We start from the raw sequence: 136398 nt of genomic DNA, 5'->3' as shown, positions 1-136398 counted from the left end.
GAGACATTGTCTAAAGATGCAGGTAGGCTGGCTCTCCCAGAAAGCTGGATATGTGTCACTCAAAGGCTTGTTTCTCAGATTTTATAATCCAGCTCTATAAATCAAAGAGGCTTAAAGAATCCCAAGCATCACCCAGTAGGTAAGTCTATTATAAACAAAAACCAAACAGTTTAGTTCGTCTAAAGCTGTTCAAGAATTTGAATGTTATTTGACGAATATTTTCAGGATTCTTTTCCCAGGCTAGAGTCCAAAGGCCCATAAGCAGGGTATACTGTCTTTCCCCTTTTTGCCTTGTGTTCAACAGCTCAGGGGTGGAAACTCTCACCCAAGAAATGGGAGACTGAGGTCAAATGTAGACAGTTCTGGTGAGGTGGAATGGAGGAGAATAACTGGATGCCCATTTCTTTTACCTTGAAATGTTAACCCCACAGCACATAGTAGGCTTTAGTTTCAGAAAAGAAAGACAAAGTAATAGGATCATAGAGTCGTAGAATCATAGAATAGTTTAGATTGGAATGGACCTTTAAATATAATTTCTTCCAGCCCTCCCGCAATGAGCAGGGACATCTTCAACTAGATCAGGTTGCTCAGAGCCCCATCCAGCCTGGCCTTGAGTATCTCCAGGGTTGGGGCATCTACCACCTCTCTGGGCAACCTGGGCCAGTGTTTCACCACCTTCAGTGTAAAAAATTTCTTCTTCATGTCTGGCCTGAATCTCCTCTCTTTCAGTTTAAAACCATCACCCATTGTCTTATTGCAACAGGCTCTACTAAAACATCTGTCCCCATCTTTCTTATCGTCCCCTTTTAAGTACTAAAAGGCCACAATAAGGTCTCCCCAGAGCCTCCTCTTCTCCAGGCTGAACAAGCCCAGCTCTCTCAGCCTGTCCTCCCAGCAGAGCTGTTCCAGCCTCTGATCATTTCTGTGGCTCCTCTGGCCCCTCTCCAACAGGTCCATGTCTTTCCTGCACTGAGGGCTGCAGAGCTGGACACAGGACTCCAGGTGGGGTCTCACCAGAGTGGAGCAGAGGGGCAGAATCACCTCCCTCCACTTGCTGGCCACGCTCCTTCTGATGCAGCCCAAGATATGTTTGGCCCACTGGGCTGCAAGTGCACATTGGTGCCTGTAGCTGGAGTAAGAAAGCTACATTAATAGTCTTTTCCTGACTGGCTGGTCTGTAGTAGACACCAACCACAAGGTTTCCTTTGTTGCCTCGGTCTCTAATTCAAACCCATAAGCTTTCAATCTGCTCATGGCTATTCTTCAGAGACAGCTCTTCACAACCTATCCATCTTTTGATGTAGACTGCAACACTGCCACCTCTCCTTCCTCACCTGTCCTTTCTGAACAGCCTGTAGCCATCAATAACTGTGGTCCAGTCCTGGGATTCATCCCACCAAGTTTCACTAATGGCAACTAGGTCAGAGCTTTCTAGAATCATGGTGGCTTCCAAGTCTGCCTGTTTGTTGCCCATGCTGCATGTATTAGTGTAGAGGCATTGCAGCTGGTCTGGTGGCCCTATCACCTTCTTAGAGGAACACCCCTTAATCCCTTTGTGGTGTTTCAAAGGTGTTTGCCTGCTGGCTGCTATTACTTCAGGTATCCCTGGTTCATCTCTGTAAGACTTCAGGTGTGCTGCAGTGTAGACAGCACAACTCAGAGCAACAGGCTGAGGACCCTCGCTAGCATTCTGTCCCTTTAACCTTGGCATGTCATCCCACAGATTGTTGGGGTCAAGCCTGAGATTATCCCCCTTCATGTCCAGTTTAAAGCTCTGCCAATGAGCTGCGCTAGCTTGTAAGAAAAGACCCTTTTACCCCTTTGAGAAAGGTGAATCTCATCTGATTCCAGCAGGCCTGGTGCCATGTAGACAATCCCATTATTGAAAAACCCAGAACTGTGACAGTAACACCAGCCATGGAGCCATGTATTAATAGTCTGGGTCTGTCTGTTTCTTCCAACTGGAAGGAGAGAGTTAAAAGTAACCTGTTCTCCAAATTCCTTTATGAACCATTCCAAGGCCCTGAAGTCTCTTTTGATTGCCCTTGGACTATGCATTGTGGTAAAAATAACAGCAAAATAATAATGCACTTCTGATTAAATAAAAATATTTATGTTCCAGGTCGGCCAGAACACCAGAAGGTTAGTCATTCATATAACCCTTTGCCTCACATCAATGTCTGAAGTTATTGTCTGTTGTATAGAAAAGGTTTTGGTTGGTGTTACACCATACAAAGAAAATATAAAATGAGCTTTTATGGTGTGTAAGAATCATCTGAGTATTTTCCAAGGTGCTCTAATTCTGCTTTGCTGTCCCATGGTACTTTTCACCTTCAATCACTGGCAGTGTGAACATTTTCAACTGCAGAATTCAGCAAGGCAAATGGCACATCTGTCCACTCTGTGCAGAATGAAAACAATCATCTCAAAAAGGGGCAAATAGAAATGTGACTCTTGTGTCTTCCCTTTTTTCCCTGTGAATTTTAATTCTATACTCTCCATTAGAAGAACAGCACAAACTTTTGTCATCTCAAATCTTGGGATGCCCAAGGCTCTCAAGCCTGTCTCCCATCTTCAATTCAGTCACTGTCCTAAGATGCAGGAGATACACACAGATTGGGTGAGAACTTAAATAGAATTAAAAATGAGTAATAATTAAGCAAACAATAATTAAGCATGATTAAGCTGGTCTAGTTGAAATGGACTATATAACTATCTACACTTTGGACTCAGCAGATTTTTTATGTGGATCACCTGAGCACCTCTCCATGTCATTTGGTGTAAATTTGGTGCAAAGAATTTACTTCAGCCTGGCCTGTCAGCACAACCATGTCCTCACATGACCTAAGTGAGCTGACAAAACCAGAAACCTTTTTTTCTATCACTGGCTTAGTCTCCCTCAGCCCTTTGCAGAAGGGCTGAGCAGGAGCTGCCCACAAGGTCTCTCCAGAAAGCCAGTCTTGATGTTCCTGGCTGCAGACAGCCTTGCTGCCCATGTTGGCTCCTATGGCTGCACATGGTGCCTCCAGGGCAGCTGGAAATATTCAGCACCGAAGCAAATTGAATCTAGCCCATCCGGCCCAGCAGAATGATTGCTGAAGCACGTTAGGCATGTTGCCTTTCGAATAATGACCGTGATTGAGCAATGGTGGTGTAATTATGGTGTCTCCCACAGAGGCAAGTCTGGGTAACTCAGGGCAGTGTCAGCTCAGACCCTTGCACACGCACCGTGGGTGGTTTCCTCCTGGAGCACCACACACGTAACAATGTCAGTTATAGCCTTGGCCCCAGTCCCCACCTCAGCCTGTGTGTGGAGAGGGCTTAGGAATTGCTCCAAACATATCAGAGCTGGAAACTTCACTTATTTTTTGCCTCTAATTTTCAGGAGTGCAGTGTGGGTAGGTGGAGGAGGTCACGCAGCACCATCAGCAACAGCAGAAGACCTCCCAACAACCTTAGCAGAAGCTGGTGCATGGTGACCTGTGATGGGCTGTGGGTGCCTTGGCAGGGCCCAAAGGCCACCAGCCACTTGGGGAGGTGTGCATCAGATGGGCAGGTGGCAGGTGATGGTGCCTGCTGGCAGTTTGCATCTCCTGGACACTTCTGGTGGTAATGGGTGAGCCACATTCAGGGCATGGAGAAAGGCCAGTTCTGAGAGGGAAGCGCTGGTTTGTGTTACTTGGAGCTGCACTTAGGTGGTGCTAGAGAGTAAATATTTAAAATTCTCTGCAGTTTGGGTGTCTGGGTTTGAAGTCAAGTGGCATTTGTCCCTAAATCCTGTTGTGAATAATGGTGATCGGGTGGACTCAAAACTACCTAACACGACACATCTTGCAGGACATGCCAGGGCTGCAGTGTTTAAGGAAAACAAATCTTAAATTGTCTTAGCATTTTAGTACTTCCTCAAAACTTGATTTGAAAAACAGGAGACCCTCCAGTTTTACCCAGTGACAAAATCCTTGCCTGACATTCATACCAGAAAGACATTTAGAGTGATACAGTCCAAATAAAATTTCACAGACCAAACACTGACCTGTGCATTATCCCACCTACAAGATCACTGCTGAGGGAGCATTGAGTGCAGCCTTTGTCCTACCTCACCTGCTGGTCCTATTTCTTCAGTTTTCCCCAGAAACATATTTTTCCTTTCTTGCCGTGCAGATCAGGATTGGCACCAGGGATTTGCAGTGCCTTGCAAGTCATGTAGAAACATCAACACAGCAACTGGTGAAAAAAAAAGTTTGATATTCAATCTGTATTCGTCTCTGATCCTGATTAAATGTTTGACGATAGATTCCTGCTTTTGGGAAAACCTCTTGAAATCCTGCAGAGGACCTGTCTTTTGATTGGATGAACTGAAGGAGCCCCAGGACAGAGATTGAAGCTTTGATTTCAGCCTCATTCCACTTTTATTCTCAGACTGATGCATGCAAATGTGACTTTCCTCCTGATAGGAGGTTATGTAGCCAAAGCAGCTTCAGCAAGGCTGGTCTTAGATCTACCTTGATGGGATTAAGCAGTAATCTTTCACAGACAGCATGCAAGTTAGCATGAATTCATGCTAAGGTGGCATTGATTTCCTTGAATTATATCAGCAGACAACATCTGCATGGCCTTCAGTGACTGCAGTGTGGTTAAAGGCCATCTTTTCATTTATGCTTTGCTCTTCAGGTAGTCACCAGTACACAGGTGGGCACCAGTGCTCACAGACATTAGACTTCATTTCAGAGCACTGTGTTGTTGTCAGTCACCTGAGCACCTCAGAGAGCCACAAAGATGATGAAGGGAGTGGAGCATCTCCCTTATGAGGAAAGGCTGAGGGAGCTGGGGCTCTTTAGCTTGGAGAAGAGGAGACTGAGGGGTGATCTCATTAATGTTTATAAATATGTAAAGGGTGAGTGTCACGAGGATGGAGCCAGGCTCTTCTCGGTGACAACCAATGATAGGACAAGGGGTAATGGGTACAAACTGGAACACAGGAGGTTTCACTTAAATATGAGAAGAAACTTCTTCTCAGTGAGGGTGACAGACACTAGACCAGGCTGCCCAGGGAGGAGGAGACTCTGTGGAGTTTCCTACTCTGGAGACATTCAAAACCCACCTGGACACCTTCCTGTGTAACCTCATCTGGGTGTTCCTGCTCCATAGGGGGATTGGACTAGATGATCTTTCGAGGTCCCTTCCAATCCCTAACATTCTGTGATTCTGTGATTCCATGATTCATCCAAGCTGTCGTATTTGTAGAATAAAGTGATTGATTCACAGTCAAATTGCATACATTTGGAAAAGCATGCACAAGACTCCCTGCACCCACAAGTTACGGGTGTTCAGTGCGCTGTTCTGCTTCCTTATGGATCCCCTGGAAGGAGTTCTTGGCCTGGCTACGGCTCAGGCCTTTACCCCCTCTGGAGCCTGGACCAACCTGCTGCTGGTTTGGGAGGAGAGGGTCAAGTGCATCCGCCATATGCATAAGAGAGAATACTCTCACTTTGAGCACCAGATGACTATCCTGCGCTGTGCTCATCAATCCCATTTTCTTTGTGTTTCTCTTCTTTCTTGTGGCTTTTCTGGTCTTCCACTCTTCCCTCTTGTTTCCTTGCCCATACTAACAAACACTTTCAAATTGGCAGGGCTCCTTACCCCTTTCTTCTTAATTCTATCTGATAATCACCAATTGGATAGTTAACCTTTGCAATTAGTTATCCTAGTTAGGATTGAAAACTTAGTATGATTAAGGGATGTGCAGGGGAATTAATCTCTGTTAGGCATTGCTTCAGCTTGTCCTGTTCATTTCTGTTGCACATCCATCCTCAGACTGTGCTCATCACGCTATGATCTGAGCTCTGATCAGAGGTGCACAATGTTGCACAGCTCACTAAAACTGTAAAAAATGTGGAAAAGTTGGAAGTTTTTCAGTTTTCTCTTGTCCCATAGTGTAAAATTTCTCTCCAATCCTGTCATTGTGTCAAAGTCTGTTATTCCTGAATTAAGATCACAGCTGAACTCTAGGAGAAAACAAATCTCACATGTATATCAAAGAAAACCCTGTTGTACCCTTTCTTCAATAAAATGCAAGTGTCACAGCTTGCAGTTGCATAGCAAGAATTCCAGAGTTGTAAATACACTTGAATTTTCAATTTGCCTTTCTTTAAAAAATCACACACTTTTCCCTTGTGTTTTGCACAGATAACGTGAGGTTCAGAATACAGAAGGTCTGCTGATGTATGACCCAGTTTAGATTTAGAAATTCAAATCACACCATGATCTTGACTTCTCCATAGTTGCAGAAAGGAATTTATCAGCATTAAGCTAAAAGCAGTAGTGGCTATCTGGTGGAACCTGGTTGCCCATCTCTGGCTATGAGGTCAGGTTTGGGAGAAGTAAGGAAGAGAAGACATCACTGGGGGTTGCAGCTCTGAACTCTGGGCTGGAAATCACATACCCTAGGGCTCCCCTGAATGAATTCCTCCTTAAAGCAGAGGATAAGTTTAAGAAAAGCTCCCCATTTCACCGTCACATTTTTAGAGATCAAGAATCCACCTCAGTCCTTGGCAAATTGCTCTGATATTTAGTGTAGCTTACATTTAAAAGCTGAGCCTCATTTATAGTCTGAATTTGTCTAGTTTCAAATTCCGGACATTGGATCTTGTCATGAAACCTGCTTGTGAGAGAACAGACACTATCAAAATAGCAGGAAACTGCTCTGGGTATGACTCACCCCATCTAAATTTCAACATTACAGTGCACAGCATCACTCAGGGCTTCCTTTCAGGACAACACAGGCAATAGTTTTAGATTGCAATTCACCTGATCTGTCTGTGGACATCTGTGTTAGATTGTTCAGTAGCCCATAAGAAGTGCATCTGGATTATCTGACCAGCTGAGCATACAATGTGGACTGCTCCTCATTGCCTACACAGTCACTGATAAGTGCAGTTAAATAGCATAATGCCAAGAATCAACCTCACTAGAGATTCACAGAGTGGATGATAATTTCCTACTTGTCATTACGTTTCAAGACATGACATTAGCCAGTTGTTAATCTGACTAATGTACATAGAACTGGTTATGTGTTGTTCTTGTTTCTTAATCAAATTTCTGTCTGATAACATCTCAGGCACCCCACAGGAGATGAAGTCTAAAAACGCCAAGGAGAACCAAGACAATGTAAGCCTCAGGGTATCTCAGTGGATCCTGTCAACCCAGATGACATTGTAGTGCTGCCCAGATGCTGTTGTTTGCTGCTGTAGATCTGTCTACTGCAGATATTTTATCCTGTCAGTTCAGTCCCAGGTCCTGGGATACTGTCTGTCCACTTTGTGTGAATATTAGTGCATTCCCTGGGTCTTTCTTGGAGTGAATCAACTGGTTTCTTCAAAACCAAAAATCAAGTGCTGTTCTGAAGACAGTTCACTCCTGAGGACTGAGATTGGACTAGATTGGGCTCCGCCAACTTCTGCAGTCTTCCACTTCTATTCCAGCAGACTTTGCATGCCACTGTCTGGTTGCATTTACTCTACCACTTGGCCTAGAGGCTCAGGACTGCTCCATCACACAGAATTATTTGAATAAATGACATAGACATTGCCTTTGGGTCCACTGGGTCCCCCCTCTGCCTGATGGAGTGACCTAGGCTGTGTCCAAGAGGCTCTTAATCTCCTTTGAGGTAGCTGACCAAAATCCAGTCCAGCCACTCTTCTCATCTGGAAGCCTATTTTCCCATTTTTAGAATATTTCTGCTCATTGTCATGCGTAAACCATAACAGCACCAGGAGCCTTATCACACCCATATCCAGACCTTTCCGACCTTTTTGTCCCAGGTTTTGTTAGTTTTTGTAAACAACTGCATGCAAACAGATAAGCTGGACTTCTATTGTCATGGGCAATTTTGGGTCCAGACCACTGTACAGGAAATTAAAAAAAGGCATAGTTTTATGATAACTTGAAAACGAAAACTTTCTAGGATTCAACTGCTTGTTATTACTGATGACTAAGGTGAGAACATATCTGAAAGGAGCTCCGGTCCAGCCCAGCAAATGGATGCTGCTGCTGAAGGTACCTTTAGGTAGTGCCACGAGACTGTCATTTTATTCTTCCAGAGTGACAAATCAAGCAATGGCTGAGGTGCCAAAGCACCTCTGGAAAGTGTCCAACCTCTTGCTCAGAGCCGGGTCAGTGAAAGTAGGTTGCTCGGACTTGTGTCCAGTTGGCTTTGAATATCTCCAAGGATGGAGACTGCACGACTTCTCTGGGTGACCTGTTTCAGTGCCTGATCACACTGTGAAAACTACTTTTGCTCCGGATTATCCTGTGTTTCAGTTTGTGCCCATTGTCTCTTATCCTCTAACTGGGCACCGCTGAGAAGAGTCCGGCTTTGGTTTTTTTTTCCCTCTTCCCCTTCAGGTATTGATATACATTGATATGATCCATATGAGCCTTCTCTTCTTCAGACTGAACTGTCCTGGCTCTCTCAGCCTCTCACTGTATGATAGACGCTTCAAATCCTTAATCTTCTTCACTGGACTCTGTCTCACCAGGGCTAAGTGGAGGGGAAGGGTCACCTCCCTTGACCTGCTGGCAATCCCCTGCCTGATGCAGCCCAGGAGGCTGTTGATGTTTTTCTCACAAGGACACATGGCTGGCTCAGCCCCCAACCTGCGCTGGTGCCTCGGGTTGTTTGTTCCCTGGTGCTGCTGTTCTTTGAACTTCACCTTGCTGAACTTTACAAGGTTCCTGTCAGCCCATTTCTGCAGCCTGTCCAGGTTCCCATGGATGGCAGCACAACCATCAACTCTATCAGCCACTGCTCCTGTGAACTCACCAGCTGTGCACTGTGTTCCAGGACTGAGGGTGTTAATGAAGATGCTAAACAGAAACAGCCTCAGCATCACACACAGAGGTACACCACTAGTGACTGGCATCCAGCTGGACCTCATGCTGTGGATCATAGTCCTCCAAGCCTGGTAGTTCAGCCACTTTTCAGTCCACCTCACTGACCAACCCATATTCATCCATTTGACCATGAGGATTTTGTTGGAGGTAGTGTCAAAAGCCTTGCTGAAATAAAGATAAATCACTTCCACTGGTCTGATGTTGGAATTAAACTGACCAGGAAAACTGCCCTTCAGCTATGAACAGAAGTTCTCAACCCATGCAAAATGAGTGTTCACTGTGTATAACAGAACATTCTTCCGAAGATCTCAAAGTCTTTCTTGGAGTCAATTAAAATGCACAAATGAATCAAGTGAGTTGCCTAAGGTAGATTTGCAAAGTCTGACTTGTGCAGCAATATCTCCAGGGTCAGATAAGGTAGCTGGTGGCGTGCAGCTGAGGAGGGGAGGAGGAAAATGGACACCTCTGTCAAGGTAGATCCCATATTACTTCAAGAGACCTGCCAAAAGATTTAAAACAAAACAAGCCCTCCCTCCAAAAAAACCCCAAACAACCAGCAAACCAAAACCAACAGAAAAAAACACACAAAACCAACCAACCAAAAACCAAAACCAAACCAAAAAACCACAACCCAACCAACCAACGAAAAAAATGCAAACCAAACCAAAAAAACCCAAACAAACAAAAAACCACAAACCAACCATTTGGTCATTTGGCCAAAGAACTGAAACAAAATACTGTCTGCTCTTGAGGTTGTTTAATGTTGAAGAAACACATTTCCCAGCAGACTTATGGAAAACTTTAGCTATACATCATTTGGGATGTTCGTGTCTTTGTGTCTGATAATGGAATCCTTACTCCAGTTCACACTATTATCCTTCTTTTTATTATTCCAGACAGCCCAAATTCCAGTCACAAAGATGATCCCCCACCTGAGGGGCAGAGAAAGCTGTGCTTTGCTACAGCAGCATTCCCATCCCTGTGGATGATGGGTTGCCTTGAAGTTTTCAAGATCAGCAAAGTGAGCTTGCTTCTTTTAATGTGGATTTACAAATGTGCTGTTGTGGGGGATTAATGCCTTTGAATTCCTCCTTTTTTACAGGAAAGTGAAAATCAGTGGTGAGCTAGAGCAGGAGAAGTTATTAGAAGACTGAAAAGCTCTGCTAGCTGAGGTGATGTATTCTCTAGCAGAGGTTTTAGTAAAGTCTGAGAACTGTGAGGGAAGATTGGTGTGTGGCACATGGAGCAGAGCATTCATGTGGAAACCATGAGAGGATCATCCTGGCCCCATGCAGCTCATGGATCATGTACAAGTATCTCCCTGACAGTGCTAGAAATGTCTGGCAAACCTGCGAGTGCTTCTTTGCTTTCTTGCTGGATGGCAGCTGTTATTCCAGCGAGGAGGCACGTAATGAAGTCCTAAAAATGAGCATAAGTGAGAAGGGGAAGAGTTGCAGATTTCCCTTCAGAACTGTTATGTTCCTATTTTTCTCATCTACGTAAACCAAACATCCAAAGATACCTGGTGAGGATCTGATGAGATGCTGAGAACTCATCGCAAACCAAATGCTTCCCAAATGGCAAGTTTTTGTTTGTTTGCTTGTTTGTCTTATTAGACATGACAGATATAGTGTTATTATCCCCAAAATAGCAAGAAACAAGTAGCAGCTCTCTAGGCTGAGAAAAGTTAAAGGATACTGGAACTGTACAGAGTTATTGACGTGGACACATATAAGGGGCAATGGAGGTAAATTCACAAGAGGGAAGGTAAACTGGGGCCCTCCAGTGCCCAAGCAAATTTTTTATAAAGCAAGGGCAAAGAAAAGAAAGAATTGCTGAACTGGAGGCAGTAACCTGTCAGAGGAATGATTTCATGGGAGCTGGGTCATTTTACCCCATGCTGGCAACACCTCAAGGACTGGGTGTGCTGGACTGGAACAACTAGGAATTTTGTTATTAAGTATAGGCTAGAATTGCTTTTATATTTATTTTACTTGCAGCTAATTGCTTTCAAAACTTTGTCTGACCTTGATGAATGTTTTCTTTTTAAGCTTGCTGGGGTATGTTCTGAGGAGGGAGTCATATAAGGGTGGAAAATGGTAAACATTCAGGAGAGTACAGTAATTGTGTCTTTGCCATTTTAATCTCTTCACGTGAAGCAGAGCCACAGAATTTAGTGGTATGAAATTCAGAGAAGCTTTGTAAAGACAAAGTGTCTCTGCTGAGCATGCCAGGTACCCCTTACAGCGCCAAGACTTTCCTATTTGAAGTCGCTGGGAGTTTTCTGTGGTGACGCTGGGTGGTGACATGATGGTGCTGGTGACGCTCTTCAGCAAGGTCCTACTCCAGAGCACTGTCTACCAACTCTGGCTCTGGATGCTGTGGATCTATTGCCCTCCAGGCCAAGCACATGAGCATGGAAAGGCTTTAATGTCAAACTTTGGGAGTCTGCAGAGGAACAGAAGGAGAAGTTGGACACAGTGGTGTAGAGGAAAGATACGTCCATATGTAGTCATTTGCCTTTCAGAGCAACTGGGTGGGATGGCCAGTGAGTGGGATGGAGACCTTGACATGAGGACATTGGACTTTTATCTGGGCCAAGCAGCAGGTCCATGCCCTTGTGCAAATGTTGTGTGTCAGCTTTGGTTTCATCCACACAGAGGACCATACAGGTCTCCAAACTAGGCCATCCCCAAATCTTTCAGGGGAGCGTGCATGAATCAGTGTATAGCAACTGAGATTTAACAAGAGCCCAGTTCTTCTGGCGCTATGGTAATGATAGCTTTGGTGTCTGCCTCAGCTAAGCACGACCTCACATGCTCCCACTCAAATCACTGGGCTGTGAAAGACTTCAGTGTGTGACTGCCTAGGACCGTAGTTAATGGCAATGCTTTTAATTTCCAAAACAGTTTTTTTCCCCTTTTCTAGACATGTAATAATTAATATTTCATGACAATGTCCAGAGACACAGGAAAGGATTTCTGGTCTTGGTTTAACAAAGCACATCAGCAGGACTGCAAGCACGGGAAGTTGTGTGACCAGGTGTTTGCTAAAACTAGAGCAAAACATAAAGTTGTGTGATATTTTTCTGATCAGGACCAGAATCTCCACCTTGCTGAGGATGGGTATTTCAAAGGAGACAGATATTCCCCATGGGGAGCAGAGTCATCAGAGCCATATCTAGAGCTTAGGGCTGCCGGTCCTCCTCCCAAGCCATTGCTCTTGCCTACGTACAGTTCAGTGACACGTGGCTGCTTGCTGAGCTTGCTGTGACCATGCACGGTGGCACCAGCAGAGTTTCTCTCCTTGTGCATGCACAGCAGGGTGTTCAGCATGTGCTAGAAGCAATTCACCAAGCAGCACATTGTTTTACCCTCAGCAGCTCAGTTGGCTGTCAGGGTTGCTCTGCTGTGGGCTATTTTGGATATGTCAGTAAATATCTTCCCTCCAACAGTGCCAGATGGATTTTTTTTCCATGCACAGCAGCTCATACAACCACTTTGTAAAGGTTTTGTGGTGAGGGGTTTCCCAGAGTGTGGTTCAGGCTGGCTGTTGTGGGTGGGTTGCACTGAACCCTGGTGAGCCACTGCATGGCTGCCTAGGGAAGTATAAAATGACAGCCATCCATGAGCCGTCACTGCAGGATCCTTCTGAATCCTTATTTCAGCTCCCATCTTAATGGTACATCCCACTGAGGGACGGTCTTGGTCTGGCAGACTTCAGGTTGGAGGCCAAACACACCAGTTTGCTGGGCTGCTTTTCTTATGACCCATTGAGAGTTTATGCAAACAAGGTATCAGAGGCTTTTCTGTACAGACTTGGTGGGTTGAATCTTTTGAGATCTTGCCCTCAGGATTCTGTGTTCCTACAGGCAGGTTCAGTACCAGTTTCCAGCACCTTTCTGTCATCACAGTTCTCTGAGGTCTCACACACCAGCTTGTGCATGTGTGCCACAGCATCCCACCACTCTGCCTGGGTAACACCTTCACACGAGTGATTTAACCAGGGGCTTTCAAGAAGACTCATTGACGAGTCTCTCAGGCACCTCCATTTTTCCAGCTGGTTGAGTTTCTGTAAATAGTGCCTATGTAAAACTTTATTATCCAGTAATTGAGGACTGCTCCTTTACCTTGTTCATGTGCTTCTGCCCTGCCAGGTCAGATGAGAGGGGATGTCAGACTGGCTGCAGGGCTGAGACCGTGGCTGAGGAGAGGCATATGCAAAAGGTTTGTGGTATCAAGGAAAGCCTTCTAAAGAATGGTGCAGAACTGATATTACTGCTGGGCTGCTGTGGTGGTTGCACTGCATGCAGTAATCTGTGTATTTATAGGTCTGATGTGCTCCCTAGGGAAGACTATGCTAAAACTCAAGCTCTTGTAGTGGGAACAGGTTTGCTCACCTTTTTTTTTCCTTTTTTTTTTTTTTTAATCAAGGATACCCAAACTATTAAACATTAATTTTGTGGTGAGAAAAGTATGTGACTTGAGAATTCCATAAACATTGGGGCATGATTTGCAGCCTTGCCTTTGGGTGGGGTACCAGGGACACCCTGAAGCAAAGAGTGCTGAGACCCACGGTGCCCCATGGTCACCACCACAAGATCATGCTCCATCACCATGCACCTTTAATCATTGCAGACTTTGAGCTCACACATTCTCCTTGGATGAACAGAGTGCATCTTTATTACCCTGTGAGGACTTTAAATAATTAATTACTGGTGAAAGCAATGGGAAGAGCAATGCTGTTTGTGCCAGACTGTAATTGCTGGAGGCACCTTGACATTTCAAACAAGTCCCCACATTTAATCACGATTCTTTTCCAGTGCAACCTTTGGTGAACCCATCTGTTTCTCCATCTGTTGCAGGGGAATGAGGGTGCTGGCTCCCCCCGTGATATTGCAAACATCCCACCTGTGGGGAAGGAGGTTTCGCTCAAACAAAACCGCAGCCAGGTTGGAAACAGCAACGATTGTCCCCAAGATGAGAAGCACGTTGAATGTTTTAAAGGGGAAGAGCTGACTGTAGGTCCCATTCACCAGGGAGCAGGTCAGGTAGCAGATGGTGGGATGCTGAGGGCAGGCTCGACTGCCAGCAGCCTCAGGAGGAGCCCAACCAAGAAGCCAGCAGCCGAGCCGTAGGTGTTGGTGTTGGGAGCGAAGAGGGCACAGCAGAGCTGGGGGAAGAGCAGAGCATACACTAGCTCCCCGCTGAGGAACCAGAGGTCATAGACAGAGCTGGAGTAAAAAGCCAGACCAGCAGCCCCTGCCCCAAACACCAGCATGGAGGTCCTCATGGCCCATAAGACCTCTGTAGCCTGTAAAACACGAGATTGTAACATTACAGACGCAGTGTTTACTGGCCAGGGGGGCAGCACTGCCCTGCCCTGGGCTGGTTCCCACCAAGCCCTTTATGCTTTCAGACAGTGCTTTTGCCACCAGTGGCCACCCATGGTGGCTTGTGTAATTTTAAGGGGCATGGTTTTATGTTGTTCCCATTAATATACTAGTCCACTATCAGTCATTTTTAAAGAGCAAAGCTCACAAATGTGGGTGTTTATACCCCGTCCAAGGGCATGAACAGCTCTAACCTATGTGTGAAGCTCTGGCTCCAGAACTCAGTTCAGCAGCATGAGGACAGGCACCTCTAATCGCAAACCACACAGACTGGATTTGAAATGGTCTTGAAACAAAAGCAGTTGTCCTGACACCAAAAATACTGAATGCTGTAACCAAGTACCTTTTACCTCAAGAGTTTCCTGTAGATGTTGTGAGCAAACACGGAGCTAGCGGAGAGAAGAGCTGAGTCTGCAGAAGACATTGCAGCAGCAGCGATGGCTCCCAACCCAGCAATGGAGATGTATACTGAGCAGAGATGGTGTAGAACAAGTGGCAGTATTGTTGCCGATTCCCCTCTCTCAGGTGAACTTGGAAGACCAAAGCTTGTCTGGTTCCAGTCTATAAAACAGAACAAGGAAAAGACACAACAAATCCTTCACTGACATTTCTGCTGTCTTTGAAACTGCCTTTCCACAAGGCCAAGTAACAGCAGGGCTAAGGACTGGGACCCACTCAGTATTTTAGGACTCAGATTCATTTATTGGATTCTTTTGATCTCTTGTGATTCCCCTTAGCTGCTGCAGCTCTCACTAGATCAAATATTTTCCTTTTCCCCAGTAGCATCTACAGAAATAACTGTGCTTCTTGTGTTTCCTGGAATGAGGCACTTTAAGGTCAACCTTCTAGACCTCGGTCATGAAGAGCAGGGAGTTTTGTTCTGGTGCCCCTAGTGACAGATGGATTCATGAGTTCACCTTTAGTGATCTGGCTGCTCTTTAACCCTTGCTATAAACCAACATAGGACTGATCTCCTGGGCAGGGGCTGTACTTCTTGATTACTTCAATCAGGTTTTCTCCTGGGCATTATTAACAACCTATAGTAATATTACTGGGTCTTGCATACAGAAGTCATTAACACAAGTGGGCATAAGTTTTCTTGGAAAATAGGATTATACAGCATTTTACAGGGTCTGCTGTCATCTTTTCTTACCACAAGGTCCTTAAGATGCCAATTCACCATGATGAAATAACTTTAAACAGGTCTTGGACCTGCTTAAATGTCTCTAGGTAGTCATACACTGAACCTCAGAGGGCTCCACATTCCTGGCACAAGCTTCTAGCACTGAAGGCTTCTAGGTACTCAGAACTAGGTAATTTGAAGTCTAAATCAGGACTTCTTTGACAAAAACATGTTGATTACTCAGAGACAAACTATTTAGTTTTACCTGTTGATGCTGCAACTGCGACAATGAGCACAGAGGGAATGGACATTAAAAAGCACCCAAATCCAGAGAGGTAGGAGACGAGCCTTGCCTGTCCCAGCAAGGCAGTGGAGAGCACTCTTTGGAAGTAGGTTTGCCATGGGATGCTGCCAAGCACCTGAAACATTCAGATGTTACTGGCTGCTGGTTACTGAAGGGCGTCATCCATCCATTCAGAAGAATGATAATCTTTACTGTTATAACCCCTCACTTCAAATGTATAAACTTTGCCCAGCTTTAACTGTTGAGGATGATATTTGTCATGGCTGAGGGTCTGTTTTTCTTTGTTTTCATCGTGATGGATGTGAAATTTTGATCAAAACAGGTTAATGGTTTGGCATGCTGAGAAAGCGAAGTAAAACAGGTTAAAAATAAGTTGCTTGACATAGTAAAACAGGCACAGAAGAAAGAAAAGAGAAGTGTTTCAGGAATGGAACTTTTAAAATAAATCTACACAAACTTAGATAGAGTATAATACAAAATTAAAAATAAAATCACCATTTTCACTTTCTTAGCAGACAGATTTCATCACATAAAATCTGAAGATTCAGTCCTTGCCAAACAAGCTCAAGCTTCTTGTGTGCCCCTACTACCAACCTAGTGAGAGCATAACACCTCCTGCAGTCTTAGCTATTTTGTTGGCTCGAAAGTTGAATTGCGCAGTGGAGCCAGTGGCACCATGCTTGCTGAGGACCTGCAATTGTGTCATTTTAATATTATTTTTTCAAATAGAGGGAATTTTACATAATTATGTTAAAAGCACACTATTGAAGCTGCAAGACCAGCATCTCAAAAGGTAGGAAATGCGTCATTTAGTGCCAGGGCTGGAACCAGTTGCCTAGATGATCTTACTCAAGAGGTACATACCTTCGTGTGGGTAAAGGATGGAGTGTCCCTACTGCTCCTTTCCTTCCCATAGCTGAGCCCTGCATCTCCCTGGCCCATTCAATGTGCTGTTTGGTGACTGAGATAAAGTTTTACACATCATCCTGCCCCTGCCAACTGTGCAGCATAGGGTTCCTGGATGGAAAAACCCACAAGTTTTCCAGACAAGAAGTCCCCGCACAATCCCTTCTCCCAAAAAACTGTCCGAGAAATACTCCATACCAGGTAGAAGAAATCATCCAGCCACCTTCCAAGATACTGTTTTTCTATTTTCCCAATCCAAGGGTCTTGGTAAGATATATGAGTTGCAGTAAAATAAATACTTTCCGTCGCAGAGTTCACCAGGGCAAAGGGGATACAAACCCACTAGGATAGAGACAAAAATAGTTAGCCATTTCCTGAGGATCCATGTTCTTGAAGAATCTGTTAAGATGTTGAAATTAAAGGTAGATGTAGAGTTACATGAGAATAAACATGTAAAGTTACATGAGAATAAACCCAGATTATGAGTCTTCCTTTCTCCCCTTTCCTGACTCTAAATCTACATGTTTCTGCTTCTTGGCATCATCAAGAACATGAATCTGTAATTTAAGTCAGTTGGTGCCTTCAGTAGACAGATCTCTTTCCTTTCCAGCCAAGATTGTTCTGGACAGGTTCTGTAGCCGTGTTCACCCAGCAAGGCCAATTGCATAAGGACCATAAGACCTTTCAGGAGAACCATTCTCCTGAAAAAAAACTGCAGGGGAAGGGTTATTAGAGTTATTTTTTGCCTGAGAGATACTGAAAAGACAAACAGGATTTTGTCCCTTAGTTAGGAAACTGTTAACAAAGAAATGCACAGGACTTGCCAGGCTGAGGGTTATGAAAACCATCTGGATGACATCTGTGTGTGCCACAGAGTAGAGGCCTCCCGGCAGAGTGTAGAGGATGACAGTATATGCTGAGACGATGATAGCTACAGAGCCTCCAATGTCCAAGATGACCCTTGTTGTTGCTCCTGCAGACAAAGTTGTCACACATTTTAAGATAGCTTTCATATGTGCAGAATACAGAATAAACAGGGGTATGTTATTCCCTTGATGCCAGCAAACCACACTTTATGAGAAGCACACACACAGTCTACAAAAAGCAGGCAGACTGAGGACTCAGGAGGGCCCATATTCCCTTTCTGCTCCTGCTGCCACCTTGCTGCATGGTCTTTATCAAGGCACTTTGCCTTTTTACATCTGCTTTTCCACAGGCAATGTGATGGTACTAGGTCATATTGCCAGACCTCTCTGCTATAATATTATTAATATATACTACTGTCATTTATTTTAAACCTAAAACCATGTTTTCCAGAAATGAGAAATGCTTGTGTTCCTCTGACAAAAGAAGACATTAGTCCAACACAATTCCTGAATTTGTATTATACTCTGATAGTTGTGCCACATGACCTTTAACAAATATAACGGCAAAGTGAGTATTTACCCAGGGGTGCCAGGAGAGCTGCAAACCAGAACACCTCTCCTAGCAGCGGTGGAATAAGAGTAAGCTTCCCATCACATTCCTATAGGTTTCTTGAAGAGGATCCATCACCATCACATAATTCTTGGATCTCATTTGATTTACAAAGAAGAAACCACCTATCAGAAGTGAAGACATTTTGATAGAATTTTGCATGTATTATATTCCAGTAAGTAAGAATACTATGGTATTTGGGTATCAGACCCATACAGTGAATGTGGAATTCATACATAATGGACCTTAGAGAATGATGCAGCTAACCAGACAGTGGGACCTCAATTTGCTTGCCTAAATATGGGGTATTATCCATCTGAGAGGTCCCAGGTTACAGAGGACATCTGCTTACAGCTGACAGTTATGACCCTCCACTTTTGGCAGACATACATCTTTCTGGAGTGACTGCTGGAGGCCAGGTAGGACACTCTAGGGCACCTCAGATGCCATAAGATGTGGATATAACAGGAACTTAGCTCAGATGACATCCACATACAGTCTCCTCTCCATCTCCAATGACCTACCAACATGAGACACAAAGTTTTCTGAAATACATCCTGTGGAAAACCTCAGTAGTCAGAATGAGGCATTGAAGACTCAAGTTTGGCTAAAAAAGAGGGTAACTTTTGTCCTTGAGCATGTGATGCAACACGTCGATATGTGTTCCTTTTCTGGTTACATTTTCATTTTGATGGCTTCATTGGCTGTTTCCAGAACTATATTATTTTAATCTGTACATTGAGCTGAGTCCCACCCGCCTTCATCTAAATATTAGACTTCAGACGTAGAGCCATCTCATTAAAACCAAAGAATACGTACTGTGCCTAACCCTGAAGCCAACAGGACTGCTTGTCTGGGCACTGCTGACCTGAGTAAAGATTGCAGGATCAGACCTGCACTCCCCAATTTCATTAGTAAGAATTGCTCACATAAGAAATGCTGGCAGTAAATTCCAAGCCTGAATCATGTTCGTGTCAGTTGGACTCTTTTGTCTGACTTGGGAATAAAGGTTATTATTCTTTTAGAAATCCTTGTGCAAGGTGTGCACAAGTCTCCTTGCTTTAATCATCCTGTGTCCCTAGAGAGTTATGGTATAACTCAGTGAGGACTGGAAGAAACTTTGGTCTTGGCAAGAAGATTGAACTTCAGCATGAGTCTGATCATTCTTGGAGTTAGAAATGGCAACGTAGGTAATTTAGCTTAGTTTCAACAAAATAATGACCACCTGGAAAGTGGGATAAGCTGGATGCACTACAAATTCATCCTGAGATGACAGTACTTGAGAGAATGCATTTTAGTGGAAAAAATCAAGATAGTATTATTTCATCACACAGAAATTTTGAAGGAAAAAAATTAAATTGTATCAATGCTCTCGATAGTCTATGAATAAGAGACAATGATAAAGCAACATGCATGTAGCCACATGCTTCTAAAGTTCTCAAATAAGATTTTTGTCCTATAAATTGCTCCAAGCAGGTGAAACTCTAGACTAGATCCAAGCTACCCTAATTTCTTATGTTTCAGTTTAGAGGATAGCATTACAAACTCTTATTCTGGATCTGAAGAAATACAATTACCTTTAAAATATACTCTATATGCTGTTACACATTTTAATATACTCCTGTGATTTTTTTTAAAGCTTTTCTGTCCTGATTACATGAATTATTTACCAATAACAAGGGATAAGGCAAATCCCATAGGTGCCTGGACCCACAAGAGTCCTTTTGAAGGCAGGTAGACAATTTCAGCTGTGCCGTTGATATACGCTCCTCCAACCCAGGTGGCTGTAAACATGGAAAATGGAAAGGTAAGAATTGCGATACACATTCTCAACTAATCTTGTAGAACACTTTGAGGCCCTGCAAACATTTTTTTCATACAAATATTTAATCACACTTCTATTTTCCTTACAAAGCTTTCTCCCATAATGAGACGTGCTGCCGAGTATGAAACAGTTTTAGAATCTTACGCTAAATAATTTCCCAGGTTCAAGAATCTGTGTGTGCATAGAAAAGCTCAATGTTTAAACAGTCCGAGGCAATTTGAATAGACCAATTTCATTTTTTTTTTTTCAGTGGAAGGCTTTTGCTAGAGCAAACAGAATTGCCTTTGTTATTCTGCTGTGACTGATAGCTCATCCTTCATGAGCGTCACTTACACAGTCTAAGAAAACAGAAATTAGGAAAAGAAAATGCAAGCAGACGTTGTAGTCAGAATACAAACTTACAACATGGGCTTAAGTGTCTTAGCCAGGCAAATACCACTTGGGGAAGCCTTCACAAAAAATGAGGCAGAGAAGCAAATTTCAGATGATGCCAGGCAGCAAGGAGACAAAAGGGAAGCGGAGGGCAGCAGTCGGTGGGGAAACATTTTCTCTTTAGGAGAGAAGCCAATGCTCGCCATGAGTAGCAATTTATTCCACACAGTACTGGATTGTTCAAGGAGTAAAATTCTTCTGTTTTGCTGGATAACAGAAACTGGTTCAAGATTAAGACCGCAGCCCTCCTTAATGAAACGTATTGTATTCAGTCACTCCTAAATTAAACTCTTTAACTCTTAACTAAACTCTTAAATTAATCTCTTTAATTTAAAAGAATCTACATAAACATTAGGTTCTGCTCAGTGTGAAGAGGTTTGGAAGAATCCATCCCAAAATGATTCATGAAACCATACTCCTTTAAAGCCACACTTAGGTAAAATCTGCCCTGACATTAAAGGAGTTCACCTGCTTTGAAAGAAACGTCCCCTAGATCTACGTAATGCATGTGTTTTAAGAAGAATTTTTAAAAGTCCTTTAAGAAAACTTACCTGTTGCAGTAAACAGTCTAACAAATACATCTATATTCCTGCCTCCAACTATGGCCATTTCAGTTGGGTTTCTGTTCTGCTGGTCCTTATTGCTTTTCCAAGAAGCCCAAATTCCAGTAGCTAAAGTTAATGTAAAAAACCACACTCAAAGATACTAAGCCTGGTATATTTAGCACCATTTTATGTTGCTTAGTTTAGATGACAGAGAGGAATAAAGGCTTGATGATAATATTCTTTGATCAAGTCCACAGTCAGAAAAAAATAGGAAAAAAATGACACCTTGTAAAAAAACTGCTAAGTATTAGTTTGCTGTACTTTGCAAGGAAAGATACACTACAAAACAGAGCCTTAAAAAAAAGTCTTGAGAACTGGTTGCAGAGTCTGTCTTGGGGGGTCTACTGGCAATTCTTCAGTTTTCTCCCCTGTTTCAGAAGATATCCAATCTTATTTTTCTGGGCTGCAGAGATTAAGAGGGTAGGATTTAGTATTCGTAAGAGCAATGGAGCACTGATGTGAGGGGTAATACTAGCTTGGCATAAAGAAAGGGAAATGCTATATTTTGTCTGATATGCAATGGTATGAAAATAATCTGTATTTCTCTGGTTTCTAGGCACAAGATTAACACAGAAGATAGGGCTAAGAATTTGTCTGTTTAAAGATGACCGAACTAAACCCACAATAATAATCAAAATAAATCTAGGAAACAGTAAAAGATTTTCCACTGACCAGCCAAAGGATCTGCATGCTAATATTCAAAGCAAGAGCATTATCATTTCTCTGCTGGAAACAGACAGGAGAGTGAGATGTTGTTAGACTCTGCAATAAAATGACAGGAAAGATATGGACTTTTTAAACTGCTTTGTGATGCTCCCTTTAAATAAACATAATTCTGAGAAAAACCCACGTATGTACTAAGGAATGAAGTTGGTTACATTTATTATAGACTTGCCATTCCTATATCTTTTTAGTTGCGCTGTGAATCTTTTTCATGTCCCGGTATGATTTTTCATAATTAATTCTATGTAAAAACAGCCCCAAATAGGGTACTTGTTTGTCTTTCCTGGATGCTTGCATTCATCTGTGGAGTGGGTAGCTCCTTTCCACGTGGAAATCACAGATCTCTTCTTCACAGATGCACTCTGAGCAGGAGTTTGAAAGCCCAAGTATTTAGGAAGGTTTTCTGCAGTGTGCCGTGTCTTGCAGGTGGCCAGGAGCAGCTGTGCATGGAGATGATAGTGGCACAGGTTGAGCCTGTCCCATGGGCAGGACATGGAAGGAAAACATGGACACATGGGTGATGGGAAGAAGCAGAAGTGCAGGAACCCCATGTTTTTTGTGACGCCACTTTGTACAAGGGAAAAAAAAGGGTTTTGGTAAGTTATGCAGTAATCTGGCTGGAAGACTCTATAAGAAGTGTTTAAAAAAGTGAAAATGAAAAAAAAAAGATGAAAAAGCCTGAAAACCAAATGATTATTTATCCTGCCTTAGGAGAAATATTCCTTAATATTTATAAGAAAATGCTGTTTTGACTAAGGGATTTTAACTTTGACCCAATTATTTATGTACTAAAAGAGACACAGTGCATTTTAAAGGCACATTTTCCAGGTGGTAATTAGAAACATCCCCTTCCACCTTAAATGTACCTGCTGTATCATAAATAGTCATAGAGACTGCAGCTGCCAGTGGCAGTGGAGCCATTGTTTTCTCTGAGTTGCCTTCCTTGATCAAAATGGGATGTTTCAAACACTTTTAAAAGGCTGTTTACACACAGACACATGCTAAGCTTTTTTTTTTGCTATGAACAAATATTTCACATCGTATTTCCTAGGCAGGAACAGGATGGAGTTGAATGTGCAAGTGACTGAAGGTGCCCGCAGCTGGGTCTGAGCCCACTCTGCAGCCAGACCCTCCTGGGAGGACACAGCTGGTGTTGCATCCTCCGTGTGGGGGTCAGCGGGATTCTACATGTCCAAAGCTAGAAAGATTTGAATTTTTTCTGTGGCATCTGCCAAAAACATCTGGGCTGCCTCTATTTTTTATCATCTCTTGAAAAAACAAACAAGCAAGCAAAAAACAAAAAGTGGCAGCCGTAAAAATCTGCAGGGAAACTTCATTTATAAACCCAGAGGGATGGAGGGCAGATGTGGCAGGACAAAATGTAAGTGAAATGTTACATGATGGAATGAAGGAAGCTTAGGAAAAAAGTATGCATAAGGTAGTTCAGCTGAAGCGGGAGTGTTTTTGGTGATATACAGTGCAGGGAAGAAGGAATCTAAAAACATGAGGTTATACCAAGTTCCTCACTGAATCTGCTGTTGTGCTCTTTGGCCACTAGATGACTCTCAGCTAATGCATCTATTTTACAAATGGAGAGATTTTGAGGTGGGTTTTACCTTTCCTCTCACAATGGAGGGCTGCGGCTTCAGGTGTCAGGTACCGTGTTGCTCCCTCCAAGCTACCTGTGTAACCCATGGGCAGAAATATGCAATTTTAGGGGGTGATTCACTGACCTACTTTAGGTCCTGTGAGGCAGGACAGGGTGAGGGCAGATGTCAGTCTGCTGGGCTCAGAGCTGCTTTTAAGAGTGGAGTCACTGTACCCAGTAAATGCTTCAGGGCTGATTTGGCTGCTTAAGTAGAGATGGGTGGTGCCACCCGAGATGCTCTAAAACCTCTGAGACATCCACATGGGCAAGTGGATGGTACAGAGGCCCTGTGGGAGATGCATACCCTTCTGGAGCAGCAGCCAGGATATTTTGGTGTGTCTTCAATGTTTCTGAGGGATACTCAGCTGAGCTCCTGCTCTCTCCTTATCACTTGACCTTGATGGAATAAGCCTATAAAAATACTGGAAGAAAGTGAGGAGTACTGTGTGCCACAGAAGTTTTTTATCTATGGTGGAAATGATCTGCACCATAGTAACCACTTACAGCTACTCAGCTTTGAAGGGAACCAACTGGAAGAAATAAAGAGGGAAAAAACAGTGGCTTCTGTGCCTTTGATATAACCCTTGCCCTGCCTTTCTGCGTTAAATGTGCTACCTTACTGATGATGAGCTTTAGGTGGCCCTCTGTGGCCCATGGGTTCAGGATGAAAGAGGGTGAGAGAGGTCCTGCAGGAAGGGCATTTCCAAAGGGTAGCTGTCCCCTGTCACTTGTCTGGAAAGGGACAAACCCAATGAGCTGGTGCTCTGAAGGAAACTAAATACTCTGAGAATCCAGAAAAGTAATTTTTAAAAAATTATTTGGGATGTTTTTGAAGTTTACTTGCAAAGAGTGGTTGCCTGTGAGGAGCTCTCGGGGCAGGAAGGAACGGGGCTGGGGATGGAGCTGCAGAGCAGAGGCTGTGGCACTGGGAGGTTTGTGGGGATCAGCCTCTCCATTGCTTTGCTTTGCTCTTCATGCCAAGAAAAACCAAGCTTTAGGGCCTGAGGCGTCTGAGGAATTTGCATCAAAATGTTCTGACAGTTCCTCTTGAAATGAGATGGTCTGAACTAGTCTGTGGTTTCCAACCTAGTTATTTGAATCATGTCCTTCATCCTGGCAGCTGAAATGCTGGGCCATAGGTCTCTGAACATCCACAATTTTTCAGGTGGTGTCCTTTATTCCTATCCCAAGCCAATCCCAGGAACTCTTTTCTTTCTTCCAACCAATGCAGATTTGCATGTGGCTGATCCTCTGCGTGAGTTTCAAATGCAGAAGGGAGAGGGATAATTTGATTAGAAAGTAACAAAATTTTACTCCTTGTGTGAGAGTCTGTGTAGTGAGACTTCACAGTGAAAAATAAATATAAAAATTGAACAAATATTTTGTCGTTATGCCTGTGTGAGGTTTTTACCATCAGTTTTTTAAGACTGATAGATATAGAGATAGATAGAGAGATAGAAGATGAATAGGGATAAAAGATAGATACGGAGGAATATTGCGGGTTCCGTAGTGTTACTAAATTCTTCGTGTGTACAATGCATAGAACATTTCTGAGACAAAACGTCTCTTTTCCATTGTTAGATTTCACTCAAATAAGTATTTCCATTTTGGAAAAAAAAATCCAATTTAAAATCTATAGTAATCCCAACTCTGAAACATGATAGTTCATCTCTGGTCAAGCCAACTCTATCTAAATCAAAATTATTATTAGTAGTAGTATTATGTAGCCATTTTCTTTGGAAGCTCCAAGGCACATAAAAGCCTGGGTTTGCAGGTGTCCCTCAGCACTTGGTGCAAGGAACTGCCCTGCTGCGATGTGCTGGTGGCTCCCAGACAGGGCTCTGGTGACACTTCTGCAAGCTCAGGCTTTGACAGGTGTCAAAGGTGATTTAGGAGATCCAAAAAGTCAAAAGCTGAAATTATTTCACCTCATTTTAGCCACCTTTAGCTGTCTTAGCTAAAAGAATTTTTAGCATCTTTGTGTTTCCAATAGACAGGCATTTCCTTCAGTCTCCCACATCTTTGTGTTGCTGGCTCCAGCCAAGATACTTGGGTCTCTAGAGATCTCCATCTGGGTCTCAGGTGTGACATGGACATATGGGAGACCCTTGCCACCTAGAGTGTCACCTGGAGGCTGAGCAGGATGCTTTGCTGCATTTCAAATGCCACCAGATGCTCCTGTCTAGGGTGGACAACTGGATCTTGCCTGGAGAGGCAATTCCTCCTGCTTGCTTTGGACATCTCTTTCCATGCGGGCTGGGGGAAGGCTGCCTCTCCATGGCTGCATGGCTTGATACCTACCCTGGGAAAGACTCCTTTTCAGTGATTCAAGTTAGACAAGGTGAATTTGACTCTACTTTCTGTGTTATTCCATGTCTTTTCCTATCAGAGCTAGTCTGAAGTCATGTCCTTTAGGTCACACAAATCAAGCCAGAAAATAACTTCAGAATAACAATATTTAATATTTACATATATCAGTGAGGCCAATGACTGCACAGTTGACAGGACAGAGGGTGTCCCTGTTATCACACAGATGTGACACTAAGCATCCCCAGGGCAGGACAGCTTGGAACACGCAGATGGAACAGTTCAGGATGTTTACTTTCCCGTGCTGGAGGTGTTGTCTACCGGGGGGTTCCTCTCCCTCTCCCAGTGCTGGCACAGCCCAAACTGGCTTTAACATAGTGATGAGAGTCAGGGCGACAAAACAGAAGGTTGAGGGCATGGCTGATATTTAGGGACCATGAAGAGCTCATGGAGCCCCTCTGCTGATGAAAGAGTCTCTCTGTCTAACTATGTGCTGAATATCGTTGTTTCAAGCTGCCTCTTTGATTTTTTTTAAATCAATTGGCTTTACTGAAATTATTGTTTTACATGGTAGTACTGTCCAGGCTTCACTGCTGACAATGAACATTTTTAAACCACCTGGCAGGTTTGGATGCACCTAGTCAGGATTGCAAACTTCAATGAGACTTATGGTGTCTTTTTTTGTTTTTGTTTCTTGTTGTTGTTGTTGGTGGTGGTGGTGGTGGTGGTGGTGGTATGTTGTTTGGTTTGTGTGTAAGGGTTTTTTAAGTATAATGTGTCAAATTTCCTTCTTCTAGAGGTGAAGCTATGTTCCAATTAAGTGAACATGTGCTCCTCATCTTAGTGCAATTCTCATTTTTCCCCTCATTTTGTGTGAAGAGGACATTTACACGAAGTGTTTTATATGCTGCATTAGAGGACAGCACAAACAGCCCTGTGTGTCTGCAATAACTGTGCTCTAATAACTTGCTCCCATGCTTCAGTGCAGAAATACCTTTGGCTGAGGAAACTTAAATGTGTCTCTTTGAAAGACAGACTCCAAGTGCTTTAAATATATTCAGAATTTGATACCTGCATACATGTGTTCAGGGTAGATAAAGGTTATTTTACAGTTTGGCTGACTCAGGAAAGTCAGTGGTATGTCCAAGAATGAGCTTTTGAGGAAGTCACTGAAATGATGGGGTTTCTGGAATTTGCCAGTCATAGACTTCAGCATCAAGGGCTTGATCTTGAGTGATGATGGGGAATGACGCAGTTCCTGGTCAGGATTACTGTTGCTGTAACACTAAGGCTGATGCAATTTGTTGCCTTTCAGATGATATCTCTTATTTTTTACTAAGCTGCACGTAATTACTACCTTTATCGATTTAATGTTTATCTTTACCAGTTAATTGCTTTGTCCATGTGATTTACTCTAGAACAGCCCTACAGAAATTAGTAAGACACCTATGCAGTCTCACGAAGGGCAAAATCGGTGCTGAGTTTTTCCTCCTTTTTGTTAAAATGGACACTGCTATATTCTTGCCCCAAACCCTACCATTTGTATTGACCGAAATGGCCTTCCAGGGCTAGCATGTCTCTGAGATACTTCTGAGAAAGTGATTTAGAAATGCACTGGACTTTATCAAACATGACAGCAAGCTACCAAAGAAGCACAGGGGGATCTGGCTCTGGGTTTGCCAAGGGAGGCTGAAAACCATGTACTTCAGTTGCCTCTGTGGTGTCACCAATGCCGCTTGATATATTCTCTGTGCATCCTCATTTAAATCTGGAAGTGCCCAGTTGGGAAGTTAGTAGGAAGGGACAGGTGAGCTCAAGGCAGGATTTGGAGGGGATGGGAGATTATTTACATCAAGCCAGAGCACCTGCTTCATCAGCTGATAAATGTATACATTAACAGTGGTTCAGTTTCTCATGTACACAAGAGGGAAAGCAGTGAGCTTTTATCTGGGGACCCTTATGATTTATGCACAAGTATGGCAGTCAGGACGAGACAGATTAGTGGTTTTGCCAGTACCAGAGATTTAGCAGGAATATTTAGAGAGATGAAAATCTGCAGTCTGAGATCTAAATCCTCTAGCCCTTTTCCACTCTGACTTCTTTATAAAAAAATTCATTTTGCCACATGAAACTCCTAAACATTTTGGGTTTTCTTTGTCATCCCCCCATAAATACAGCATAGTGCACTATCCTTATGGTATGTGAACTGGTAGCTCAGGGCTTGTATTGGCATCCCCTGTAGGTCATTCACATTCCGGAAATATTTGTCTGAAAGGCAATGAATGAAAGATGATTAATATTCCAAAGGGATATCAGACTTACTGCAAGCATCTCGTACAATGAAAACAAACAATAAAAAGGAAGCAGTGGTGAGAAGTGAAATCTGAAAGAGTCTTTCTTTCGTTTTGTAAAATGACTTTTTTCCTACTGTTGACCAATCAAAAATACCTCTACTTCTCTTTCACTTGCAGATGCTGATGTGTCATTACATTTTATCAAAAAGGCTTCTTGAATAGGAACACAATCATGCAACTGAGTGTGTCAAAACATCACACTGCTCCACTGTTTTGAAATATCTGAGGATGGAGTTACCCCTGACTACAAAGTGACAGAGAGAGAGACGGTGTGTAAATGCATCTGCACTGCCTCAGCTCCCCAGAGGAGCTCATTCAGAGGCTGTGCAGATCTCTCTGATCATGTATGATTACCAGAGTTTAAAACTAAAAGTGGTAAGAAAGTAAAGCACTCTGATATCTTTTACTGCATACCAACCTTTCTTTTCCTCATACATGTGCCGCATATGAAGCCAGTAAGTCCATTGATGATTTGAATAAAACAAAGAATAGCTTCAATCACACCGATGGCCAGGAGAATAGAGAAAAGGACAATATTCCAAAGGATGATGTTTTCAGGTTCTTTGCAAATGCTCCATGTTGTCTGGTTGAACAAATAATTGTCTCTGTGATAAAGAAAAATAATTGGCAAATTATTGGAAAATAAAGATTTGATAATGCTTTCTGTGTTACATTTTCTGAACTTATTTGCACCATGTGAGTCTCAGATTCTACTATAATTGTAAAAGCTGGTGATTCTCTTCAGGATTCTCCTTGCAGAGGTGCAATTAATGACTAGAATTGAGAGCCACATCTTTGCTTTGTTGCATGCACAAGAATCTCTCTTTTAATTTATGGCAGTGCTAATAACTAAAGAGAAAGGTCCTTAATGGTTTAAAAATGTGTCTCCACATTCTCCATTCCTGCTGTGGTTTTTCAGTCCAGTCCATTCATTGTCTCTAGCTGTGGCTCGAAGAGTGTGGTTGCAAGATTAACTTTGAAGATCCAGAGAAGATTTTTGCTTTGCCTTTCGGAAGCAGCTAGAGTAGACTCAATGAATGATGATTTAACAGATTAATGTGGCACAGTTATCAAACACTTCCTGTTGACTGTGGTGGGAGTCACAGCTCTGCAGCCTTTTGAATATGTGGTGCAACTTGCACAAGGGGTTGCTGACAAGCACAACAGAAGAAACTCAAGCAGTTTTTACCAAAGGTGATCCTTGGTCAAAGAGATGACCAGCTGGAACACGTTACTCAGAGGAATGTGAATTTAGGTGTGGACTGGGTGGACCATTGGTTCACTTTGGAAAAATTCAGATCTGCTATGAAAACGTGAGGGAGGAGAATGAAAGAAAATATGTAGAAGCTTATAAGTCATACTCACTCCAAAGTGTCATTCCTGAAAGGGTAGAGGTATTCCCCATCACCTGTGTCACACAGAGGACCCCCAATCAGCCCCAGCGAGGAGATGACTGCGCAGTATGCTCCTCCTGCAAATCCCAGCACAGCCAGGACCACCGACAGCAGCATCTGAAAGGCAGAAGACCTTCACCATCATGTGCACGGAGGCACTGAGTAGCGTGGAAAGATTACATCAAATGGGAAGGAAATGGTCTTTACCTGTTTCCTACTGTATGCTGGAACTCATAATAATAGTATGATATTTGTGGAATAAAAAATAGTTCACTTTTTTTCTGACTACTGCAACTATCCTAGATGTTAAAAGATTTCAAACTGTTTTTGTTTTACTCTTAAAAGTGGGTAAGCCCAGAGCTTTAATTATGCAGAGTTTTATACTTGACCCATCATTTATAAATAATCTGGTGCATCTTCTTTCAAAAAGCTAATATGAAACCAGTGCTGGCTTGATGTGGTCCACATTATGTGCCTTGGCATTCCCAACTCTTTGCCAAGTGCACTATTCTCAGCCCTTGTACCAGCAGAAACCAGCAAGCAACTATTGAACCAGGTATGAAAGCAACAGAATATGCATTAGTTGTTTTTGCTGATTGATGAGGAATACAAAAGAGCCTTTCTTATTTCTCCTTTCCTTCATTTTGCAACAACATGACATGTGGTTACCACTGCTTGTGTTGAGAAATCTAATGGTGTTGCATGTGGCGATGAACCAGCAGTGACTTCAATTTATATGTAATACACCTGTACGTTTTACATCGGCCACTCCCACAGAAATGTCACCTTTACTCTGTTTCAGGGTAGTTTTCTATTGATGGATGTGATGTACGTGGTTGCTGTTTGTATATGGAAACGAGAATCTCAGGTGGCTGCTACTGGTGGTGTATCTAGGACAAGCTTCCAAGAGTCACTGCTTGAGGTTGTTCACAACTCTGCCAAGAAGAAGACTGAATAAACTGTGGAGCAGACAGGCAGAGCCAGGGAAAGGCCTGGACCAGGGCCAAGGCAGCAAGACTACCTGGGAGTCGGGGCAGAGGCTTGGCTGAGGAAGCTCTTGGGAAATATCCCCATCCATGACTTGGGTTTGAAGCCAAATACCTCAGGCGTTGAGTTTCCCTGTTGCCAGCAAATACCAGTGAAGTCTAACAGCCCACAAGGAAGGTAGAAACCTTCTCCTGATGCCAGTTTTTCCAAAGAGCTCTGTACTACAGAGACAAATAGAAATATCCACCATCCATGTTGCAGATTTGTGATATACTCTTGAAAACTATTCACTATCTAAACATTTTCAAGCTGATGAATGCAGTTTCCAACTTGCCAGCTGATGATATTACTGCCTTCAGTACAGCCTCACAGGCTGCCAGTGTGTGAACGGAATTATTTTGTGTGTCCTTTTGCCTCTAAAGCAGTCCTTGAGTTAGAAGTTGCTGGTATTTCCCATGAGATTTATTTCATCATCACTGATCAATAACTGTTCTTGTTTTGTTTCACAAAGCTGGACACTCTTTTTTTTCTTTATCTGCATTTTGGCTGAGTTGCCTCTTAGCAGAGCTTCATAGTCAGCAAAATGTAGGTGATTTAGCACATTGTCTTGAACCAAAGAAGTGCTGCTTTGTAGCTGATGCACTATCTCTCACAATAAGATCACCAGCCAAGCCTTGGCACAAAGGTGAGTGACTGATGCTCTGTCTGAAACTCCTGCCTACGCAGAGCCACGTCTCCCAAACTATTTTCTCATTTACTTCAACTGTGCATTCTGCATCATGGTTGAAGGATCTTAATTGTGCTACTCATTAGTTTTAGCACAATATAACAGTATGGGGAATCCCAAAGACAATTATGATAGAAAAAGTCAAATGATCTTTTGTTACTTCTATGTTTTATGATAGTGGTGAGTACTAGCAGCACTCGTCACTTCTATCTTTGATGGCTATTCTTCGACACATGATTTCTTATTTGAAATCTGCTGGCTGTATGGCTAGCTTCAGCTCACATATTTCATTTACTGTGCACATGGTTATAGAGACAAAGACTACTTGTTGCTGCAAGGCGAGTCGAAGTTGCTGCAGGTGTTAGACTGGCTCTCCTGGGCATTTTCTAGACGGACAGTGGCATCTTACCTCTTGCAAAGGTTTTACTGACCATTTTTGCAGATTTTATTTTATTTTTTTCCCTGCTTTATCCTTCACACAATTGTCTGTCTCTGCTGAGCTGATGAAGACTTTCATCTTTCATCCTTTGAGCATTTGCATCAGGTGCTTTGGTGAAGTTACCAAGTTCCTCTTGTCCCAGCTTGTGCTGCTCTTTATTGCCCTGGTTCTTGTTTCATGCACATTTCTTTCTTCTCTGTTTCTTTCTCTGGAGGTGGCATTTTTTTGTTTTGCTTTGTTTTACTTTGTTGTTGTTTTTGTGGATTAATGTTCTGTTTGATTATCCAGCTATCTTTGCTTATCTAGGTTTGTTTGTCTGGAAAGCTGCTATGACTATTCTTAAGGAAGGCTTAGAGAAAAATAGGGCAGTACGTTTGCCAATGCAATGACAGAAGCTGTATTTGGGGGCCCTTTTTGCCTTATTGCACCGGTGCAGTGGATGTTTTCACACGTGTACACACTAAGCTGCAAGTCATGAAAGCTTTCTAAGTTTGTTGCTTTCCAAAATCATTACTCCACAATGCAAAGACAAGAAGCAATCTAGGTAGGTTTGCAGGCAACAATTTAAAATGGATTAATGGAAAAAACCTTACTCAATGCATTGTTTAATCACTATGAACTGGAGAACTCAAAAAGGTGAATAAAAACAATGCAAAATATAATTGTTGTTATTACTATTGTTGATACTTCAGCAGTGTAAAATACTTTGATGAAGCCTGAAACTATTAAACCAGGGATTGCACAAAATATAATAGGATAGTGTCCCTACCCTGAGGAAAATGGTTATGTTCTGACTGAATTCTGATCAATATTAACTCTTTAGCCTTTTATTTCTCCTATGAAAAGCAATGATTAATATTCAGTGTAAATTATCATTGTATACCTGAGGTCCCCCAAACAGAAAGGTGGCCAATCCTTTGGATTACAAAGATTCCTGAGTAGCTCCAGGGTGGGCTCTTTCCCTGACAGTAGGTAGAAGTCAGTGGACAAGTCACCAAGAGCTGGGGACCCCATATCAGGTTCACCCAGACCCACCTCACAAGGAGCTCTGGCACCTTGGGCAGTTGCTGCCATCATGCATGTTTGACCGGTCCAAGGGCTCTTCTGCTCTTGAGCACCTGATGATTCACACCATACCCCACCTCGGGTAGACAGCCCATAGGTCGGGGTGTCTGAGCAGCCCTGTGTGCGTGTCTGTGCATTTCCTTCTGCTATCCCCAAAGTAAAGTTTCCTGGAGGTTTCTCCTCCTGAAGAAGCATATTACTGGCCTTCAGATCTCCCTGCAATACTCACTTCTTTTTGCATGCTTGGAAAACACTCTTCCCCAGGAACTGTGCAGGGGAAATAAATTTTAATGCCATTCAAAGCCACTCTTTGCTCATGTCCCCATCTCATCTCTGCTTTGAGCCACGTTCTGTTTAAACCATAGGCTGACTTGTAGAGCTTCACCCCTTTCCACCTCAAAGATGTGGGTAAATTACACAGTCCCAGAAGACAACATTTTCAAAGATAAAAGTCCTCACTGAGCCTATTCTCTAGTTTGCTTTGAGTAGCTTCATCAACTGGCCATCAGCTAACTCTATATGGATACCATAGCACATAGTCAAACTTCTTTCTCAACAATATTGTAATCCTCTCTAACAGCAAGTAAGGAAGAGGAGGAACAGCTCATAGGTCAGTGCTGAGAAGATGCGGACAGGATTCCTGGCATCCCTGTGCTGCTGCTGGGAATGGCTCAGACAGCAAGAGGGCGGTGGAGGGGAGCAGAGGAGCATGGGGGCTCTGCGGATATGGGCTGTTGTAAAGCACTGAACACAGCCAAAGAAGAACAGAGAAGGGACATCTGAGCCATTGTGTAAACTGAGCCCAGTTCAGCTGGATTTCCTCTCATGACTGACCACGTTCAGCAGGTTGTGGGAGCACCCACAGTATCGATGTTTTTCACTGCTGCTTTCTACATCATTCAAAATCAGGAGAAGCAAATGGCTCAGGCAGTTGGTTCAGGGTGCCCAGGCTCACATCCCACCTCTGCAACTGGCCCACTTGGCCATTGCCAGTAAATCCTCCCTGCTATGCATGTGACATCTGGCAAAATCAATGTAATGATGTGGGATGTTGGGAGGTAATTGCTGACATCCTAATGAAGAATGTTATTTTGGTATTATGAATAATGAATTAAGTAAAACATCTTGAAGAGGTTCAGATCTTCTTATGGAACAAACTAAATATTAATTCAGGAGTACAAAAAAGACATGCTTTATTGTATAGAATATCTTGTTCCAGGATGCTAATGGGAAGGATGAGGGTTGAAAAAACATTCCTAGGTCAGTTTATTCTTGCTAATAATGGTAGCTACATAGAAATCTGTGCCCAGTGTTTGAGGACTAACAGAAATGTAGAGTCATTTGGGTTGGAAGGGACCTTAAAGATCGCCTAGTTACAATCTGCCTGCCATGGGCAGGAACACCTTCCACTAGACCTGATTGCTCAAAGCTCCATCCAGCCTGGCCTTGAACACTCCCAGGGATGGGGTACCCACAGCTTCTCTGGGCAGCCTGTTCCAGTGCCTCACCACCCTTGTGGTGAAGAATTTCTTCCTTGTATCTAATCTAAATATACCTTCTTTCAGTTTAAAGCTGTTACCTCTTGTCCTACCACTACATGACTTGGTAAAAAGTCTCTCTCTAGCTTTCTTGTAGGTCCCCTTTAGGTACTGGAAGGCTGCTATAAGGATATAGCATGCTGCTTTATAATATTCTTATTTATCATAGGAAAAAGACTCACTGGCCTTTCTCTGGATGACAGAGAGTCCAAATTGCATTTGCACCTCTCACGGGCATAGCCCTTGGACAAATGCATGCTATGGGTCAAAGCCTTCCATGGAGAACAGCCTCCGGGAAGCAGAGCTGGCTCCTCAGTGCCAGACACAGAAGCTCAGGCTTTCAACATAGGCCTGCAAAGAAGGGGATGTCTCTGCCCCTAGAGAAGTAAGCAGGAATGAACCTGTAGAAAAGCAAAATGCTGTGGGAGGGTATGGAGGAAACAGGACCAGGTGAAAGAAGGAGTAACAGGCAACCATTTCAATCTTTAGCATCGTTTCGAACAGGAGGAAGCTGGAGCCATTATTTACTTTATGTGGGTTGAAGTAAAGTAGTTTTGTTCCCGCTCTGTCTTCAACATGGCTTTACCACGGCTTCACCACAGGCAAGTCCTGGCTGACCAACATAGTGGCCTTCTATGATGGATTAAATACATCAGTGGGCAAAGGAAGGGCTACGGGTGTCATCTGCCTGGACTTCTATAAGGCCTTTGACAGGGTCTCCTACAACATCCTTCGCTCTAGATTGGAAAGGTATGGATTTGATGGGTGGACTGTTCGATGGATGAGGAATTGGCTGGATGGTCACACCCAGAGAGTGGTGGTCAATGACACAATGTCTGGATGGACACTGGTAATAAGTGGTGTTCCTCAGGGGTCCATGCTGGAACCAGTACTGTTTAATATCTTCATCAATGATATAGACAGTGAGATTGAGTGCAGCTTCAGCAAGTTTGCAGATGATGCCAAGCTGAGTGGGGCAGTTTACATGCCTGAAGGACAGGACGCCATCCAGAGGGACCTGGACAAGCTCAAGAAGTGGACCCATGTGAACCTCATGAGGTTGAACAAGGCCAAGTACAAGGTCTTGCACCTTGGTCAGGGTCAGGGCAACCCCTTGTATCAATACAGGCTGGGGGATGAAGGGGTTGAGAGCAGCCCTGTGGAGAAGGACTTGGGGGTACTGGTGGATGAAAGACTGGACATGAGCCGGCAATGTGCACTTGCAGCCCAGAAGGCCAATTGTATCTTGGGCTGCATCAGAAGGAGCATGGCCAGCAGGTGGAGGGAGGTGATTCTGCCCCTCTGCTCCGCTCTGGTGAGACCCCACCTGGAGTCCTGTGTCCAGCTCTGGAGCCCTCAGTGCAGGAAAGACATGGACCTGTTGGAGAGGGGCCAGAGGAGCCACAGAAATGATCAGAGGCTGGAACAGCTCTGCTGGGAAGACAGGCTGAGAGAGCTGGGCTTGTTCAGCCTGGAGAAGAGAAGGCTCTGGGGAGACCTTATTATGGCCTTTCCAGTACTTGAAAGGGGCCTATAATAAAGATGGGGACAGAATTTTTAGCAGGGCCTATTACAATAGCATAAGTGGTAATGGTTTTAAACTGAAAGAGGGGAAATTCAGGCCAGACATGAGGAAGAAATTTTTTACAATCAAGGTAGTGAAACACTGACCCAGGTTGCCCAGCAAGGTGGTAAATGCCTCATCCCTGGAGACATCCCAGGCCAGGCTGGACAGGGCTCTGAGCAACCTGATCTGGGTGAAGATGTCCCTGCTCATGGCAGGGGATTGGACTGGATGAGCTTTGAAGGTCCTTTCCAGCCCAAACTGTACTATGATTTTATGACGCAGCTAAGTGCTTCAGCACTTTCCCTGGGTGAGTACGATTTCCCTCATATCAGTGCCTGAAATATCATAACATTCTTGTTGGCTAACTGAGCTCTCAGCCCCAGCCCAGGGACGCTGTAGATCAAGCTCTTCTTCTGCATTTCCCTGACACGGCTATTGATGGTGGTGTGATGGTTTGTCACTGTATGTTTCCAGCTGCTGAGCAGCCATTTAAGAGCTATTGCACAAACCCTGTAGTGCCATTTCAACACATAAATATCCACTTACCCCACATCTGTTAGCGCAACATCCTGCTCCACCTGCTCCCAGCATCATGAATGCCGGCAAAAGAACCTGTGAGAAAAGCACAAGCTGAATTGGTGTGCAGTACTTCTGCTGGGATGGTTTTTAAAGTCTAGAAGCTGGGGCATCATGTTCCTGAAATACAAACCACCACCTGCTTCTTCTCTGTGAGTTACACCTGCTGAGATGTTGGTGTTTGCTGAAGAGTAACTCAGGAAAAGCGTGGGATTACAGCTAGAGCTGGCTGACAGGTTTCTGGTACAGTAATGCTGTCTGCTGAAGCTATACTGCTTCTTTTCAGCAGGGCTTTGTTGTCTTTTTCCAGGAACAAAAATGTTGGTTTGGAGAAAATGGAATTTCTACTCAGAAAAGATGAGTAGGAATTCTTACTGGAGTAAGAATTATGTCAGTTTTAATCTTCTAGGCATCCTGCTCTGGATTATAATTGGGAAATCAGTCTTAAACTTCCTGAAACACACTTGACTTTGGTTCCTTGTTATAAGCTTCTTGGAAACCTACAAAATCGACTTCACTCAACAGGGAATTCCCAGTTCAGTTCAGCTTTCTCAGAGTAATTACCAGGTGGAGCTGGACTGATACAATGGAGTCAGCAACCATCTGTGTCTCAGGATATAATGCCGCCTTACAGAGGCACTTGGGAGATAGGAAAAGCTGCATTTAGGTTGGTAGCTAGAGGGCAAGAAAGTTTCTGTGGGTGCAGCTATGCAGCCAGAGCTCTCCTGCTTCCTGGCCTCTGTCCATGACTGCTTGTGTAGGCATCTCACAGAGCAACGCAAGAAAAGAAGCATTTGATAAAGTTGGAAATGGTCCCTGTAAAGTTATTGAAAGAAGGAGACACACACCCACCCCAAACAAACAAAAAAAAGCCATAAAATGGTTTGACTATGTTTTGGAGAGAAGCCCCATATAGGACAGGAAGAGCAGAAGGTCCATGATGAATGAAGCCCAGTGAATTTATGTGTGTAGTGTGAATATTCCTGTTAAACTGTGAAGGACAGTGTTATGAAACCTGATTAGGTTTGCAGGCTGCTAAATATTTTGCAATGGATTAGCTCTTCATTGCCTTTAATGCACACCCCAGGGGCAGCCTCCAGCACCTGCAGTGGGTGCTGCACCACAGCTATGGAGGCCTGCAGGTGTAGAGCGTTAAGGTTAAAGAGATGTTCCTCTTCCCGGAAATAAGTCATCTCTTAAATAATCACAGGTGGTCCCTAAGGTAGCCTCGGTCCCTGTGTGTCATGGTCTGGCACTCAGAAGGAGAGCTAATAGCTCTGTGCATCAAACCAATACACCCTTTCCTCCAGGGCTGTCTTTCCTCTTTGGAGGTTTCCCATCTAAGCTGCGAGCACTTTTGTGTCCTTTTTTAGCCTAGTTCGGGATGAAGAGTTTGCTTGGCAGCTTTCTTTTTTTTTTGCATTGCCTAATTATAAACACCTGCCTTTTGATATGGAAATAAAAATTTGCTAGTTTTGACTGTTGTCAGTAGAATGAGGTCTATGAGTGAGCCACAGCTCCGTCAGGTGTTTTCCAGGGTTGCACAAAGGCTTTCCATCAGGAAAGACATTAGTATGACACATGGAGACAGCCGTCCTCTCTTTATTCCCTGAGCTTTTGAAATAAGGAAGCAGAGAGGTTTCGATGTCATATAAAATGCCATGGGAGAAGTAGGGGAGGAGGAAAAGGTGGGGCTGGCTGCTCAGCACTGGTGATGTATCTATCAGTCCCTGCATGAAGCTCGCAGGTGGAGACAGGTTCTCCAGCTCACAGAGCCAGGCAAGGCTGTTTGAAGTTGCCCTCACAGTCCTGGCTCAGGAGGCCGTGTCCTGCTTACAGGGGGATTCACCAAGATCAGACAACCTGTTGGCATAACTGTCTCCTCAGCCCTGGGTCCCGTTCAGGGCAACCTGGATGCACAGGGTTACGCTGTGCAGCCCTGTCTGTCCTCACTGTGGAGTCAGGTTGCGGCCCAGGCTCCAGCCACAGGGCACTCTTGCCTCTTGCTTAGCTCCCTAGGAGGCCCAGAAGCCAGTCTTCATTTTCCCATGCTTCCAGCACCTGGAAAATAGAGCTGATGATAATGCTGGTTTTTCCCTTCTCTGCACCTGTGGGCATTTGTCATGCTGTTTTCTGGAAAACAGGAGCACTCAATAGCATTGTTTGTGGATCAATAATTACTCCTACTGCTGCATTTTAAAGGTCAATGCAAATTTTTGCTCCCTGCTCACTTACTGTTCTCATTTTTGATGTATGTAGTGCTGGCCACAGGCAAGCCTCTGAGGAAGCCTTAAAAGAAGGCACACTTTCAATGAGCCTGTGACGCTCTCATGCCTAACATCTGCCTTTCCTTTCATGGAACGCCAATGACTCCTGGGCTTGCAATGATACAAATTTTCCACAGGTCTCTCATGCAGTTCCACTTTTTTCTTTAGGCTTCCTTCCACAAACCCATGCTTACGTCCAAGCTCAGAATGAGTAATAGGCCCAAGTGGTAGCTGGAAGAAGAAGCAGGCAAGCTGCTGGTGAAGAACAATTTACTGTATGATCTTATACTACATTTCTGCTTTGGGAAATATGAATCTGAACCACAACAATTGTAGCTTTTCCATAGACTTAAGTGGTAGCTGCATCATAGCCTGACTCTGAATGAGTTTCTTTTTTTTTCTAAGTTAATTATTCTTAAACATTCATTTTTTGATGCGCAGGTAGTCAGCTCTGTGCCAGTTTACCATCAGCAAAGGCTGCATAGCAGCCAGTACTTATCATAAGCATGTTGGCTTTTATCTGCACTTACATGGATAATTGGAAGAACGTAAAGGGAGACTGCTTTCTAATAAACTGGGAAGATCAGTATTCCCAAACAAGTTCCCTTCTAGTTATGGATATTCACATAAAATAATTTTTCCTGAATGGTGGAGTGGAGAAGTGGTCATACAACTTAGACATAGTCTCATACAGACCAGACCAAGTCCAAGAGGAGGTAGGTGGGTGTGTGGGAACACAAGGGTCATTTGGGATTTAAGCCATTGCAGCTCCACATTCACTGAGTGTTGGCTGGGTCTCTAACGACCACCTACTGAAAAATGTTTCAGTTTCTCCCTTAATGATTTTTGTGAACTATGTGAGAATAAAACCAGCCAGAGGAGTAACAAGGGAGTGCAGCCAATAGTGAAAACTCACCACCTCCAGCTGAACTGAGGACCTCAGCTTCACTTTGACTCATGGAGATGCGAACAGCCATGTCATCCTTCTCCACAGTGAAAAGCCAGTTCTGTTGCTTCCTCATCACTTGGAGTCCTGACTTTTATTTCAGGAATACCTTGTATTCCTGGGATCAGGGACTTTTTCAGTCTTGAATGTACTTCCTTAGTCCTGAACCCCAGCTTCCCAGTTAAGCTGCTCATATGTTTATGCAAAAGACATTTCTAGGACTTTTTGTTGTTGTTGTTAACAGAGGTTTTCTTAGCCCTGAGTTTAAAACAAAACAAATTAAAAAAAACCCATAAGAAATGGAGGAACATTTCTCTCTTACCAGTATCCCAGCTCCCAGAATGCCATGGAAAAACCAGACCAGATCAGTTATCTCGCTGAGCTGCAGAACTCGTCCATTAGGGAAGTACAGGAGGATGTTGGAGACTATGGCACATGCTGCCAGTGGGAAGAGGGTGATCCCAATGCACTTCGAACACTTGCCTGTGCACATGGTAGCTCTCTGCTGAGGAAAGACACAGGGAGGTTTGGGTTACTGCTGCACAGGGAGCACAGGATTTTAACAGTTTTCTTATTTAATGAAAGAATCAGTTTTGAAGCAAGAAATGTTCTAGTTAAGACTTTCATAGATAATCCTATTCTACAGAGCCTATTCCCTTCAGAGACTTTATTTAAAATTGAATTATTAAAAACTGGATTGTTTACCTGAACTTATTTAAAATTGCCAGGACTTATCATATGTTGGTATTAAATGAGAGTTTATTTTTAGTTGTTGATGGACAGTTGTATGTCCATTTGGAACATAAGTAACACAACCAGAGCTGCACAAATAGATGCCCTGGCTGCTGAACTTCATGGTGGGGCTGAGGCCTGGGATGGAACGGAAGGTGGATGCACTGTGTTGTCTGGGACCACTGTATTGGGAAGCAGATTTGAGATGTCCTGCAGGTCTAGAAGAGGAGATGACTGCCAGGAATGCCACAGAAACACTCAACTGTGCCTTGGTGCTGGGGCAGATTGGGGAACCTCACCAGGGCCCCTACCAGCTTCATTTTCTCTATTTCAGTCAAAAACATACTCTCAGAAAGAACTGGAGTATATTTTGTTACTGTTTTCTGTGGTGTACTTATTATGCAAATAAGAGTAGATAAGACTGTGGATTTTGGGGCTGTTTGGCCCCAGTATCTGAAAAACTGGAAGCATGTCCAACTCTATGGCTACTTGCTAAGGGCAGGCCACAAAATCATGTTCAGAGATCTGCCATAATGTGTAAAAGAGCAGGTTAGTATTTCACAGTGGTCAGGTTCTTCTTTTAAAATCAAAGAGTCAACAGGCATCTCTGTAGGTCTCCAGTCTAACCTCCTGTTGAAAGCAGGACTACCACCAACACCAGGTCGCTGTGTCAGCCATGGCTTTGCACAGCTGCGCCTTGAAAACCCACAAGGATAAAGCTACCACCATCTCTGTGGGTGACCTCTTGGAGGGCTGCTTCAACCTCACGGTGCAAAGATCTTTCCTCGTGTTCAACCTGAATCTCCCAAGCTGTAAACGTGGCCGTTGCGCCTCATTATATCCTCTCTCATCACTTCATCACCTCTGTTACTTCCTTACAAATTGACGTAGGCTGCTGTTAGATCTACGTTCACCAAAGTGAGCAACCCCAGCTCATAATGCCCCCATGTTGTGATCTAGAGATGAAAAGACTGATCAATATCAAAGTGGATCCACAAATATTTCTCCACATCAGGCTGTCGATTTCAGACTATTTTAACTAAGATGATTGAACTTTCACACTACCATTAACTTCATGGCATGAACTGGTCACAACTTCTTCATGATGTTTTATCATAGCTTCGCTCCAGCTCAAGCCTTTCAAATGCATAAAAATATAAAGTGTCAATCTGTGGGTTTCTGTCCTCAGAGAAAGCTGACAGTTCGTGACAAAGATGGGTTTGGTCTACCATGAGCAAGTTATAAAATGTAAGAAAAGGAAAATAATCTCCATACACACAATTTCAGTATACACACCAGTGTTACACATGCACACACGCACACATGCATGCATACAAGTGTTACATGCAAATAGTTTTTGTAATAGCCAAGGCAGTAAGCAGTGAAATGTCCATCAATTTAGTCATGTGTGTTGGCTAATCTTGAAAGTTTTGTGACAGAAGTTGGTGATGAGAAGGTATTAAGCGGGATAAGAGTGCAGAAATCAACCAAAGTTGGGTTCCCAAGCAAAAAAGCCCAAGTGAAAGACAGTACAAATATGACTTTGAGAAAGCCAGAGACAGGCTGAAATTGGCTTCATTGACAGAACAAAGACATGAAAGAGGTGAAGTAGAGCACAAAGAGAGACCAATATCCTCAGACCTCTGTAACTGAGAGGGAAAACAGAAAGACTTTATGGGGTGCTGTATATTGCTGTGAAGTAGCTGGGGCTGCCAGAGACAACTTCTGAGTTTGCATTTCCATAGCAAAAAATTTGCATTCTCTGCTGCTGCAAGTTTAATTAGAGTGCTTATACGCTTTATCTTCTGAGCACTTTACAATCATGTTGTGCCTTTTAATCCAGCCTTAAAACAAATTAACTGCCATTAAACTATTACAGAAGGAAACATTTTTAACAAAGATGTTTCTTGGTTAATGGCCATTGCCTATTGTTTATATAGTGCTCAAAACTGGGCAGGAAATTTTGCAAGCCTGTGAAAAAAGCCACAGCTCAAAGAGAGAAGAATCTAAGCAGACCAACAATGAAAGATGAAGCAGGAAGAGAGTGGAGGGAAGTGTAAAGAATATTGGATATTTCACCCATCTTTCTCTTAAATGCCTGATGCATGCTGGTTTTTTTTTTTTACATTGACTTTTGCCTATCTGCTTTCACATCTCGTTCTAACTTCTGCTTTTCCATTCATCTGTCCAAACTCACCTACTTCTCCTCCTCCCAGAAAGAAGCAAACAAGCACAGGCACAGCCTGGCCTCCTATAAAAGCTAAGTCTTGTAGGTGAGTTTTAAGTGCTCTTCTGCATCTTTTGCACATAGCTAGAGGGCCCAATTCTTGCCCAGTGCAAAGGAACATGATGCTGATTTGGCTGGAAGAACGGGGGTTTAGAGACCATTCTCTCTGACCTATCTCAATACCACTTCATACTGCAAAGAGAACTTACCTAAACATTAATCACCAGACCTTGCAAGAGCTTCTACCACCAACATCAATGATGTTTTGCTACCTGTGTACATCAGAGGATCTAACCATGTTATTACGGCTTAGGAAAACACTCTGGGTTGCCAGAAGCACTCAAAATGCTTTATTTATTGAGCAAACAAAAGCACTTTCTACAGCTTTGTTAAGCAAGGTAGCCAGAGCAAGTTTCTCATTTTTAAGTAGGGTTTTATAAAATGTCGCTTATTTATGCTGAGGGAAGCAGGTAAATATCTTTGCTTACCTTCTACACAGGGCTAAGATGGCCTCCAGGCTCCAGAGTTTCCCACAGCTGGCTTTGGGCTCTCCAGCTCCTCTCCCCTGGAGCGTGGTGGTCCAACAGAGGCACAGCAATGATTTTGGGCAATGGCCTCTGTTAATCAAATAGCTGTTTCTCTCCAGAGAATGAGGAAATACCCTGAGTTGTCTCTGGTTGGCCAGTGTGAGGTTGGCCTGCTACCCAATATTATTGATTATTTTAGGGCAGTGTTCCAGTGGTCAATGCCTTGTCCCCCCTGGGACACGCAGATCTGAGCAGCGGAGACCTTTCTACTGTTGCAACCATGTCAACCATGTGCAGTTTGTCAGAAGAGGAGAGGTAGGGATGGCAGGAGTGCAGGCACATGAAGAGGAGCAATGGATGCATAGCAGAAAAATGTGATTGAAACATGAAGCGGCGGCACAGCAAAGTACGGCCATTGGTGTGGAGTCATCTTCTGCACAAAATTTGACACTGGCTTTGCTGTGAAGTGTTCTGCTGGGACAGCTGGGTGAGGAGAGTGGAGATGGGAAGGGAAGAGAATTCTTAATAAGGCAGGGGAAAAATAAGGGAGAAGGGCAGAAAGGCTGGAGAAAGGGTAGATGTGTGACCAAGTGAAGAAACAAGGAAAGAAAAGCACAGTTCCAAGGACGAGAGAGTGGGAATATGGAAGGGAAACTGAAGACTCACTTTGGCAAAGGAGAAGAGAAAGGTAAAAAGAAATACTAAGAATGGTCCAAGAAATTAAAAACACAGCAAAGGGTATGAAGAAATGTTAAAATTCAACAGGGAAAAGACTCATACTGAAGAAAGAGGGGTGTAGCCATTTTCTTTTGCAGAAAATATAGTAATAACTCTTAAAATATGTCCAAACACTAAACCATATCATTGTATATGTTACTCAGTAGGTTAGGTTTGGCCTCAATCAAGTTAGGAATATGCTCAGTTCTCTCTTCAACTGAAAACATGTCCCCTCTGGCAGGCACCTGCCATTGCCTTGTTCTCAACATCCAGGTGAGTGACTTGATCACAAAAACATCAATGAAAGGGGCATGTGAATGAAAGCAAAGTTGCAAAGTGTTCAGCTCTCTGCCTTGCTGTCTCTCATCTTCATTCTCATTGTTGGAGAAAACTTCTTACAATGAAAAATTGGTTGTGTAGGGTGGAATTCATCTCACATGACTTCAGATGTCCATGAAGTAGATGTTACCCTAGATTACCTTTATTCCTAGTGAGAGAAACAGACGCTTTTAAGGAAAAAAACCACCATATCTATCTTAGGAATTACTGAGGGTTACAATAAATCATTAATGGTGAAAGAATATCAACACTTTTTCAGGCTAAATGTTGACATCTGTGGTCATATGAATCCCATCCATGAAGACTACCAGCGTGGCAGAGTGGATGCAAAAGCACAGAGGCAACGCCTGAGACTTCAGTCCCCAGGTTGTGTGGTTAATACCATCAGTGTTGGAGAATGCAGGGAAGGTTGTCTTCATCAGTGATTCACAGCTAACGAAAATCTTAAGAAAGTCCATGGAATGATCTCAGGCAAATAAACTTCATTACGGTGGAAGTGGCAAAAAGACTGGAAACTGAGTGGAACCCACTGAACCCAGTGCCCCAAACTTCAGCTGACATCAGTGGCAACAGCATTTCCCATGTTTTATGTGGTGGTGCTGAAACCCTAAGGAAAAGGAAGAAAATATGTCTCAGACAATCTTCAGACAGGGCAAAGGCACAAGGTCTAATAGCATTTAAAGCATTTAAATAATTAAATTTAGAACAACTTGAACAACACCAGCACTGACAATTGGGGCACCTGGAGGGACCTGCCAGCTTAAGTAGAGAGTTAAGAAGCAAATAAGGAAACTTCATGGAACTTAAGATGAACCCTCCACCTAAATCTCATATTCAGTTGCTTGTATTTTTTATAGACTCTTACTCTATAATATTTGCAGGTACCACCTTTCCCATTCTCACATAGCTAACACTCTCATTTGGGCCTCGCATCCTTGATTTTGGTTCTGGTTTTCCCTGATTTTGCCCAGCTCGTAGCCCTTTGGGTTGATGTGCAAGGCTCACCTCTATAGTTTTTTATCTGTACTGTGTCCCAGCACCACGCATTCCTTTAGTAGCTTTTTAAGTTTCCTCTCTTCACCTCCCAAAGCCTATCCCATCCTACCATACTTCATCTGTTACTTATCATTAGTGTCTAGACTTGATACTCAGACTTAATTGTGTCTCTTAATTTCAAATATAATTCAAATCTAGTTCTCCACTGAATGCTTAATAGTTTTCAAACAAGTACACAATGAGCAGAACTGATATTTTATTAGCTTTGTGCTTTTCCATTTGCCCACAGCAATCCGTTGTCTTTTGTTCTACTACATAGATTTCAAATTGTTTGGAACCAGTTCAGTGTTTTCATTTGTGTTTGTGCAACTCTTTGTACCAAGGGACTTAACCAAACATTAGGGCTTCTAACTATTACAGAAAAATAAAGATACCAGTAAGCTGTATTAAACACAGTCCTCATACTGCTTCAGGAATATCTTTGGATTTGCTCATTACTGAGGAGGATCTATATTCAGTCTTTGATGAGATCTGAACTGAACACTGCTCATTGTGGAGTACAGAAAGAATTTCAAAAAGAACAACAAAAGAAAAGTCCCTATTAACAGCAGAGAGCCTGACTCCTACCTGTTTTTCTGCAGTGCTAGACAGATCCTAAAGAAATTAAAAAAACAAGCTCTAGAACACTTAGAAAAACTGAGCTTTGTCTGTGAAGCATTTAGTGGCTAAGATGAGTGTATACAATTGTGTACATCTATTTTTCCCACTGCAATATTGACTTTGAAGGCAATGAAAGCATTTTGTGTTCCACTGATCAATGCCCCCTGATTATATTGGCTTGCTGTACATCAGCTCTGGTCCTCATTTTGTTTCTATCCTTTTAGCTATAAACTCTTTATTAATTTTCCAGCTACGTGTAGTAGCACGGGTGCAGAGAGAAAAAACGTAAATATGGGGAAAATCCTGTTCACCATGCTAGAAGTGAAAACCATTCCAGCCCTACAATTTCCCTGTGTGGTGCAATGCATGAGCTAGAAACTGAAGAATTACAGCCCCGTGCAGGTTTTTGAAGGGCATATCTGACTGACCACTTACTCTATTAATAGATCTATCCATTTAGAATGCAACTGTGGTGTGCTAATGAGAAAATGCCCTTTTTGCTGCTGATACCTTGTGTAAGAAAGAACCAGGCAGCTCTGCTGTTGTTTATTCTAGTACAAATCTTAAGTGGTTCCTCTAAAGTCAAACCTTTATTCCAGGTACACAGTGATACTCCACTCAATTTAATTTTTTTCCACTTCGGCACTATGACATAAATTATCCCTTGCTGCTGTTTTCTGTGACACTTATTAATGTTTTCTTCAAGTGAGAGAAGGGGAAGCTGGTTTTACCAAAGCAGAATCAGGAAGCAAGCTGCTCTTAAGAGGCTTTTTCTGAGCTGAGCTGGTTCTGAAAAGGTTTGTCATAACCTGCCCCAGACCCCAAGCTGGCTCTCTCTGCTCTTGCAGCAGATATCCAAGTTAACATGTCTGCCTGTATCCAGGAGCATGTGGATGCCCTGTTAAGGTAGAAACAGCAAGGTGAAATGGCAGGGACAGTGTTATTCAGGTTTTCATTTATCCAGAGTATCCCAGACCCACATAAACCCAGCTAATAAAGACTTGATTGCATGACAAGAGCACCGAGCAAGATGAGGGGCAGCTAAGTGCAAAAAGGCTCAAGTCTTTTATCAGATCAGAGGTAACCACAGTAAATAACATCAAACAACTGAGTGGTACAGCTTACGGTGCTTATATTAAGAATATATATGAGCCTGAAGAGCTGAAATGGAAGTTGTTCTGGACCAAGTTTGAAATAGGCTCTCCACAATCTTTGGAAGTATATTTACTGTACGATACCATCACGCACACGTGGTCCTAACACACAGCTTGTTCTGGATGTGTGCTTCACAGGGACAACAGCTTAAATACCACACAGATGGATCTTATCTTCTATTTTACCTGTGGTGTGGGGTTTTTTTTTGTTTGTTTGCTTGTTGTTGTTTTGGTTTGGTTTGGTTTTGTTTTGTTTTCCTTCCCCCCTGATACTTGGTTCCCTTCTTTCTTTTTCCTTTTATCCTTTATATGCACAACTCCCTCTTCTACATACTTAGGCTCTCTGAGATGGCATCTAGAGTCTGCTGAGCAATTTTCCCCCTCTGATGATGGTTCACACATCATTGACTCTGGGGACACTAGTGCCACTGGAAAGAGGTAGTCCTTTAGGAATAAACCCCATGGTTGTCAGTGACACTGTGAGCCTGGGGCACACCACATGTTTGCACAGCCAAAGCTTTGCAGAAGTACCTTCTGGGATGAGAGGGAACCACGCCAAAACAACACCCAACAAGCTCTGCCCGTCCAGCGAAGTATTACCCACTGCTTGCTTGTGTGCATGTGTGTTCATCTGACTTATCGCAAAGCTCAGTTTATTTAATTATGTGAGTGTTTTGTCCAGGGACAGCACTGTGTCAGCCCCACTGTTTTCTAAAATGGCAATGAACCATGACCTGTGGCCAGTGGTTGTTTGTGCTCCTAGTGCAGAAGAACACTGTCACTATCCAATATTAAAATAATTAGAGGTTTGTGCTTTCATTTTGCTGGTTTCATGCAAAACTTCTTTCTGGTTTTGGCTCAAAGGTATTTCTCATCCCTGTGTTTTGTCACTGGGTTGATCCAAGTGTGTGCTCAGGGTGCAGGTGAATTAGGAACTTAAAGCAGTACCCACTGGAAAATGCTCCTGTTTACCTGACCAAATGGAATAAATGTTGCTTCTTTTGGTGATCCTTCTCCTCCCTTTCTAACTTGCCCTGAACTGCCCTGTCTCTTCCAGGAAGCCTTCAGTAATGAAGACTAAATGTTGGGAAGATAGTGAAGAAATGTGGGTTTTGTCAAAAAACCGCTCATTGCATTTTTTAGAGATATTTGGCACTGTCAGGAGGGCAGGTTTCTGCAGTCCAGGGTGGTATCTCTGGTCAGATTGAAAGACTCGTGGCTTGGCTGGGTAACCTGGGAGAGATTAAAAACTCCCATGTGAGGATGAGGTACCTGGAGCACCAACTCTGACCAGAATGAAAGAGGAGGGCAACAGCCGAGAGGTTAGGAGCGATCATTAAGTATCTTGTTACTGCAACGGGGACTGTCCTGTCATTAACCACCCCCATCTGGTTTTGTGCCAAAAAAAAGAAAGAAAAAGAAAATCAATACTAGTTGCATTGGCATAGCTGTAATGTTTCAAACATGTATGTGGGGCCAGGCTTGTAGCCAGAATTACTGCTTGCTGGTAAAAGTACTTGCTACTTACTTTGCCTGTGTTGGAGAAACTGATATATGTGTGAAAAAAAATGCATAAGCCTTTGGAAATACAGCTGGTCTTGGGATCCTGAGGTCTGTCTGTTTTTCCAGCTGGTGCTGGCTCATTGAAGAAAGCACAATCCATCCTCTCGCTGATGCTGAAGTAGTTAGTTTGGGTTCACTTTGGGGCAGAACAGTAATTTAAATGTCCACATATCTTATGTCGCAGAAGGGCCTGATGCAATTAGGGTAATAGTTCCCAAAGAGTGAAGTGCCTTTGGACATTTCTTAGAACTGTCTGGGTTTCTGAAAGTGGTTGTCTGTTTGCACAGACAATTGCATTACAAAATTTTGCCAGAAAATAAGCAATCTCCATTTTCAAACTATACTTTTCTGCCCCTATGTCCACTGGAAGGCAGTTTCAGGGCTTTTTTGAGAGTGAGGGGATGCTGAGGAAGGTGGATTACCGGCATTTTTTTGTTGTCTAAAATTACGTACCAAAAGGAGACATAAGTAATAGTCCTTTCTGAAAACGTGACCTGTCTCTGCTTACCCACATATCTCTGTCCTTGGAGATATATCATCTCCATCCTTGGATATATTCAAAAGTCATCTGGGTGTGGTCCTGGGCAGACTTCTCCAGGTGGCCTTGCTGGAGCAGGGGGATTGGACCAGATGATCTCCAGAGGTCCCTTCCAGCCTCAGCTGCCCTGTAGAGGTGTGGCTCTGTCAAGGACTGTGATATATAGGGACAAAAGCACAGCACTGGGGTGACTCAGGGACAGCTGCACAGCTCTTTGCTGAGTGCCACAGTCATGCTGGCAGCAGTGCCACTGTGCTGCCACGGGCTTTGGTCGCTGGTCCCGGTAGCAGAGCTGGCTCGAGTCCACAGCTCCCCCACAGCTGGCATGAAGAAGATATCAAAAAGCTGGACTTAAAAAGATGAACAAACTGTCTGGCATATGTTGCCGTCATTCCTCGGTGGTGTAATCTCTTCTTTACATTAGGGTGTGGGCCTAAACTGAGCTAAGAGCACGACGTGCATTGACTGCGATGACGGCAGGTCTCCAGAGGATGGGGGAGAAAGACAAGAACCTGCGGAAGTGTTAAAAGGGAAGATAATGGGTGGAGACAGGATCATAAAAGAGTTAGTGAGAGATGAACCCACACACATTAAAGAAATGAAAAACCTGGAGTGCCTCCTCCATTGGGCAATCTCGCCCTGTGCAAGGCTGGGGCTTTGTGACTGGGTCTTGCCCCATCAGCGGCACAGGGACGCAATGAGCCACGATGTCTGTGGCCATCAGAGGGAGCTTGGTGAGAGCCCAAGGATGAAACACAGACCTGGAAACCTGAAGCAGTGCATGGAAGATAGTTGTTCAGCTTTTTGAACTTATTTTTGATACCCTTATGACATTTGTAGTATTGCGTATGGTTATGATGAGATAAGGATGCGCTTCCCTATGACCTGCCAGAAACATCGCTGCCTTTTCCTCACAAGAATTGCTTTTTGAAAGAGGCTGAGATTCTTTTAAGAGTAATTTAATAATTTTATATAATAACAGCTTGCATCAGGCAACCTCATCTCATCATAAGCTCACAAAAAATGCAGCTGATGTTGCCCAAGCCTGTTCACCAGCTGAGATTAAATGAATGGGATGCTTTTATTTGGGAAAAAGTAAACAAGAAAACCACCTGGATTCACAGAGCAGAGGAAGGCTCACCAAAGACATTGTGGATCCAGCTACAACCTCTTTCCACAGATGGGCTGAAACTATCTCTGAAGGAGGTGAAGGATGCAGATACCAGACTGCTGGGCCAGCCACGTACTCCCTGGCCCAGGATGTGCCTCCACGTCCCTTCACACTCTGAAGGAAAGGTGAGATGGATCAGAATGGTGCATCTCACCTCAGAGCACCCCAGCCCCGCTACACCACTGGCCTTGGTCGTGTTTTCCACCCCCTCTGCTGAGCCAGTGCCAGCCCTTTCACAGCCACCAGCAGGAGGTTTCAGCATCTGGCTGGGAGCCACTTGGTTCTTTTACGCCTCTACCTGTCTGTCTGTCTAGTCAGGCAATAGATAAAGGAACAAATTACTGCAGAGCATCACATCACCACATTTAAACTCCTCTGTGGTGTGCACCCAGCCCTTGGCTCCTGGGGCTCACTGAATGCCTGGAAGGGAAGAGGGATGAGCCACCACCAAGACCACACTCATCTTCATGCTGAGCAAATGATTGACAACAACCTGTTACCACCAAGAATTTGTCTTACATATCCAAATACCTCAACTTGTTCTTCAAGAATTTTGACCTTTTTATTTTTTTTTTTTAATGAGTGAAGTATTTTCAATCATTGTGGCTGCAGAGAAAAACTTCCAAGCTTGATCTGCGCAAAAATCAGAGGCCAAATAAGGAGAATTAGCGTTTACTATATTTTGTAAAAAACTTTTCCTTTTTTGAGAGCCTGGCTTGTGATTTTTAAATACCCCAGAATAGTGATATTGTGCTTTTTGCCTAACAGGGCACTTTTTAAAGCCAGCTGTTGCAAAAAAACTGTGTGCGGTAAGTCACTAAATGCATTGCTTTTCTTTGGGCTTGTGCTCCTTTCCTGGCTGGTAAGATTAGGAGCACTGCAGGGCAGGGAGGGTGTCTGTCTGTGTATTTGCACTGTGTCTTGCTACTTGTAAAGGAAGCAAGTAATCATCACCCTTGCTGCTTTCATGTCTACTTGCACAATAGAAATAATTAATAGCAATAGTAATGCTTTGCCTATCTGCGGCTCCTTTCATCTGAAGACCTTAAAGTGCTTGACAAGCATTAACTAAATTAGCTTCCAAATACCTGGAGAGAGAGTCAGAGTTAATGATCCCCACTTTGCAGCTGAGCACACAGGAGGAGAAGTGAAGGCTGAGTTACAGTTAGTCAGCTGAAATCGTATTTTCTCCATTCGAGGAGGTTGCTCAGCACTTGTGAGGCTCAGGCTGTTTTCTCAGGTGCCCAATGTTCACTTTTTACTTCCGAAACATACAGGCTGCGGACCTGTGTGATCTGCCCAAGTCCTGCCGAAGCTGGAAGAAGCATTTCAGACACCGTGACTCATGAAGTTTCCCATTCACACTACTGGCCTGGCCTGGGAAAGGAGCCAGCTCTGTTGACACCATGTTGGCATCATCGTGAGCACACAAAACCAGGATGACTGTATCTGAGTTAGTCCTGACTTCAGAATTGCAAGCGGACTCCAGTGTAGAATGGCTCCAGCTCTTACCCAGGGGTGGTGCAGCTGTGTTGGCATCATGCTGTATCTTGCTTCATAAGCCTTTTGGAGAGGGATCTGCATCTGAGTCTTATATGCATCATGGTGCAGGCTTACCAGGCTGCAACTCTGCCACAGTGTTCACTATCCCTCACTTGCAAAGAAAGATGCCAAGAGCCCTGACCAACTCTGGGATCTTAAATCACAGTTATTTTATCACCTCCATGTTAAAACAAGGGTGCTCTGCACCTCCCAGGGCTGTACTCAGGAGCAGAAGGGAGAGACTGGGCAAGAGGTGGTCAGAGAAGAAATACCCAGTAGGGACTATATAAGTTTCAGAACTAACTTGGAATGACAGAAAAAAGACAAAGGATGTTTTGGAAGAACACAGCAAGCTCTTAAATGTGATAACTGGGTAGGTGGAAGGGAAAGGTTTTTATCCGTAGACTGTGCAATTTCCAATTGTCCTTTTTAATATTAGAACTGAAAGTTTTCCGTTCCAGGAATGGCATTCTGGCTGTAATTTAGGCTTCTTCAAATAGAAAGCAACAGAGTCGCTGAAGAGCAGTTGGACTGCTCTTTATTGCAGAGCTTCATAGACATGGATGAAAGACAATAAAAGTGCTGGCAGTCATCTGCAGAACCCATAAATCACATTGTTTCACTGTGGACAATCATGCAGCCTTCCACAATGTCATGATGTTTTCCTCACTTTTTCCTTTTCAGGCAGAGAAACTGGACAGATGATGTGATCTGAACAGCAGGTAACTTCTGTTAGCTCCTCCACTGCACACAACACACTGCAATTCAATCAGCAGACCCCAAGCAAAGTGTCAAAAGCCTGCTGGGAATTTGCAGGTTTATAACACTCCTGGGGTTGTTTTGCCTGGCAGAGACGAGTTTGCCACAGTTTGGAAACCCCGTGTGCAGATGCAGTCACATAATTTCTTTATTTTCTTCCTGCAATGCTCAATACCTACCATTCTGCCACCTGCTTTTAATAGTCCTGGTTAGTTTTCCAGTCCTGGAGTTTTCCCATTTACTCGTAGAGAAAATGGGGCAATTATCTCATAGGAGGAAAACAAGGGACACATTTCCTCTGGAGTAAGCAAGTAGGTCAGTGCTGCAAGACATGACAGAAGAGGATCCTGTGATGCCCACGGCATGGCTGGAGGAGGCTGGGCAGGCAGCAGAGCTGCTCAGGAGAGAGCTGAGGTGGCCCTTGGTGCTGGCACTGCTGCAAGCAGGCAGCAAAGGTGGGTATGATAGGGTTTCAGCACGCGACCAGGTCACAGCATCACTCCCACAGTGAAAGTACAACACCCTGCTCTCCACCACCCTTGTGTTCAGAAGGAAGGTGATGTGACAGGAGGGATGTCGCCTTGCTTCCAGCACTGGATGGGGAGCCAGGAGATTGGGCTGACTTCCTGCATGAGCACCTGGAAGTTACCTCGTCTTTCTCTTTCATCATTTGTATAATAGGGTTAATAAAGACTCTCTCCCCCACAGTGATGATGTAAAGTTAAGCTCTTTCATGTTTGTTAGGTGCTACAATGGGCAGCAAAATAGAAACCAGGAAATAATGTACCTTGAAGTTCTGTAGAGGTATTAGCCTTGTTTTAACAGTGCAGATATTACATGAATTACCACACGCAAGGAGCTTCTTCTAATTAGGATCAAAACTTCATTTTTTTAGCTTTGCTTTAATGGCTTTTGAGGCTGAACACATTTCACTTGCCCAGCCTATTTGGCAGTTTATTATAATCTCTTCAAACTTGCAGCTGCTTTCAGTACAGCGTTAAATGCCTTCCTTCTCATTATGCATCCCTTTACAATCTTCTAATTTAAGTGTCTTTTTTTTTTTTCAATGTATAATTAGTTTTTTTCAAATTATAAATTCAGCTATGGTATCGTCCTTTGTCATTGGTGTAGCAGATATAGGATTTGTCTTATAACTGTGATGGAAAGGAAGGGATCTGTGCACAGTTTCTGGTATGACAGGAGCCCTCTTTTCCATTTCACACCTTGGTTGAAGATTTGTCCGCAACTGGTAATGTACCAAAGTAGCTGTTCTGCAAGGAGAGCATCTGCATGGAGATGTGCGGAGAAAATTATTCTGCCCTAATGATCTTCAGATAACCATTGCGGTAAATGCCCAATTGTGACTCTGAGCTGGTTACATGGATGGAACCCAAATGGTTGGAGGACAACGCTGAGGAGCCATGTGGGCTCTGACATGGGAATCTGGAGGGCTGGGTTCAGTCTCTGTCCTGCCACAAAGACCTCTGGGCAGATATGAGTCAGGTCCACACTGGGCCACCTGTAATGTGGGCTATAGCTACACTTCTAATATCCTCACCGATTGCAGATGTGTGTTATTCTTGTAGTTTCAGTGGCTTTTTTGTCTTTCTGTTTCCTACAGTTTCAGTGCTCAGACTTGGAATACTCCTGGGAAGTGCTGTACATGCCAAGGAAGCCTTTCTCATCAAAGTCCTATCCAGACTTGCAAACAGAAGTAGCGGATGCCTTGAAGGGCTGATGACTTTTGAAATTTCCAACCAACCTGTGTGAACTCAGGAGGTTCAGATAATTCAAATATACCTTGTGTCACTATCCAAGACTATAACATGAGGTTTACCTTCTGCTCACTACTGCTGCAACTTGGAAAATTATTAGAAAGTGCAATAGAATTTGTTTTTTACAGGTGTACTATGAGGGTTTTGTATTTAATGTGTGTTGGTGACTGGAGAGTGAGGGAAAACTGATGGAGGGGGAGGATGGGTCGGTTAAAAGAGTGGTGTGAAACTTGGGAGGGTGTAACTCAGTTCCCAGCTTTACCACAGGCACTCTTTGTCACCTTGGGATGGTCACTGAAGGCACAGTTCCAGGTGTGGTGGCAATAGCAGCTGAGGGTAGTCTTATGCTGGAAACAAGCAGACTAATTCCTCAATCTAGATTGCAGTGCAGACACAAACCAACATAGCAGAGGGACCAGGAAGGAGTGTCTATGACTGCAAACTCTAATGCTGCCAAGAAGAAGTAGAGGGAGCAGGGTAATCAATCTGCTTGAACACCAGCTCATCATATGCCCAATGGAGAACGCAAACTGGGTTTCAGTACATAGTCTGAATAAAGTGCTCATCTCTGAACTCATTTGCTTAAATTCAAGAAACTGCAGATGCTACATCCAACTTTTCATTGACTTTACGGCCATCGCCAGGTTAACTTACGTATTCTAGTTAACACACTAACATGCATTGGCATAAGTCTATGCTTTTGTGGATTAACCTAAGCTAATTATAGCAGTCATTCCTGATGTACTTAAAAAGAAAGCTCCATTGGTGATGTTTCAGGGCTCATTCACAAACGGGTACTCAAGATGTTTGCCCTTCAGACCTATGCTCCTCATTACGAAACTCTGGAACCCAGCTGTGCACTAATTTTAGCCTTCAGAGGGACCGAATATCTCAAAGGAACCACTATCCAACTTTTTTTTGCTGAAAGGATCCTGAACAAAGGGACAAACGTAATCCCATTACCTCACTGCCGGAGGGGAGCTTCCCAGAAATTTTCCTGATGCGAGGGCATCTTTCATCTTTTTCTGACTCATGCCCACAGTACCTCTCTGGAATGTAAATGTGCCTGGGTTTAATGATGTGACAAGGTAATTAAGCGTTAATGTGTGGATGCACAGGGTATAGAACTTGCCAGATCTAGTAAATGCTGAAGCCAAGCTGAGGCGTTTACTACACTTACAACAGAGTGCTGATATAGGGTGCTAATGCCCTCACATTATTCCTGTTACACACATTATTTTTATGGTAACAGACAAAGAAATTAACTTTGTATTTGAATTTTGAATAGTTATTCCAGCAAGGAAGCAACCAGGACCCAATCCTGGGCACATGAGAAGCAACACAAAAACTAGGACATAGCACTATTATTATTTAAATGACTATAGTGCAGTCAGGTGCCAGCTCAGAACTGGACACTCCCCCTTCCTATTGCCCATTAGCTCAATGTGCTTGAGTTGTATGAGTCCACATATATATATTTATATGAATCTCATAAGAGCATTCTTTAGTTACAGAAAAGCAGACAAAAGGTCATAGCAAAACTGTTTGGATGAAATTGTCCCTGTACCTGGTCTTTAGATGTATCTAATGTCACACAAATGGCTAATATAAGCAATTGAGCTCTACACAATCTCATTCAAAGTGCATGTTACGGTTTAAATAAACATTTTTCCTATTCAAATGCAAATGTTCATGTTATAACAATGAACACTTGCATAATAGGCACCCAGTTCTCTAAATTCAGGTGCCTGATGACAGGAGATGGAGCTCATGGTTTGTCTTGGCTCAGGACAGCTGCTCTTGGCAAGGGAAGTGTTGACCACAGGAGGCTGCAGGGTCCCAGGTCCTGTGCAAACCTCACAGTGGGCATCTGCTAACCTGTTAAAAGGCCACCTTGGCGTTTTCCCAGCTTCATATCCCATGAGCTGACCCATCAGTCCCACCACAGTTGAGTCCTTGATAGCTGTGCTACCAGTTGGCAAAGCTTCTGCCTCTTCCGCTGTCATTTTCTTTTGCTTTCTAATTATGCCTTTTAGAATCATAGTACTATTAGTTGGCATTGTTTGAGTAACTCAGTGACACCACAAAGCAGTGGAAAAGGAAGATGATTTTTAACTGTTGGTATTCTGGAAGAGAGGACACAGATTGATGTGAGATGCCAAGAGGTTGGGTAGCATGGGGTTTGCAGCAGATGAATGGAGAGATGAGCAAGGTCTTCAAGGTTACCAGGAAGTCTGTGGGTGCTGCTTCTGGGGATCAGGTTCTCTGTTTCTACAATGGCTGTATTGTCTTATCACTTCCCCTACTTCTTATTGTTCATCAATTAACTGACTTGAGATAACAAACATCAGGATGTATCAGAGAGCAGCTTACATCTGAGGGACTCTGGCTTTTACAGCTGTGCTATGCTGAGCGTTTGCAATTGTCTGACTGTATCCTTATCCACATATACTGGGCTTTCAGTCATTGCAGCTACAGACATGCAATGAGTAGCCTAGAGAAACCAAAGCTTCTTTAGTAAGATACTCCATGTGTCTGTGTGCCCTGTGTCTGCATTTAGAGGAGGCTCACCATGGTCCAGGTGGCTGAAGGCTGGGATGCTATGAACCTCACCCGCTTTTTGAACCCTGTGTGTGACTGCAAAGCCAACTGCACACCAGTGATGGTGAGAGGTGTTTAGCACAGCTGACTCCACGTGTAATTGTCACACACCAGAGGGTGAACCTCATGTCACTGCCACATAAAACCGTTCTCATCACTGAGCTAGGTTTTGACTGATGAAGTTAAACCTGTGGCTTCCAAGTTCGTTTGAGAAGCCTCTTACATCCCTTGCTGCGAGTAACTATTAGCTTCAATGGGACGAGGTCAGATGACTCTGAAGCTGAAAAGGGAATTTTGCAACCATTAAACCTGGCAATGAGTCTCAAGTGTAATGCTGTATTCCAGAACTGCAACTTTTTAATGTCCTTAGTCAGTTAAAAAAGAGCAAGGAGGTAGCATGAAGTTGCAAAGTGTCTTGCCACCCAGGGTATGTTACTGAAATGGTTTAGAATATCCTATCAACTAATACTCTCATAGGTTTACACTTTGCATTGCCAAGATGATGATAGAGATGTCTTCTTAGAGGAAGTTAAGCTATAAAGGGAGGGACTGATTTTCTAGAGACCTACGTGGACACATTAATTACCAACGTTAATAAAAGGGTCATCTTTGTGTGCCTCATTTCTTAGGTGTCAAAATGGAAAGACTTTACAAGCAATCTAATTTTCAGAAATGTTTGTAAAAAGAGGCCTCACTTTGGGCATTCTAAAACTGAATGTATTCAGATCGCTTGCAATCTTAATAAATGGGTCAAAAAAACCTAGAAACTGGAGAGGCAGTGGCAAATTCTCTCTCTCTGATAATGCTGTATTATAAACTAGAGTCATGTCATTGAAAAAACCCAATGAAGGTAGCAAGATGCTAGCTTTAGAAATTTCAGACATGATAAAGGAGCTTTTTTTCTTTTTTAAAAAAATGAGTTTTGACAGGGATGGCAAAAAGACTGAAATACGCCGCCCTAATATGCCATCCACCTAGTCTGGAAAATAGAGTACAAAAGAAATCACTCAAACATCCAAAAAACAACAAGTGACTCTAGCCTGGATAGGTAAGTGAGCAATTTATGCATTCACCAAAGAATTGGCAAAAGTCCTGCCATGGCAGCCACCTCCTCCCTAGCCCTGCTCTGCATAGCCAGGCTCTCTGCCTATCCCAGTCCAACCTACTGAAAAGGAGGAGCTTTGCTCTGTCCATTCCTTATTTATAACTTGTTGAGAGCCAGGAGGGAGGGGTGAGCTCTCTGGTGCATCCTGCTGCTGCCTGCCCGCCGCCAGCCTTGCAATTACAACCACAAATGCCTCCCGTGCAGCGTGGTGGCTGCCTTCGTGCTCTTGGATTCCTCTGGCTGTTTGCAGTGGTGGAAGCAAAGACCAGAACCTATTACCTTGGGATTGTGGAAGAGAACTGGGACTATGCGCCATCTGGGAAAAATCTGATCACAGGACAAAACCTCTTGGAGGACAAGTAAGTAACTGGGGTCTCTGATAAACTGGAGATGTATTGGCAAATCCAAAGAAAATTTACTAAAGTGGTTAATATTGCTGTAAATATCTTAAGATGGCCTTTTCCTTGTTTTTCTTCCAATTATGTTATCATAGACAGAATTTCAGCTTGAAGGCAAGAGTGGGCTTTGGTTGATTTTTCTTCCATTGTGGTTGACTAAGCAAGGTCATAGTGTGTTTTTGAGTGTGAGGTTAAGGAACACATATATCGCAAAGTATCAGATAGTTGGTTCAAAACCCCCTGTGTGTGTTTCGTGGATATGCAGGTATTTTTGGTACTTGTTGTCCAAAGGCAAATTGCAACTTTGTCATCATCAAGCAGGGCTCTTTGCAATAAGACATAGAAGTCTGTTCAACTGGCAAAAGGTTCTAAGTTTTCTCCCTGAGAGATTTATAAAAGTTTGTGGACTTGGTATGACATTGTAAAATTCAGATGCGTATAGCGGTAGAGACACAAATAGATAGTCTATATATCTCTGCAATATGTGCAGTTATGGAGATGTCCATTTAGGAAATCTATTTAGATATGCGCTTAAGCACACAACAGTGAATGATCACACTGGAGGTTACCTGTGCTGAAACCGGAGTGTGTTGGTAAGCATTGTGATGAATCGTGTCCTGGCCAGAGGGAAACGGGCATCCGTTCTTGTGCTGGTTCTGCTAGACGTTAAATGGGGATGACGAAAACCTTTGGTGTCTCCCTTCAGTGTGGGCTTCAAACCCGCATGGGAAAAATGTTAAGATTTTGTTGATACCTTTGACACTTGAGAGGTAGTTTGAGGATCCTTCCTCTGAGTCTAGGCTTGGGGTTGGGGTAGGACTCGTGAATGAGTGAGGAGGTCCCAGTGACCATACCAGGTCTAGAGGCACACTGGGAGCTCCATGTTATGTCCCAGGAGTTAGAAATGGAAAAGTCCTTTCAAACTTTTCAGAAAATCACAAGCCATTCCAGACTTTTCTATAGTGGCTGGTAATTTTGGAATAATTTCCAGCTGGATTTCATAAATTAAAATCTTTAGCCACAAGGAGGAGGTGAGAAGGAGTTTTATTTTTCAACACAAAGTTATGCTTAGGCTGTTACAGCATGGTTACAGCATCCAAGTCAGTAGGTGTTACATTTATAGGTAGAATTCAGGGTAATAGTTCCCAGCCCATTAAAACAGGCTTTGCTGGAAAGGATGTTCTTCAGTTGTGTTAAATACTTGCATTTCTAACTTCCCTATTGTTTTTAGCAGAGGATAGCTTGCTCCACTCCCTAACCTGGAAGACCTCTCACTAAAAATAATTCATCTTTAAGCGAAGGGCAGCTACCTGTAAATCCACCCTGATACCACAGAGAGATTTGGAATCTGCCCTTTGAAGCCTGTCTGTTCCCTGAACATCAAGTGGCACATTTACTTCAAAGTCTGTGACATTAATGTGATGTTTTTTACATGGCATGGCAGGGAGGGATGATAGCTCATGTCTTCAGTCATTGCTGTAATGCAATAATTACAAAATTTTAATTCCAAAGGGTTTACCCACAGAACATTTTAAGGTAGACTATACATTAAAAGCTGGGGAACTGTTTGTGATGAGCTCCCTATGTACAGAACAATAAACTGATTCTTATAACTAGTTTACTCCATTTCCAAATTGTAATGAGTTGAATCTAAATGAAGTGCTATATTCTGAAATAGTAGTGTGTCTGCATAAGCATGTGGACTAAATAGTGAAGCAGTAATAGCTATTTTGACTATTTGGCTCTTTAGAATAACCGCCAATGTGAATTTAAAGCACTATACTAATAGGTTACTTTTCAGCTAATTAATTGGTTCCTATGGATATTATCAAAAGCATTGTTCCATAAACAAAGTTCATGGGCAAATTTTGAGCCATCCATGCTCTGCAGGCAGGAACGCTTGGGCTCGCTGAGCCTGGCACTTTTCACCGTGTGATGCATCCTCACAGCACCCATCTGATGGGGCACTATCCCGGTTTTATTGATAGGAAAATGAAGATAAAGAGGTTGCAGACCGACTGATTATCTTTAAAAGAGTTGCTGCATAAACATAAAGGAATGCTCCCTTTGATTCCAGCTAGCCCACAGAGATATAATCAAAACCCACTTATTCTTCACTACTCAATAAAAATGCTGAATTAGCAAGTGCGTAATGGAAAGCGTTACGTTACCTGGATAAGATAGTGAGATTTAAGAGATGATTCTCCATGTTGCTGTGCCAAAGTCAATGATATCTTCCTCAGCTTTTAGTTTTTAGCAGTAATGAGGGGAAAGGAGACTTTGGTAGCTGAGGCATGGGCCTGGCAGTCAGTTGAGCTGGTTCTGGCACTAGGCACATTATCTTGCTCAGCTCCCACTGTGCTGATGCTGAGTGGGCTGCTACTGAGCCAGGAGTCGTAGAGCTGCATCAGCATCTCCCTGGGTGTGAGCTGAAAAGGCTGCCTCTTATCAGAACTGATTAACCCAAAAGCAGACCTCTGTTAACACAGCTGTTCTTCTTGGGTGCCCATTTTATTATGTGCTGCTGCCGTGCTCAAGGGCCAGTCCACTGCTTGCACAGAGCAAGTATCTTGCTGTGCATCGGTGCTTCTTACGTAAAGAGAGTAATGAATCTGCTTGCCTCTGCCATTTGTCTTGTCTACTTGAAGCCTCAAGCTGTTCCACTAATTTTCATAATTTGGAATGCTGCGAATGAATCCAAGGCACTTCACTCTCAGCTCTTCCTTGGAAAATTAAGCTGACATTTTATGAAGCACACAGGACATCGAAGATCACAGACAGGTCCAAATGATGGCCACTGAGTATAAGTGAGCTGGGAAGGTGTTCAGCATTCCCTCCCACCTGATATAACTGGTGAAAGAGTTGACATCATTAAACCACGGTGGACTGAACACACAGGGTGCAAGATGCTGCTGTAGAAAAAAAGGAAGGTTTCACCACCAACATATTTTAAGGAACAAGCCCATAAAGATGATTCTGGATGTACTGCAGATCCTGGTGAGATTTTGTGGGTTAGGGTGTGAATATTGCTGCACTAGGAGGGTGAGCTCAGACCTGCTCCCTTTAATGGCGACATACGCAACAGCCTTTCAAAAGAAAGATACACCCAGGTGGTGTGGCTTGACATACATCAATCTTGCCTTCCCTGCTGTGGCTCAGCCCTCAGGATTAGACTTTGGTTGATAATCCCTTCAAATTAATTTGGTGCTAGTTTATATGATGGACACTTAAATCTTGTTCTGCTGGTGGTAGATGTTATTAAGTTTTGCCTGATGTAACAGCCCATCCCTTCTCTTTAGGCTACAAATCCTACATTTATCTCGGCCAAGTCTTGCACCCACCAACACTAACGGGTGGTTTTTGTTACCACAGCATCAAACATGGTTTGTGCAATTTGCCTATGAGGAGATCCCACCCAGATAAATGACAGTGAGGCTGTTGTCACAGATGCTAAACTAATGGCTGAGTCATCAGGTGGCCAAATGACCCAATTGCGTCAGCGAAGATGATCATTGTGGGAAGGGTCAACATCAAAAGAGCATTTGAGGTGAAATCCTGGCTCTAATGAAGCCTGAGAGGAGTTTTGTTACTGACTTCAGTGGAAGCAGAAGTCTGTCCTAGGAGGGAAACCATTATAGCCACACTTCAGAGCTTCATCTATGACTGTATGGGTTTGGCTAAACTCTTCAGTTGCATGTGTGTGTCAGAAAAGGCCTAAAACATCCTTTAAGGACATTGTGTTTCTCTCTTTTGTGGACACAAAGCTCATCTTGTTGTTCAGTGCTGTGTGGTCAGGGTACCATCTACAAATGAGAGTTGGCACCACTAGTCTCCTTCCACTGGCCATCCCTTTAGCATGGACATTGCATTGGCCTTAGTGCAGGAGTCATGGTTTGGTACGGGGTTACCCTCAGGAGGTTACATGACCCAGAGGCATCCTGGAGCCATGAGCAATGTCTAGCTTACTTCAGCCATGGGGAAAATGAGGTACTCGGGGGAAATATGTTATAAGCCCAGGCACAGAATATGTAAGAGAGTAGAAAATAAGGAAGGTTTCGCCACCAACATATTTCATGGAATAAGCCCATAAAGATAGCTGTTAAAATGGTTGTCAGTCTAAAATCTATGGGATTTTAGTGGAATAACAGTAAGAAAAGAAAGCTTGCATTTACTTACCGTTGCACACAGCAATGTGCATTGGCTATTTGGCTTGCTAACTGCAGGAGAAAAGTTGGGACTCCACATCTGGTAGTTATTCAGACTGCTGATTTTTCAGTGGTGATTACAGTGGCAAGCAAACTCTTTTTGGAATTGTACCATTGAGGGATGCAGCTACAGTCTTCTCAGGAGCTGTTTGTTTGGCCATGCACAACATGTAAGCTCTCTTTCAATTTCTTGCTGTACATTGTAACATAGTACTCACGTCAGCATCTCTTGAAAAGCCTAACAGAGGTTAGGTTGCTGTTGCTCTGTTTCTTAAGATAAGAGGTAGCTTAAATAAAGTGAAAAAATCTTTCCTGTGTGATGAAACAAATAGGTGTAGAAATTACACAATTCCAGGTGCTACCCTAACTCATGGTCCTACTCTCAGGTGGCACATTATCTGCATGTCTAGTCTTGATTTGAAGTAGAATCTAAATGACACTTGTTTTACTCTTTCTGTCATTTGAAAGAGTTGCAGGAGAATGGACGACTGTAATTATATTCATACTAATCTTAAGGAGTTAGAGTGCATTCCCTGTTAATAATTCCCTGTCTTATTCATACGCATTGCCAATTTTTCTTGGAGTTTAAAAACTGCTGGGAATAGTCAACTGGCAAAAAGAATAAAGGAAGAATTTGCATGTTTATCCTAATCTGAACAAGAATGATACACCTTGATTCTCTATGTAACCTCAAGACTGTCCTGGCTGGAGAAAATGAAGGAGGGGATTTTGGAAGCTTGCATTGGTACACCTCCAGGTTTGCCCTTTCATAGAAGAGGTGGGACTGGCTGGTTATCGTGACTTTCTGCACATGAAGTTCAGGCTGACAACTGAATTGGAGGGTGACAGTCAAAATTCAGAAGAGAAGCTCTTGCATCTGCACAAGAAAAGGTTCAGGTGACAAAATCATAAACCCACCAGGAGGATAAAGTGGTTTGAAGCAAGCAGGTAGCACGAAGAAGCAGGGACAAGGTTTGTCTTCTTGTGACAAGACAGGAATGAGAGACAGGAGACATTTTGGCAGGGAGTGCCCAGGAGAACAGGGACATTATGACCACTGGAAGAGGGAGGCAAAGGTAGATTCAGATAATTGAATGTGTTTAACCACTACAGCATTTGGAGAAGCCACTGCTGCAATAACATATTGGAAAGTCAAAAAAAATAGGAGATGCAATTGAAGGGAATGTTTATCTCACTGACTGAAAATGTGAAGTGTTTCCCAAGGAAGCAGATGCCATCGAAAGAAGACAGGGAATGGTGTTTGAGAACTGTTGTCAAAGAGAGGAGATGAAAGGTCAGCAGGACACTATCCTGAAGTCACGAAAATCTCTGAGGGACTCTGGATGTGGTTGGTAAGGAACTGCAGGGTAGGAGATGCACTGGGTCTAGTGGCACTGGCAACAGAGACTTCATGGAACATTGAGAAGAATCACCCACTGAAACAAAGAAGACAAACAGCTGCTTGAGGGAGGTGATTGTCCCACTCTGCTCTGCACTGGGGCGGCCTCACCTGGAGCACAGTGTGCAGGTCTGGGCACCACAGTATGAAAAAGATATTAAGCTAGTGGAGAGTGTCCAGTAGAGGACTGTGAAGCCGGTGAAGGGTCTGGAGACGAAGCCGTATGAGGAGCGGTTGAAGTTAGTTGGTTTGTTCAGCCTGGAGGAGACTGAGGGGAGACCTCATGGCGGCTCCAGCTTCCTCACAAGGGGAGGAGGAGGGGCAGGCGCTGAGCTCTTCTCTCTGGTGAACAATGACAGAATCCAAGGGAATGGCAGGAAGATGTGCCAGGGGAGGTTTAAGTTGGACGTTAGGAAAAGGTTCTTCACCCAGAGGGTGCTGGACACTGGAACAGGCTCCCCAGGGAGGTGTCACGGCCCCAAGCCTGACAGTGTTCAAGAAGAGACTGGACAACACCCTCAGACACACGGTGTGAACTGTGGGGTTGTCCTGTGCAGGGACAGGAGTTGGACTCGATGATCCTTGAGGGTCCCTTCCAACTCCAACAGGACATTCTGTGATTCTATGATTCTATGAAATCTTTGTGCCCCACTGATGGAGCAGCAGGGGCCGTGGCACTGATCCTGTGCCAGCTCCCTGCAACACATCAGCTGGCTGCACTGTGGCACTGGGTAGAGATACCAGCCCCACAGTTTGGCCAGATGATCCAGGTATCTGGGAGTGCAGAGGAGAAGTCACACCCACGCATCCTTTCTATGAACTTCCTATGGCTGATACTGTTAGCTTCAGTGTGGGTAGTCTTTCTGCGAAGGACTTCAAGCACTGTATTGCACAGCACAGCAACACTTCTAAAGTGGCACAGAGCTACCAGCTTCTTGTAAGGCTGAGGTGGGCACCCAAAAGTCCTCCTGGATGAAATGGGGCAGCCTGGACACCTAGAGTGGGACTCACAACAACCAGTGTGTGCTGTTCTCAGGTACTGAGGGCAACCAAAAGGACATGCTGAAAATACATGTCTCTGCAGGTAGAAGAACTGGGCTCTACTCCTCCCAGACAGAAGGAAAAGTGAGGCTGAAGTGTCTGCACTCCAAGAAACTCTCAAATATCAGGGCATTTTGAGTAGGAAACTCTTCTGCCCCCTGGAGAGTGCGGATCTAGAAGGAAAGGAAGCTGTGAAAGAGTCTAACACAACAACCAGAGCACCAGCAGCATGTAGGATTTGTCTCCCACAGCTGATCGTTTGTTTTCTTTTGGACAGTGATTAAACAAAACCGAAAAATAACCAGGGTCAAGAGGCCAGGTTGCTCCTTCCATGCTCCCTTTCTGTCTCCATGACTCTTGCATTGCTTGATACCTTGCATAGAAGAGCATCACCTACATTGTGACGGGCTGCAGCTGATACCCATTGCACTGATGGTGTGGGCTCTGCAACTCTGAATAGGTGGAGGATTTGAGTGGGCCTCCTTTCAGAAAGCTGGCACTAAAAGATTTCTTTTCCTGACTCCTAGATGGCTTTAAGTAGGAGGCAGACGCAGATCTAGCCAACAAGAACTAAGTCTTGGGTGTCTAAACCTACAGAGTTTTTTCAGCATGACTTCTTTAACCTCAGTATTTAACTGGATTTTTGAGATCTCTGATTTATACATTATGCATGATTTATGCATTTAAAGGAGTTATGTTCATATCAAGCACTTGACAAAGCCCAATAAAGAAATACACTTTTCTGGGGTACAGTTCTCCTTCTGCCAGAGAGACAGTGTATCCCAGGGGTGTGAAGTTATGGGAGAGTGCAATGTTGTCCGGCCAGAAAGCCAAGGGCATAAGGGCACTGTCATGATGGGGAAAGCACAATACCAGTGCAGCAGCTCATTTAAAATATTTGGTGGCTGATGAAAATGGAAAAAAATCTGCTGAAAAAAATCTCATGGAAATAAGTACTTTCTGAAAATAAAGTCTATTTTGTTTTTTTCTAGAGAAAATTTCTTATAAACGATTTAAAAAAATCAATTTATAATTAGAAATAGGACATAGCCACATGAATACATTGCCATAAAGTAAGGCAGCATGTGCATTTAGACTGCACTACTACTGACACAACCTACTACTCTGTGGTAAAGGCTCTTGTATAATAACAGCTCTTTCCCCCAGGCAGTGGAAGGCATTTTCTCGGTGAGCATTGTGTGACTTGCCAGGTCTTGCTGTGCACACAGACAGTTACCGCAGACCTGCTAATTCACTGAAAATCCAGACTTCTTGGCAACTTGCTCCTTAACCACACTTTTGGGGTGTATTTGTCTTACACAGGTTATTCTGTGAAGAAGCAGACTGAGAAGTTTCTGTCCCTTCCCCTCCATCCTAGCCAACTACTTCTGCCACAGCAGTATCATCACTAACATTTTCATTTGTGCCAAAATAGCTCTTGGCTTGTTATAAAGCACATTATTCAAATGAAAAAGTGTTCTTTTTGGAGGCTTTTATATTTGGAACACTTCAGGGATCTGGTTTAGACAGTGGCTGTGGAGGTGTAATGACCACAGACAGGGGATATTGTGAGTTACATTGTCAAGCAGAGGCTTAAAAAGGAGGAGCAGTGGATCTTGTGGTGGAGAAGTTACAGCAAATCATACATTTCAACTCATGTGACATCCGACACTTACATCACTGGCGCTGCACAAAAGGTGCAGGATCAAGCAGGTGAGCTGCCCAGTCACAAAAACTTGCTATGAGTATGAAATTGCTATATTTCTGCCAGCGGTACTTCAGAAAAACCTAACTGAGCTTTTTTATGAGTTTGTTAGGAAGGATGAAAATTCAAAGAATATTCAGGGGATGCAAAAACTCATGGAGCAGTCAGCTCTGATGAAATTTGTCATATAGTCTGCTGCTGGCTGTGTAGCAAAGGGATTCATTTCTACCCTTTTTGTGGAGGGTATTTAGGGACAAAGAATGTGTATCATGCTTGTCAGCTGTAACCTGAAGAGAAGTAAAAAAGATCTTATAACGGATGGGATGAACATGGGTTGCCAGTATGATGTTGTAGTTAAAAAGGTAAAATTAATTCCCAGTTGTGTAAAATATTGACTGTGAGCACCGCTGTCTTTAGTTGGAATATTACTTGCCTATTGTGTGAAGTTCTTGTGTTCAGACTTCAAAAGAGATAGAGAAATATTGAAAGGTTTTTAGAAAAGATCTTTGGGAAAGATTTGTTGCATAAAGAATGTCAGTGTACTTGGTTTGTCCAAAATAAGGGTAGGACACAAGTTAGTCAATTAATTAAAACTTATGCAAGTGCCTGCATAGAAAAGAAGTTCTTGATGGTATGTGGTTTCTTTGATCTGAGAGAGGGCTTGATGGGAACCAGTGGTTGATGTGTAGAGCTAGATGATGTTAGACTGCAAACATAATTCTAGATTGAAGGTAGCAGGTATTTAATAGCTATAATATGTCAACCACTGACCATATGGTGGGTTCTCCACTACTTGAAGTTGCTATAAACATATACTCTGGAATGTAGAAATTATGCATGTCATGCAAAAAATATTCCATGCTACTCTTCTGGGGTGTCAGGCTAGTTTATTAGAATAGTTCTTATTGGCTTTTGAAAAAGGTTAATTTAGTTTTCTTTTCCTTCTAAACAGTCATTCTTTCAGATGTGAGGTTTCAAACCTTTGAAAGAGGGAGAAGCTGCTAAAACTGTACAGAAAGGCCTGAGTGGCTGGTCCTCAAGTGAAGACTTGCAGTAACCATGATAAAGACCAGACTTGCAAGCAGGATGACTATTACTGTATGGAAAGGGGCTCGGGCTCTACCAGCACTGTTTTACTCCTCAGCTTTTATTCCACCAGCCTTATATTATATTGTGAGATGTCCCAGGGAACTATTTATCTGTAGTGAAAACAGCAGTTATTTGATGAACTCTTAAAGGAGTTATTTTGCCTCTAAATTATTTTCCCTTCCCAACACTAGGTTTGCAAGTGTGTATGCAACAAGAGGAGCCAATCGGATAGGACGTGTGTACAAAAAGGCTATTTTTAGGCAATTCACAGATGACACTTACTCCCAGGAGATCCCTAAACCAGCCTGGCTGGGGTTCCTTGGGCCAGTCCTCAAGGCAGAACAAGAAGATGTCTTTATCATCCATCTAAAAAACTTTGCTTCCCGCCCATACTCTGTGCACCCACACGGGGTCTTCTATGACAAGGACTCTGAAGGTAAAAACTGGTTTGCTCTTTCTCTTTTATCTTTTCCCCTGGAGTAGCTAATACCATGGCTAAAAGTTTGTCCAGGTATTTATTGTTCTGGCCATTGACATCAGAGGACTTTAGATCACCCTCTCATAAACTCATCAGTAATTGAAGCTGATGACTAAAACCAGAAACAGTCTCATCTCCCAAAACTTTTGCCACAAACCTTCAATGCTTGAAACTAACCCAGTGCTGAAACAGGTTGGGTAGGTTTTTTTTGCTTTATTATTTTCCCGAGTTATAAGTCACTGAAGCATCTTCCCTCCTTCCTTCTATTATACCTCTTGCCTGTTTGAATGGATGGATTTCTTGTAAGTAAATGTTTTCCTTTCTTTAGGGCTATAACAGAAATTATTTTATTTTCAGAAACTAAAACCTATGCATATGTATTTTGGTTAGAGGACTGTATGGATTTGCCTATATTTATTACTCTCATCAGTTTTCTGTTAGAAGATGCACAATGTTAGCTGACAAAATGTGTAGACAACTGATGAGAATAAAGTGCCGAGGAAAACTTAGAGTCTGTTAATGCATTTTTAAAGCCTTATCTACTGGTAAATAATGGATTTTAACTGTCAATATTTTTGATGGTTTTACCAGAACTTCTGAAATTTTTCAGAATTTCTCAGCTATTCCATGTTTTGAGTGCTGTTATTATTTTATAAATCTGTGATAAAATAGAAGAAATTACACATTTATTTAAGAAAAACAGTCAAGGTGGGGGCTAAAGCTTCCTTTTTTCCTTTTAATGTATTAGGAGCACTTTACCCTGATGGAACTGGCGGTAAAAGCAAAGAGGACGACTTTGTTGTTCCTGGTGGAAATTACACGTACACATGGCCAGTAAGGAAAGATTATTCCCCAACTTTGGCAGACTCAAACTGCTTGACTTGGATTTACCATTCTCACATTGACACACCAAGAGATATTGCATCTGGTTTAATTGGGCCACTGCTGGTTTGTAAAAAAGGTACTGAGCTAGAAGCACTGATCAAGCAAGCCCCTCTGCCAGGCTTGGCATCTTAACAGTCATTTTTGCTTTCAGGTATAAACATGATGGTCTAGAGTCTATCCCTACATAGCCCATAAAAAGGGGAAAGGAATAGCTGGGCCAATCCAGGAGCATCCCAGGGTAGGTATTGTAGCTCTGGGACAACCATTCCCTTCCTGCTCCCCTTTGGCTTCATGAGAGATAAGTCTCGGCTGGTGGAGGGACCACAGCATGCCAAGTGGCCAGCTGGTCATGGCTGAGACCAAAAATAAATGTTCCCAAACTGGGATCGTTTTAGGACAAGCAAAGACTCATTGCCTAGTAAAGGAAATTAGGGCTGGGCAGGTGACTTTGGCATTGGAATTTACATATTTCAAACATATGTTTTTCATAATTTTTCCCCATATGGATTATATACTTATTTTTGCTCACAAGTTGTGTATCACAACCATATGGGGATGTGTGCTGAACAGCTGAGATAACAGCCTGTCCCATGCTAATTTTCTGCTGGAGCTGTGAGGGACCACATACCAGCCCTTTCCCTTCTATCAGCTGAGCCATTGCCCCCTCTCCTCCTGGGCACGTGTAACTCTGTCACCTCCTCCTGGTACCTCTCACAGTACAAAATCAGCCCTTATTTTATATACAGAACATAAAAGGAAGGTATAAATGAAGCAGGTTTTATATATGAAGAAGAGAAAGAATTCAGTGTGGAAAGGATAGACCTGGTCTCCAGCTTAACTCACACAATTAAAATGTCTCATACCTTTGTTCTCCCTGAGAGCACTTGAAATCTGCAGAACTGCCCAAACATGTGGAACTGAGCTGATAACTGTGTGATAATAAATGAAGCTATGAGATAGCACATTCAAAACAATCCTAGCCTCAAAGGCCAGGTTACCTGCACGTAATTCATCATGGTGGATATCTGCGTGATGCTACTGCTGTAGTCCTCTCACAGGACTGACAGCAGGTGCTCCCTCCTGTAGGAAACAGGGGAAGCAAATGTTTTCATGTGGTCAGAGGTAGACTGGACAATTAGATGAAGTCTAAACCTGCCAACAGTTAATAATAGACTACTCAGTATTGCCACTCCTATAGTCTCAGGTTGTTTCCTAAATGGTCACTCTGATAATGATACTGAACTTAGCCTAAATAGATCATATTCACCTTGCCTTCGGCCTTTTTGCACTTAATTATCTAGTCCTAGGCTTCCTAGGTAGTCTGTGGAGAGTGAACCACATTTAGACAGCCATTCTGAGGGTATAGTTCACCATTCCCTTCAGTGGAACAGAAATGCAGGCTATCACTTGCCTCTCCTTAATTCGTGGCAAAAAAGTCACAGGTTTCTGGCTGGATCAGGCCCCTGGCCCAGCTCATTGTGTAGACACACAGATGCTAATACTGACCAAAGGGCAAGGTTGGGTGGAGTAGACGAATGACGGGGAAAATGGGACCACAGATATTGGGAGCTACTTGTGCTTGTGTCAAATGAAAGAGATCCTGAAATTTCAGCTTGACTTAGGTGAGGTTAATTGCCTTCTGAGGCACTTGTGTTCAAAGGCTGGGGCGGGGGTGGTGGTGTCAAGATGTCTTAGGAGAGCATCCTGCCCTACAGATCATGGACAGAGCACCAGATTTCCTCAAGTGCTCCAAACTTACTGTCATTTTTTAATTCAATCCCCTCCAAGGCTTTTTTTAGCACTTTCCTTTTCGTTTGCAATTTAGGAACTGCAGATGAGACCTCAATAGAAGGGACTGGTGCTGCTAACGCTTTTGCCCTGATGTTTAGCATTGTAGATGAAAACTTCAGCTGGTACCTCGATGAGAATATAAACACCTTCTGCTTAGAACCAGCTACAGTTGACAAAGAGGATAAAGATTTCCAGACCAGCAACCGAATGCATGGTGAGCAGGACTCTTGAGCAAATGGTGACCTACAGCAGTGACATTTCAGCAGGACTTTCTGTGCCTTGTGATATCTCTCCTTTATCTGTGTCAGCATGAAATGGGTCAAGATGTGGAAGTACTGCATTGATTAAAAGCCTCTCCCTAAATAGAGCACAGCACACTGGTTGCAGAAAGGGGATTTGGCTTTCATAGCCAGCACTGCCACTTATTTCACATTTTATCTTAGACAACAGATTTAAGCCATTTGGTCACTATTTGACCAGCTGTGCATAGAGAAAAGGAGGCTGCAGAGCACTTGGAGATGGGCATATTGCAAGAGTCCAGCATTTCTCAAAGGGCCTTATGGGTGGTGGGCTGACTGGTAAAACCACTTCTGGCCTTCAGAAATCCATTGGCTAATAGCACTTTGTGCCATTTGGAGATCTGGCCTAAGAAGTAAAGTTCAGATATTTCTCTGTATTTTGGTTGTTTCATGGAGCCTAAGAGCTAAAATATTTTGTAAAATGAGTCTTATTCTCTTAGTGTCATGATACATTGTCAGGTGTGGAAGCTGAGAAAGAGAGAGCTGACTAGACTGATTTGACTGATATAATAATTTTCAAATATAAATTGCTTAAGCCTGGCATATAGTGGTATATTTATGACTTAGGATAAGAGGGAATGGGTGTCAGGCATGTTAAATAGCTGCAGAACAAGTTAACCTCATTATCAGGCCTTTCTGGTGATGACTTGGCTTTTGCAATATGTTGATACCATCCAGGATGTTTTTCACAGACCCAACCAGGGAATTTGGGCCATTTGATCATCCAGACCTGTAAGCTAGCTGTTCAAAACCATTATTATTTATTAAAGAGTCTGGGAGGGCCTTATTCAGTGTAGACATTCAGACAGATTGTTTTCTGGGCCAGGACAGGATCATCCTTAGAAATGAGTAAGAGACACTTGGCACTTCTCTTTCAACTCTCATAAAGTCTCATACTTCTGTTTTTAGCTATTAACGGTTATATTTATGGCAACCTCCCTGGCTTGGAGATGTGTGCTGACACTTCCATGTCCTGGCACTTGTTCGGTATGGGAAGCGAGATAGATATCCACGCTGCGTATTTCTATGGCCACACGTTCACTAGCAGAGACCAGAGGGCAGATGTCATCGGCCTGTTCCCAGCAACGTTCATTACAGCAGAGATGACTCCTGGGAACCCTGGGAGGTGGCTGATAACGTGCCAGGTTAATGAGCACTTACGAGGTACGGTGCTATAGATCTCCCTGACCCTTCCAACCTCTATTTTGCAATAGAAAACTGAGAGATGTTTCCAGGGGAAGCAGGATTTGACACTTTTATGTGACTAACTGAACACTTTGGAACTATTTCACCAGATAAGCATCATGAATAGGAGTTTAATCACTAGTGGAAATTATCTGTGTTGGGCCAAATCTTCAGCTAGACAAATTATTTAGCTGTGTAATTAATACAAGGAAAGATTGCTAGACCCAGCACTGACATCACACTTTCTATGTAAAATGGAGATTTTGATGAGCAATGAAAAGAGCCTTCATCATCACTGTTTGTTGTAGATAAGTACTCACATTTAAAGAACTATGCCAGCTGAACACTGCACAGCTTTTTCCCTTACAGAAATATGATGAAAACTAGCAGTGTTTTCATAAACTTTTACATAAAGGAATTAGGAGGTGATATTGTGAAATTTGTGTGATGTGAGTGCCTGAAAGCATGTAACATAAATTAGCTCTTACAACAGCAGGCAACTTAAAATTGTTATATCAGAGATAGGAATGATTTGGGAGAATTTTTACATTTAAGAACTTGTACATTGATTTCAGTAGGATTTGCCTTATACAAAATGGACTTGATTCTGGCAAGCAACAAATACCTTCAGCATTGTAATAACCAGCCTCTCTGTTTTGATGGAAATCAAAGGGAGGTGATGCCATTTTGCATACTTCAGGAGGCACTCTTACCCCTAAAATCATTCTGCTCCCCTTACCCAAATTAAGGAATTGAGTAAATAAGTCTACTGAAGAGTGTCATTGATGGCAGTGGGTTTCAGCTGTGGGGTGATGTACCACCTTGCAAGAGCAGAGTTCTAGGGTCTGGCCCAGTGTAGGTGGAGGAAATCTTTAAGAACAGGAATTTACCCTAGCAATTGTTTCCAATCCACATAGCTCCTAGAGAGTTTTGAATGTGCATTTGTATCCATGGGATTCCTGACTACTCAGCTGGCCAAGGACTGTCTCCAGACTCTTTCTCCTCCCAGGTGGCATGGAGGCACTGTATGATGTTCAAATCTGCAAAAAAAACCTGTCTCGACCTTCACCACACAGCCACAAGAGAAGATACTATATCGCTGCTGAAGAAGTGCTCTGGAATTATGGACCTGACGGTTATGATAAATTCACTGGGCAGGGTTTAAATGCCACTGGCAGGTAAGCTTTCTTGTCCTCTCCTGTTTTGCTTTAATTTCAGGAGTCTGGGTGAGACTTCCCCAGTGATTCACCAGGGCTAGGTCTTGCACTGTTATTAATTTTAATTGAAGGGGCAGGGAGGAATAACTTTACATAACTTTGTTGAGGAGTTAGATTTGTAACTGCAGCGCTTGGAGTTGCCTCCTGGAAGCACTTATCTTGCTTCATTAATTCCATAGAGAAAGTGAGCCTGGGTGAGTTATGCAAAGTTCAGCAGAGTTAATGACCCTACATCAAGACTCCTCAGGCAGATTTCACACCTGCTATCACTGTATCTCAGAGGTGCAATAATGGTAGATTTTTCCCCCTGCTATTACTGATGAAGATTAATTGTATTACAGTATCTCCCAGGAAAACTAAGGAGGCTTAGAGACACATTGTGCACAAGTAGTGGTACAGGTCTTGCCCTGAGGTAGTTAGGGGTAAGTTGACATAGATCTTGCCCTAAGTAAATTGAGGTTAAATACATGGAAATCTAATGCAAAATGAATGCCTATTTGTTCACTAATTCATAACTGTAGTTCAGACCAGTAATATTTTCACTTGTCTGCTAGAAACGTGTATGCAAACTACTAACTCGGGGGGATGTTTCTCCTGTGGCTAGAGTAATAACTTTATCCTTAGTGAAGTGTTTTGCCTAAACCTCCAGTTATTTAACCAGTCTGATTTGTTAATTCCACAGTGAATCTGCAATATATTTCACACAAGGGATTGACAGAATAGGAGGGCAATACTGGAAAGTTCACTATGTGGAATACACTGATGCAACGTTCAGTAAGAGGAAGGTTCGGTCGGAGGATATGAAGCACTTGGGAATACTTGGTAAAGTGAAAGTTTTCCCCTCCTCTCATTACATTGGGTTTGAATGCAGATCCACTTGGATCCAGAGGGGAATTTTTGCACATGCAGCTGCCAGTTAGCCCTCTCTTGTTTAGATGGAAATATGTCAGAGGGCAGTTCCTCTTACACCTTTCCTCTTTTTTTAAGGCCCTGTTATAAAAGCTGAAGTGGGAGATACAGTGCTAGTTACTTTTGCCAACAAAGCCAAAAGGAGCTACAGCATTATGGCCCATGGTGTGAGTTTCAGCAAGCTATCAGAAGGTGCTCCCTACCTAGATGGTAAGTTTTGACGGTACTGCTGTATCATCGCATCTGTAATACCTGAGTCTAAAGATGTCCTGTTGCTCTGCAGGTTTAAGTTTTTTGTGGATGCTAAGGCACAAGAGGGATGATTTGATTAGTTTGTATTTACCCCATATGTCACAGCCTGTGAGTCTCCCCAATCTGCCAATGTGCTGGTTCTTCCCCTCGGATATGTGCCAGACAAAGCATCTAAAAGTACATGAGATCCATGTTGAGCGAAAGTCACAAGCCCAGTACAGTTTATGTTCATTCTGATCTAATATCACTCAACTGCAGTCACTGGACCTCCTCTAGACATGCTCCAGAATGATGAAGTTTTGATGTGGTATGGTGCCTCTGCTGAATTTTTGGATATAGCTGTCCATGTAGTATGGGTGGCTTCATCACTGACTCTCTAATCCACGTCGGGCATTGCTCTTGCTTTACTGCCAGGATAGTCAGTGTCAAAAACATCTTTTATCTGATTGACCTGGAATAGGAAGCAGTCATAATCCTTATTAATTCTTATAAATATGTAAATGCTGAAATGGGACATTTACCAAAGGCTACCTCTCATTTTGTGCAAGGACAGGACCTTTAACATCTAAGTTTAACTGTTAAATGTTAAATGTCACGTTTAATTGGTAGGTGCCTTTTTCAGTCAGTGACAAGAAACAACCTCTTCAGCGGTGAGAAATCCCATTTACTTTGAACACCTATTTTAGCAAAGAGTAGGTCACTCTTTGGAGATGTCTTTGTACCTCTTTCAACTACAGAGGAGCCTAGATTTGGGTTAGAGACTAAACTTTAGAGGACTGAAGTAAGATGGTCTGAATCTCATCCATAGCATCTACAGAGGTAATATTGTGGTCTCTCAAAAAGCTTTTGCTGCATTTGCAGCACCAAAAAGAAAGGTAGGTTTCTTCTTGTCTAAATTGCTTTGTTTCCACAACAACACATCAGAAAGAAACTCACATGACATAATCCCTCTTCTGAGAACTATGCTAAGATAATTAAATCAACACGTAAAACTCATAACATCATACAATAAAATCAATACAAAAGGCTTTAATAAGTTCTGTTCCCTCTAGCTGCTGACCTTGCAACACAACCAATTTACCAGCAAGCCCTGATGCATCACAAAACAACTGGCTTGAGTTCAGCCTTAAAGTTATCTGCACACATCCCTGTGCCACCCATGTCAGATGTAGTTCCCTGGTGGAAGTGCAGCTTCCCTCTGCTCGCAGTCCTGTTGTGCTTTCATTTAACACTCCCCAGTAATAGTGCCCATCAGCATTGCATCCTTTTGTGTAGAGTAAAATCAAACTAAATTCTACAATTCAGCAGCAGTGTGAGCTGCACACTTCTGGATCTTTGGAGAGGAACTTGACTCCAGATCCATCAATGAACTTTCTGGTCCTTCTTTTCTCCTTGTGACCCTTGTGTCTTGAATTTCTATAGTATCTATCTACAAGTGTATACATGGAGAGGCCCTACAGGGGCTGTAGGTTTACACTGGACGACCATGATTTTTCAAAGGATGTGCACTGAGTGCAGCTTGTTCATGTGCGAACACTGTACAAAAATATATCTAGAGATGTCTACAGATGTCTAAAGACATTTTTTAAGTTGTGCTCTTAGGAAATATTCTTCCACGCTGCATTTACCACTTGTCCAGTCTCAGAGGGTTTTTAACTCCAAATCAGTATTCTTCTCCTTACTGAGAACTGTTGCAGGATGAATCCAGTGGCATCACATAATGTAGCAGGAGTACTCTACTTTATATTGCGGTTTGTGACAAGTAGTATGTTTAAATGTAATACTGATATTTTTCACTCATGTCTAAGTTTCCGAGAGGATTCTCTTGGAGTATTAGAGAGGAGTATCAGATCAGTGCAATCTGCTGCTGTCAAACACACCTGACTGTGCTGAGAAAATCCAGTCAATGGGTGCCTAAGCGTTAAACCAAATTTCTGGTTTGATATTCCTCCTAGCAAAGACCAAAAAGTTTACTTAACACGTGTTGTTTTTACTACAAAAGGTAGAGGGCTGACTCCTTTTCCCAACTTTCCTTTCAAGCCCATTTTGTAAGTCCTCTCTGAGTGGATAGCAACACTCTTTTACAGTGGTTGAATTACATGAGTGGTTCTAAATCCACTCTGTGCAAAGCAGCAGACAATGGCCCAAATATTTTTAAAATAGCTTCTTCCAGACACTCTGGCAGAGGTTCCTGTGCATTGCTACAAAATCAGAAAGAAACAATTACCAGGATGAAATTTGATTCAAATTTCTAAACAGCCATGGCTGCAGCTCCACTCACTGATGTAATTGCTTTGTTGGTGCTTAATGAAAAGCTGGAGTCTGTGTTCATACCACAGATGAATCTCATGATAGGGCAGGTAAGCCAAAAAGATTAGTGGAAGCCATTTAAACCCAAGGATGGGTTTGGGATGCGTGACTTGTCTGATTGAATCCAGATAATCCAGATAATGTTGGAAGGTGTCTGGGTGAAGCAGCTAAACTTGTTCTGCAGGGAACAGGTTTGGTTGTCCCCATGGCACAAGACTCTGGTTAGATGTCCCCATGGCATAAGTACCCCTACTATGGGATAGTTTTCAGGCTGTGGCTGCAAGGAGGGGAGGTAGTCCACAGAAATCAGCAGCTATGTCTGACTCCCAGCTAATGCTTATGTTCAAGCAGACAAAACCTTCCCATAACCTTGATGCTCCTCATTTTTCTCTCTGCAGGCTATCTGAAGCCAGGAGCCCACGTTAAGCCAGGTGAAACCTTCACATACAAATGGAGGGTGCCTGAAAATGGAGGTCCGTCAGAGGTTGACCCCCCATGCTTGACCTATCTGTACTACTCGGCCACCGATGCTGTTAAGGACACCAACTCCGGCCTCGTGGGGCCTTTACTGGTCTGTCGGAAGAACACACTGAACCACGACGGGACACAGGTGCCCAACGTGAACATCCGCCTGTCCCTGGCAACACGATGGTGCACTGGGGGGGTTCCTACATTGGCCAGTTCACCCAGTTAAGAGATTTAAAAAAGTCATTTCTCAGGGCAAAACCTGACCTAGGGGGATGGTTAGGAAGATGATACTGTCATTCCCCAGTTTTCTGGCTCAGCCTTAGGTTTTCCATCTTTTTCATGCACTTATTAACAATGAATGCATCTAACTATCCTAAATAAGTAATTGACACTTTCTTTACCCTTCTGGCTGATGGAAGTGTGCTAATCCCTGCCTCTAGTAGAACATACTAAGGAGATGGCTACAATTTTGGGGGGAAATAAAGCTTTGTTTAAAAAAAAAAAATAAAAATGCTTTGGTAATTCTGCACAGACTTTTTCTTCATGTCTTGGCTTTCTTCTTGGCTACAGAAAGGAATAGACAGAGAATTTTACCTCCTCTTTTCAATCTTCGATGAGAATGACAGCTGGTATTTGAACAAGAATATCGAAGCGTTTACTGGAGACCCTTCAAAAGTAGATGAAAATGATGCAGATTTCAAGGAATCCAACAAAATGCATGGTATGAAATATCCAATATCTGAACATGAGGTCTTTATATGATATTAGGTCTTCTAATGATATTAGAAAGAGGAGCTGGTAGATTTTATCATCCTTCAGAGCCGACAGCAGTGCGCGGGAGGGTGAGGTGGAAGGCTGTCAGTCAGCTTATGGCTGCCTCCTGATTCTCTTGGAATGCATTTTGAAACCTTAGTCACATTAGCAATGAATGCATCTACCTAACAATTACACCTGGAGACACTGACCAGCATGTAGCTTTTAGATACAACTCTTGGGTGTATAAAAGGGCTTAATGCCAGCATCAGACACCAACTGCCAATGGTCGCTTGTGATTTAAGTTTCACTGTTGGCCTTGGCAATGAAGGTCAACCTGCCCTTCTCTGCCAGCTCCCACTTGGGCAATGACTGCCTCTGGCAGAGGAGAGGCAAAGACTAGAGGAATGGCCCATAATATTTTAAAACATCACTTCAGGGTGTAAGTATCTGACTTCAGATACCCGTCTCTCTGACTTGTCCTCCAAGTTATTTCTGACATGACAGACTTGAGCAAATCACATAACCTCTCTTTGCTTTAGGTTTCCGAAGAGCATTGAGAATATATATTGTTAAGAGAACCTCAGGACTTTCTGGATCTATCTATTTTATTCTTCCATTATGAGGTGGTATCTCATAGTATAGTTTTATTCTGCCATAATATCTTTCACCCAGTGATCACAGAGACCATTTGAGGATTAGGGAGTTTAGCTTCATAACACCCTTGAGGAAGAAAGAGATACATTTTGGAAGTAAAAGTGGTTAAAATCACATAAAAAGGTTCCATCAGAACTGAATGTATAACTTGGACTCTTTATGGCTGACTCCATGGCCTCAATGAGCTGGTTATACATTCTTCAGGCCGAAAGGAGGTACCTAATTTAAACACTTACCTGGTGTCTGTGAGGCACCCTGAAAAGCTTGGAGGAGAAGTGTTATATCACTGCAGAAGGCTATTACAAGAATTTACAGGCTAAAAAGAAAGGTAGAAGATCAGAGTTTATAGGAATAGCATTTAGGCATCAATTTGGTATCATCCAGCACTACCTTTGCTTCATAAAATGCTCCTTTAATTAATGCCACAACTTGCTGAGTTGTGATTTTCTTGCTGGGGAGGTGGTAGGAGGCTCTGTGATGAGTTTCCATTGACCTGCTGCCAACCGGGTTCTTTCCTTCTCTTCCAGCTGTCAATGGCTACTTGTTTGGTAACCTGCCAGGCCTGGCCATGTGCAAGGATGACAAGGTGTCCTGGCACCTCATCGGGCTGGGCAGCCACTACGACATGCACGGGGTCCATTTCCAAGGAAACACCATCGACCTGAGAGGGACGACGAGGGATGGGCTGGCCTTGTTTCCTCATTTATCGGGTACAGCGCTGATGCAGCCAGACCGCGTGGGTACGTTCATGAGCTTATCTTGGTGGTGTGGGATGTGCAGAAACCAGGCAGCCAAAATAACAGTCGGTGAGATGCTCTGCTCTGCGCAAGGGAGGCTGAAAGCATGGAGACCATTTGGGACCTGGCATAGCTGAGAATTCAGGCTGGTGTACTTTTTTGGGAAGATGCTGTAAATTAAATGTGTATGTGCACCAAAGAGCAGGGGCTTTGGTGACCTTGGGATAGGCAGAGCATCAGGCAGACAGCTAACAGGAAGGTCACAGAATTTCTAAAACTCTCAAAACATAATTTTTTAGTGAAGATAGAATTAACTACTGTGTAGACAGTCAGCATTATTTAATGTATTTTAGGACTTCAATAATAATTATTCAATAATAGTTAGTCTTCAGAAGTTTCTTCAGAAGTGCATACATTAAAGATAGAATCACAGAATCGTATGTCCTGAGTTGGAAGGGACCCACAAGGATCATTGAGTCCAACTCATGTCCTTGTCCCCCTTGAGATACATTTAATTCTCATGTGTGATCCAATGATACATTCTTGAGACTTACAGGGGGCAAACTCTTTGGTGGAAGCTCTTCAAACAAGCTTCATGTCGAAGAGTGCAACGTGACTTTTCTTTACATTGGTGCAACTCTGTTTAAGTCACTGGAGTCATCAGAGTTGTTCAGGGTTATGCCAATGGCCATCCTTGGCCAGAGCATCTGACAGAAGTATCTGTTGGCCTTGTGTGTGTGCATTAAACCAGGGTTAGACCTCTGGTGGTGGTGTCTGTAAGACAGCAGATTCTTTTCTTAAGTATATCCCATCCATTTCTACCATTTGTCATGAAGCTGCACTGCAGGACTCACACCAAACAATGTATTCCAGGAGATACTATTTTTTGCCAGCTAACCCTCTACCGGCAATAATGAGAACTGAATGAATGATTAGATCTTTTCAACCATCAACACCTGTTATTTTCTTTAACTGCATGTTACTTTATCTCTTTCATCAATTTTGCCCTAGAAGCGCAAGGAATGAACTGAGATCCAGTCTGGACAGAGCTGTGCTTCTAATTTTGGTTCCACCTCTGACTCACATACAAAGTAGCTGTGAGAGTGCTTTCCTTCTTCCAAGAGTTTTAGCAGGTGGAGCTACATAGGACTACGTTGTTGTCAGCTTCTGCTTGAGTAAATGGGAAGGAGATTACAAATGTTAAAATCTGCCCATGGACAGGCCAAAAGATGCTCCCACTGTCATTGTAGCCTTTGAGCATCAGAGCTACCAAAAAAATGGCCCATGGTGGTTTGGCCTTTCATGGAGGTAGAGCAAAGGGTCAGAAAGTTGCAGTTTAACTCAATCAGTTTTATACCATATAGTTGCATATAAACTAAGGGTTGTAAGCTGCATTTTCCTGTTTGTTAGAGACATTCTTGTATAATGGGTCTGTATTGCAAGCTTGCTAAGAGGCCTCCATTAGCCTGATTACACCGGGCAGCTGCAGGTGCTCCGTGGAGAAACTCATGCACCCAAGGCCGGCACAGCAGCTCCATGCTCAGGGACAAGGAAACAGCATTTCTGAAACACACACGCTGTTTCTCTGTGTCATTGTCAGTGTTGGCAATGCACATCCCTCCTACGTCTTCTTGTGCTCTCTATGGGCATGTCCACAGTGTGGGCAGCACTGGTGAAGGCTTCCTGGCAAGCTTGCTCCTGCTGCCAGGCATCTAAAATCAGTTGCTTTTCAGAGCTCCCTTGTAGTTAATGTACACATTAACTCAAACAGTTAGAAGTAATTGATGGAAATTTTTTAGCAAATATGAAACAGGCTAGTGTTTCCTATGGAGTAAGGAAGTGAGCAAGTGTTACTTGCTGACTTACAGATATCCATTTGTGACTGCATTCACATTTCGCTTCTAGTTGAAGAACCTGTTGTAATGTAGGAATTACAGGCCACGACTCTGCAGTATTTTATGTGCATGTTTACTCTTGAGTGTGTGAATGTCAGCCTGAGTCCACATCCTCTTATGCCTTGAGACCATAGACCATGTGGTGTCTGAAGGATATAATTGGTGCATATCCATTTTATCAACTAGTTTCTCATCCAGTCTCCTTAATTTTTCAAAGCCAGTGGGCTCTGTATGATAAAAGCATCCCCTTGATTGGCTTTCCATGAAACATCATGGACTGGGTTTGTTTCAGGACAGCTCAGAGATGTGCAAGGCACAGGACCTAATTTGGTAAGCTGCATTTTAGAGTATTTTTAAATTGCGTAAATCTCATTGCTCTCCTTTCCAGGTACATTCAAAGTGGTCTGCAGGACTTTTGATCACTTTGTTGGTGGGATGAAACATCTCTACGAGGTCAGCAGCTGCCGTAATACCACCCGAGCCCAGCAGCAGCATGGAGCCATGAGGCTCTACTACATTGCTGCGGAGGAGGTGGAGTGGGACTATGCCTCAAATAAGAGCTCAGCACCGAACATTTACAATGTCAGCAGCAATGAGGAAAGGTACCCAAAGTAAAAAATGTTTCTGGGTATGGGGCACACTTACAGTGGAGAGGGACATTTGAAGCATCCTTTCATGAAGCCAGCCTTGCACTTTTTAGGAGGCACTCAAAAAAAGCAAGCATGTTTATAAAGTGACAACCTCAGACTAAACTAGTTCACAGGGAACATTTTCAAATGTTGTCGTCTCAGAGTGTTTTGTATTGCTGTTGAACCCAAGAAGGCTTCCTAGTTCCTAAATCCATGTGTGTGTCCCAGGCCTAGCTCAACCCTACAATGATGCCCCCAAGTCCCCTCCTCTCCCTTCCCCACTCTCCACACTCACTGGTTTTCATAGAGAAGAGACCCATGTCCCAGACGTGAACCCCTGCAAGCACTGCAGACACGTCAGGGAGGCGCTAAGCCCACTTTACCAGCTCCCCTGGTAAAGCCAGAAGGCAGTAACAGCCACAAGTGAATCACGTCTGCACTGCACTGTGCTAAGGAATAAAAAGCGCATGCAGAAAATACATGTTCCAGATCATATTGCACAGGGAGGTCTCTGAGAGCACTTTGGTGAAACCAAAAAGGTACAAGGAACATATTTAAAAAATAAACCTTAGAAAAGTGTCTGGGGAACTGCATCCTCTAAAGAGGAAGAGCACGGCGAAGTTGTTAGAAAACATACATAAAGAGTCACAGGTGATGAAGCTTGTTTGAAGAAAATGTTAACTCCAGTGTTGTCAAAAGCAGCTATTGCACACACGGTATATTACTACAATAATCAGCACTCTTGCTGACTATTTTGCTATGGTTTAGTATGTTGTGAGCCAGCCTCACAACACCCCTGCCAAGGGCACCTTGGAGATGAGCTGCCAGGAGACAGAGCTGCTCTCAGAAGAGGGTGGATGCTCTCCTCCACAGCTGGTGGTGAGTGTCCTCTGCTGGTGAGCCAGCCCTCCGGGAACTCACAGGAGCTGCCACGAACTGTGGGAGACTGCAGAAACCTGGAAGGCACACAGAAAGCATCCTCTGCCGGATGTAGAAGGGAAAATATAATACATTTCTCACTTTATCTTCATGCTGGGAGAGCATCCAGCCCTACACAGCAGCAGGGGGGCAGGGTAAAGCACCCCACTCTTATCTCAGATGATGGCTTTTGCTTTTGAAATGGTTAGGCTTCAGTTGTCATCCTCTGTGGGTGACAGCCAAGATAGTGAAAGCAGCCATCGTGATAAGAGGATTCAGGTTTGCAGGGACAGGCAGTATCTTTTATATCCTCTTGGGCGCAGAGGATGCAGCTGAAGTGGCCAAACCCACTCTTAGCTTGAATTTATCTCTGACAGCTCTGGTGAAGGATTTGTGTTCCCAAAAGTTTGTGGTGAGTGCAACATATCTTGAGATTTACCTGCTTAAAGAGAGTGTACATTTAGTGAGGATTATCACTGTTATTATTTACTGTTTAAACTCTCTTGCAGCACCCATGGCTTCACATCAATCAATACACTGGACCGAGCTGTTTATTCTTATCATATCTGTTGTGAATAACACAACAGTTCTAGCCTTTAGATGTGTAAGGTTTAGTTCTTTTGATTTTTTTCTTTTTTCTTTTGCAGTTATGGGCATGTTTTCCTAAGCCAAGCAGAAGACCTGATTGGTTCAAAGTACAAGAAGGTGGTTTATAGGGAGTACACAAATGGCAATTTCACACAGCGCAAAGTGAGGTCAGAGGAGGAAGAACACTTGGAAATCCTGGGCAAGTAGCTCTCACAGCTCACAGGCTGAGTCTCATGAATGGAAGGGTTGCTTTCCAAAAGCAACACAGTTTTCCAGCTTTGTTAACATGGAAGACAAAGAACACTGATTAGCAGTGATTTTACACCTGTTTTCTAAAATTGCTGAGCGTAAAGATGCTTCCCAAATTAGGGAATTCATTCTCAAACTTAAGTAAGGCATTTTCTAAGGACTAGTAACAGAGAGGATGCCGAAATGGTGATTCTAGGTTTCACATTAACATGAGAATATGTAAAGTGGGGGACACTCTTGTAGGTAGATTAAGTCAATATTAAGAGGCTGGATTTGTATCTGAAATTGGGCAAGACAAAACTTTATGCGTGCCATAAAATAATGATCAACTCATGTTTTTAATGGGGTGAGAAGTGGGCAACAACTGGTCATAAAGTAGTCCACAATCCCTAGGAATATATTTTACATTTTCTTTTTTTGCAGTACAAAAGGAAAAAACAAAACCAAAAACTGTTGCCAGCAAAAGAAGTAAACTCTTGAAAGACACAAAAACCATTCACATGAATTTTCCTTAAAAACAAGCTGTCCAAAAACTTGTCTCCAGATTGAACAATTCTTCTCATTGACCAAAAAGAGAAAAGATTATTTATGTATACAGAGCTTTTCATCAGCTGAGATAACAAACCAATTTTGATCGCTTTGCTGAAAGAATAGAAAAGCCTTAGGGTTTTGAGAAAGACCTTGGCTCCTGGCCTAGGCCAAGCTGTTGAAAGTTTGTTAAACTCAGAACAGCAGCATTAGTCATTGGTGTCTTTTATTTTAGGGCCGTTACTCCATGCCGAGGTTGGTGACTCTGTACTGATCGTATTTAAGAACAAAGCCAGCAGGCCTTATTCAGTAAGTGCTCATGGTATAGAAGAGGTGGGTTGTGAAGAACAACCAGAGACACCAATTACCCTCCCTGGTAAGGCTCTCGTTTCTTCTTTTTCCTTTGAGCTATAAATATATAAAAGCATTTTAGCACATGGATTCTAATCCTTCTTTCAAGCTTACGCGTATCTCTATGTATCTGCAGGAATAATACCCTTGTGTTTATTCGGACACAATTCTGTGTTGCTATGCATATAGGTTCTTGATCAAGTAGGCATGTTTGGGCAAAGAATGGACCTTTGATCCTATCAAGGGTAGAAACAGGAATGTAACGTCACTGGATGACATCCAAAAAAAGCAGAAGCAGGCCCATAATCAGGGCAAGAGAAGTGTAAGCCAGCACTGCATTTGCTCCAGACTGACACATCAACGATGTTTCAAAAACAGAGAAACTCATTGATAGAGTTGCAGTTGGCAATGTTAACTTTCCCTCCCTCTAAATCTGCACAGAATTGGCATTTGCATTCAGAGCTGATGCACAACATGCAAAATATCACTGTCATGTGATTTAAAAGTCTTTGAGGAGGTGTACCAAATATGCCTCAGTTTCCAGTGAGGAAAATACTGGAAAATAATTCTCATATCATTTTTTTTTTTTTCTTATAGAACAATACCTGTTACAATTTTTGTACTTCAGTTTTTATAGAATCATCATGGAATCATAGAATAGCTTGGGTTGGAAGGGACCTTCAAAGCTCATCTAGTCCAACTCCCTGCCATGAGCAGGGACATCTTCAACCAGATCAGGTTGCTCAGAGCCCCATCCAGCCTGGTCTGGGATGTCTCCAGGGATGGGGCATCTACCACCTCTCTGGGAAACCTGGGCCAGGGTTTCACCACCCTCAGTGTAAAAATTTCTTTCTCATGTCTAACCTGAATCTCCCCTCTTTTAGTTTAAAACCATCACCCCTTTTCCTATCACAACAGGCCCTACTAAAAAGTCTGTCCCCATCTTTCTTATAGGCCCTTTTTAAGTACTGAAAGGCCACAACAAGGTCTCCTCGGAGCCTTCTGTTCTCCAGGCTGAACACCCCCAGCTCTCTCAGCCTTTATCTTGGGTTTTATATTTTAGTAGGAAGCCAAACTCAAATCCAGGCATTATAGTCAATTCAAAATGTACACACCTTTTCTTTCCATCACCCATGAAATTTTTTCATGTCATTTGTGAGCTTAAGTGTGAAACCAAATGAAAATAAATTCTGATGTACTAAACCTCTCTGAAAGCTGAAATCTCTTTCCCATAGGAAGCTGTATCAATACAGTACAACCACATACAGATCCATGGCCACATCTCCAGTGTCTTCCTTGCTGGGGTTTGATGCACCTGTGGTTAATATAGATGATTTATATGACTCCCTTATTTTGTTATTTGGTCCATGATATTGTCAATGCTATTTTGTCGAGAGTTAAGGTGTAACTCTGGAAACAACACTGTCATGTCTCTTGTGTCCACATGGGAGCAGGCTCGGGTTGAGTTAGGCAAGGAAAGGTGTCTGTGTTTAACAGGAAGCCAAAGAAAAAGACCCTTCAGCAAGATCTGAGGGCAGACTTTTTCTTAGGAGTTCGGAAACAGTAGTTAATACAGAAAACAGGTCCCTCAAAACATGAATAATTCCTGTACTCTTCAGTTCCCACCACCCTCATCTCAAAATCCTTGCAATCTTCCTAAGCCAGGCTGCACTGCTCACCCAAAGCTCCCCAGAGCCCAACTAGTTCTACTAAATCCTGAACCAGTCATCAAACAGATTTATGTCCTGCTAAATTGTGCTTCTGAGAGTACTGCCAGCTCCTCAAGAGGCTGTGGGTGGCATGGTAAAGAGATGCAGAAAGCAGATCCACAGCAGCCTAAGCCAAAACAGCTCTCACCTGTCACAGTTTTGCCCCCTCCCTCTCCATTGCTCCATTTACCCAGTAGCAAGAAGGGAGAAAACATCCATTTTCCTCTTGTTTATCAGTCTTTTCAGGGGTTATGTTTCATTTGCCCTTCAAAGATAGGTCTTTGATGCCACCTGAAGTGTCTCAGGTTTTTAGTAGAGAGATTTTTCCATCTACAGCCTCCAAACATCCCAAAGTGAGAGGTAAAAAGCAAGGAAGTGATGAAGGACCATGGCCGGGCTCTCTCTGCATAGCACACCTTCTAAAAAGGTGATGACATGTAGATTGGATACAGGTCCATGACAAACTTTTCCCTGGTGTATGTCTCCATGACGTGAATGCCTCTGAGACTGAAGGCCTTATTGTTTGTGTTTTCTGTCCTGTTAGTGTGATGCTGTGTCTTGAAAGCCTTTCCGATCTCTGTTGAAGTACACAAACCCATGTTATAATTAACAGAAGGTTCTTGTCCTGTAAGATTAAATGATATTGCAACATCTACATGAAACTCTTTTCATATAGTATAATAACCGAGAATCACCATTTCTTGTAGCTAGTGCTGTACAATAAAGCTCAGTATTGCATGATCCGTGAGCAGTGTCTCAGTGACACAAAACTAGGCTCAGTCACTTCACAACCATGTAAGTTTGAAAACTCTCCTTTGCCCTTATAGCCACAGCTGTTGGCAGCTGTTGAGTTGTAGCTGTACTAAGACCATGGCCAAGAGTTCTGTGATTCCTTTGTTTTCCCCTGTCTCACAATGGATCCACAGCTGTTCTTGGGTTTTGTCACCCTGGAATAATTTTGGGCCAGACACTGCCTGACTCAATGTTTATCCACCACTTAAAAGGTGGAGGTGTTGGAACATCTTGGTCTCCTACACTTCCCTGCAGTACCAGCAAAAAACAAAACAAAACAAAACAAACCACAACAAAGCAGGGACACACAGTGCAGGCAGTTCATCTGAATATAGGTGTGTTTGTATTCAGTGAAGAGAACTGATCCTCACTCAAATTAATAATTTCCCCATCAGATTGGCTTTTTTAATCAAATCAAAGGTCAGGGAGTCTCGTGTCAGGGAAGACATGGCAGAGGTGATGGCTTTTGGGAAGAGACGGGTTCTCCAGTAACTGCTGAGGAGAGAAGGCTCAACTGGGAGAGGGACAACTCCCTTGTTGCTCCCAGGCAGCAGGTTGGTACATACCCAGATCTCTCCAGCCCCAGAGCTGCCACGCTGCTGCAGCACCACCTGCAAAATCCCAGGGGCAAATGCCGCATCGGTGTTCCCTTTTCTACTGATAAAATCCCAGAAATATTTTCTGAAGCTTGGCTCCTGACACCTTCAACTGACATTAAGCATTGGTACCCAAGATCACTGACCTGCTACAAGTTTTGCCCATGGAGAGAGATGAAAAGTCTTATCTCCAAACTTCCCTCTGGGGGATGCCACATTTGCAGATCTCCTCTTGTGGGAGCTATCTGCCTTCATTTACACCACTGGAACCTCACTGACCTTCTAAAAGGCAGAATCATGCCCACATCCCACTGCTGCATGCTTACACAGATGCTTTTGATAGAGATAATTTTTTGATGAGAAGGGTAGCAGATCTCAGTTACATACTGTTCAAAGCCTCTAATACCCAGCTGCTCTTGGTAAAACTGTTCTCTCTGTTTCAGGGGAAATAAACACGTACAGGTGGAACGTCCCAGAACGATCTGGCCCTGGTAAAACAGATCCAAATTGTATCACTTGGATTTATTATTCAACAGCGAATTTTGTGAAGGTAACCATGAAATGGTTGTTAAAGATTACATTGCTTTGGATAAAGCATCCTGCCTTGCATAATGTTTCTGAAAGGATCCTGCTTGTTGTTTATGCAAGAACCACAAGCTAGAGGAAAAATTTACAGAGTTGGATGCTTTGTCGTCTCTGATAACAGTTGCACATGTCTGGGTAATTTAATCTACTGAAATCCACAGGGATACACCATAATAATGCAATTCCCTCCTTAAATAATAATTGAAGGGATTTTGGGTGAAAGCTAAACATTGCTTCAATATGTTAACATAAGAACATGTAGAGAAAGATATATATAATCAGACAGTCATGATTTTTTCTCTTCTGACAGGAAAATGGAATTTCACCTTTATTTAATCTGTAGTTGATCTGTATCTATTTCATGACAGAATGAAGCAGAAAATTTGTAATGCATATATTTATTTTATTTCAGGATACATACAGTGGTCTGATTGGACCTCTCGTAGTTTGCAGAAAAGGAGTTCTAGACGAAAGAGGAGTAAGGAAAGACATTGACCGTGAATTTACCCTTCTGTTTATGGTGTTCGATGAAAATGAATCCTGGTATTTGAAAGAAAATATCGAAACATACCTTCATAAGGATCCTGATGATTTTAATTCCACGAAGGACTTTGTAGAAGGCAACAGCAAGCATGGTATGTAGGACTCGGTGGCAGCAGCCAAGAGGATAGAGGTTTATTTTTCACAGCCATTTTAGGAAGACATTGGGCTTAGCCTGCAGTTACCAGCCATGTGACAACCTCACAAGCTGCAACTCTGGAAATAAAAAGATTCCCTGAGGACTAGCCAAGATATTTTTCTAACAAGACAGTTTAACCTTATACTCATGGAAGAGGCTGCCCTTCCAGACTTCTCTCGCCGTTTGGAAGCTGTGTTCCTTGCGGGCTTGTTTTGTAGTGTAAGGATGACATTTGACGATTGTGGCTGTAGTAGCAGCCAGCCAGGAGCCAGGCAGAATGGACCGGACGGGGCAGGAACAGCCCTGGCAAAGCAAGCTTCTCTTTCTACAGATGGTACCCGTTTTAGGCAACAACTCTACTCCCTCTTTTTCCATGTAGCTCCTGTTTGTTCAGGAGAAAAAAATCTACCTGATGCTTTTCAAGATAGAAAAATGGTTGCTGCTGGGCAGTTAGATGATTAGGAAACTGAAACAAAAAGGTGACTGTGTCCCTGCCATGGCAGCGGTCACTATGGGGAGCCCTTTCCCAGGCCACACTGTGTATGTCCCCGCTCTGCCTGGGCACCCGGTCTCCCTGGAAAGTGCAAAAGGTGCCTGAAGTGGAGGTTATCATCACCCATACCATGGCCAGTTATTAATCCATCCTGTTTTGTCATTTTTCCAGCAATCAATGGAAAGATTTATAACAGTCTCCTGGGCCTAACGATGAATCAAGGTGATAGGACAAACTGGTATTTGATAGGAATGGGCAATGAAGTGGATATACATACGGTTCATTTCCATGCACAGACCTTCATCTTTAAGGTTGGTAAAATTAATCAAAATAAAAACTTTCTCATGCAATGGGAAATTCTTGTAAAAAATTCCGAGTTCTAGCCTGGTTTTGCAGCTTGGGCACAGAGCCCTGGGTTGGTGCTGAGGCCAGTGGGAGTTTTGCATATGAAGAAAATACAAAATGGATGAGATTTTTGTAAAGCTTCTACTGCTCTGAACCTGTTAGGAAACATGAATAAATGTCACTATTAGAGGACATGATTAGGTAGGTAAAAATATATTTTTACCCATGGGTATAAGGGAAGATACAGGGAGAAAATCAGAGCTATGCCTGCTTACAGTATAGTTTTATGTTGTGATAGCTTGGCACTGGCAGGACTATCTGAAAAATCTGTCTTTCAAAGAAATGCCCGTGTTCAATGAGCACTTGAAGTCATCAGGAAGGGTGTCTTGTTGTTAATTAACTAATTGATTAAATGAGGGGTGTCCACAGACCTCAGTTTCCCTGGATGAGGTATATTAGAAACACATAACAGGAAGCATTAGATCTGCCTTGAGGAGCTGGAAGTGTGACTGGAATATTTCAGTGTCCATGGGGGCTCTTTGAGGCAAGACTCTTACAATGCTGGTTTTGCCTTGCCACAGACAGATAAGGACCACAGAGGAGATGTGTACGACCTTTTTCCTGGGACCTTCCAAACAGTTGAACTCGTAGCAGAAAACCCTGGAACGTGGCTTCTGCACTGCCACGTAGCTGATCACATCCATGCTGGCATGGAGACGACCTACACCATCAATAAATCAGGTGAGGTATCAGAAACATGTCTAGGACTTGGAGGTGGTATCACAGCAGGTCGGATGGAAGGCAGAGAGCTAATGTCAACTGTACACCCTGCACGCTGGTGGGAAGCACCTATAAATTACCACCACAGCCAGCTGGCATCATCTAGGGACAGGAAAAGCACCCCTTATGACATGACAAGGACAGTAATCTTTGCTGTTCTCTGCAACTTAAAAACAGTTGGTGTTTCACAAGGGCACCTCTGAGACAGTGACAGCCTATGGACCATTAGTCACCTGCTGTGCTGATCTCTGTTCAGATCAACAAGGTAGAAGGAATTGAATAAAATCAAGGCTACTTTTCCAGAAGACCAAAAAAAAAGTGTTTATTAAGGTTTTCAACTTAGCTACTGTTTCTTTCTCTCCTCACAGAGTGGGAAGCTCCTTCAGAAGGAGGAGCCACAACTGGGGCATACAATACAACTACTGCAAAAAATAGGACCACCACAAATGGTAAGCATATCCTCAAATGTAATTTAAAACTTTTCAGATTAAGTCATAGAATTTTCATTAACTACTTCTCTTTTAACAGATTATGACAGCAAAGGAAGCAATTTTTTTGGCAAAGCTTTGAGTCCTGGAGAAGCCAGCCTGATACTCGCAGTCTTTTTTTTCATTGGACTTGTTCTGCTGTCAACAGTATTAACCTTCTGCCTCGTCACCCGCCAAGGAAGCAGGATCCGTTACACGGCTCTGCATGACAAAAGCACACTTCTAGCAGACTCCCTGTAAATCCCCGTTTTTAGCATCATTCACAGAGCCGCGCTGGATTTCATGACATGCTGCTAATAAAACTGGAGCAAGACATAAGCTGATAGTCCTACCCCATAGCCAGCGCTCACAAGAGTCAACATGAGCTGTTCAGCTCCAAGAGCCACACACCACCCATCACCATTTCCACCCCTCCGGAGTTCAGCTGAGCTGTGCCCAAGATGAAATTTGGCAGACGAGCAGAGCAGCACAATCTCTTGGTGTCCACACTGCCTGCAAAGGATGGATCCACAGGTGTAAGGAGCGGGCAGCATGGCATCCATGCGCTCTGTGCAGAAACATGGGGCTCACACCAGGGAATAAGTACCACCAGGGACTGTTTTATGCATGCTGGCTTCTGAAGGAGCAGAGGACACTGTGGAAGTCCCCATGGTTTCCCAAAGTCTGGCTCAATGAATTCACTGACATTTAAGCGATTCTCTTTCCCCACCCTCCCCCTTCCCCTTCCTGTTAAATGAGGAAACTACACTGTGGACAGATTTTTAAAGGCATTTAGGGACTTAGCAATATACTTTAGCACCTGATGGAGTTCACAGTTCCCCTGCTGTTAGTTTCTAACAGCTTTTTTTAATACCTTTATAAATCTAGCCCTGAGCAGCCTCTGAGAAAATTAGTTGGCTCTGTGATTGCTGCTCGTTTTGATCCTGATTCTGTACCTCTTCTTTGCACTGGGTAGCAGCTCACGCCCTGCCTGTAATAAAGCCATCAGGAGGCTGATCTCTGCACTCTGCAAGGAAGACAGGCAGAATCAGGCCATTTTTAAATGATACTTGAATGTTTACAGCTCATTTTTAGTTAGACAGTGCTCACATCAGCTACAGCTCTTGCACAGGAAATCCAGAACAAAAAAGTCTGTGAAACTGTTTATCCAAAATTGATTTTGAACGTAAATTCAGGTTGCTGGGTTTTTGATTTTTTTTTTTTCCAGTTCTGTACTTTGAAATATGTTCAACTGTAGGAAACTTTACTCCCCATCATTTTTATTGTAGTTTAATGGTGTCATGGATTGATGTTCAGTTAACCAATACATTGAAGTTCCTTGGATGTTTCTCAGTTATTTCTTGATTCTTTGTTTTCCCCAGCCATTTAAGAGCACACAAGTGAGGTAAATCTGCAGGACTGAGCCCAAATAGGATTTACACCATAGCAATAAATACTTCAAGATTCTTTCTCTAAATCTTCCCCTTGAGCTGACAAAAACAAATATTCTAAGCCATTTTATGTCTCTGTTTTGTAAACATTAAAATTGAGGTCTCCCATTCTGTGCAAAATATTTTCTTTCTGTATACACACAAAATTAAAGCCTTTCACCTACACATACACTGTTAGTAAAGGAAATTATTTAGTACTTTCCTTTTCAAGTAGCTAATGCATCTAACCTTTTAGAAACAGAATCATAAATGTATTTTGACCCTAGAAACTATCCAGCCAAAGTGATTACAATGATAATAAAAATCTGGTTATTTGTATGAACCTTGGAGAACAGTTCATTTCATCTGGTACACTTCTCAGCTGGATAGTGGCTGTGAAACAGGAACAAAGTCTCCTCAGGATGTCACTGCTGCTCATCCAGGTAGCACAGCCTGCCAGAGCGTGGAGCATCTCAGAAAGTGTAAAGCATTTAACATTGCTGCCTGGTGCAAGCAGCCCTTAGCCAGCCATGTCCTGCCACCTGTGCTGAAGGACCAGCAACAAAGTTAACAGAGGAAGAAAATGAACAAGTCACCAGACAGGTGTGTTCTCCAGAGAGCACCATAGGCACTCGAGTATGAAGAATCTCAATTACAAACTTGGGTAGCGGTCTGAAACTGTCCTAGCACCAAGACCTCAAAAAAGTGACAAATGCGAGATCAGCCTTTCAAAACTTGTCAGAAGAATAAGCACCTCTGACACCCACACAACACAAGCTGAAAGAAACAATTCTAAAAAAAATAATAATTAAAAAAAAAAAGGAAAAATAAAAAAAGAGGCAGAAAAGTGGACAAAGGGGCAAAACAGGTCATGGAAGAATTTATTTTATTTTATTTTATTTTATTTTATTTTATTTTATTTATTAAAGAAAATTGTGCCTCAGCGAGGTTTTGAAGGACCCAAGATGTAGATAAGAGACCTGGATGGATACATCCTGCTTGCATTTCCATAAGACATTTGAGAAGGTCCTTAGTTAAAGCTTCTTAAAGAAATTAAATTACCGTGGAATGAGAGAAAGGGTCCACAGAGGCTAAATACCTGGCCATATTTCACAGTGGAAGTCAGTCATGGGGTGTTGCAAGAGCACGTCACTGTTTTCTGTAAGTGGTGTGAAGGTTCCACTTAAATTTGAGAAGAAAGTTCTTCTCAGTGAGGGTGACAGACACTGGAACAGGCTGCCCAAGGGGGTTGTGGAGCCTCCTTCTCTGGAGACATTCAAAACCCACCTGGACACCTTCCTGTGTAACCTCATCTGGGTGTTCCTGCTCCGGCAGGGGGATTGGACTGGATGAGCTTTCGAGGTCGCTTCCAATCCCTGACATTCTGTGATTCTGTGAAAAAGGGTGACCAAGTTGACTGACAACCATAAGTACATGTAACATGAAAAATGAATGTTAAAAATATAAAGTTTACTACTGATATGTTTGCAGTAGCACTTGCGGAAAAAAAAAAAGCAGTCCTAGCCCTATGTGCATCATACTGTCTAAGCAAACCAGAAATAGGGTCTTATTTGTAACAGTTTAATGAGAACATTAGCTCAGGTGCTTTATATTAGGCAGAAAGGCAGCTGCATATTAGGAATCAGTAGGAATTAAGAGCAGAGCAAATCAGAGAACAGCTTAATACTATTACATGGTGATAAGCCCCATCCCAGAGAGGACATAGCAGCACAAGAGCAGCAGAGAAAGAAAAAGAAAGGGAATCAGTGTTGTATAACAGTTTCCACATGAGGAGTTATTTTCTTGGATTTGGGCTTGGAAAAATAGAAAGGACAATTGAAAACAGATAGAGATAGAGATTTAATAAAGGGAGAGTTAGTGGAGAAGGGAACAATTTGTCCCTTTTGGCTGAAGCGGTATGAGCTAGGGGAGTGCTACGTGCAAGGCACAGAACAGGAGGTGGCTCTTCATGTGTGAATGGTCACCTGTAACTCCTGGTCTGAGGGAGCTGAGGATGCTCCGAGTCTACAGAGATTCAGAAAGCAACTGGAAAAATATGAAGGGGAAAATGAATTAATGCTTATTAAAGGTGAATGCATCCCACTGGCTCCCACAAAAAAGTAGCTCCCACAAAAAGCAAGTTGAAGATGTCCCTGCTCATTGCAGGGGGTTTGGACTACATGACCTTTGGAGGTCCCTTCCAAGCCAAACTGTTCTGTGATTCTGTGATGACTTGAGACGTGGCAGTGGTGACTAAACACATTGAAATGCCACAGCACGTGGTGGTCGGTGGATTAAGGGCTTGGAGCATCTGCCGGAGGCGGTGTGGGGCAGAGAGCAGGGGCTGTGCAGCCTGGAGAAGAGACGGCTCTGGGGGATTTTACCCATGTGTGCAACCCTTCTCAGCGCTGCCCAGAGAGCACCAGAGGCGATGAGCGCAAACTAAGACAAGGGGTGTCCACCCTTGGGGGCGCCCCAAGGTACCTGGCGCGGCCGGAGCGCCCTGCTCCGGGCAGGGGGGCTGAGCGACCCCACCTCCTGCCCCCCGACACGGCCGGGGGGAGGCGGCCCAGTCCGCACCGGCGCACCGTCTCCCCGCCCCGCTGGGCGGAGCGAAGCGGGGCCGGGCCGGGCTGCGGGGGCGCTGCCGAGCCGCGCCGGGCGGGGCCGAGCCCAGGCATGCCGTGCTGTGCCGTGCCGTGCCGGGCTGCGGGGGCGCTGCCGAGCCGCGCGGGGCGGGGCCGAGCCCAGGCATGCTGTGCCGTGCCGTGCCGTGCCGGGCTGCGGGGGCGCTGCCGAGCCGCGCGGGGCGGGGCCGAGCCCAGGCGTGCCGTGCCGTGCCGGGTCGGGTCGTGCCGCTCCGAACCGGCCCGGCCCCGCCATGGCCATCGCGCACATCGCCACCGAGTACGTCTTCTCCGACTTCTTGCTGAAGGAGCCGCCGGAGACGCGATTCAAGGGGCTGCGGCTGGAGCTGGCGCTGGACAAGATCGTCACCTGCATCGCCGTGGGGCTGCCGCTGCTCCTCATCTCCCTCGCCTTCGCACAGGAGGTCTCCATCGGTAACCGGCCTCCCCGACCGGCTCTTCCGCGGCTCCCGGCGCCTCCCGCGGCGGACAAAGGGCTCGGCGGGGCGGGGGAGCGGTGCGGAGCCCCGGAGCGCGGGGCATGGGGCGGGGGGCAGCGTTCCGTGGGGCTCAGCTGCCAGATGCCGGGAGGGGGTTCCACTCGGGGGTAGGGGAAAAGTCGCCTTTGGGCCGTGGAGAGTGCGCAGGACGGGGAGCTGCTTCCCGTAGAGCATCCCTAGCAGCAGGCGGTGCCTCCGTGCAGCCTTACCCAGGTGTGCTGGGCATCCCGGCTGGCCTTTCCCGCTCTGCTCCATGCCCTCCTCCTCCTTGGGGCATCCCCTGACCGCAGCCATTCTCTGCCACCTCCTGAGGAAGAGCCCTGACAGCTGAGCTGCTGCATCTCCTCCCGCGGGTGTGATTTCAGGAGGGTGATGCAGCCATGGCTGCTCTTTGTTCCCCGACGCTGCTCAGCCTTGTGAGCGACCTGCCGAGCTGTGCCTTGGACACTGCTGCGGGTCCTGGTGCCTGGAGCATTGTGCCACAAGATCTTGCTGTCATTCCACAGCTGTCAGGGACAGTGCCAAGAACAAGGGGTCTTTACCTCTGCGCTAGGGCTGTGGGTGGCTCGGCTGGACACTGGGGCTGTTCACCAGCTGCTCGGATGTGCAGCAGAGTGGGCAGTGGAAGGGCTCTCCAAAGCTTTCCCCTGCTCTGCTGCACTTCTGCAACTGTTCCAATTCAACTTCTGGTGTGACTCTGTAGAAGAAGCTATGTTTTACAGGAGAAGGGCCAAGTTTCCTAACTGTTTTCCTATCTTTTTTCCCCCATCACTAAATTACAGAAGTGCTTGTGCAGCAGCCTAGTAGTCAGCCCTTTTCAGAGTCTGAAATGATAAGACTTTTAAATCCAAATGACAAGGCTTGTAACGGGGGCTCACTGATAAAACCTATTTGCTTGTAAGAATTGCTCTGCATTTAAATAGCACTGTATAATGAAGATGTCAAAGATATATAATCAGTACTGTCCATTTTGAGATGGGGTGAATCATAGGGCTTCCATCTCTTCAGAAATAGTTTGATTTACTGTGTACCTGTTCATTGACAATCAGTATTGTATACCCGAGATACATCAGCTGTAGGTTTGAGTCAGGCGAATGTCAAGAACGTAGCAGCTGGAATGAGACTGTGAATCAGTGGTGAATCTCTGCAAAACCATCATTAATAGCGTTAATCAGATACCAGACTGCTTAAGAGATAAGATTCCCCAGACTGCTTTATTTGCATCTCACTACACACCTGTTGCAATAGCTGTGGTTTTGACCCAAAGCACTGTGGCCTGCATAACCACACTGATGGTCAAGAGCAGCCAGTTTGGAAATGCCAAGACCAGATTTGAGCCCCATGACAGCTCTGGTCAGTCAGAGATTGGATGGATACAGCAGCATTTCTGTAATGTAAGCTGCTGGTTTTATTTTTAGGTGTGCTACTGATACATGCACATTTCCTCCTCTTAAAGAAATGAAAAAGAGGGCTGGCATTTCCATATACTAACTTGTATATGGGCTCCGTAGTTCTTCCTTCTGCTTTTCCTCTAAAAGCACTGGATCCAGTTTGAAATGGTGCCTGTGTGTCAAGTTCTCTTTTATGAGCTGTCCAGAAGTATTTATTTAATTTTCCTTCCTTACATAAAACTCCAAAATACAGTTGAATTGCAGAGTTTGGTGAAGCGTGCCTTTCTTTTGGATGAGTTCTCATCTTTGCTAGTCAAACATTTGGGCCTCAGTGCATGCTATATGTAGCATATTTCAGTATTAAACTAATTCAAATTGAATCTGTGACTCCAGTAGATTCATAAAGTGAGAATCAAAGTGCCCCCTACATCTTTCATCTGCTTTATTTTGCTTGTAATCCCGAGAACCCATTAGAAGAAAGCATGTGGTTTAAAACCGAGCTCTTCTATTTGAAAAATAACTATGAAAATAAGTATTGGAAATACAGCACGGCTCCGGTGTGAGTGGAACTACACCACGTGGTTTCCATACAGAAAGTGATACTGCATCAGCCAGCTGCTGTTACGGCTGTTGCCACAGCCCTTGTGGCTTGGCGGGCTGGCTGCTGATGGGAGGTCCCAAAGCTATTCCCATTAAGGCTTTTTTTGGGGTAGAGAGGGTCCTGGGGGCTGGTTATGCCCAGTTCTGTGAGCACTAGTGCTCAGCCAGCGTTAAAATAGAAAGCAAGGATTGATTTCAAATGCTTCCTGGTGTAATTGTGCTCTGAAGAAGCTCAGGAGAGCTAAACCGGGAGAAAGTGGTAGGGTCCATTTTAGGCCCAAAGAAGAGCAACACAGAATCAGAAGGGGTATGTGAGTCACAGCGTGGAAGTATCTCTGCCTCTGGGTACAAAAATTGAACACCCTTTCCAAAAATGAATGCTCGACTCCTATTTTTGTTGGGATAATTACATTCTTCCTGCCTAAACTTCTCTTGGCACCTCGAGCTGTCACCTTCTCTCCCACTCTGCTTTCCTGTTTCCTCGCAGTGCAGTGTCAGATAACTGCAATTTTCCTCCTACATGCGGCTGTTGTTAATTGTGCAAAATGATTATAATGTTTACAAAGGCCACAGAGGTTCTCTGAAGCCACCAAGTCACTTCTAGTTTTGATAGAAGTTTCAGGAAATAAATGGGATTCCAGTTGGATATCACAGACGGTTTCTGTGCTGGAGGCTCAGCCAGCGAGCGCTGCCGAAACTCCTGGGGTTAGTGCCTGGACCGCGCTTCCCCATCCTGCAGGGGCAGGAGGAGCACTGATCCAAGTTTATTCTTAGTTATATTTAAGAAACCCATGGTCAGCTGCAGGTTTGTGATGATTTTAAGCTGGTTCTGGTAGGACTTAGCTGTAATTGAGCTGTTCTCTGCCAACCCTAGGTTGTTTTCCTGCTTGAAATCTTGCACCTGTTTACAGCTAGACCTTATTTTATACTATTTATACAATTAATATGTAATTTTATGTAGTTTTATATAGTTTTATACTGGGAACTTGAAAATGAAAATAACAATAAGATTGTGAGGACTGTATTGTGTATCCCTATATTTCTTATGGCCTGATATTATTTCCTTATATTATTTGTCAGTTCTTATGGTAAATATACTACAGATTATCAGGTCGTATGGTAACAGAAACCATTTAAATATAGCTAAATCACACATTCCTCCTATAAAGGAAAAATAAAGATAGGAGCACTCTCAGCAATGTATGAGCCTCAAATTAATACGATTTGATCTGTGTCATTTTTTCATGACCATGTTTTTAATAAGAATAACTTTGAGCCAGGATTGCGGTTCCAATTTTTAAACTCTGTGTGTGTACATTGTGAGATACACTTACTGTAAACAGCTTAGCTGAAAATATAGATATTTATTACCAAGGCACTGCTTGCAGCAGGATGCTGCAGCCCTAAGTCAGTTGAGCAGAGAGGAAATCGAAACAAGCTGCTTAATTTTGGCAGAGCCTTGTTTCCAAGTTAGTTCTGGGAAAAATATCAGTGGCTGGCTTGAGTTGCAGCAGAAGGAAAAGCAGATGTGAGAGCTGTCCACTCGACATCAGATACTTGCATCTTTTCCCATAGGAAGGCAACTGGGAATTGCTCATGTGTGCTTAAGCCCAGCAGCTGCTTGTCACCAAATAATGTCAGTTGACCTTCTGTACAGAGCAGCTTTTGGGCAGCGTGTGCTGGCTGTGTTCACTGTGGCTTCGCAGGGGAGGTGATGGTTGGGAAAGATGAGGACGAGGGGGAGAGCTGGAGAGGAGAGAAGAAGGGAATCTTGTGGTGGCCACCAGCAGCTTTGCTACAGATTCAGTTTGGGCATTGGTTGTGCACGGCTCATACATTGCTAGTATGAATTAATCCTCTTGTTTTGGTGTCTCTGTTTATTTTATAATACAACAAAACTCCTTGGAAACCTTCCCAGGACCAAGAAATCACCATGTGTTAAGCAAAGGCACCTAAGAAACTTGTGTATAATCGGCCTGAAGGTCTGGGTAGCGCTAACAGCTTGCGAGTTGTGTCAGGATGCTGGGTTAGGAAGCACCTGGCCATAGACCAGCCCACAGCTTCTGCATTAATCTATCAAAATGAAGATTTCCTACACTAAAAAAGTCTTATTTCCTTCTGGTGCATCTTATCTTTGGTGCACAAAGGTGGAGAAGTAGAGCCTTATCCTATGCTGTACATGGGGTTAATGTCCCCATTGAGCACTTTGGGCGTTGCCAGTGGTGACAACCCTTACTTGCCCCACTCAATTTCTGCCTAATTTCTGGGAGAGTTTATTTTTCCCCAGTTTGTTTTAGTTCCCATCCCCTCACTTGGCTGCCTATGGGATTTGAGGTGCTTTGGCCAGCAGAAGACACTGGGTGAAGGGTGTTAGTGAGAAACTCTGGGTGCCCCATCCCAACAGCTTCTGTGGGTCTCCAGCAGTGCCACCTGCAGCATCCCTCATTGCATGTCCAGCTGAGCCTCCATCTCTATACAGGGTAATCATGATTCTCAAACAGTCATGAGAATTAAATGTACAGCAAGGAAAAAAAAATACAATTGTGAGACTAAACCACAATAAATATACAAGAAAAAAATAGTCTAAGGTTTTGAATTAGGCTCCTTTCCACTTCAGCTACCCCCTTGCTGGCCCTCTCTGCTGATGTCCCTTTCCCTTCACATTCACAAGTTGCTGTGGAGGCTTTTGGAAATAAACCTATCTTGTGACTTCTGTAAGAGCTAGGGACTAAAGTTAAGTTGGGTGTAATTAGGCCAAAGACTATTACTATGGCAGCTGCTGGCTGAGAGCTTGAAAAACATCTCCATGTGCTGCCGAAGCAGCCTGTATGCTAGTACCCTGTTTCCCTGAAAATCAGACAGGGTCTCGTGTTAGTTTTCACTCCAAAAAATGCTTACTTTTTTACATGTATAGCTGCCTGGACACTATTTACTATGAACTGTAACAATGGCTTCTTTTTGGAGTAGGGTTTATATTTTGAGCATCCTCAAAAATCCTGAAAAAATCATGCTAGCGCTTATTTTGGGGGTAGGTCTTATTTTCGGGAAAACGGGGTAGCTGACATTTGGACATCTTGCATTTAGTTCAGCAGGATGCTCTGAAAACCAGGGCATTAATGACAGGACTAAGTCACCAAGTGTGTGAGCAGCATCAGTCTGGAGCAGCTGCACAAACTGGGACCTTTGAACCATCTTTGGTTAGAGGTGCAGACCCCAGACAACAGCAGCGTGCGCTGTGCTGCTCTTTGGCACATAAGGAGTGCTCAGTAAATAGCAGAAGTCAAACTTGTGTTCAGTAAATAGCATCATGTCAAACTTGTAAAAACATTTCCTTTAATGTTAAGTTTAAATTGTCTTTGGGTGAACATCTTGAGCTGCTGGTAAGATTTTTTTCTGTTTAACTTCTACAGAGCCAGGTTTGCAATTCCTATAGAAACTGTGGTAGGCTGCTTTTGATGCCAGAATTAATTTTAGAAGCGTCATGGCCCTCTGTTGTTGCCTGAGATTTGGGGTGTCACCAATGTTGGCAGGGGGTCCAGGTGGTCATCACCACTGTTTGAGATGTTTCTCCTTTAGATGAAGGGAAACTTTTTTCCTTAAATCTCACTGGTGGGAAATTCATTCACAAGTTTTTTCCCATGAATCAAAAAACCTATCGCTCTGAAGGCAATGCTTGATAACCACCCAGCTCTTTTCCCACTGCATGATTTTGAGACTTCTCTGCAAGATAACTGGCAGCCCCGTCAGGGGGGAAAGATACTTGTTGGCTCCTCTGACCTGCTCCACTTGAACATCACATCACCTGAACTTGACGTTCTGCTATTTCTCCATTGCCAAAGTAAATCTCAGGAAACAGGTTATTTTTTCCAGTGCATTCATTTGTGTCTCTCCATAGTTCCTTCTTAAACACAGTATTTATTCTGTTTCACCCAACCTGCCACTTTGGTCCATGGGAAGCATCTATAAATCTAATAAAAACATTCCTTCTGGTCCCCTCTTAATGGGTGTGTGTACACCCACACATACAGTTGCTTCTTCTTTGGCATGCAATGGGACATCTTTTTCATATTTTAAAATCTTTTTTAATGTTGGGGTGGAGGATGTGCGTTGGATGGTGCCTGGCAGTCTGTATGTTGTGTATATGTGCCTTGATTTTCTTGTTTGTGGGTTTTTCTTTGTTGGCTGCTAACGTGGATAATTCTTGTTAGATAAAATCAGGTGGGTAGTCCATTTTGCCTGGTGGAAAATTATAGTAGTAATTAATAGCTAAGTTTTCATCCAAGCTTATGCAAATCTTTTTTTTCCCAATGATTGCAGTGTATTAGAAACCAAATAATTATTTACTGAAGGTTTAATCCTGTCAACTACAACCACCTCATCCTGGTTCAGGAAAAATAGTTCAGCATATGATTAACATTGATTCTTGGAAATACTCTCTGTTAGTTGTAGGTTCTTAATTAGATGTTTAAGTCAGAAGAAGGGTGTTGAACCACTGGGGAGAAAACCAGCCCAGCTTGCTAGGTTTATGATCCCACTGCTATGGGATGCAGCCAGAGGATGCTGAGTCCTCTGCTTTTCCCACCTTGCACCCAGCAAAGGAGCGGGATACTGAACAGGGACTCTCTCCTTCAGATTTGAGATTTTCCTTGGGATTCTGTGCATTTCTGTTTGTAGGTAGGTTTATCTTTTGGAAAGCATCTACAGGGACATGACTGTAGACATTGCAGAAGTGACTTGTGTCTTGCTCATTTAGCATCAATACCAAAATTTCCACCTCTGTTTGGGCAAAAGGAGCTGTAGTGAGCCCAACTGCTCGCAGCTCAACTATAAGAAGTCCCAGCTGGGACTGGAGCATCTTCTTTTAGACACCGAATAACAGATCCTTCCTAAATCAGCCTGCAAGACTTTGGCAAAGTGGATGAAAAGGGGTTACCAGGGCACAGGGTTTCCACCTGTAGGCAGCCCCATGCTGGTTTTACAGTGCCGTATGGGAGCCAGTTGCAGAAGAAGAGGGTTCTCATGGCACAGACAGGGAGGAGATAGCTGGGGTTGTTGGCAGAGCACACATGAAGACGTGCCACAGCGGGGTGGGGTGACAGCTCGGCCTTGCTGCTCGCCGGCTGCGGTGACTCAGGCCTGGACTCTGCACGGGGTTGCATGCCTGCGAGTAATTCCTGCTGTTGGCAGCCAGCCGATAACCTCCGTGCACTTGTAGAAGTGAGTTTTTATCATTCATGGCTGCACACCTGTTGCTGCCTGAAGTTTCTGTAGCTCTTTTGGGTGATTTCTCTTTAGGGTAACCATAGTAAGTGGCATTTTTAAATCCTCATTTATTTGCAAAAGTGTAAGTCAAATCCCCATCACTCCCTGTCCAGAGCTGATTTAGTACCAGGGAAGGCTTAAAAAAAAGTGTGTTGCCAAGTGTAACGATAACTTGGCCAAAGACTGTTGTGGCAACTGCTCAACAAATGCAGTCATTTATTATTTTTCATCCTTCTCACTGTGTATTTTATCTCCCTGTTGTTGTTATGGGTTTGGCTGCTGATTTTTTTTCCCTCTTCTATTATTTGTGGGAGCAGAGGACGGGGAATGACTTCATGTCACCAAGTCCAGAGGCTGTTTGTTTGATAGCAGAGGACTATTAGCCTTTCAAAAATGTGTGTGCACAGGGAGTCTGTGGAAGGCATTTGGCCCTTTGCCTGATTTCGCCTCTAATAAAAACTACAGATTTTCTTTTTCACCTCCTCCAGAGCAGCCCAACATAAAGTAAATTATCTGTATAGACTTATTGCTATTACTTCTTTGTGACCATTTTCAGATGAATTTAATATGTGTTCTGCGTAGATCATGCACAAAAACAACTGCTTTGTTTAAGCGTTAGTTTGAAATTGTAATTCACATTAACAAGTGTTTACAACCAAGACTGCGATAGGATTATTAAAAACCTGGAGTGTCTCCAGCTTCTGCTTGATGTTGAGCTCTCTTTGCTTGGCTCCCAAGTCAAGTTGCCAAAGGTTTCCAATATCCCTGCTGAAATCCCAGAGATCAGAAGAGCCAGGTTCACGGCCCTGCTGCACCACTGGCATTGCTGTAGCTATTCTGGTATGAAATTGCGCACTCAACTCTTTGGAGAAGGAGACTGGCTGCCTTTTTCCTCACCAATTTAAACACACCATCACTCTCAGTGGTTTCCCACCCATTAAGGAGAATGAGCACATGGCGTGTGTTTCTGGTTGCAGATACACAGACAAGAATAGGACAAAGCATCTTTCTGAACGCTCCAATTGCTCGTGATTTGAAAGAGTCACTTGTTTGCTGCTTCGCACCGGGCACAGCCAGCAGGATGTTCATTAAGTTCTTTAAGAGCAGAGCATAAACGGGCCCTATCCAGTGGAGAACAGACACTCCAATTGCCTGCTCTTTTTTTTCCTGCAGTATATTATTTCTTGAGCTTCCACAGCTAATGGAAATTCTCTGGAAAGCAGAAACTCCTGAAGCTTTGGGGGAGCGCAAGCGCTTGTCTGGTGCCAACTTTGCTCAATCACATGGGCTCTGGTCTGATAAACAGTAATTTGTTTTCTATAAGGGAGGCTTGTGACAGACCAAACCATGTCCTTATGATCCTACAGCCTTAGAAATAATTATAACAGTGACTCATAACGAAAGGCTGTCATTCATAATGCTCCTTGACTATGCTACATTGTAAAAAGGCTATACAAGTTACAAGGCAAATGCAGTCATCTGTTACAAACTAAGTCCTTATTCTCTAAAAGCTAAACCAGTCAAAAGGCACAAATGATACAATCTTATACAAAATATTTTTTCCTTATAAAGTACACAGTGATACCATTAGCAAAAAAAAAAAAAAAAAAGCAGCAATATTTTCCCCCCTCTTGCACTTTTGATATTGGTGTTGTGTTGGAGGAAGTTTCGAAGGTTGCCCTTGAAAGAGGGATGTTCAGGGAAGAGCGATCTCTAGTTTGTGTAACCATTTGGTGAAACAGCTCTCCTGTTTTGACTTTAGGAAAGCAAGCTGGAAACATGTGGGGTTTTTGTTTTGGTTTGTTTTTCTTTACTTTCACTATCAAAGCTTCAGAAGGAAAATCAACCCCCTCATGTTATTTTACTAGCTCTTACTCAAGGAGCCACTGATACTCCACATCCAGCAACCACTTGTCCTCATTGAGATATGTGCAGTAGGACTCAACTGGTGCCTGTAGCTGCTCAGAGCAGAATTTGACCCTAGGGGTGAGGCTGGCTTAATAGCTGCTCTCGCTGTCAGAGCCCTGCTCTTAACTTGAAGGTCCTGAGCAGCTGGAGAAGTGCTGGGAGTGCGTGGGGATGATGACGGTGTTGCCTGATCCTGGGTAGAGCACATCACTGTGCTGGTGAGGAGGGCTTTGGTGCCTTTTGGAGGTGTCTGAAGGTTGTAATTGCTCTGCTAGAAGTTACACAAGGAAATCCTTGTTTTCACACGTGTAACTTGGATGCCTCAAGACACACGCGCAATGTCAGAGGCAGAAGGAGTGGCAGCACTGTGGACCAAACTCGCTTTTGCATCAAGGACTGCTGGGCTGCAGGAATGGTGTTTTGAGGTCTTGTTTCAATAAATGTATAAGTGGTAGCTCATGCATTTGGGAAACACAGGGACATAATAGTACATGATGGCAGCTGTTTCCTTTGGAAACCAGCCTCATCTGGTCACTCTTTATATCTGCTGGTTCCCCTTTGGCCAACCTGATTCAAGTGCAAGCGAGAGAGACAAGTCTTGGAGGTCGTGTTCCCCCAAAACTTGCGAAAATAGGGGTAAAAGGCAGATGCTTCTAATATACTGTCTCATCCCTCAGAAGACATCAGAGAGCTCTTGTGGGAGTTTCACCCTTTGAGTGCAGTGGGAATTCAGTGACTCTTCCCCCTGCAGAGCTGCTGTGTTTTGTTCCATCACTTTACCTAATAGTTTTGGATACCGTGAAATCCCAACTGTGAACTTTTCTTCCTAAACTTGCTTTCTTTTTGTTTTAATCCTTTGAGGCAGTGATAACTTTTGCTTTGTTTTCCCAGGTGCTCAGATAAGCTGTTTTGCACCCAGCTCCTTCTCCTGGCGACAAGCTGCTTACGTGGATTCCTACTGCTGGGCGGCTGTGCAGCAGAAGCAACCATCCCAGAACAACCAAGAAAACATCCCCCTGTGGCTGCATAAAGTATGTACAGATCTCCCTCTGCAAAAATTGTCCCCACATAGAAGCCTGCCTTTGTCTCACTTTTCTTGCTTCTCTTCTCTGCTATGGTCTTTGGCTTTGACTTAACTCTGTTTTTAGAGAGAATGTTTTCTTTCCCTTACTTCCAAAGAGAGTAGTTCCAGAGAATGTATTTTCTGCTTTTAAATAAAGAGTCTGTCGTGCTATAATAACAAATATCAGCAGTTATCTGACACAAGAGTAATGTGAATGTTGCTGTGTTGCCCTGGAGCTGAGTGCCTCACCTGGCCTTGGCCAGGAACTATTTTAAGATCAGGATACAAGACACAACAACTTCCCTAACGCTTGTATCAAAAGCTTATTTTAGGAAAACAGGATGGTAAAAATATTTCATATTTTTGTTGTATTACACTTGACCAGTTTTGCATGGAGAGGAACTAATGGCAAATAGGCATTTTGGGAAAGATTAAATTAATCCCTATTACAAACAAGTTTAACCCAGTCTTCAGTGTGCTCTTCTGAGCTTCTGTGGGCTGTTCCCTTGCACACTGTGAGCTGGCTTTCACTGCTCTGAGTGAAGCATCATCATACTGAATGCACAATAGGAGACTTATTTCATGGGTAAGCAGTGTGGTGGGCACTAAGATACTTAAGCTGTCTCTAAGTGGTGAACTGAGCTTTGGTGGGAGTTGCAAAGTCTGAGTAAATGCTGTGCCAAGGCCTAGAGCTGACTCAACTCGAGAGGCAGCATCACCCTGCTTGGGCACTGCTGATGCCAAAGTAAGAAATGCTGTTGAAGCTTTGCAAGTTTAGGGTGTTGTGTGCTGCCTTCTCCAAGCCTTTTATTACTTGCCCCAGCAAATAACCCCCCGGCACCTGGAAGCTGAGGAGAACCTGGTATTAGAGGGAGATCAGGTCTGGGACCTGTAGCACCTGTGTTTCTGGGTTTTGCTGGTGTATCAGCTTTTATTATCCACTTAGCTGGTGGCATCTCCTCTGAAAGACTATTCAGGGCTGTCTCTCATTCATTTGCTGTCTCAAATCACAAACCATAAGCATTTACTACTGCCTTCTCCAGTTAGCATGACTCATGACCTTGACCCAACAGTCTCGTGTTTCATGAATATTAAAGCCAGCCTTGTTGGTTTGTAGCCCGAACTCTGCCTTGCTCAGTTAGTGTCCCACTTCACTTCAGCCAGACCTTTTGCAGAGCCCAGTTGAAGCTGCTGGGACATCTTGCAATGCAGGTGGCTTGCCTGGGTGGAAACTCCACCTGCAAACCTGGATATGTTGCTGCGCCTTTCTCTTGAGGGAATGAGTTCTTGTTACCTGATTTCTTTACACTGAATTTTATGCCATAGTCACCTGCTGATAGCTGTAAGTCTCCTAGTTCGCCAGGCTTAACTAATAGCCTAAATAATCATACTTTTATGATGCAATCCGTGTTAATTTGCTGACTAGTGCTGTCTCAGCAACTGATGCAGGGCCCTTTTTCCCCCAGTTCCTCCATGATAGCTTAGTGGTATGTGATGTGTCCTTGTAAATACTCTGCAAACTGACTACAAGAAGTGTGTCTGAACAGCTGAGTAAGAGCTTGTAGCAGAGGCTGGGTGCCTCCTCTTAATCTCCTAAATCCATATGTAGTCACCTACCCTTCCACTGAGCCAGCACTGGGAGCTTCAGATGCTGTTTGGAGGCCAGTATTAATTAATATAGGACAGTATTAATTAATATCCTTTTAGTGGTTGTTCATCAACTTCTGTGCTTAACAAGCTTCCAGGGAAGGAGCAGTGTTGCAGCTGTTAACACTGACCTTTGGTTTCCAGTGTGGTGGGAACATGTGAAGGTGTCTGGCTGTTGTTGGCACCCAGGGCCAGCAGCTGCTGGCTGCACTGCTGGGTGACTTTGCCATGGGGGCCGATCACTTCTGCCAGAGAACAGGGCTTGGCTTGTCCCCTGGTGCAGGCTGTGTGCTGCAAGGTACATACAACCTCATTGCTCTGCAGGTTTTGGCTACATAACTATTTTTAAAATAGAGCAGAGCCTTTGTGGAGCACAGTGATGTTAATGAGACAAAAGAACCTTCGTAAGCTGAGGTGAGAGAAGATCCGACTCAACAGTGCAAGGGCAGGGGTGCATCCAGAGGAACAGCAGGGATTGTTAGAGACAATGTTGTCTTAAGACAACACTTGAGGCTTTTTTTTTCTGCTTTCTGAGCAGCAGTGCATTTATTCGCAAAGCATCTTGGGTTCTTTATAATATTCTGGCTCACTTAACATCTGGCTATGTCGCCATGCTAGAAGGGTCCATAAGAGCTGCTTAAGGAGGCATTAGATTATGGGTTTGGGGGACTGAAGTTTTAGGCCCCAGTTCCTGATGGAAATGAATGGATTTCCTTATGGCACACTCCCTGTGCTCTGTCAGGAGTGCTATAGAACATTTTTGTCCCAGGATGGTGCTCATCTTGGTGTAGAGTGGAAGTAGGACCGTGTAGCTCCTGGTGAAGAAGCCAGCTTGCAGCAAGTTGCCCTGCTTTTATTCTAGGCATCTGCTGGCTCTGAAGGATTATCAAAACCAGCGTGCATTGCAGAAAAACTGACACCTTCCCATTGATCTCCTATTTCAGAATACAAGTTTGCACTGGAATTTTCATTTGTTTTTCTTTTTTTTTTTTTTTAAATCAGTAAACTGTATATTTCAATTTTGGGCAATCCCCGAAGCTTGGGCACCTTTACCTGCTCTCCTTTCTGCTCTATCAACACTTGAATTTATCAGTTTGGAAGCTTGTTTTGGAGCAGAGAGGTGTACTGTAACTCTCTGTGTTCCCTGCCTGGTCTGTGCACTCCCAGAGGGTGCTCAGGTCCTCTCTCCTTGGAAAATAGGATTTTTGAAATTTCCAGTGATCCTGGTATAACTCTTCACACTGGATAACCCGTAGCAGAAAGCAAAATGAGTTGTGTACTCAAAAGTACAATTAGAGAAACAAAGTATCTGCAAATAGATAGATGGAAAGAAGAGGCTATGATTTGTTCTGCACATATTCTTAGTTTAACACTGAGATTTCCTCCTCTTTGAAAACGCTGACAAAATGCTTATATGGTTGAGTACTCTGACAAGACTCATCTTCAGCTTTGTCATTGATGAAACTTAGTCTGGTTGGGCTTCGCTCTTCTGTTCTCTCAGTTTTCTTCTGGAGTTTTCTATTCAGGCTTAATTCCTTTGAGAGGTTTCTTGTATCTGTCTGAAGTGTCAGAATAGAGATATTGGTTTCTCAAAATGAGTGGAAAAGAGAGACAGACAGTGCTGATGTGGGATGGAAGCGCCATGGATTTGCTCCCTCTGTGCATATAATTTGCTTCTTGTCTCTAAAGATGAGTGCTCCACCTGAGAACTTATTTTTATAAAACTTAGCTTGATCCTTAACTGGAATAGAAACAAGCTTTTGGCCATTGAGGGTGGGCAGTCCTTGCAGCTCAGTGGAAGAGGAGATTGCGCTGCAAAGCCTTTTAAATCTGTAGTGCACTGAGAAACATTTAAAGCTGTATCAAAACAAAGAAAGAGGTGAGGTAAAAAGGACATGTATGGTTTGAGATTCACTTTCGGTTCTGAAGGCAGGATAATAACCACATGGTAACCTTCAGAACAATGAGTCATTTAGAGCTCATGTTTCTGCCCCCAAAACCAATGAAACATCTCCCATTGACTCAAGCAGGAATAGGATCATATTCAGAGGGAGATGAATACCTTTGCTTCTGGAAACATGTCGTAGCTGTCATTAGCCTGTTTGGGGGCAGGTGTCTGCTTGGGCTCTTCACAGTGGCACACAGAAATTTGGAACTGAAGAAGCAGACACATCACCATGATCTTATTTTTTAATGAGAAATATCTTAATCTCAAGTGAAGACACTTCAGTGCTTCCTTCTTTGTGAGCACTGGATGCCAATGCATTTTCTCAAGCCTGCAATTCAGACGTGTGCAGCCTAATAGCTTTGAGCTATTGTACTTAGTGTTTGACCACTGTTAGGTGTGCCAGAAGTCCAAATATTTGCAGTCACTTTAATAGTGTTTGCCCAAAGAAATAAGGACTGAAAATGCAGTATAATTAGAAAACTGTGTTGGTTTTTTTTTCCAAATGTTGCTAAAATGATTCTTGTCTTCTGCCAGCCATTTTTATCCAGACCTTGGCAAGCTTTCTGTAGATTAAGTCTTTGAAAATGCCTTTTGGGTCGCACCACTCTTGGCAGCTGCATTTTCTTTGGATGATAAAAGCATAACTGACCTTATAAAGAAGTTTTTTAAATGTACTTTTAACTTACTTGCTGTGTATTTACTCAATCTTAGCACAGCTGAAGCTGGGGATGTTATATAATAGACCGTTTTGTGGTTTTAGTCGGATTTTTGCTTTCACCTTCAGGAGAGTTTGACACTAATGCATCTTTAAAAGACAGTTTCATTATTCCAGTGTTTTACATACTTCTGCAGACAGGTTACTCAAATACTTCTATATCCATGCATATGTTCTGGTTGAACAGTTAACTGTTTCCTAATTAACTTGAACGGACTGGTGTCATCAAAGCTGGCCTCCCAATAAATGGTGAAAATAATCATGGCATGAGAATATTAGGAATTCATTTTGATACCTATAGCGCTATCACAGTCTATGTCTTTATCAGTGGAAAGCTATATGTGTGCTTTGGGAACTGAAATGATATGAAGAAGGTTCATGCCATCCTGAGTATTTATCTGAACGTAGATGTTTACAAATTCTGGTGAGACAGAGTTGTTTTGGAAAATACACATTCCCTTTGTGCAGGTAATCTTCGTAAGAGGAACAAGTGCAGGCACTTGAATAAATGGTCATGACTTCCAAACAGTTCAGTGTATTAAATGGATTTCTAGAGTTTGGACTGCATGCATGCAGGTTCTTTTTCTTCTCCATTCATAGTAGGTAGTATCAGGTACCAGGTGCTCTTGCCTTTCAGGAGGAGGAGGAAGGGTATGGCCTGTAATGTACACAGTGCTCAAAGGCCTGTCAAGTGGAATGAGCTGCAGCAGTACAGAATGAGGGGCCGTTGACCTCTTAGTTTGCTAGTGTTTTGCTTACTTGGGAGCTTGCTGTCCCACCCAGCGTGACATCAGAGCAAGGAACAAGCAAGGCAGATCAACCTGCTTCCATCAGCTTCAGCTTTCACGAGCTCAGCAATACTTAGAAGAAAGCATGGAAGGGACTGTCGTTTGAGTCCCTGGTGCAGGCACTACTAGTTTTGTGTGTCTCGTGCTGAATTCTAATAATACAGTATCTATGTCTAGTACTGTACAGAAACTTGGATTAGCTTAGCTGAAGCTCTGCTGTTCTGTTTTTGAGAGGCAAAGTCACTAGGTCTTTGTCTTTCTTTTTATCTTTGCAGCTGGGTGGACCTGAAAGCTCAGGGCATCCAGGTTGAAGCATGGTGGTGTAGCCCTCAATGCACTTTCTCTAATAAAGATCAGAAAGGAACATTTTGCACCATAGGATATTGCACCTGTTCTAATGTATCTGTTCTAATCTGCTTTCAGAGGACTTTTCTTCAGTTATGCAATTTCATACCATCCTAAATCTAATGCTGTGAACTTGCCATTGAAAAAGGAACCTGATAACTAGACAGCAAAGGAAAAAAATGAGTTTTACTTTTAGGGCAATACCTTTCTCTGGCATATCTTTGACCATATAGTTCTTGAAGTCAGCGACACTTCCCATCTAATGTAAATACTTCAAACTATCCAAGACGGAAGTAGCATTTCCTCCTTGTGTATTTGGTGCCTTGGAAGCAAGCACATAAACCATGTGCATATATGGCACATGCTCGTGCGCATGTGAATACCATGGAGTCCTCTTAAAATGAAAAGCCACTATGCGTGACTGTAAAATGTAGTCAGATGAGTTGGATGATCCGAGTCTGTTGCTCTGAAATCTAGGACTCGTGCCAGATGACTTTGCATTTTCACTTCTGCCTGTCGGTTCAAGGCCTTAAATTTTAATGATTCAAACCAATTTGCTAGTTATCTAAGCATACTGTCAACAAATAGAACAAGTGTATCTTTCTTTTTTAAAAAAGCCAGAATCCGAAAAGGATGGAGTCGTGCATCAAGTGCTGTGGAAGGGCTGACAAACACAGGCTTTTGTTTCCAAACAAAAAGAGCTGCACTAATGGTCACACTGCTGCTCTGGTTTTGAGAACATTCAGAGAAGAGCAGCCTAGTGTTTTCTCATGCTGCCACAAGCTGCAGCTTTGGGAGTGATGAGAGGCTGGCAAGTGGAAGCCCAGGAAACACGTGGCAAATGTGCCTTTGCCCAGTGGTGTGGTGCTTCTAGGCAAAGAGATGGTGGTAGAGGAATTGGAGAGAGGAGGAGGTGCGAGGGAAGATGCAGAGGCTGGTCTTAGTAAGACAACAGTCTGTATGAGGCAGGGGAGTTGGGTGGGATTGTAGGAGATCTGGGGCAGAGCAAAAAGGCTGATGCCAATGTGCTACAGAAGCGCAGGATGTGCCCACAGAGTCTTTTTCTAGGTATGAAAGAAGAGATGGGGCCTGGGACAGTGGAGGCTTTGGGCTGTGACTTCAGTGTGTCAACTGTCTTGTCTCTTGCCACATGTCTTGTAGGCCTCAGGGTAAAGAGATCCCAAGGACTAATCGGATACTGCTGGTGGCATTTCCAGTTTTGAGGGAATTCCTAAATCCTCTGATGCCTGTCAGAATTCAAATGAGCGAGTAGTAGAGCCAAGTGGTATAAACCAATGTAAGAATCCTTGGCTGCTACTTACTCAATCAGGTGTTTGTTTCTTTCCGCACCAGTGGAAGGATGCTAAGAGGCATAGGGCACAGAAGTGAAGTCAAACAGGCTTTGCAGCAATCTTATACAAACTGACATTTGTTAAAGCTTATGGATGAGGTGTTGCAGCAGCTTAGAGGAGCTTAGATAAGTTTAAACTGTGTTTGTAGATAGATTATTTCTGTATAAGATAGGATTCAGAGGACTGAAAGAGCCTGGCCATGAAACCATAAAGCTTTGGATAGACCAAGGCATCCAGGACTTTGACATGAGAGACCCAGTGGCGTTGTCCACAGAGATAATATGAAGGGCGGATTTTTGAACTGTTGGGTTTGAGCTGATGAGACATCTGAAAAAACACATTGGACATGCCAGAGCTTTACATCTCAATTGAAAAGGATAGATGAAGAAAAACACAAAACCAAACAGAAAAGAAACAACAACAAAACCCAAACAGAACAAAACAAAAAAAACCCAACAAACCAGGTGATCTGAGGTTATCTGCTATGTAGAAAGAGGGAAGAGAGGAGGTAGTGAGGGCAGAGCTCTGCAGAGTTTCCACAGGCGGTAGTGGGAAGATCATGTTGAGGGTGCAGCAAGTAGAGCTGAGAGCTGGGAGATGGCAGCCGCTAAGGATGTGTTTCCAGAGAATGACCTTGCTTGGGTTGGTTCAAAGCAGTTGGCAATTCAGAAAGAAGAGCAGAACCCACACCTGAGGGCTCTTGGCTGCTGGTATGGGTTAGAGTTCTGGAGGGAAGAAATTCCTGAGCGTGACTATGGACAGTCCCTTTGGTGAGCGTGGTTTAGTGGTGCAGATCACCTGGATTCAATGAAAGTGCTGGGCAGATGAGCATTCCCCAGCAATTCCAGGAGACCAGAAGGAATCCCCTGGATCCCTCTGGCCTGTGAGGTCAGTCTCCTGCGGTGGTGAGGGGACAGGCCACAGCTGTGACATAGATATGGGGTTGATGCTCATTCCTTGCCGGTGAGGAAGAGCTGCCTCTAGTGGGATGTACAGTAAAATTACAGTCGACTCTGCTTTGTCAATGAGGTTTCTGAAACAATCGTGTTCCTGGTTAGCCCATCCCTGCAGGATTTCTAATTCAGTGTTAAAGGTGAGCCTTTCTTGAAGTTTTCTTCCTTGAGGACTTATCTAGAGACTGAAGTAGGCACAAAACTGGGCTTATTGAAGGCATTTAAATAAAATTATAAGGAATTTAATAGGCTTACAGGGAATTTAGTAGACTTAGAGGGAATGGTGACTGGCTGACATTTTATATGCAGGTAGAACCTAATCTGAATTTTTTCTTCCTTTAGTTCTTCCCATACATCCTTCTGCTCGTCGCCATCCTGCTGTATCTACCATGTTTGTTCTGGCGCTTCACCGCAGCACCTCACCTTTCCTCAGACCTGAAATTTATTATGGAAGAACTTGACAAAGCCTATAACAGGGCAATCAAAGCTGCTAATAGCATCCGCAGTGGAGAGCCCAGAGACCCTACTGACTTGGTTCCAGCTGCTAATGAGAACTTGACACAGAGGTAAGGTGCTGGGGCTTGGCTTTCTTTGCTCTTTTCCTTAAGCTCTTAACACATGTGACACCTGCACTCTCCTAGAAACTTGGTGCAACAGTTTGAATGGTAACCTGACAGAGTTTTAAATTTGGTTAAAAAAATGAAGATATCTGAAATCATTACTGTGGGCACTTGGGACTGGAAATTACAACTTTCTTTTTTCAAAGAAAACATTTGATGAGTTCTTTACCTGGCATGTCCTGATTTCTTTAGTGATAGTAGGTGTTAATTAGTTTTACACATGACAGCATAAGAAAATGGGGGTGGCTGCGGTCCTTACGTCTCAATGTTCTTGACAGTCACTTGCACGTTGTGAGCAAAGTCAGTCACTTGTCATCTCCTGTGCTTTCAGATCCAAGTCTGCAAAGCTTCTGTTTAAAGAAAAAAATAAATAAAAACCAAACACCAAAACCAACAAAAGCAAAAGCCCCCTCTCTGATCAGATTGGTGGACGGTTCTAACCAGATCCAGTTTCTCCTTTGTCCCAATCAGGGTACATTGTTCTCCTTGCATGTGGGGGTGCAAGAAGTGCAATGGGGACTTTAGGCCCCTTCTTTAAAATGTGGAGTTAGGTCTTGACAAGGAAAAAACGTTCAAGTGTGCTCTTACCAAACAAATGCTTGAGAAGTCTGTTTTTCCTCATGGATTTTCTTACTGTATTTGTTTTGTATTGGAAAAGAACAAAAATGGGTTTTTTTGCTGTGAGGGCAATACTTTTTTTCCATTTTCTAATGTTTGAGCTCTTTTGTCTCTTAAGTGGCTTTTCTGTGTTATAGAGTCAAAATTCTTCATTTACCTGCTGTTCTGTTTTCTATTGACTTCAATAAAACTACCCTTGATTTACCCCAGTAAAAGCAAATCCAATCTCATGTCTGTTTTAGAGCACTAGGTTTCTATGAAGTTTGAGATAGATGGATGCTGCAGCATCTGATCTATGTGACTTGGGTATTTTTTTTCTCTCTTTCAGTTTGTGGGAAATATCTGAAAGCCACTTTAAATACCCAATTGTGGAGCAGTACCTGAAGACAAAGAAGAATTCCAAATGCCTAATAATCAAATACATTATCTGCCGTTTACTCACCCTAATAATTATTTTAATTGCATGTCTCTACCTGGGCTACTACATTAGCCTCTCCTCTTTGAGTGATGAGTTTCTCTGCACTATCAAAACTGGGATCTTAAAGAATGACACGACTGTTCCAGAAGTGGTTCAGTGCAAGCTTATTACTGTTGGTGTCTTCAAGGTACTCAGCTACATTAACCTGCTAGTCTATCTTCTAGTGATGCCACTGGTAGTGTATGCAATGTTTGTTCCGTGGAGATGGAATTCAGGTATTCTCAAAGTGTATGAAATCCTGCCAACTTTCGATGTTCTGAAACTCAAGTCAAAATGTTTTGATGACTTAAGCCTTTACCTTCTCTTTCTTGAGGAAAATGTGAGTGAACTTAAATCATTTAAATGCCTCAAAGTGCTGGAGAACATTGCAGTTTCTGAGAAGTTTGATGTCATGCAACTTTTGGTAAACCTTGGTACTATTAAGACAGACACTGTAGATGGCAAGCCAGGGACAGCTGTGTTGGAGAAGCCTGAAGAAACAACTACAGAAGATCTGGAAAAAAATGCAACAGAGCTACAAGGTAAGGTGACCTGTTCTTTCTTTAAAAAGAAAAAGTAAAGTAAGAAACCCCACAAAAACACCACATCCAAACCTGCTGTAACAGAGAGTTAAGGAATCCATTAAACCAAAAATCCATTCATGCAAAATAAAGCAGGTTTCATCTAGATGTCTATTCTTACAAAAAAAATTCTAATATATTCTACAAGAAAGTGGAGCTGCTTAGACCATGCTATCTTGTCTGCAGTATAGCTGCTATAACTTCCCATACGTGCCAGAAGATTGCAGTGTTGCAAGTCAGTGGTACAGGCTGGACACTGAAGTGTCTGTTAAGCTGGTGGTCCTTGCTGACATCTCTCCTCTATCAGTAAGAGGCTTCAGCTGTCTAGACCTGAACTCCTTAAGACCACCTACGCACTAGAAGAGCACTAGATTGGTCTACAGTAGGTTGCACTTGAAGAAGCCGGTGATTTCAGGACATCTGTTTCTCAGAGATTAGCTCACAAGAGTAGTAACTGCTGCTTCTGCTTCATTCAGGCTTTGGCAGAAATCTCAGATTAATGTGAAAATAAGTCTGATGCTCAGAAATGCCACTGGCGAAGGAACAGAAAATGACAAGAGAAGGGAAGTGGGACTGGGGCCAGTGAACATGCTCCTGAGAGAAAGGAAGATTGAGTGTAAAGTTATTTTTGCTAAAATGATCAATGATTCCAGTTCCTTCCTCAAGTACAGAATTAGAGAAGCCAAATATCCAGGGAGAGGCATAATGGGATCGAAAAGTTTCCTTCCCATTTGATGTGAGCACAGTCCCTGTTGTAACTGTGCCCAGAGAAGGAGCAGGACACCAGGGTCTATATCCCCTCAGTGAAGGAGCTGAGACTCTTCACAAAGTCATTCACTCATGGAAGTGAAGATGCTATAAAACATTTAGCAGCTGGCCGAAGTAGGTGAGCACAATGCTGAGGGCAAGTTGAAGAACTGTTTCAAAGGCAGGAGAAAATTAAATCTACTTTCTCTTCAGAAAGGTATGACCTGTGCTTAATAAAAAGGAAGCAGCAGCATCCAGAGGGTAACTGTTCCTCTATGCTTGGATCAAGCAGTTCCGATAGGCTGAGGTTTGGAGGAGAAGTCAATTTATAGAGCGGGGAATTCAGAACAAACAGTCACAATTATTTTCAGACTATGAGAAGTACTTCTGGCAGCCAGCTCTAGTACAGCAGTGTGGAGTAATTCTGATAAAAAATAGTTTTCCTCTTGAATGTGTCTGTCCCCTTTTGAAATTACAGGTGAGTGTGTTTTGGTAGGAGAATTTAAGAGCTCAAGATGGAGGTCTCTGCTCAAGGAGCTGAAAAAGCTAGTAGAAAATCTGACTCATTTTTATCTGAAAGCAGAACTTTTGAGACTGTTTTTGTATCAAGAAAACACTTCAAATACTTGTTTTCCTCCAGAGCAGAATAAACTTATGCTTGAAACTCTGTTAAAATGCATTGCAGAAAGAAGCTGCCATTTCATGACCAGCTGTGGCTGGTGCAACCCTCTCCTGCCGAGGTGCAGCTGCAAGTTCACTCCTGGTCTGCAAAGCTTCACCTGTGGCTCATCATCTTTCCTTCTGTCACTAATAACATCAGCATGTTTTAAGTAACCATGTTGACAAAACACTGGTAGATGCTGGCTCTGGACTCTAAGGGTGTCCAGCTGCTGGGTGCCACATCCCAACTGGGGGGGCGCAGCTGGAGACTGCTCAACAGCTCCAGCATGGGGCAGGACAGCCAGCCTTGCAGCACCGTCTCAGTGGCAGTTCATAGAACCTTAGAATCATAGAACAGTTTGGGTTGGAAGGGACCTTCATAGCTCATGTAGTCCAACCCCCCTGCCATGAGCAGGGACATCTTGAACCAGATCAGGTTGCTCAGAGCCCCATCCAGCCTGGCCTTGAATGTCTCCAGGGATGGGGCATCTAACACCTCTCTGGGCAACCTGGGCCAGGGTCACCACCCTCACTGTTAAATTTTCTTTTTCATGTCTGGCCTGAATCTGCCTTCTTTAGTTTAAAACCTTTACTGCTTGTCCTAGTGTAACAGGCCCTGCTAAAAAGTCTGTTCCCATCTTTCTTATCGTCCCCTTTTAAGCACTGAAAAGCTGCAATAAGATCTCCCTGGAGCCTTCTCTTCTCCAGGCTGAACAACCCCAGCTCTCTCAGCCTGTCCTCCCAGCAGAGCTGTTCCAGCCTCTGATCATTTCTGTGGCTCCTCTGGCCCCTCTCCAACAGGTCCATGTCTTTCCTGCACTGAGGGCTCCAGAGCTGGACACAGGACTCCAGGTGGGGTCTCACCAGAGCAAAATGTGTTGAGTGGTTTGATGGCCTTTTCACTTCTAAAGGTTTACTTTTTCTGTAGTTTTGACAGACCATGATGCAAGTGGCAGTGTGAGTCCAAGAGAAGATAAAAAACTTCGCCAAAGACTTATTGATTCTTCATGCTGATGCCTCCGTGCTGCAGCAGTCAAGAGCTTCATACCACAAGAGGGCTTCTCCACCTTCACTGTGCTCAACACAGGGTGCTGCTCTTTGAATGCAACTGTCTTGAAAGCCTGACAGTTCCTCAGAGGCCGAACTGTTTAGAAACTACTTGTCGTATAATAATCTGCAAAAAAATCTGAAAACGCATGTTGTAGACTTTCATTATTTATTATAAAAAAACCCAAAACAACTACACAAGGAGCAATAAGAACAAAGAATTCCCATTGTGAGTAACAAGTGACGTGTGCTGAATGCAATTGAAACTGGCAGCAGGGAAGAGCCAGCACTGCACTGTAAAGGGGTGGGGAGCAACCCCATGGATATAAAAAGAGATGGCCTGTTGCATTCTGAAATGTTGCTCTGCAGGGAGCACCCATCTCCGTTCTGGGGTTTAAGTAAGGTATCTGGGGGCTCTCTGCCCTAAAAAAGGGATTTTTAGGGTTTTTTAATGAGTCTGGTTAATCTGTGTACCAGGTGGTATCTCACCACTGATATTGGCTGTGTCGTCACAGGAAAAATAGAGGTTGCTCTGTTAAGCCTGAGGTGTCTTGGTTACCCAGCTCAATTGTGGCATCTAGGATTAATTTACTTGGCACTGATGGAAGAGAAACTACAAATAGACTTAATATAAGTGGGTACTGTAAATGTTAGGGATTTCGAATTTTCTATGTATTAGTAAATTAATGTCTTAACACTTTTTGTATTGCAAAATGTAGTGATATGTAAGCTAAAAGTTTGGTTAATTTCTATTTCTCAGTTGTTTTGGTCTTAGTGACCAACAAATCTGCATTGGAGTTTGGACTGAAGATCAGTGAAACTGGTTCCATTTTTGTAATGGTTTGTAGAAGTTGTTTTGTAATGCTTATATGTGTGGAAAGGGTTTCAACGTGTTTATAGCATCAAACGCAATATTAGTTGTGCTGTCTTCCGAAACCCACTTGAGAAGACAGTTTTATCTGTATCACAGTAGCACCTGAGTGCCTCAGCAGAGCCAAGCACTCCATAGCCAAAGTGAGGGAGATGTAAATACAATGGAAGGTTTTCTTCCTGCACATCCTGTGACTTATTTTAATTAGAGATAAGATGCTGAAGGGGGTTGGAACAGACAAGGGGAAGCATTTGTAAATTGGATAACTTTCCTGTTTGTTATTGTACTGTTTGGGGAGAGTAGCATTCAGCTTTAATATCCTTATCCCCGTGCCCGGGACCTCTGCCTTCAGTTAGCATTAAAATGACCTTTGTCTTGAATTGTAGGTAGGAGGTGAGATGGATGGGGGTTTCATCACCACAATGGCAGTATGTGTCTCTCACAAATGTTATATACTCACTTTTTTTTCTATATGTCCATGCAACTGAAATATTTTGCCTGTCACCTCTTGCAGGCTGTCTTTTTAGACAAAGTAGTACCTCTTTTATAGCTAGGCAGGGCTTCCATTTTCCAGGTCATCTGTGTCACCTGCTGTTGTGTTCTTGACTGTTAGCTTTCTTCATATGCCTGAAGATAAGGGGGAAAAAGAAGTTATTGGTGTTACCATCTTTGCACAGAACTGTTTATGTGCTACAGCAGATTTCGCAGAGATAGTGCATTTACTTGAATGTGACAGCTGTTTTTAAACAAATGGATCCCTGAGTGCTGCCATACTATACTTTGTGCTAGTATTACAAGAACTCTTCAGTTATTTTATGGCTTTCAGCTAAGAAAAGCCTTATTTAAAAGAACGTCTTTAAAGCCATAGTATTGTGCTACCTCTGCAGAGGACAGTAACACAGCTGCAGTCCTGGTGTCTGTTGCATTTTCAGCAAGAAACAGGGCTTGTGTTGGACACTGGCAGCCCAAACTGCTCAGTTTTGCTGCCATACTTCTCCCAGCAAACCCACAGCCCATCTGACCTTTTCTAGATCATTTCTGTCTGGTCTGTGTGCTGATGTGTTGCTGATGGTCCTTTGTCTGTGGGTAAAGCAGATGCACATTGTACATTGTGTGTTTTGAGCAAGGAGCTATAGTGCAATACTAAGATTTTGTGATGTGGGTGTGTTTGAATGGTTTGATGTAAGTAGAGTTCTCAGTCTTTACAAACTTGAAGCTCCTAAAAGCAACATGTTCGTGTTTCATGTTGGATCCGAACTTAACTTTTTACTAATTCCCCTTTTGTATTTAAAAATATGACTTGCTGCAGTGAATCTTTTGTTGTCTTCTAAAGTGTTCAATAAAATATGTACCAATTCTTCTTGATTATTTAAATAAAAAGAATTTGTGAACTATAGCAGTGTGACTGAAGGTTCCAGGATAGTACGTTGTCATCTGGAAATCTTTAGCACAGTACACATGGTCTGATGCTAAACCCCAAGTAAACTTTTTGGACAGTAGTCATAACTGTGTTCTTTTATTTTTTGTTCTCACAAAATTATCAGAGCAACATGAGTAAGTGCAAAATCTATTTAACCTTCTAAAACTGCTGAGCAAACATCAGCACATGGTCAATAGCCTGTCTGTTTTGTGAGTTACTATCTAAAAACTGGCCACAGTCTCAGCAGGTTTGAGCTTTTCAGCTGTATCTTGCTGTTTCAGGATGTATTTCTGTAGCTGCCCAGCTCAGTTCTACTTATATTTTAGTGCCGCTGCTTCTGCTATATTTTACTGTTTTCAAAAGATGGGCTAAATTTCAATGTAGGTCTTAAGGAAAAGAGTCCATCTTCAGCATCTTCATCACTACGCTTTCTAGAAACAGCTACATCCATCTATCATTTTAAAAATACCCCAGAAAGTAAAATGGGCATGTTGAGATTCAGATTTGCTCTGTGCCATCCTTTGTGTTACCCTTCTCTCTCCATCAGTTGGGTATTAATCGTCCTCCAAATGTAGGAGAGTTACAACCAGTTCCTCCTCTGCACAGTTTTTGCCTTATGACACTGTTCAATGACTTTTAGCTACCTTGTGAGATTTAAAACTTGTGATACAAACTGCATTACGCAGAGAGAGGGTAAAAATGTTTATTCTAGTAGAAGATGGGGTGCCTCTAAAAGCAGCTGTACCCTGCTGCTTTTCCTCCTTTCGATGTCAGTCACTTTCAGAGTAGAGTATATTTTAGGTCCATGTTTTGTTTCTCTTACAGGGAGCAGTGGGTGGTTTTTCAGTAGGAGGTTTGGTGACAAGTTTAGGGCCCGAGCCTAGAGCCCTATTCGACAAGCCTATGAGCAAAGGATGTTCTGGCTGCACTTTGTGAGCACAAAGACAGAACTCAGGGCATGAGCAGTTTTCTGAAGATGGAGGTGGTACGAGGGATTTAACCCCCACCACACGAACACTGCTGTCTGCTCTGGCTTTTGTCTGAGTTAAAGCTTTCTAAGAAGGAAGCCACTTAGCTTAAATCTTTATTTTTCTATGATTATTATAATGTTGCTGATATGATTAATCAAACTTATACTATTGCACCCTATGGACTAATTACTTATCTAACCTTATCATTTCTGTATCAACCAGACTTCCCCAGCAATGTCCACAAGCCACAGGAAGCTCATCATTCATTATTCCTCACTGAATTCCCATTAAGAAATGTGAGCTGAATTCATGATGCTGGGTTGGATATTTGGGTGGCCTGAAGGGACAATGGCAGGGAAGCCACACACAGCCACCTGCTCTAGAGGGGTCAGCTGTAAAGCTGGGAGCGGTACAGCTCAGCACCAGCACCTTGCCCATGGGCTGGGTGTGGATGGGGACACCAGTGTTGTCATCACTTAAAAGAATGAATCCTGTCTGCAATTGCTAACCTAAAGATATGTAAATCCTTTCAGGTTTAGGTCAGTCTGCTCATATAACAAAGATAAGAGTGATTTGTAAAACACCTAATCACTGAGCTTGCATCTTTAGGCCTTTCGAAGCCCACACAATTAGTTGAGTCTTGTTTTAGCACATATCTCAAGACTGCTGGATAAAGTGTCCTTTAGCTGAATGTTGTTCATTATATGCTAAAAGGATTATGTAATGCAATATGCAAATGTGTAACCAATTAGCTCTTTAGGATGTGAACATAGTGGTAAGGTCTTGTATATAGTATCTTTTACTTTTCTTACTGGCCTGCTTGGCTGTGTTCCAGCATCCAGCCTTGTGCAACTCTGTAATAAAATATCTCGTATCTGTGTGCTAAACCTGGCTCATTTGCATGCACACCAGGTAAAGAACCCTGGTTTTAGGACAACACCAGCAGAAGCAGGGAGATATGCAGGGAGGTTGTGCTGTGGGGACACAGGAGGATGCTGACCTGGGTCCCCAGCCTCCAACTGCTCTGTTGAGCTTTATGTCCCAAAAAAGTTAACGCACCATGTTAACACCTGCTCAGAAATGTAGAACTGGCCTTTTTGATGACTACGTAAGCTGGTTGTGTGGCCCGAGATGGTGGGAGGGGACTAAGGAAAGGACAGAAGAAGTCTTGTGCAGATGTTTTGTCACATGCTAACTACTCTCGACTCACATGCTGTACAATGCTTGGACTTTCACAGTGATACGATTGCTTCCCTGCCCAACATAAATCTAACTCTGCAGGTATCAAAATCTGAATTGTTCAGATTGTTGTAAGGGATTTTATTAATTACAACTTACCTTGATCCAAAGGAACTGTGTCTCATGTATTCTTCTAATAATGGTGTTAAAGAAACCTATACACCACTATGCATAAAAGCAGATGTCTCCACTGCTATTACAGAAATACAGTATATTCTAATCCACTGAAGGAAATTAGGAATAGTTTGGACTTCATGTACACTGAAAGGATTTTGCGTGTCTGCCTTTCAGGTTTGCTTTCTGCACCTAAGCTTGTGCTGTAGAAATACTTTCAAAGGCTCACAGGAGCAAGCCTTGTTCCCAACCTGTGGATCAAACCAGTCACTGTATTTTAAAATTTTAAAAGGTAGGTGAAGTGTACAAGGTAACTCACGTTATCTATGAAGTAGGTAAAGAATTAGACTCTTATTCAGGAGTACTCCTTGTACTCAGAGGTCTGAAAGAGTCTAGGGTTTGGATTTCTTTCTGGTGGTGCCCAGAGATGAGGAAACAAAACCACATAGGTTCCTGCTAAGCACCAAGAAACACTACGGAAGGGAGCTGCTGGAGAAACCCATCACAGTTGTCATTAGCAGTAATAGCTGATGGCCAAGCACGGAACCACACTTTCCCAGAATAATGTCACCACTGCAGACTTCCTGAAATGAAGGCTATTGTTAAACCTTTGTATATGATAATTGCTGGTAGATTTTATTTCCAGAAATTTCTCCAGCTGCTTTTGGAATCCATTAAAACTTTCAACAGCCATAATTCCTAACAGCAAGGAGCTCCTCAGCTTGATTAGATGTCGCACAAAGAATTATCTCCTTCTGTGTTTTCAGACTAGCAGTTAGCACCTTGGTGGTCTGAACTAAAATGACTCAACTCTAATTTCTACCAATTCAAATCAGCAGCACAAAAGAAAATTAACTGAGATGACCTTTCCTTATGCTTTAGTGTCCCAGAATGTGCTACACAGATACCTGCAGATACTTTCACAGAATCACAGAATCACAGAATTGACTGGGTTGGAAAAGACCTCAGAGATCATCGAGTCCAACCCTTGGTCCAACTCTAGTCTGTTTACTAGATCATGGCACTAAGTGCCATGTCCAACCTCACTTTAAAAACCTCCAGGGACGGCGAGTCCACCACCTCCCTGGGCAGCCATTCCAATGCCTGACCACTCTCTCTGGAAATAATTTCTTTCTAATATCCAGCATAAATTTCCCCTGGCAGAGTTGAAGCCCATGCCCCCTTGTCCTATTGCTGACTGCCTGGGAGAAGAGACCAATCCCCACCTGGCTAGAACTGCCCTTCAGGTAGTTCTAGAGAGTGATGAGGTCACCTCTAAGCCTCCTCTTCTCCAGACTAAACAAGCCCAGCTCCCTCAGCCTCTCCCCATAGGTCTTGTGTTCAAGTCCCTTCACCAGTCGTGTTGCTCTTCTCTGAACCTGCTCCAGCACTTCAATGTCTTTCCTGAACTGAGGGGCCCAGAACTGAACACAATACTCCAGGTGTGGCCTCACCAGTGCAGAGTACAGGGGAAGGATCACTTCCAACAACAAGAGTTTCTTAGACCTTTACTAAGCCCAACCAACACTGATACGCTAGCCCAGATTTTCCCAGCTGAAAAATGGACTGGGTTATTTCTTTGTAGAGGTTTAGTTATAACTCCCTGGTGGAACTCAGCAGAAATTTCAGGGAATTCAAAGCCAGTATTTCCACAGTACAATTATGAAATATTTTAATCTAATTTTACAGAAAATCCACTTGTTCACAAAGACTGTTAAATTAAAGCTGAAATGTAAAAAAAGTTTGTACTTCATTCCAGCCAGCAGGGAAATATAGTCAGGAATCAGAGCCTTTCAGTGCTGTTTTAGCTGAATATGCTCATGTTGCAGTGCCAGCTTTCTCCAAAAACAGACAATGTGTGTTTCATTGCTAAATGGAGAGGGACTCTGTTTCACTAGTGGTTGGGTTTTTTTTCATTTATTAACTATTCAGGGCACCTCAAAACACAGACAGTATGTATATGGACACAGCAGCTACCAAAGAGCACAGCCAGATGTATCCAAGGCTGAATGCAAAGCAACAGAAATTTAGGATTTAGACCTAGAAAATAATTTGAATATTTCATATTTTTAAGTTTTTTTCTTTGGTTGGGTTTTTTTGTTTGTCTGGTTTGGTTTGGGTTTTTTTTTTTCCAAAACTTTTGCAGTCCTCAGATCCCCTCAGGATAAAATCCATATTGGAAAAGCAGTGCATTACAGAGAATGCAGGTTCGTTGATGACATAGGGATGGGACTTAGGATGTAGCAGTTTGTGTCCAAGCGTGGTGGGTTCAGACTCTTTCCCTGGCTAAGACATGAGCTTGTACTAACCACCCAAATCACAGGCTTGCTAAACTCACAGAATCACACAGAATCACAGAATCAGCTGGGTTGGAAAAGACCTCAGAGATCATCGAGTCCAACCCTTGGTCCAACTCTAGTCCGTTTATTAGATCATGGTACTAAGTGCCATGTCCAATCTCAGTTTAAAAACCTCCAGGGACGGTGAGTCCAGCACCTCCCTGGGCAGCCATTCCAATGCCTGACCACTCTCTCTGGAAATAATTTCTTTCTAATATCCAGCCTAAATTTCCCCTGGCAGAGTTTAAGCCCATGCCCCCTTGTCAGGTCCTTTATTTTTATTTTGTTTCTTTACAAGCATTTTGTGGGTATGATGCTGTATTCTGCGTACTGTTTGTGGGCCAGATTTGCTGCCATGCCTTTGAAGAGGGAGAATTGTAGGTAGCAGTAACTACTGTGTGCTTGAGAGTTAAAAATGAGATTAAGGAATTGTATGAGTTTTCAGACTTAACAGACAGTGTTTCATTAGTATGCAGCAGACGTAGGCAGAGGACTAAATGAAGAACTCACCTCATCAGAAAACAATCTAAACAAAGTAGGTGGAGAGGCACAAAAACCTATGCATTAGGTATTTCCAAACACAGTCCTAGAAGCTGGTTCCCACAAGTGTTGTGTCTTTTCAGACCAGCATTGCATCTTGTCTTTTTACATGTATCTGTAAAGCCCTTATCTGCCTCATCCTAAGAGCCATGCAACACCTGTTCTCACTGGACTTTAAGGTCCTTTCCAAAGGCTACCCAAGCAGCATGATCTTCTGTTTTCTTGATGGAGGAAGAAGAGTTGAAGTCAGTGGCCTGTAGGAGTCAGTTTAATTAAGAGCTGGGTCTCTGGGTGTCTGGTCCTGGGATGTGCAATGTTTTTAGTACAGTACTCTAGTTAACTAAGGGAGTACTATTCAAAACTAACAAAAACTCCTATATTTTATTCCAGGGGAAGGGAAAATGCCATTACTCCTGTTTATTTGGTCTTTCTGTATATTAAAATGAAAGGCCACATTTTTAAGGTACTTTTCTGCCATTCCGTCCTGTGGAAGTTAAATTGATTTGGCTGTTCTTGAGGACTAGACCATTCAAAATTTCACAGTGCTCTGATGTTCCCTTGCAATGCTTAAATGAACACAGACACTTTTCACCTTTCAGAAGACCCTCGGTGAGGAAATTACAGTTTCCATAGGAAAATGGGATTTGATTAACGTGCTGATGCATTCAGCCCTTTATCACCCTTTTACAATATGTCCATATGGCATCCGAGAGCTCATGGAGCAGCACTGCACATATCTGGCACACTGGCTTCCTGCACACCTACATTTGCAAAACAATCCCTGATCCACAGAAAGAAGCGGAGCTACTGGCTGAATAAAATAATACTCAAACACAAATGACACAATCTGAGCCAGTGGCCAAGTCATTGGGCTAGTTCAGTAAAGGCAGAGATGAGTCTGTGTCATGGAAGGGGGAGCAGAATCAGAGCCGTCTCTTGGGAGTAAACTTTTCCAGAAATCTTTTATTTGAGCACCACTTTGCGCAGCCAACCTCAGGGTGGTACAAAAGAAAATCTAACTGTCTGTTAGGGGAAATGTGCATTTTGTGGGGTTCTGTCCTGCAGGCTGCGAGGCTGGAAGCTCTGGAAGAGTATTGCAAAAGAACAGAGATATGCAATCTCATAATTCAAGGTGTTCCCAAAAGTTTAATTTCATTTCTTTGGTTACAAAAACTAAGATAATCTTGTAGTGCCCATTCTGGCCCTGCCCTTTTGTGAGAATTGACATGCAGCAGGACTTGCCAATTCAAAAAAAACAGCAATTGTAGTACTTGGCAAGCACTGACAAGTAACCGGCTGAATAGAGACTCGGTTGGTGAAAGTGTCTGCTCCAGAGTTATGTACCCTGGTTCTGCAGAGAACAGCAATTCATCCCCACAGCCCCAGGCTGAGCAAGGGAGCAGGTTTTAGACAGTACAGAACAGGACTCCCATTGCTCACTGCAGTGTTCAAACACCTCTCAAGTGTTTTATAATAAAAATGAAAGGGATTTTCCTTCCCTCCACAGTCCTTTCTCAGGTTTTTCTGGATCAAGCCCCACTCTGAAGCTTGGACAGAATAAACAACATAGCCAGAGCACCAGAAGTGGCCTGAAGCTACTGTTGCAGACTTTAGAAAGCTAATCCTTGTTTTACTAGAAAACAAACCCCACAGTCTGCTTTGAGGAGCTCAGGAATGTCAAACATATCAAACCAACAGAGCCCTTCTCTTCGTTTCCACTGGCTACAAAAAAATACAGGAGGCAGCAGCAAAGCTGTAGTAACCTACAGTGAAGTGAGATGACTCCTTCCTTAGTGTCCTGACTTTCTTCAGCACCCTCCAGGTGGAATCCAAATATAATTTCCTGTCTGAGGATCAGGAGAGATCACTTCAAGCCTTGCCATCTTCTCTTTGGTCTTTTCCACAGAAGAAGTCTCCTCTCTGAACCCAAAATATCTTCATCTGCACCTGCTTATAACACATCTCTCAGATTAATTTTACAGAGATCATTGAAACAGGAGTTAGGTCATACTGTTCACTGACAGCATTCAAGAAAATCTCAGTGTACAGGCTGGTGTCTTTGACAGTGGATCTAAAGAACTCCTTCATCTCCTACAGCATTTTTGCCAGTGTTGCCATATTGTAATCTGCAATTTGTTGTTAGAAGAGAGCTCACTCATCCAGAAAAACAGAGGGTGGAAGTCTCACTTTCTTAGGAAATGGGGCTTAATTGAATCTCAGCACTGTCTCAGGCCCCCATGCTTTTCTATTCTGTTTCCATAGAAACACAGAAAACCTTAAACCTCCCCTCCACCTGTATGCAGGTATCTAGGTCAGCTTTTCCGGGAGCTCCCAAAGGTCTTTGGTTACTGCTGACACAGACACCCACAGAGCCACAGGGTATCCAGGAGAGCACCTCATCTTGGTCTTTTGAGAAGTGTGTAGGATCTCCTCATGTTGACCCAAGACCCAGGAGAGCTGGTCAAACACTTCATTGCTCTTGAAGGAGGTCCATCACAACTGTCATGACCATAACAGTCTGTTGGAGCCACAGAGGAGAAAGGGACAAGTTCTTTTCCTCAGATTGAAGTTCCTCTTCCATACACAGCATCCTCTAGAGACAAGTTCCTGAAGAGAGACATTTCCCTCCTTCCTCTGGAGGACAGGTCTTTCTCTACAGCAGAGAGGAGCTTTCATACCCTGCAATTGAGCTGGAACTCAGCATGGTTTTCTCTGGCCCTGTATGGGCTCATGGGGTCATGGGAAGGATGAAAAGCTGGAATCCAGGCACATGGTCTACCAGCCCACAGGGTTTTGATACTCCCATAGCAGCAGCAACCATTCTCCAGCTGTAGATATTCCTCAGACAAACCACTTCCTACTGCAGCATGTCTCCTCGCACGCTGTTACTACATATAAAGATGAGCTCTGACATCTCAGAGCTGCTGCCAAAGGCCCACAACATCAGCAGTTCTCACCTCTTCCTCTTCACAGATCAGACAGTGAGTTGCCACAAAACCGAGCTTCCCTCATTCAAGGGGAGGAGCACTGTTCATGCACTCTGAATGAAATATTTATGTCTTTAGAACTACATCAAAAGATGGGGTGAAATGAAGTGTAAAAACGTGCTGGGGAGGCTACCTGGCACTAGCAAATGATGTAGTCATCCCAAGCTATAGCACTATGCTCCTCAGGATTTAATCATGGATCAGTTTTGACCTCAAGGATACGGTATGAAATGTCCTGAAATACCTTCACTGAAATGCCAAGCCACTTCTTTCCTCCTCCTATTCCTCCCCACTGTGTCTTTTCCTCTCCCAAGGCTTGTTGCAGGACACAATGTGGTAGATGGCCACCAGTGTCCTTCCGGAACACAGCAGCCTCCCAAGCTTCAGGCATTGTCACCATGTTGTCAAGACTGTTCAGGTCAGTGAAAGATAAGGCAGCCATGGTTCCCTTTGGTTCAGCACTGAGCACCTCATGGGGCAGGAAAGAGTATCTCCTCCTGGTTCTCAGAGAGTGTAACATCAAAACAAGGTTGCTGGACCATTGCTGGTAGCAAGTTTGCTGAAGGTAGTGAAGACAAACTTCTCAGAGATTTCCCCTGGGGGCTACATATGACCTTGCAGCTCACAAATGACAGGTTTGAAGTGACAGTAGGCCACAAACAGCAGGATGTCACTAGAAGCTCATGTTAACTCTTCCACTACAATCTAAAAAGAACCTCCCTGAGGCAGCAGGTCATGTGGAACCAGCCATCAGAGGCTGCCAGACGTCAGCTCTTCATCTCCATGTCTGAAGCGTCTCACTTCTCCTGAGAGACCCAACAGCCAAAAATATTCCCTGAGCTGTTTAGCTGTCACCACTTTGACCCTTGGGGGAAGGGAAGCAGTTCATTACTCATTAAACTACCAGTTAATTTGCCCCATTTGTGATTCTATGGTATTCTGTTCCAAGAGGGTTCAACCACCACACCCTTTCTTAGGGACAGGTCTGTTGGGACATTTGGTGCAGCAGGGGAGGGACTGACGGTTTCCAGGCAGGTTAAAAAATAAATAGATAAATACATAAATAAACAAACAAACAAACAAATAAAAGTAATGTAATGCAATCATCCATCATTTAGAAGCAACTGAAATCCCTTCCTCCAGCATGAGCTTTGTGTGTCCTTCAAGAAGGACTTGTTCGCTGCAGGAACCTTGAGCCTGCTTGTCCCTGTTGCAGTAAAAGTCTTGGGCTCATTCTGCAGATGCTCAAGAACTGTACAGGATGAGGCCTTTTCTTTAAGGAGGACGCTCCACTGAGAAAGAGCCGCAGCAGGATCTGGGAGGCACTATCAGCTATTAATAAAAGAGAGAAAACTTTGAAGACATTATGTGTTTTGCAAAAAACCCCACACCACAACAGGGCTTTTTAAATTCAAAGACAAGGTCACCTGAACTGTTCTCAGATGCCTTGAGGTTAATGTTATTAAGCTGCTGATTTAAGGAACCTCTGCAGTGAGAGGACAACACTTTGGAGAACAATAAAGGAGACCTGGGACATATTCTGGCACATTTTTGCTTGAAAAGTTGAAAGTGTTCTCTTCATTACCTTGAAGATGAAATTTGCTACAGACTCAGGAATGGGCTTTGTGCAAGGACTGTGTTTTTAAGCCTCTTGAAAAGCATTATAGTCTTCTTGTACGTAGAAAGGCCAAGGAAGCAGACAAATAAATTCTATGGAAAAAACACAATGAAACAACCTTTGCCGGATTGGGGCAAAATGACTGCAATAAAGAGTCAAAGGAATGAAGAACTGGCTTGGAACGAGAAGCCAAAATTTGGGAGAACACTTGCATAAAAAACATTCAAATTCATGGGCAAAAGTTCCCATTTTTTTCCCTGTTTCTTAGCCATATATGAAGGATACCAACCTACCATTTTTGTCACATAGATGGATTAGAAGAGGTGATTATAATGAATCAGTGTTTCCAGCCTTTCTGACAGCATTCCAGGCATCCATAAAACGACAAACAAAACAATTTTTACTTGTTTCTGTTTTTAATCACATTGTTCTCAGGCTCTCGGTTCCAGGCATTCTGTGTGCAAGATGTTTTTCTTCTTCTCTCTCTGCCTCAGTTCCCATTTTATAAAATAAGGGTGATAACAGCATTTCACCAAATGGGAATATTCTAAAAAATTGTTAAGTGTCAGAACATGCAAATATTTCCTCAGTGTTATTGAGAGCTACAAATGTCTCTGAAGAAAGTGCTCTGAATTAATTAATTAATTAATTAATTAATTCAGAGCCTATTCAGAGCAGGATTCGAAAATGATACCTACCCATAGTCAACAGAGAGGAGGAAGAAAATATCAAATAACTTCTTTTGAACACTGTTCTCCTGTAAAAGGAAAGGCATAATGAAAAACTAACTATGTAATCCCATAATCGAAAGTTGTGTCATTCATGTACACAACAGGAAGCAAAATTAAGAGTGTAATGGTAGTTTCGCTTTGTAATATTACTGTACTTTTAAAAGCCGTGTTTATTATAATGTTACACAACATTGATTTTCCATCAGTATCACAGAAATATTGACTCCAGAGAAACATAATGAGAAAAACGTTCATTATTCTAACCTTGTGCTAAAGTAATGGGCAACTCTGTAATAGAGTATGAGATTTCAAGCAGGCTACAGTTGCCTGGAACATATTTGAATTTTAAGCAAATACACAATTTCCTGTGTTGAAATGTTGCAAAAATTTAAATCCCTCAAGTTTTTCTCAAAATAAATCAGCGTTTTATAAACCCAGCCAGGTTTGGTATATGTTTCGTAAGTGAATTTAGAAAAAGAAAAAACCCAAACAAACTCTGTTTTAAAAATTCCTCGTATTTGAGTAGCTAAGGCATCTTTTCAACCATGAAAAAACAAGAAAGAGAAGGTGAAAGGTGCCATTCTCTTTTATGTGATATTCTTCTGAAACAAGGTTCCAGAGAGCTCCAAGGCTGAACAATCTGGAGAAACATGACTGCAGGTGCATTATCATCTCTTGAGGAATACCTTATTCGCTTATTTTGCTCTGCAGGTTGCAGAAGATCAATCAGCCAGCGTGGGCTATGGTATGCTGCAGACGCAGGTGCAGATGCACAGAAGAGCAAATAAAAAAGTTATGAAGTCAGTAAAACTAACATAGTACTGATTTTATTTCCCCTGTGTTCTGCGCTACCCACATCTCCTTTCTTCAGCTTGTCTATCTGGGGATTAATCCACATGTTATGAAGAGTTAAGACACTTGTTCCTCCAGGAACATCTGCAACATCATGGTTTTCACATGGCAGGTAAAATCCCAGCATTTGTTTAACTATTATTTCCTAAGGGGTTTCTTGAAGTGTTTTGAGGATTGTTATCCTTGCAAACAAATGGTTTCCTTCTTATTTTAATGTTGCCCTGTGAAGTGACTAACACTCATTCACCTCTCAGGAGATCATCTGGTTTGGAAAGTGCAGCCTGTACAGTTATTTGATCTAGCTACTGCAATGTTTAGCTAACAAGACTATAACATCTGGAAATGCAATTTCTGGTGCTAATGCTGTCCAAAAGTTAGTTATTTCTCTCAGGTTTGCTCTAGAAGGACATGCTCTTTGGGAAAGAAATGAGCAGGTTTGGGGGTGAGGCAGAATTTGGGAAAAAAAGCATCCTCTTTAGAGGAGTGTTGTAGTGAAGATGACAGTATAAAGCTTGAGGAAGCAGAGATCTTCTGGACAGCATTGCATTTGTAAGGCAATCACGTCAAAAACACCTGGATGTCTGAGAGAGAATTTATCAAAGCACTAGATTGCAATTTGCCTGGGTTTTCCTCATAATGGGATACTCAACTGAATATACAAAAATACTAGTGTAATTTTTAAAATAATTACTCCATTAAACACTAAAATTAGCCTCCTAAAGCCAAACCTTCACTTCTCTGCATAGTGTCAGGGAAAGCAGCAGGTGCCTTTGAAGGCTTTTAAATGGCAACCAATCCAGGGAAGAAAATAGCCTGGGCTCACTGTGTTTGTGCCATGTTTTTAGTTGTTTTAACTCTTGTGTACTCAAAAACCTCATTTGCCTAAAGCAGTGGAAGTGAAATCTCTTGACCAGCAACAATATAATTGGGGTTTTTGTTTGCTTTTTCACTCTTACTTGTGCTAAACTGGCATGAGAGAATTACATGATGCTGGGCAGTTCAGAACAGGCCTCTGTGCCGCGAGTCTGAGCTGTTGGTCTGTTTGACATCTGGGGATGTTTGCATTGCCAAGAAAGAGTGCCAGGGACCAGCTGAAGGTTTTGGTCACTGCTGTTCAAATGTGAGCTCATTCCTGCAGTCTCATGCTTTCTCCAAGACAAATTCCAGGCAAACCTCTGGGAACAGGACCTGAAGAGCAGCTCCCAAAAGGCAGTAGGGACGAGACTATGCCCATCTGGTTACCATCATCCTATACGTCTCTCCAACATGGCCCATCAAATTTTGCACCTTCAGAGAGTCTGATGTCATGCTTTTAGGACATCCAATATATGTCCTTAGCTTCATATTATTAAAAACTATTCTCGTGGCCTCTGGCAAACTCATCACATTATACTACTTTGAACTGAAAAGTATATAAAAATGTATTTATATCTTAATATCTCCATATCCCCATGATCATAGCGGCTCAGAGTCAAGAACTGTGTACTATGACATAGCTGGTCTGCTCTAGATGGAGCTACCCCTACACACTGTGGAAACAAGTGAGCTGACACCTTAGAGCCAGAAACCATTTGTAGACTTTCAGTTATTTAGCTGTATAGGCACACCTGTCTCATCCTGAAAAGCCCTGCCTGCCAGACACAGCAGAGAAGAGAGACAGCCAAGAGGTGGCTGAGAGACTGATTGGATGGAGTAGAAAATCCCCATGCCTTTGTTTTGCAGATAAATGTGATTTTTCTTCTGATCAGGACATTGTGGTGGTGACCGGCTCCATCCCTGCCTCTCTAAGAATCATCAAAAGGCTTGAGCCCAGTGCAAGAGTTGGAGGTTTGACCCCGCCGTGACTCAGAGTGGCTCACAGAAATTCCTTCAAGCTTGCAAACCAGGGGACAGGCTGCAGGGGACACGGTTCTCAGGAGAAGAAATCAAACGATTTCCCTGTTTCTGTTGCTCTAGTGTCAGCCCAGACCTGCTTCCCAATCCACTGTGTTGTCCCTGGAAGGAGCAGGGGCTGTCCTGCTGCTGGGCCATGCAGGATGGGGCAAGCAGGAGAGAATCCATCCTCATCCTCCTCAGCTGGTGTAAGGAAGACCAGAAAACAAGAGAGCAAGGTGCCCAGGCATGACACACCAGACAAAGAGGCTGGGGAAGGCACGAGCTCTCTCAGCCAGGCCTCAAGAGCTGCCATATCATGCGGGTGCAGACTGTCACAGCTTGGTGGCTTTGACGCAAGGCTGGCAAACAGCGTCAGCATCAGAGCTGGCTGCGCTCTCTCACCAGCACTCAAGAGATTTATGAATAAGGCAGTTTTGAATATAATAGTTATTCTCAGTCTCCTGGGTAACTGCTGTTACAAAGCTCTGTCTGTGTGTCCACACAGTTACCAGGTCAGCCTATTTAGAGGGACAAGACATCCCTGAACCTCTTGAAACACTTTTCCACTACCTGACACTTTTAGTAGAAGCTCATTGCTTCTTTGTAAGTCCATGAAAGTCTAATTTTAGTGATAATACCTGCCCATGGCCTAGTGATGGCTGTGCTTGCAGCACCCAAGTATAGAACACAGAGCTGAAACTCCTCTGGTAAGTCCACACGTGGGTCATGGCTCAGTGTTGTGTAGCCGTACCTACTAACATCCAAGAGCTGTATAACTTCATCCAACTGTTGCTGAGCTCAACACAAGCTCCTAGATCACTATATCTCAGAGATTTCACAGAGCAGGCAAGTCTGCAGCTGGCAACAGTGTTAGGGTATCACACTGTGGTCTGTTAATGACTTCTACACAGGACACAGTTAGACAATTATAACTGTGGTCTACCCAAAATACATCAAAAAACACCTTGAAGTTTCACATTCAGTATGCAAATGTTTAAGACTTTCACTAATAGGATGATGGGGATAACTTCTCACTTTTTGTGGTACTGAAATGTAGACGATGCTATCAATCCTTGAGTGCTTTTAGCTCCAAAGACAAAAATCATGTTTGTGTTAGCTAGTAGTGGCTAGTTAAATACTGTCATTAAGTAAATTAGGAGGATGTTTATACTTACCAGAAAGTTATGATTTTGAAATGCCTGAAACCTCCCAGTACTTTTCCCATAAGAGCAGTGGAAGTAAAGTTTGGATATGGCGCCTGACACCCTTGGAAAATGCCTGTGGAACAATGATACTAACATTCTTGAATTTCCAGGAAATTCCTATATTTTTTAGCAGCCTTCTTCTCACGTCCATCTGCTGAGAGGAGAATACATTTGTCCTCTTCTGACAGCACAAGGGGTGGCTGCCCTGCAGTTGGAGACAATGACAACCAAAGCTGAGGTTCATTTCTCCTGTGCAGGAGAAACGTGTCATCTTTTCCTTGGGTGAAGATCTTAGCCTTCTTCAAGGAGCCTTGGCTTCCTTTTCCCTAGTATAGCAAGAGGCTTTGACTGTGCTATGTTCTGTCATCAGTCAAAACCAAAGTAGTAGCAACTGGTCTACAGGCAATTTAGTGATTCTTCATAACTATTAATCTTAGAAGGCCTAGAGGCCTAGAAAACAGCATCTGCAAGGGAAAGTTGGAAGAGCTCTGATTTTTGTAATAGTGAGGAGAAGTTAAAAAAGTTTTCTCGAAAGAAAAAAATAGTGAAAGACAGCTCTTTGCAAAAGACATGAAAAAGACGCCATCAAATTCTTTTGCAAAAATGACAATTTAGCTTAAATGCTTAGAAAAGTCTTCACCTGCAAAGCTGAAAAGCCCTGGACTGAGGCTACATTTTATCTTCACAGTACTGATGCTAGAAAGAGTCACAATACTAGTAGTGATGCCATGGATGATAGTCTAGGGACAAGAGCTTCGAGGGAGGGAGAGAAAGAAGGAAAGAATGAAATCTGGAAGCTAAAAACCTCATCTGACATCAACAAGTGCAAGAAAGGCTTCAAGGATTTGCTTTTCCCCGAGTGTTATTCAGAACAGCACAAGCTGCCAAACATAACCTGGCAGAGTCTTTGTTCTCTTTCAAGGTCTCTGCATAATTCTACATGGAGAAAATGAATAAAACACTTGGAACATTGTTAGAAACAGAGAATTAAAACTCATGAATTCATAGAACTTGTAAGTTAATTTTCATTGACTTGTTATCATCTTATGATTTTTTCAAGGAAATGGAAATATAAGAAAACAGTATTTTCAATAGA

General features: G+C 43.3%; 3 protein-coding genes and 1 pseudogene across 4 annotated transcripts; 2 read left to right on the top strand and 2 right to left on the bottom strand.

The window, feature by feature from the left end:
* Positions 1-13938: 13938 nt before the first annotated feature.
* On the bottom strand, positions 13939-20959 carry LOC308037097 (high-affinity choline transporter 1-like; annotated as a pseudogene). The gene is made up of 8 exons: positions 20902-20959; positions 19764-19877; positions 18064-18218; positions 17442-17590; positions 16816-16959; positions 15673-15826; positions 14628-14845; positions 13939-14205 (listed from the first exon to the last, which is right to left on the bottom strand). The product of its transcript is annotated as a high-affinity choline transporter 1-like (transcript).
* A 7431-nt stretch (positions 20960-28390) lies between these two features.
* Positions 28391-39986, bottom strand: LOC308037088 (transmembrane 4 L6 family member 1-like; the record flags this gene model as incomplete). The annotated part of the gene is made up of 4 exons (XM_080338592.1): positions 28391-28592; positions 29353-29498; positions 36251-36316; positions 39816-39986. The coding sequence occupies 4 exons, from the start codon at positions 39984-39986 to the stop codon at positions 28391-28393; spliced, it is 585 nt and encodes a 194-aa protein (XP_080194718.1).
* An 18102-nt stretch (positions 39987-58088) lies between these two features.
* HEPHL1 (hephaestin like 1) lies at positions 58089-91542 on the top strand (the record flags this gene model as incomplete). Its single annotated transcript, XM_080358621.1, has 20 exons — positions 58089-58258; positions 67928-68172; positions 68963-69175; positions 70925-71104; positions 72099-72353; positions 73384-73552; positions 74274-74413; positions 74579-74710; positions 77461-77672; positions 78101-78251; positions 79468-79680; positions 81961-82174; positions 83767-83906; positions 84720-84860; positions 88376-88482; positions 88930-89152; positions 89861-90000; positions 90616-90775; positions 91183-91263; positions 91343-91542. 20 exons carry the CDS (start codon positions 58089-58091, stop codon positions 91540-91542), a joined length of 3486 nt encoding a protein of 1161 aa, XP_080214747.1.
* Positions 91543-95592: 4050 nt separating this feature from the next.
* PANX1 (pannexin 1) lies at positions 95593-118507 on the top strand (the record flags this gene model as incomplete). Its single annotated transcript, XM_080358625.1, has 5 exons — positions 95593-95773; positions 105891-106030; positions 114153-114376; positions 115377-116047; positions 118422-118507. 5 exons carry the CDS (start codon positions 95593-95595, stop codon positions 118505-118507), a joined length of 1302 nt encoding a protein of 433 aa, XP_080214751.1.
* Positions 118508-136398: the final 17891 nt, after the last annotated feature.

The sequence above is a fragment of the Nesoenas mayeri genome, assembly GCF_963082525.1.
Source record: "Nesoenas mayeri genome assembly, chromosome: 1".
Classification (NCBI taxonomy): domain Eukaryota; kingdom Metazoa; phylum Chordata; class Aves; order Columbiformes; family Columbidae; genus Nesoenas; species Nesoenas mayeri.
This window is presented reverse-complemented; position numbering and strand designations above follow the sequence as displayed.